This window comes from Gossypium arboreum, chromosome 2, assembly GCF_025698485.1.
Source record: "Gossypium arboreum isolate Shixiya-1 chromosome 2, ASM2569848v2, whole genome shotgun sequence".
NCBI classification, from domain to species: Eukaryota; Viridiplantae; Streptophyta; class Magnoliopsida; order Malvales; family Malvaceae; genus Gossypium; species Gossypium arboreum.
The window spans coordinates 112,834,531-112,958,114 of NC_069071.1; the positions used below are offsets into that span (position 1 = coordinate 112,834,531).

The window sequence follows — 123,584 nt, forward strand, 5'->3', positions numbered from 1 at the left end:
ACAATATTGTTACATTTTTTTGTAGACTCACGTATTGTAATTGCAAATGGTGGGACTCGAACCTAGGTACTTAAAGACTTAAGGTATTAAAAGATTTGAAATCATTAATGTCGAAGTTTAAAATTTTTTACCCCCAAAACATCAACTGAGAAACTTTTATTAGGACAAAGAGAGTATGATTTAGTAGTAGGTTTATCTTTGAGTTTGGCCTCACAAATGTAGGTTTACATTAAGCTGCATAAGAATTTGTTGGTGTTCTTATATGCTCCATTCTTGTTATATCTCATTGTTTCATCTTTTGTTGCAAGAATAGTTACAACAACTCTTACAATAATCTTGTAGTTAGACATATTTTCATTGGTATCGAGCTTATCAACTAACACACTTGATGTGATCTTTTTTTTTTTTTGCTCAGCCAATGTAAAATTTTATTAATATAAAGACATCAAAGAGGTTATAAAACACACCAGATACATCAAATTGCTAACAAAATGCCTTTGAACAATACAATGTGTTACTCCATAACCCAAAGGAACATCACTTACAATATACAATTATAAAATTCAAAAACCTTAAGGGAGGAAAACAAAATAAACAATATAGCAAATGGTCCATGTAATTTCAAATTTGAAAATCAAGCAAAATTCTTCAAATCTCATAAGTACGAAATTTGTAAAGCTGACAGGACCAATCAAGGAACACACAAAATCTACTCCCATAATGAATAAAGAAACAAGCACTAGTTAAAGTCTCACCTTTTGATTAAAACACTAGTGAACATTATCCCACCTTTCCCTTTAAAGAACACCACTAACAGTTTGATTCAACTTTGAATTAAGAAGCCCACATCGAAAAGGTTATCAAAGCAAGACATGAAAATGAAACATAAACAACACTATCCCTTTTCTTACAAATAAATCGAAACATACATCCCATTTTGCAACAACATCAATGTTAACTAAATACGACTAACCAATCACACATAAAGACAAACACATTTCAAAGGTAAAGACTTTAAATTCAAACACAATCCCCTAAGTTTGGTTAATATCTATGGAGTCTATGATGGAAGGAATTCAATATCTTGACATCCAAAATTTAATTTATGCCTATTGAAAGATACATACAAAGGCTTTCAGTAGAGCGATAGATGAGAGAGAATGACATACCATATTGACAAGTTCAGAGCCTCTTGTACTACTAATACAAATGATTTAAGATCTGCTATACCTCAAGAGACATGGATTACAGAGGAAGATACAATGGCCAACTACAACTCCAAGGCATTTAATGAATTTCAATGGAGTAAACTTGTTTAAGGCGAAATTACACCCCAAACTCAAAGGGTTGTCTAAAACTAAAGAGGTTTAAATAAAATAAATTAGTTGTATTTAAAATATCAACTAAACTTATGTTTCAATATTCAAAGCTCAAATCCAACTCGACCTGGCATGTTTTCAAGTTATCATTTACAAATTTGTATAAATTTAAACAAAATTAAACACCCATTTTAAATTAGACCAACTAAAAATTAGGCTAAGGCATGTGCACCTATCAATTAATAGTATAGTTATGATGAGCAAAGATATCGTTCCCATGAAGATTAAAAGTACTAGTAATTACCGTCTTTCTATCATTTAACGATAAATTGAATGATTGATTAAAAACTAAAAATAACTAAATTAATTATCTAACGAACACGTCAAAGAACAATTCAAGAAATTAAACGATTAACAACCAAGAAGCGAAACAATACCTAGGAAAGAATTCACCTAGAAGACTTCATCAGTTACTATGAATCTAAATTAAACAATTTCTTCACTTAGTATCTTGATCCGTAGAAATCCCTAAATTATGCTAAAATCTCTCTTCAAGAATAAAAGCGCAATTGATTCTAGGTTGATTAATTGAAATTTCTTTTTAATTAAAACTCTTATTATCGCATTAACTCGATCTATAAGTTCCGCTATTAGATTTGACTCTAATCCGGTAGATATATATCGTCCTATTTCTAGGATTGTATGCAATTCAACTCAATTACACTAGATCTACTCTTAAATAAGGTTTATTCATCCATGATTTAAGCACAACAAATAAGGATTAATAATCTAGAAATATCAAACCAATAATTAAGCACACATAATTGAGAACAATATCTAAGTATTTATTGCATAAAATAGAAATCAAATGACAAAATTCATCATAGGGTTCATCTTCCCTCGGTATTTACAAAATTAGTTAATGCTTGCAAATAAAAAAATCCAAAATACAATATAACCACAAGAAACAAATAAACTCATAATAATCTACAAAGAAATCAAAAGGGAATCTTAAATCTTAATGGAAATCTGCTTCAGAATCTGTCTTAATGGTGTTTTTCGAGTTATTTTCTGGAGTATTCTATGACGGTTCATTCATATCTTCTTATTTTTGTCATATATAGGTCTCAAAATGCCCAAAAAGCCCTAAAAATCGTGTTTTTCAGCTATTCGAAGTGCAATTTGTGAAACTGACACGATCTGCCACATGACCATGTGGCTTAGATGGCCATGTGTCAAGGTCGTATGGAATGGTCCAACCCGTGTGGCCCATGTACCTTGCTCTGACTTTTCGGTTTTCGCTCATTTTTTCTCCCAAATGCTCTCCTAAGTATAAAAACATGATTTTAAAGTATTAAGAGCATAAAATTCAGAAGTAACTTCAAATAATCATCTAAAAACGTATTAAGGCCAAGATTAAAATATGTTACTTTTAGTACTAATCAAAATCATATATAATCACTACAGCAAAATAGGTTTTTAGTGGCGTTTGGATTCAAAACGCATAAAAGTTTATACCATTAGTGGCACTAACCGAAAAACGCATAAAAGGTAAAGCAATAACGGCGTTTTTCTCATAAACGTCTCAAAAGGTAAAGCAATAGCGTTATTTTTCTCATAAACGCTGCAAAAGGTAAAGCAATAGTAGAGTTTTTTCATAAACGCCCTAAAGGTAAAGCAATAGTGGCATTTTTCCTATAAACTTAGCAAATATTTTTTTACATAGCGGCATTTTTCCTATAAACTTCGCAAATATTTTTTTACTTTTATTAAAACGACACCATTTTGATAGCCTTAGTTTTTTCCTAAATCAGTTTCCCAAAACCCCTAAATTTTTCCCTAAATTTATTTTCCCTAAATCCCTTAGGTTTTTTCCCCAAATCATTTTCCCCATCCCATCGCCTTGTAAGTTTTTATGTTTTTCATTTTGTTTTTTTGTTAATTTTTTTTCTCATCTTTCAAATCTTCGTTCAAATTTCTTTATTCTCTTCGCTCAAATTTTTCCCGTTCTCTTAGCTCAAATCTCTTTTGTCTGTTATTATTTTGGTGATTTCTTTTTACAGAATTTCAATCATGTCCTCGTTTAGCAGAGAACTTTTGTTCCTTATACTTCAAATTATTTGGTTAATGAGGAATTGAAAGACACTATTCATAATTATGCTCTTTTGTTTGCACTCTTTTTTTTCTTTTCTTTTCTTTCTTCTGCCTTTTTAGAATTTAAATCTTTTAGGGGCTTAGGGGTTTGTTATGTTATGTTATGTTCTATTTTGTTTTTTGTTTTTGCTTTTCTTTTCTAATTCTTATTTATAGGAGAGAAATAATTGTTGTCTTATTTCTGCTACTAGTAGATGTTCATTAGTTCTTGATTTTGGTTCCTCCCTAATGTTTTTTAGTTCAGATTTAGTTCATCTGTGTTATTTTTATGGTTCTATGCTTTGTTGACCTAGTTTAGTAGATTGTTGTTTCAAACTTTTTTTATGTATATAAATGTCTGAATATCCTATAAGGATTAAATTTGGATATCTTCACATTTGGCGGCCTTTGTTGATGCTTTTCTGCTCTGAACCAATCTATCTCTAGGATTGGGAAATGATGAACAATACTGGCCTTCTTAGGAAATTTGTTTAAGGTTAAATACTTTTTGAAGAAAATAGTATTTTATCAAATTTTGCTTAAAATTGTTAAATATATTGTTTGTCGAAAAACTTGCTTAATATATATCATATGTTTATTAATTTATAATAATTTGCTTCTAAAATAAAGATGGTTGGGTTTTAAAACACTTTGTTTTCAAAATATCCACCTACTCGAAAAAATTTCATAAATCCCCTTAATATTTTTTTATTAAGAAATTTTAAATAAAAAACAATTACCTATTTATTAAGATTTTGGGGAGGATATGCACTACTAGTTTCTTGAAATTCTTCGTAGTTTACTAGATTCATTCACATTATCAGGAGCTCAGGTACCTACCTTTGATTCTTGATTTCTCTGTGCAAGTTTTATGTTTTGGTAGATGGGAAATTTTATATAGACTTAAGCTCAACCTAAATACCAAAATAACTGAGGCATATTACCTAGATCCTTTTATTCTACTCTTCATAGTTTAAGATCATGACTTTTAGATCTAGCTTAACCTCTTTCTAGCCCTTGTCTTTACTGCACAAGAATGTGGTGTTGTTCTTATTGCCGTTTTTAGAGAAGCAAAAGCATTTTTCAAATTTGAATCCAGGCATGGTTGCAACTTGGATTTTCATGCATAGAGATATAGTTATTGAATAAGTTAAATATTGATAAATTTGCTTGTGTCTATTTTTTCTATCATGTCTAACGAGCACAATCAAAACTTTAGCTGATCTTCTTTGTTTTGTTGATCACTAAGTGATTATTATGATATAAGATGCTAGAAATCACGGCTAAAGAATGCTTGTCATGTGACTTTAATATCATATGATTTTCATACCTTGTATTTGTGTTATCTTCCCATTTGGTGTCCACAACATTTTGGAGTTTATTTATGCAGGTGTAAAATTTTGGATGTTCATTTGTGATTTATTATATATATGTCTGCTGATTGCTAGAAATGTTGGAAAAGTTGAAAGTAAAAATAGCGCAAAGCCTAAAATTCTCTCAAGCATATGCGAATTGCTATGTGCTGTAAAATTGGGCTTATGAACTGAAGATGTTAATTACCTTATCTTCATTGTTCTCAGGTGTAATTTTATCCTTAACAATGTTGTAGAAAAAGTTTTGTTATTGACTCGGAGAAGGAAAAAGTACTTAGTAGTTATTGCAATTCACTTTGCTCACACCATTCTCACTCATCATGTAAGCTAATTTACTTGTAATTTTACTATTTATACTCTTTTATTTTCATTTATTTTATTGTTTTGGCTATTATGGAGTTTTCTTTTATTCTTCTTGTAGCATCTCAAAAGTTTTGGGCGTGCTTTGCTCACCACAGCACTAGTTGTTGGAATCGACTTTACCATCCAATTTACAATTTCTAAGAGGTATGCATATTTAATTTGCTAAATTTAAATTGTACATAATATCATTAAATTATTATCCCTTGCTTCAAATAATAATTTTGTTACTTAAAGTTATGTTTCTCTCCGTTGCAACTTTTATTGTATATTTTATGAGCAAAAAAGTATGAGAGTGCCTTATGTTTGTATGTTAGTTAAACAGATTATAGATAGAACCTAGCAAATTTCATTTTGTGAAGTTTCTGATAGTGATTCATCGAAATATCTAGAGTTTGATTGCTACTTTTCAACTTAAGATGAAGAAGTATACATGTGAATGTTCTCTTTTCAAAACTTGGAAAAAAAAAATAAAGTAAACTGACTTTATTAACTCTTCCTTATGAAAACTTTAAAGGCATTTTCCATATATAGAGTGATTGGTTTTGACTTTATTTCGGTAATTAAATAGTGTTTTATATGCAAGTTGAAGGTGGACTTTCTATGTTCATCTTGCTCAAAAGTTGCCCGAGTCTGCCTGCAGTAGGATCAACTAATATTTAATTTTAAAGTTAAAATTTTCATACAAAATTTAATTTAAATAATATTTTTTATTTATCCTTAAAAGTATATAGTTTAAGTTCAAATTTCAAAATAAAACATAATATAATATTTATCATAGAAATAAATATTATTTAATTAAAATATTTTTATAGGAAAATAATATTTATCTTAATGTTAAAATTATTTTAATATTTTTCATAAATATTATCATAAAAATACATATTTTTAATTATCATAAAGATAAATATTGTTTATCTATATATTTAAAATTTATTTATCCTTTCATAAAATCCGTAACATAATTTTAATTTTAATATTTTTGTTTTAAATTCTAAATTTAAATTGATCGATTTTAATGTGTAGTATAAAGTTAAAAAGTTCATGGAAATTTAATTGAAATATTAACTCAAAATAGATGAAAAATTAACAAATATTAACTTTATTAACATATAATTATTAATTTGTTAATTTTTGTCTTTTTAAGTATAGTAAACATAAAGGTGATAAAAACACAAATTTAAAAATTAAAAGAGTATAATTAATTAAAATGTAAAGTTAAAATTTAAAGATGATAATTATAACTTACATAAACATTTAAAGAATAAAAAAACTTTGGATCATAACTTACATAACTTACATAATATATAAATATATATCATATCATAACTTACATAAATATATAAAATCACGTAAATTTGGGCAATCTTGTTGTTTTTCCTACTTTTAATTATACTTATAAATAAACAACTTACGAATTAGTTTACACCTATTAGATAATTGACACTTGATATGTATTATCTATTTTAGTACAATGACATGATTTAAATCAATTTCGAACACTTAAGTAACCGTAATGGATAAGAGTTGGATGAATTTGTCAAGAATAAGCAACAACTATCAAAATGGAGTACAAACTTTTCTAAATTTTGCATTTCAAAATGCAAGCCAAGAGAATATGATTATTTGCCCGTGTAAGAAGTATGGCAACATCAATTGGCATATTCGTGAAGTTGTCTACGAAAATCTAATTGTTGATGGCTTTATTCGGGGGTATAAAAATGAATTTTCCATGGAGAGTGTACACCTCGTAGAACCTCTTCAACGATTAATTCGGCTTATCATCATAATGCTTACCATTAGTCTGTTAGAGAAGATGACATAGAAGGTATGTTGCGGGATGCATTTAATATGCGCAGTCATGGTTTGCAATCGTTTCCACCTGAAATTATTGCATCCGATGATTGCGATATTGGTGAAAATGCTTTTACCGAAACAGGAAGAAGTGTACCTAATGAAGAGCCAAATAGAGAAGCGGCGAAGTTCTACAAGTTACTTAATGAAATGAATGAAGAACTTTATGAAGGATCGAAATTTTCAAAACTGTCATTCCGCATTCGCCTTTTTCACTTAAAATGTATGGGAGGGTGGATCGGAAACTCTTTTACATTGCTGTTAGAGTTTTTGAGAGATATGTTTTCATTTGCAAGAATCCCTCATTCAGGCAAATATATGAAAAAACTGATAGAAGATTTAGGCCTTGGGTATGACAAAATTCATAATTGCCCAAATGACTGCATGTTGTATTGGGGTAATCAAAAAACCCAACAGTCTTGTCATGTTTGCTGTAAATCTGGTTAAATGAATAGGAATACAAAAGATGTGAATGAGGATGAAGGTAAGGCACAGTAAAAAAAGAAGCCAATAAAGATTTTGCTATATTTTTCACTAATACCAAGGCTTCAAAGGCTTTTCATGTCATCAAAGACAGCCAAAAATATGAAGAACTCCAGCTACAACTTAAAGCAGAAGCAATAGCGAGGGAGGCAGAGGTAAGCAAAAAATATGACGAACTCCAGCTACAACTTTAGAATATAATGAAGATGTTTTAGCAGTCATAGTATCCGCCATCTTAAACGGTTGTTTTCTTATTGTGAGAATATTTTAACAATATATGATGCAGTTATTGAGAGCACCAAAAATATCTTATTTCCTACAAAATAATAAAAAGAACAGTAAATGGGAAGTAGGGTCGAATCCTCAGGGACAGAATTGCACGAATGCTTGTTTCTCAAAATCCTAGGCAGAATCATGTCCAAGAAAACTGCGTTCTTGAAAAAATAAAAATAAAAACAGAATTAAAAGTTTTGATTTGGAAAAATAAAAATAAAAAGCAATTGAAATTGCGAAAATTAAAAGGAAAATATAAAATAAACAAAGTTTGGGAAGAGACAAAGTTTCTTATGTGGTGAGATTCCAGCCTCCGATTTTCTCGATTCGTCTTGGGTCCAATCTTTGGCCTTTAAGTGATCCTTCTCAGGTGGAATAAGCCAATTATAGTGGAAAAGGATGCCTACTACCACCAGCTCTAGAATATTAGACTTAAAATTTGGTGGAACGACTCTAGCCAACAATCACTTTTGTGGAATGTCTTCGCTAGATCTTCACTTCCCAATATCGAATACCACGCCATTTTGTCTCTTGGGCTCGCCAACCTCTGACGCAGAAAGCCAACGAACCGACTATGCAACCTTCCCAAAACGTACAAAGCGGTTGTTCCTTGCACAAGTTGAAAAGATCACCTATTAAGAGATATGGACGAAAGCGTCAGCCCCTTAACGCGGAGAAGCGATGAATACCCTGTTGAGAAGGCTAAGCGTGGATTCTAAGCCTCATGAACCTTTTTAGGGAATTTCGACAACCTTTGGCTAGATTAGATTTAGTGGCTCATGGTTTTTGGGGAGAATCAAATAAAAATAATGGAAAGGGAATTTTTATTGAAAGAAAATATAGAAAGAACAAAAAGACTAAATTTATGAGAGAGAGAGTACTTACAGCAAAAAAAGATGGATCCAATTTGTGTCACTTCATCCCCTATTTATAATACTAAGAAATCTAGCTTTTTCCTAATTAAATTCTAAAAGATAAATACAAATAATTAAAGATAATTAAAGATAAATAAAAATGAATCCTAAATTTAACTATAAATAATTATCCTTAATAATTATCCTAATATAATAAAACATTTAATAGAGTCTTGTGCTATAAAATCTATTCTTTTGCACTTTTGCCCCTTATGTCTTCCATACTTGTATTTTTGGCACCACATTTTTCCTTACGTTGCAGGTTGGCCCATTATATCTTCAAATTTACACTTTTACCTTTAAATTTCCTTTTGCCTTCAATTTAATCCCTAAAAGATAAAATATCATAAAATAACCCAAATTAGTAGGATCATACTCAAAATAAACATGCAATTAGCACATAAAATATGTCGTTCTAGAGTATTATCAATATAGCTTTTGAGTATAATACATTCTTTATTTCATTTATTAATTTAGATCATATAGACATTTCTTTCATTGGATTTTAAGTATCATTTAGATTTGCAGTTTTTGATTGGATTTGATGTTAGAGGAAATTATGTTGACAATTTAGGTTCTATATGAATGAAAGTGGGTTGGTAAAATCGCTAAAGTTAATGGTGTTTTTCTAAACGCCGCTAAAGAACACGACTTTTAGCAGTGCTTTTACTAAAAACGCCGCTAAAGAAGATGATCTTTAGCGGCGTTTATAGGAAAAGCGCTGGTAAAGGTTATGTTCCTTAGCGGCGTTTGTGGGGAAATCGCTAAAGGTTATGTTCTTTAGCGTGAAAAGGGTGCTAAAGGTCATATTCTTTAGCAGTGTTTGTGGGAAAAGCGCTGCTAAAGGTCATGTTTTATAGAGCATAAAAACGCCACTAAAGGTTATGTTCTATAGCGGCGTTTTATCACATAAATGCCGGAAAATTTAGTGACGTTATCTATAGCGGCATTTTTTGCCGCGCTTATCAAAACGCTAGAAATTGTTTTAAGCGCCGCTATAAAGCTGAAAAAAAAGTCCTTTAAAAACCTATTTTGCTATAGTGAATCTTGACCAAATTTGATTCAACTGTATTTTGAAAAGATATGTTATGTCACATGAGTGCAACTAGACCATAGGCTTTTTGGGCAGCAATATCAAGATCTATTCAATTGATTTCTCATTTATAATGTAATAAATCTATCAAAATCTTTGTTCATCGTAGGAGACTTTGATTTTAAAATAGAAAAAGCTGATGTATAGTGTTGAGTGTATTGCATTTTCAAAAGGAAATGTAAGTTAGGAATTTTAGAGGTAATATTATTGAAAAAAATTATCATAAAATTTTAAATACCAAATTATAAAAAAAATGATATATATTAATTTAATTATCACAGTACTTAAAAAGACAAATGGAAAAATCCCATAAATGGAAATTTTCCACTAAAAAGGAAAAACCAAATCTCAAAGTTGCAAACAAATTAAAGCCACTAAGAAAACACTCAAAATACCGCATTTGTGGTCTACTTCATGCCTAGAACACTATCATATACTTGAACAGTGCCTGCTGATATGCTCATCTTACATATATTTTTTATTTTCATGGCTTAAATTCATAATATTGAGGAGAGTTTATTGCTTTAATATTACTTTTATTGTTGTTTTTATTTTTGATATTAAGGGAATTTCCATAGGTTCTCGGAGTCACCGGAGTCATCGGCCGGCGGTGGATGATCGAAACGAGGAGGACTAAGAAGCATCCCTTCAGCCATATTGACAAGAACATTAGGCATATCGAACATCATATCTTCATCGACAAAATCATTCCCGGTACTCGGTCTCTCCGCTGATACCGGATTGTTGCTCCCGACTAAAGCATCATTCGCAGCCCCTAAAGCGGTCGCCGCCGAGGTAGCAGCGGCTTGGATATCAGTCGGGGAAGTCGATGCAGGAACCGGTAAAGAAGCAGCCGAATTCGGAAAATTAAGCTCTGCATGTGGACCTTTTAAAGCAAGTGCGGCTACATCATAAGCAATGGCAGCCATTTCAGGTGTAGGAAATGTACCAAGCCAAATTCTAGTAGGTTTCCTTGGCTCTCTAATTTCAGACACCCATTTCCCATTAGCCCGACGTCTTACTCCTTTATAAACTGGGTGCCGCCCCGTCGCGGCCGAACCACCACCACTGCTAGAACCTTTGTTGTATTGCATGGTGATACACTTTGAATAACCTTTGTTGTAATATTGCATGGAAGGGATTTGAAGATGGCGATGAGAGAATCCATTTATGGTCGCTGCAGACACAAGTATTAAGATTACTGCAAAAGTGCAAACCAGTTGGTGATGAACTGCGGTCTGTTGATAGTTGAGGTGTAAACCAGAACATATGTTGGATATCTTAAAATTAACAGAACAGTGATCATTTTTCAAGACAATATATTGATTTGGAATTAATTAATTGTTTTTTTTTTCAGACAATAAGTGTTATATAGAATCTAAATGCTAATTCCTTTGGTTTCTTTAAAAATCCTTAGCTTTTCTCTCTATACCTTTTATAATGATAAGGAAATCAACTTCAGTCACTTGTCAACATCATTAGTAGCCGACGTCTAATTCATGAATAAATTTGGGGTTTTTATTAATGTTTTAATATATATACAAGGAAAAGCCTGTTTCATTTGACATAACTAGAAGCCATGTCGGTATGAAATTTTGTCACTCCAATTAATCATCATATATTGATGCATGTTATTTTTCATATTTATTCAATGTATGCAGCAATATGTACGGCTAAATAGGTAATATATGTCATATTCTTTTTAATTAGTTAAATAAGATGATTTTTAAGAATTTTAAAAAATAAGTCGATTTTAAAGAGAGTGTGTGAAAGTACGTTCAGCTAGGTGAATTTTCTGCTGACATATTGAGCAAACACGCCCAACTGGAAGTGTTTTCTGGAAATTCCAAAGAAAAAGCGTCTAGCTGGGCACGCTTTCCCTGACATATCAATAGAAAGCTCACTCAGTTGGACACTTTTTCACACACTCTCTTCAAAATTGACCTATTTCCCTAAATCTTGAAAAAAACGACTTATTTAGCTAATTAAAAGAAATCGACATATATTGCCTATTTAGCTAATAAGGGCATAGGAAGGGCAAATCAAGCTATTTGTTTAACTTAAAAAGCTTGGTGTGGATTAAATTTGATTAGTGTTAGATTTAGAGTCGGATTTATGTATTTGTATTTGTAAAAAAATCTTGATTTCTTTTGTTCTTTTAGTATTAGCTTAGTTAATATTGTTATTATTGCAATAAATAAAAGGTGAAGAAACCTTTTCATTTCTTTTCAATTTGGAAATTGAGTAAATTAGTCTCTCTAAAAAAAATTTGGAGCAATTTAATCATTGTCAATTTTGAAATTGAGCAGTTAAAGACAATTAATCACGACGTTAATAACTTCAATCAATTATACATATTTTGATTGATATGATAACAAGTTTAGCCTTCAATGTTTATATATTGTCATTTTCGCTTTAATTCTAAAAAACGACAACTTTAGCCTATACATGTACACATTTGCGTAATCTGTTGATAGATAAATTTGTTAAATTGAGAATTGATGAATGTAGAAACTTTGAGAGCTAAATTTATTATTATACTAATCAAAATAATGTACAAATAGTGGAAAACATTAACATCGTGATTAATTGTCCTTAGTTGCTCATTTTAGAAATTGTTAAGTATTAAATTGCTTTGATTTTTTTTGTAGAGGGACCAATATGCTCAATTTCAAAATTGAGAGAAATTAGAGAAGTCTTTTTACCTAAACAAAAGGGCGTAGGTTTGACTTCATTTAAATCAAGGGCGAAGGGAGGTGCAAGAAAGCACTTTGGCCCCTTAAAATGGAACACTTTGCTTCTAGCACTTGAAACTTTATAAAATTTTAAGTTAATATATAAATGGTAAAATTATAGTTTGACTCAAAAATGATAAAAGTTTAATTTAGTCATTCTAGAAATTAAATATATATATATATATATATATATATTAGTACAATGAAAATATTGTATTTTAGGTCTCATAAAATATATAACTCAATCTCAGGTCCCTTAGAAAAATTTATAGCTTCACCTCTAATTTAATTTTTATTTTTTCGATTTAAGGGTCTTAAAAGGATGATGGTAGAAGTAGATCTCGTATAAAAATATTCTTAATATCTTTATATTTCAAAATTATAAAAAAATTCTTTTAATTTTAAAATTTTCTAATATAATTATTTTTATTCATATACCTCTAATATGATATTTCGATTTAACATTTAAGAAGTAACTTATGGAACAACTAATTTTACTAACCAAAATTAAAATATTAAAGAATAATAGTAATAATAACAATAATAATAATAATAATCATCGATTGAGCCTTGACTCAGTTGACATTATTACTATTGCAACAACCAGTAGGACGAGAGTTTAAGAATGTTTAAACGTATTTTTCCTTTAGTTTAAGGTTAGAGGTTGTAACACCCCAAACCCGGCCTAGAAGTCTAGACTGAATCTGGGATGTTACATTGACCACCGAAGTGATCGTGAGAAAATTTTACAATCAAGTTGTTCAAAATTTTATTACCAAAAGCATTTATCCCGAAGCAAATCTAAAACGTTTAGCCATTTAAATTAAATCAGTAAGTTTAACAGTATAAAACGTACGAATGAAAACTTAAAACAAAAGTTGCACCAGTATTATGAAACTATACAGTTCAAACTCAACGAATAACAATTAAAACCTGATATAAAAACTTATAACTTAATTCTATCAAGACTGTCTGAGACCTCCGCGTACTGAGTCCAACATCCAAAATCATGAATTGTACTTGAAGGGGGAAACAGAAGAGGAGGTGAGCTACACGAGCTCAGTGTGAGATCAAACCAGTTAAACTACATAAGCGAAAACAGGGATCTAGAAGCAGTTCCGAAGAGGAACATACTTACGGAGCTATACAGAAACAGTTGGTACGTTCAAAATGGACGTACCGACAGACAGCATTATTTAGAGCATAATAAAAATTATACTCAACTACACAATCGCAGTACTATCCAGTCTCTAGTTTCAACTCAATCAGTCAGATACACATCAGTCTCACGTACCCTTCGAGCACGGTAGTAACAATTCTCAAACAGACACGGTAATTTTCAGTCAGTCAGTCGTAGTCAAAATCTATGAAATTCTCATGGGCACAAGTGACTTTCAGTTGAACAGTCAATCAGACATTTCGGTCGAACAGTCAATTTGATACATATGAATGCAATTGAGTTAAGAGAAACCCACCCATCCAGCCAACACACCTATCCGTTCCCCATCACTCCTCATAAGAGCTTTAAGCTCTTCCCACCATTCACTCCACTCAGGACCTCATAAGGCTCATTCAACCCTGCACTCTAACTGATGTCATCCTGGGTTTCCCGAAAACGATGTCCATCAGAACTATCCACGACCCTCTGGGTATTGGGACTAATAATATGCAGATAAACTGTCAGTCACGTATATTACGCAGCAAAGCTAGAGTATAAACTGTACTGTGCAATGCGGTAAACCGCAGTACAGACATGCAGTATGAACTGCCAGATTAGATAATAGTACGTAGCGTAGCTAATGTACATCTTGATAAAGGTCAATGCGGTAAACCGCTATACCGTTAGGTTGCAGTAAAACTGCCAGTTCAGTCAATGATACGCAGCGATGCTAACATATGTACTGTACGATGCAGTGCGGTAGTCCACAATACAGTAAAATTGTCTACGACCCTCAGGGTATTGGGACCACCCATGACCCTCTACGATTAGGGGCTAATAACCAACAGATCACCGCTAGTTTAGTTCACTCAATATTCCTTCTCTTCAAAATCCTACCCAAATTAGTTTATGCATATGTATGATACAGTCAGATGTACAAAATCAGAATACCAGTATCAGATAATTAATCAGAAACAGACAGTCACATCTGATCAGTCAAAATGTTTGAAAATGCTATAGGCTAAATTGAAGTGGCCAAATAAATAGGAGTGCAAAATAGGAGGATTTGCATGACAAACCTCCCATTTTACATGAAGTGGCTAGCCATCATGTTGTTGTAGACAATATGAGTACTTGATATCCATAATTTATGGTACAAATTGATACAAATTGATAATGGGTTAGGTAAATGTTCCATGATAATGGATTAGGTAAATATTCCATGATAATGGGTTAGGTAAATGTTTCATGATAATGGTTTAGGTAAATGTTTCATGATAAGAATTTCATGTCTTTTGTATTAAAGAATTAAATGGATGAAATATGAAGTTTTATTAAAAGAAAAGGGTGAAAAGAACAAAGTTTTGTCCATCTTTGTTCATCATAGCTGAAAGTTAGAGAAGAGAAAAGAGAGGAGAAAGCTCTTGAGTATTTGGTCATTAGGAGGAGGAAAATTGAAGGTAAGTTCTTGGTACCTTGCTTCTATTTTGAGGTTCATGAGTTCTTCTTGATTCTACCTTAACTCTTGAAGTATATTTTGATTTTTAGTTGTGTTGTGAGCATTTGGTCATGAATTAAAATGAAGGAAATGGTTGTTGTTTCATGTTCTTTTGATGAAAATGGAAGATATGTGAAGTTGAGCCAAACAAATGAGCATGCATGTGCCTTAGATGTTAAAGGAAAAATCAGCTAACATGTTGTGCTTTAAAATGATGAAATGGAGATTATACTTAAGTAAAATCACAGATATGTGATGATTGATTGGTGATATACATGTTTAAATAACATGCATGCAAGGTATGTGTGAAAGAGTGATTTGGTAATAAATCTGCTTGGGACAGCAGCAGTAACGTGACTTTGGAAAATCACCATAAATTGTGGGAGATGAATTAGAAGCTGAATAAATTATGTAATTAAAGCTTAATGAGTCTAGTTTCAAATGAAATAAACTAGAACATATTTTGAATTCTTTACAATGAGAAATTTGATTCGTAATGAAGAGTGGTCAGATTAGTAAAACAGTGAAACATGGGAAACTTTGAGAAAAATCTGGTATTGATTGGCTAAACCAAAAATTCTGAAAATTTTATGGATAGAAGATATATGAGTCTATTTTCAAGGAAAATTAACGGCACTTGATTTGGAGTTTCGTAGCTCCAGTTATAAATGATTTAGTGACTGTTGCTCAGAAAGACAGCTTGCAATGAAATTATGATTATGTAGTAAACATTGACAAAAATTTGTTAATGAGTTGCTTATTGATTTCTTATAAGCTTACTATGATCTGTAGGTGTGGTTGACTGAATATTGTAAGGGATTAATACGTAGTTCGTATTTGAATAGTTAGATTAACGTGTTAGTAATCCAATTGTAGGAGGTTCGTGTGTGGATCTCATCAGCATATCGTCGCAAACAGGTGTGTAACTAACACCCTCTTTCTTAGTCTGGATCGGCAAAAGTCGAAAAGCCGAAATGCCGAAAACCGGTATTTTGTAGATTTGCGAGTGTGCGAATGCTCGTAAGGTAAATCGATTAATGTTTTTGGTAAGCTGCAAAATTTGGACTGCAAAGTGCATGATTTCTGTGCCCTCGATATTTTTGGGCTTAATTGGTCAAAATTAGAATGATGGGCCAACGGGCCCAATTCGGTAAAAACCCTCGATGCGTGATTACATTAGTACATGAAAAGTAGGAATATGTATGAAAAACCCTAAAATAGATAAATTACTGAAATACCTTTAAAAGTGGAAAATTTACGTTTACCCTAGTAGATAAATTACCAAATACCCCTAGGGTTAAATTGACCTAAATGCATGTTTGATTGTTGTTATTTATCTGCATGCCATGTTGTTATTATCTGATGCATGGGACTGGGATATTGACGGAGGAAGTCTTGAAAGTGGCTTGTCCACGTCTTGGAGGCTTTGCCTCAATTCTTCGATAATCGAAAGAAATCTTTGCAAGCTGTGGAGTGTTAAATTTGGGTGGGTTGAGCTATCCCACATGGAGTGTATGGCTGGTACGGTGGAGTGTAGTGGTTGGTGGGTTGAGTAGTCTCCCAAATGGGCTTGCATATGTTATTGATGTTGCATGTATTTTGAAATGGGCCTATGGGCCATCTTGTTATCTGAATAAGGGCTAAGGCCCGGTTTATTATGTCTGAAAAGGGCTCGCCCAACCACCATTATTACTGAATGGGCTTAGGCCCAATGGGCTTGAGCTGACTTGGGCTTTGAATGGGTTTTCCTTACACACTGAGTTTCCCCAAACTCACCCATTTTATTTTCATCCACACAGGAAATCCCTAACCATAGTGGGCTTGGAGCTGTGAGGGAATTCGGAGTGGCCACCCGCTCGAAAGTTTGATTTTCTTCGGTGAACTGGACATCCTTTTATTTACATTTGAAGTTTTGGGCTTTTAAATGTAATAAGGCCGCTTAATTATTTTTGATGGTTTTAATATGTATTACTAAGATAGGTAATACTTATATTTAACTGTTGAAACTGGATAGCTTTTGGCGCGTTTTCAAAAACAACAGTTGATTTCAAAATAACACGACAACAAGCAAAGCTTCCGCAATGAAAGTATTTTTCCAAAATTAATCACTTTTCCTAAAATGACTTAATCAAATCGGTTTTCCTAGAAATATCCATGACATTAAGGTGTGGCAATGGCGGTATGCATGTCTAGGATTGGATCCGAAGGAGCTTGGTATTAAGCGATCCGATGGACTCACCACCTCTTTTAGGTTTCCTACCGGTGCATAGCTTCCATTCATTTTAACCCTTAATGAATTAATCTTTTGAACATCAAGTACGATTTTCTAGACTTAGAAAGGAAATTTTTTTACGTTTTTGATGTGGCATGCTTGGATCCACCATAACTTCGGGCGGGTTTGGGGTGTTACATATACATTAATAAAACAATAATATTAAACTAATAATAATACTACATATCATATATATATATAAGTATTAAGTAAGAATGATAAAATATAAAATAAATAAAGTAACATTAAAGCCATTTAACATAAACAGTAACAAATGGAATATAAAACCATTAGAATAAATAACATATAAAATAAATAAATAAAGAAGAGAAAAAGATATGAAAGAATTAAAATCAAATTGATCAGGATTAAATTGTAATAAAAATGGAATTAAAAGTGAAAACTATAACCAAATAAAAATGCGGGGTAAAAATGAAAGTGCATGCAAGATTTGAGGACCCAACGGTAATTAATCCCCACCCCACAAACGACACCGTTAGGCTATTCAAATGGTGCAGGGACCAAATTAAACAAAAACAAAAGGGTGGCCAAATTTAAAACATTAAAAAAAAGCAAAATAGGACCATATTGAAGCCAGCCTCAAAAGTGGAAGGACTGAGGGCACAAATAGACCCTCAGTCCAAAAACACGCGGATCCTAGGCATAGGCGGGTCGGGTTTCCAGGTTTGGTGTCAAACGATGCCATTTTGGGTGCTGAGAGTATGCCCTAAAATGACGTCATACTTGGGCTTTATTAAAGTAAAAAAAATAAAAAAAAACCTTCATTTTGTTTGAGTTTGAGAAAAAAAAGGAGAGAAAAGGCTATCCTCTTTGAGAAGACTGGTCCACCCGGGAGTCAGCGGACCACCGAGGTCACCGCCACCACCGTCATGCCGCCACCGCTCGAAAAAGGTATATTTTTCTCCATTTTTTATATTTTTTGTTTTTAATGTATATTTCTATGTGAATACTCGAAAAAATTAACAAATATAGGTATAAATAGCTTCGAATAGAGAAAGAAAATAAAAGAAAAATTGACCTTGAGGCATTTGGACTTTCTTTTTGCCTTGTCTGCCTGTTACTCACTATTGATTATTTTTGTATGCTTGAATCTTATGCTTTTTCTTTGTATTTGAAAAGAAAAATTCGAACCTACAATGGTTTTGGATTCGGCTTTAAATAGCCGTTTACATGCCTTGGTTCTTGCTTTTTGTCTATTCCTATTAATGTTTGCAGGTGCTGTGGCGGTGGAAGCAGAGGCGGTGGCCAGGCAAATGGTTTAGGGTTTTAAATTCTGAAACCCTAGTTTGATTGATGGGCTTGGGGTTTGGGCTTGTTAATTTTTGGGTTTGGGGTATTTTTAGGATTCGGTTAATGTAATGGGGTTAAGGGTTAGTTGGGTTTTGGGCTTTTAGTGGGTTGTTGGGTTTTGAGGCTAGGGTTTAGTTATATTTGGGCCCGCAAATTGGGCTTGTACAATATTGTTACATTTTTTTTGTAGACTCACGTATTGTAATTGCAAATGGTGGGACTCGAACCTAGGTACTTAAAGACTTAAGGTATTAAAAGATTTGAAATCATTAATGTCGAAGTTTAAAATTTTTTACCCCCAAAACATCAACTGAGAAACTTTTATTAGGACAAAGAGAGTATGATTTAGTAGTAGGTTTATCTTTGAGTTTGGCCTCACAAATGTAGGTTTACATTAAGCTGCATAAGAATTTGTTGGTGTTCTTATATGCTCCATTCTTGTTATATCTCATTGTTTCATCTTTTGTTGCAAGAATAGTTACAACAACTCTTACAATAATCTTGTAGTTAGACATATTTTTCATTGGTATCAGAGCTTATCAACTAACACACTTGATGTGATCTTTTTTTTTTTTTGCTCAGCCAATGTAAAATTTTATTAATATAAAGACATCAAAGAGGTTATAAAACACACCAGATACATCAAATTGCTAACAAAATGCCTTTGAACAATACAATGTGTTACTCCATAACCCAAAGGAACATCACTTACAATATACAATTATAAAATTCAAAAACCTTAAGGGAGGAAAACAAAATAAACAATATAGCAAATGGTCCATGTAATTTCAAATTTGAAAATCAAGCAAAATTCTTCAAATCTCATAAGTACGAAATTTGTAAAGCTGACAGGACCAATCAAGGAACACACAAAAATCTACTCCCATAACAGAATAAAGAAACAAGCACTAGTTAAAGTCTCACCTTTTGATTAAAACACTAGTGAACATTATCCCACCTTTCCCTTTAAAGAACACCACTAACAGTTTGATTCAACTTTGAATTAAGAAGCCCACATCGAAAAGGTTATCAAAGCAAGACATGAAAATGAAACATAAACAACACTATCCCTTTTCTTACAAATAAATCGAAACATACATCCCATTTTGCAACAACATCAATGTTAACTAAATACGACTAACCAATCACACATAAAGACAAACACATTTCAAAGGTAAAGACTTTAAATTCAAACACAATCCCCTAAGTTTGGTTAATATCTATGGAGTCTATGATGGAAGGAATTCAATATCTTGACATCCAAAATTTAATTTATGCCTATTGAAAGATACATACAAAGGCTTTCAGTAGAGCGATAGATGAGAGAGAATGACATACCATATTGACAAGTTCAGAGCCTCTTGTACTACTAATACAAATGATTTAAGATCTGCTATACCTCAAGAGACATGGATTACAGAGGAAGATACAATGGCCAACTACAACTCCAAGGCATTTAATGAATTTCAATGGAGTAAACTTGTTTAAGGCGAAATTACACGCCCAAACTCAAAGGGTTGTCTAAAACTAAAGAGGTTTAAATAAAAATAAATTAGTTGTATTTAAAATATCAACTAAACTTATGTTTCAATATTCAAAGCTCAAATCCAACTCGACCTGGCATGTTTTCAAGTTATCATTTACAAATTTGTATAAATTTAAACAAAATTAAACACCCATTTTAAATTAGACCAACTAAAAATTAGGCTAAGGCATGTGCACCTATCAATTAATAGTATAGTTATGATGAGCAAAGATATCGTTCCCATGAAGATTAAAAGTACTAGTAATTACCGTCTTTCTATCATTTAACTGATAAATTCGAATGATTGATTAAAAACTAAAAATAACTAAATTAATTATCTAACGAACACGTCAAAGAACAATTCAAGAAATTAAACGATTAACAACCAAGAAGCGAAACAATACCTAGGAAAGAATTCACCTAGAAGACTTCATCTGTTACTATGAATCTAAATTAAACAATTTCTTCACTTAGTATCTTGATCCGTAGAAATCCCTAAATTATGCTAAAATCTCTCTTCAAGAATAAAAGCGCAATTGATTCTAGGTTGATTAATTGAAATTTCTTTTTAATTAAAACTCTTATTATCGCATTAACTCGATCTATAAGTTCCGCTATTAGATTTGACTCTAATCCGGTAGATATATATCGTCCTATTTCTAGGATTGTATGCAATTCAACTCAATTACACTAGATCTACTCTTAAATAAGGTTTATTCATCCGCTGATTTAAGCACAACAAATAAGGATTAATAATCTAGAAATATCAAACCAATAATTAAGCACACATAATTGAGAACAATATCTAAGTATTTATTGCATAAAATAGAAATCAAATGACAAAATTCATCATAGGGTTCATCTTCCCTCGGTATTTACAAAATTAGTTAATGCTTGCAAATAAAAAAATCCAAAATACAATATAACCACAAGAAACAAATAAACTCATAATAATCTACAAAGAAATCAAAAGGGAATCTTAAATCTTAATGGAAATCTGCTTCAGAATCTGTCTTAATGGTGTTTTTCGAGTTATTTTCTGGAGTATTCTATGACGGTTCATTCATATCTTCTTATTTTTGTCATATATAGGTCTCAAAATGCCCAAAAAGCCCTAAAAATCGTGTTTTTCAGCTATTCGAAGTGCAATTTGTGAAACTGACACGATCTGCCACATGACCATGTGGCTTAGATGGCCATGTGTCAAGGTCGTATGGAATGGTCCAACCCGTGTGGCCCATGTACCTTGCTCTGACTTTTCGGTTTTCGCTCATTTTTTCTCCCAAATGCTCTCCTAAGTATAAAAACATGATTTTAAAGTATTAAGAGCATAAAATTCAGAAGTAACTTCAAATAATCATCTAAAAACGTATTAAGGCCAAGATTAAAATATGTTACTTTTAGTACTAATCAAAATCATATATAATCACTACAGCAAAATAGGTTTTTAGTGGCGTTTGGATTCAAAACGCCGCAAAGTTTATACCATTAGTGGCACTAACCGAAAAACGCCGCAAAAGGTAAAGCAATAACGGCGTTTTTCTCATAAACGTCTCAAAAGGTAAAGCAATAGCGTTATTTTTCTCATAAACGCTGCAAAAGGTAAAGCAATAGTAGAGTTTTTTCATAAACGCCCTAAAGGTAAAGCAATAGTGGCATTTTTCCTATAAACTTAGCAAATATTTTTTACATAGCGGCATTTTTCCTATAAACTTCGCAAATATTTTTTACTTTTATTAAAACGACACCATTTTGATAGCCTTAGTTTTTCCTAAATCGGTTTCCCAAAACCCTAAATTTTTCCCTAAATTTATTTTCCTAAATCCCTTAGGTTTTTCCCCAAATCATTTTCCCCATCCCATCGCCTTGTAAGTTTTTATGTTTTTCATTTTGTTTTTTGTTAATTTTTTTCTCATCTTTCAAATCTTCGTTCAAATTTCTTTATTCTCTTCGCTCAAATTTTTCCCGTTCTCTTAGCTCAAATCTCTTTTGTCTGTTATTATTTTGGTGATTTCTTTTTACAGAATTTCAATCATGTCCTCGTTTAGCAGAGAACTTTTGTTCCTTATACTTCAAATTATTTGGTTAATGAGGAATTGAAAGACACTATTCATAATTATGCTCTTTTGTTTGCACTCTTTTTTTTCTTTTCTTTTCTTTCTTCTGCCTTTTTAGAATTTAAATCTTTTAGGGGCTTAGGGGTTTGTTATGTTATGTTATGTTCTATTTTGTTTTTTGTTTTTGCTTTTCTTTTCTAATTCTTATTTATAGGAGAGAAATAATTGTTGTCTTATTTCGCTACTAGTAGATGTTCATTAGTTCTTGATTTTGGTTCCTCCTAATGTTTTTAGTTGATTTAGTTCATCTGTGTTATTTTTATGGTTCTATGCTTTGTTGACCTAGTTTAGTAGATTGTTGTTTCAAACTTTTTTTATGTATATAAATGTCTGAATATCCTATAAGGATTAAATTTGGATATCTTCACATTTGGCGGCCTTTGTTGATGCTTTTCTGCACTGAACCAATCTATCTCTAGGATTGGGAAATGATGAACAAGCGCTGGCCTTCTTAGGAAATTTGTTTAAGGTTAAATACTTTTTTGAAGAAAAATAGTATTTTTATCAAATTTTGCTTAAAAATTGTTAAATATATTGTTTGTCAGAAAAACTTGCTTAATATATATCATATGTTTATTAATTTATAATAATTTGCTTCTAAAATAAAGATGGTTGGGTTTTTAAAACACTGTTTTCAAAATATCCACCTACTCGAAAAAAATTTCATAAATCCCCCTTAATATTTTTTTATTAAGAAATTTTAAATAAAAAACAATTACCTATTTATTAAGATTTTGGGGAGGATATGCACTACTAGTTTCTTGAAATTCTTCGTAGTTTACTAGATTCATTCACATTATCGAGAGCTCGGTACCTACCTTTGATTCTTGATTTCTCTGTGCAAGTTTTATGTTTTGGTAGATGGGAAATTTTATATAGACTTAAGCTCAACCTAAATACCAAAATAAGCGAGGCATATTACCTAGATCCTTTTATTCTACTCTTCATAGTTTAAGATCATGACTTTTAGATCTAGCTTAACCTCTTTCTAGCCCTTGTCTTTCTTGCACAAGAATGTGGTGTTGTTCTTATTGCCGTTTTAGAGAAGCAAAAGCATTTTTCAAATTTGAATCCGGCATGGTTGCAACTTGGATTTTCATGCATAGAGATATAGTTATTGAATAAGTTAAATATTGATAAATTTGCTTGTGTCTATTTTTTCTATCATGTCTAACGAGCACAATCAAAACTTTAGCTGATCTTCTTTGTTTTGTTGATCACTAAGTGATTATTATGATATAAGATGCTAGAAATCACGGCTAAAGAATGCTTGTCATGTGACTTTAATATCATATGATTTTCATACCTTGTATTTGTGTTATCTTCCCATTTGGTGTCCACAACATTTTGGAGTTTATTTATGCAGGTGTAAAATTTTGGATGTTCATTTGTGATTTATTATATATATGTCTGCTGATTGCTAGAAATGTTGGAAAAGTTGAAAGTAAAAATAGCAAAAGCCTAAAATTCTCTCAAGCATATGCGAATTGCTATGTGCTGTAAAATTGGGCTTATGAACTGAAGATGTTAATTACCTTATCTTCATTGTTCTCAGGTGTAATTTTATCCTTAACAATGTTGTAGAAAAAGTTTTGTTATTGACTCGGAGAAGGAAAAAGTACTTAGTAGTTATTGCAATTCACTTTGCTCACACCATTCTCACTCATCATGTAAGCTAATTTACTTGTAATTTTACTATTTATACTCTTTTATTTTCATTTATTTTATTGTTTTGGCTATTATGGAGTTTTCTTTTATTCTTCTTGTAGCATCTCAAAAGTTTTGGGCGTGCTTTGCTCACCACAAGACACTAGTTGTTGGAATCGACTTTACCATCCAATTTACAATTTCTAAGAGGTATGCATATTTAATTTGCTAAATTTAAATTGTACATAATATCATTAAATTATTATCCCTTGCTTCAAATAATAATTTTGTTACTTAAAGTTATGTTTCTCTCGTTGCAACTTTTATTGTATATTTTATGAGCAAAAAGTATGAGAGTGCCTTATGTTTGTATGTTAGTTAAACAGATTATAGATAGAACCTAGCAAATTTCATTTTGTGAAGTTTCTGATAGTGATTCATCGAAATATCTAGAGTTTGATTGCTACTTTTCAACTTAAGATGAAGAAGTATACATGTGAATGTTCTCTTTTCAAAACTTGGAAAAAAAAAATAAAGTAAACTGACTTTATTAACTCTTCCTTATGAAAACTTTAAAGGCATTTTCCATATATAGAGTGATTGGTTTTGACTTTATTTCGGTAATTAAATAGTGTTTTATATGCAAGTTGAAGGTGGACTTTCTATGTTCATCTTGCTCAAAAGTTGCCCGAGTCACTGCAGTGAGGATCAACTAATATTTAATTTTAAAGTTAAAATTTTCATACAAAATTTAATTTAAATAATATTTTTTATTTATCCTTAAAAGTATATAGTTTAAGTTCAAATTTCAAAATAAAACATAATATAATATTTATCATAGAAATAAATATTATTTAATTAAAATATTTTTATAGGAAAATAATATTTATCTTAATGTTAAAATTATTTTAATATTTTTCATAAATATTATCATAAAATACATATTTTTAATTATCATAAAGATAAATATTGTTTATCTATATATTTAAAATTTATTTATCCTTTCATAAAATCCGTAACATAATTTTAATTTTAATATTTTTGTTTTAAATTCTAAATTTAAATTGATCGATTTTAATGTGTAGTATAAAGTTAAAAAGTTCATGGAAATTTAATTGAAATATTAACTCAAAATAGATGAAAAATTAACAAATATTAACTTTATTAACATATAATTATTAATTTGTTAATTTTGTCTTTTAAGTATAGTAAACATAAAGGTGATAAAAACACAAATTTAAAAATTAAAAGAGTATAATTAATTAAAATGTAAAGTTAAAATTTAAAGATGATAATTATAACTTACATAAACATTTAAAGAATAAAAAAACTTTGGATCATAACTTACATAACTTACATAATATATAAATATATATCATATCATAACTTACATAAATATATAAAAATCACAGAAATTTGGGCAATACTGTTGTTTTTCCCTACTTTTAATTATACTTATAAATAAACAACTTACCTGAATTAGTTTACACCTATTAGATAATTGACACTTGATATGTATTATCTATTTTAGTACAATGACATGATTTAAATCAATTTCGAACACTTAAGTAACCGTAATGGATAAGAGTTGGATGAATTTGTCAAGAATAAGCAACAACTATCAAAATGGAGTACAAACTTTTCTAAATTTTGCATTTCAAAATGCAAGCCAAGAGAATATGATTATTTGCCCGTGTAAGAAGTATGGCAACATCAATTGGCATATTCGTGAAGTTGTCTACGAAAATCTAATTGTTGATGGCTTTATTCGGGGTATAAAATGAATTTTCCATGGAGAGTGTACACCTCGTAGAACCTCTTCAACGATTAATTGACTTATCATCATAATGCTTACCATTAGTCTGTTAGAGAAGATGACATAGAAGGTATGTTGGGGATGCATTTAATATGCTTGATCATGGTTTGCAATCGTTTCCACCGAAATTATTGCATCCGATGATTGCGATATTGGTGAAAATGCTTTTACCGAAACAGGAAGAAGTGTACCTAATGAAGAGCCAAATAGAGAAGCGGCGAAGTTCTACAAGTTACTTAATGAAATGAATGAAGAACTTTATGAAGGATCGAAATTTTCAAAACTGTCATTCCGCATTCGCCTTTTTCACTTAAAATGTATGGGAGGGTGGATCGAAACTCTTTACATTCTTGTTAGAGTTTTTGAGAGATATGTTTTCATTTGCAAGAATCCCTCATTCAGGCAAATATATGAAAAAACTGATAGAAGATTTAGGCCTTGGGTATGACAAAATTCATAATTGCCCAAATGACTGCATGTTGTATTGGGGTAATCAAAAAACCCAACAGTCTTGTCATGTTTGCTGTAAATCTGGTTAAATGAATAGGAATACAAAAGATGTGAATGAGGATGAAGGTAAGGCACAAGAAAAAAGAAGCCAATAAAGATTTTGCTATATTTTTCACTAATACCAAGGCTTCAAAGGCTTTTCATGTCATCAAAGACAGCCAAAAATATGAAGAACTCCAGCTACAACTTAAAGCAGAAGCAATAGCGAGGGAGGCAGAGGTAAGCAAAAAATATGACGAACTCCAGCTACAACTTTAGAATATAATGAAGATGTTTTAGCAGTCATAGTATCCGCCATCTTAAACGGTTGTTTTCTTATTGTGAGAATATTTTAACAATATATGATGCAGTTATTGAGAGCACCAAAAATATCTTATTTCCTACAAAATAATAAAAAAGAACAGTAAATGGGAAGTAGGGTCGAATCCTCAGGGACAGAATTGCACGAATGCTTGTTTCTCAAAATCCTAGGCAGAATCATGTCCAAGAAAACCTGCGTTCTTGAAAAAATAAAAAATAAAAACAGAATTAAAAGTTTTGATTTGGAAAAATAAAAATAAAAACAGAATTGAAATTGCGAAAATTAAAAAGGAAAATATAAAAATAAACAAAGTTTGGGAAGAGACAAAGTTTCTTATGTGGTGAGATTCCAGCCTCCGATTTTCTCGATTCGTCTTGGGTCCAATCTTTGGCCTTTAAGTGATCCTTCTCAGGTGGAATAAGCCAATTATAGTGGAAAAGGATGCCTACTACCACCAGCTCTAGAATATTAGACTTAAAATTTGGTGGAACCTGACTCTAGCCAACAATCACTTTTGTGGGAATGTCTTCTGCTAGATCTTCACTTCCCAATATCGAATACCACGCCATTTTGTCTCTTGGGCTCGCCAACCTCTGACGCAGAAAGCCAACGAACCGACTATGCAACCTTCCCAAAACGTACAAAGCGGTTGTTCCTTGCACAAGTTGAAAAGATCACCTATTAAGAGATATGGACGAAAGCGTCAGCCCCTTAACGCGGAGAAGCGATGAATACCCTGTTGAGAAGGCTAAGCGTGGATTCTAAGCCTCATGAACCTTTTTAGGGAATTTCGACAACCTTTGGCTAGATTAGATTTAGTGGCTCATGGTTTTTGGGGAGAATCAAATAAAAATAATGGAAAGGGAATTTTTATTGAAAGAAAATATAGAAAGAACAAAAGACTAAATTTATGAGAGAGAGAGTACTTACAGCAAAAAAAGATGGATCCAATTTGTGTCACTTCATCCCTATTTATAATACTAAGAAATCTAGCTTTTTCCTAATTAAATTCTAAAAGATAAATACAAATAATTAAAGATAATTAAAGATAAATAAAATGAATCCTAAATTTAACTATAAATAATTATCCTTAATAATTATCCTAATATAATAAAACATTTAATAGAGTCTTGTGCTATAAAATCTATTCTTTTGCACTTTTGCCCCTTATGTCTTCCATACTTGTATTTTTGGCACCACATTTTTCCTTACGTTGCAGGTTGGCCCATTATATCTTCAAATTTACACTTTTTACCTTTAAATTTCCTTTTGCCTTCAATTTAATCCCTAAAAGATAAAATATCATAAAATAACCCAAATTAGTAGGATCATACTCAAAATAAACATGCAATTAGCACATAAAATATGTCGTTCTAGAGTATTATCAATATAGCTTTTGAGTATAATACATTCTTTATTTCATTTATTAATTTAGATCATATAGACATTTCTTTCATTGGATTTTAAGTATCATTTAGATTTGCAGTTTTTGATTGGATTTGATGTTAGAGGAAATTATGTTGACAATTTAGGTTCTATATGAATGAAAGTGGGTTGGTAAAAATCTGCTAAAGTTAATGGTGTTTTTCTAAAAACGCCGCTAAAGAACACGACTTTTAGCAGTGCTTTTACTAAAAACGCCGCTAAAGAAGATGATCTTTAGCGGCGTTTATAGGAAAAGCGCTGGTAAAGGTTATGTTCCTTAGCGGCGTTTAGGGGAAATCGCTAAAGGTTATGTTCTTTAGCGTGAAAAGGTGCTAAAGGTCATATTCTTTAGCAGTGTTTGTGGAAAAGCGCTGCTAAAGGTCATGTTTTATAGAGCATAAAACGCCACTAAAGGTTATGTTCTATAGCGCGTTTTATCACATAAATGCCGGAAAATTTAGTGACGTTATCTATAGCGGCATTTTTTGCCGCTTATCAAAACGCTAGAAATTGTTTTAAGCGCCGCTATAAAGCTGAAAAAAGTCCTTTAAAACCTATTTTGCTATAGTGAATCTTGACCAAATTTGATTCAACTGTATTTTGAAAAGATATGTTATGTCACATGAGTGCAACTAGACCATAGGCTTTTTGGGCAGCAATATCAAGATCTATTCAATTGATTTCTCATTTATAATGTAATAAATCTATCAAAATCTTTGTTCATCGTAGGAGACTTTGATTTTAAAATAGAAAAAGCTGATGTATAGTGTTGAGTGTATTGCATTTTCAAAAGGAAATGTAAGTTAGAATTTTAGAGGTAATATTATTGAAAAAATTATCATAAAATTTTAAATACCAAATTATAAAAAAATGATATATATTAATTTAATTATCACAGTACTTAAAAGACAAATGGAAAAATCCCATAAATGGAAATTTTCCACTAAAAGGAAAAACCAAATCTCAAAGTTGCAAACAAATTAAAGCCACTAAGAAAACACTCAAAATACCGCATTTGTGGTCTACTTCATGCCTAGAACACTATCATATACTTGAACAGTGCCTGCTGATATGCTCATCTTACATATATTTTTTATTTTCATGGCTTAAATTCATAATATTGAGGAGAGTTTATTGCTTTAATATTACTTTTATTGTTGTTTTTATTTTTGATATTAAGGAATTTCCATAGGTTCTCGGAGTCACCGGAGTCATCGGCCGGCGGTGGATGATCGAAACGAGGAGGACTAAGAAGCATCCTTCAGCCATATTGACAAGAACATTAGGCATATCGAACATCATATCTTCATCGACAAAATCATTCCCGGTACTCGGTCTCTCCGCTGATACCGGATTGTTGCTCCGACTAAAGCATCATTCGCAGCCCTAAAGCGGTCGCCGCCGAGGTAGCAGCGGCTTGGATATCAGTCGGGGAAGTCGATGCAGGAACCGGTAAAGAAGCAGCCGAATTCGGAAAATTAAGCTCTGCATGTGGACCTTTTAAAGCAAGTGCGGCTACATCATAAGCAATGGCAGCCATTTCAGGTGTAGGAAATGTACCAAGCCAAATTCTAGTAGGTTTCCTTGGCTCTCTAATTTCAGACACCCATTTCCCATTAGCCCGACGTCTTACTCCTTTATAAACTGGGTGCCGCCCCGTCGCGGCCGAACCACCACCACTGCTAGAACCTTTGTTGTATTGCATGGTGATACACTTTGAATAACCTTTGTTGTAATATTGCATGGAAGGGATTTGAAGATGGCGATGAGAGAATCCATTTATGGTCGCTGCAGACACAAGTATTAAGATTACTGCAAAAGTGCAAACCAGTTGGTGATGAACTGCGGTCTGTTGATAGTTGAGGTGTAAACCAGAACATATGTTGGATATCTTAAAATTAACAGAACAGTGATCATTTTTCAAGACAATATATTGATTTGGAATTAATTAATTGTTTTTTTTTTCAGACAATAAGTGTTATATAGAATCTAAATGCTAATTCCTTTGGTTTCTTTAAAAATCCTTAGCTTTTCTCTCTATACCTTTTATAATGATAAGGAAATCAACTTCAGTCACTTGTCAACATCATTAGTAGCCGACGTCTAATTCATGAATAAATTTGGGGTTTTATTAATGTTTTAATATATATACAAGGAAAAGCCTGTTTCATTTGACATAACTAGAAGCCATGTCGGTATGAAATTTTGTCACTCCAATTAATCATCATATATTGATGCATGTTATTTTTCATATTTATTCAATGTATGCAGCAATATGTACGGCTAAATAGGTAATATATGTCATATTCTTTTTAATTAGTTAAATAAGATGATTTTTAAGAATTTTAAAAAATAAGTCGATTTTAAAGAGAGTGTGTGAAAGTACGTTCAGCTAGGTGAATTTTCTGCTGACATATTGAGCAAACACGCCCAACTGGAAGTGTTTTCTGGAAATTCCAAAGAAAAAGCGTCTAGTCAGCACGCTTTCCGACATATCAATAGAAAGCTCACTCGGTTGGACACTTTTTCACACTCTCTTCAAAATTGACCTATTTCCTAAATCTTGAAAAAACGACTTATTTAGCTAATTAAAAGAAATCGACATATATTGCCTATTTAGCTAATAAGGGCATAGGAAGGGCAAATCAAGCTATTTGTTTAACTTAAAAGCTTGGTGTGGATTAAATTTGATTAGTGTTAGATTTAGAGTCGGATTTATGTATTTGTATTTGTAAAAAATCTTGATTTCTTTTGTTCTTTTAGTATTAGCTTAGTTAATATTGTTATTATTGCAATAAATAAAAGGTGAAGAAACCTTTTCATTTCTTTTCAATTTGGAAATTGAGTAAATTAGTCTCTCTAAAAAAAATTTGGAGCAATTTAATCATTGTCAATTTTGAAATTGAGCAGTTAAAGACAATTAATCACGACGTTAATAACTTCAATCAATTATACATATTTTGATTGATATGATAACAAGTTTAGCCTTCAATGTTTATATATTGTCATTTTCGCCTTAATTCTAAAAAAACGACAACTTTAGCCTATACATGTACACATTTGCAGAACTGTTGATAGATAAATTTGTTAAATTGAGAATTGACAGAATGTAGAAACTTTGAGAGCTAAATTTATTATTATACTAATCAAAATAATGTACAAATAGTGGAAAACATTAACATCGTGATTAATTGTCCTTAGTTGCTCATTTTAGAAATTGTTAAGTATTAAATTGCTTTGATTTTTTTTGTAGAGGGACCAATATGCTCAATTTCAAAATTGAGAGAAATTAGAGAAGTCTTTTTACCTAAACAAAAGGGCGTAGGTTTGACTTCATTTAAATCAAGGGCGAAGGGAGGTGCAAGAAAGCACTTTGGCCCCCTAAAATGGAACACTTTGCTTCTAGCACTTGAAACTTTATAAAATTTTAAGTTAATATATAAATGGTAAAATTATAGTTTGACTCCAAAAATGATAAAAGTTTAATTTAGTCATTCTAGAAATTAAATATATATATATATATATATATATATAGTACAATGAAAATATTGTATTTTAGGTCTCATAAAATATATAACTCAATCTCAGTCCCTTAGAAAAATTTATAGCTTCACCTCTAATTTAATTTTTATTTTTTCGATTTAAGGGTCTTAAAAGGATGATGGTAGAAGTAGATCTCGTATAAAAATATTCTTAATATCTTTATATTTCAAAATTATAAAAAAATTCTTTTAATTTTAAAATTTTCTAATATAATTATTTTATTCATATACCTCTAATATGATATTTCGATTTAACATTTAAGAAGTAACTTATGGAACAACTAATTTTTACTAACCAAAATTAAAATATTAAAGAATAATAGTAATAATAACAATAATAATAATAATAATCATCGATTGAGCCTTGACTCAGTTGACATTATTACTATTGCAACAACCAGTAGGACGAGAGTTTAAGAATGTTTAAACGTATTTTTCCTTTAGTTTAAGGTTAGAGGTTGTAACACCCCAAACCCGCCTAGAAGTCTAGACTGAATCTGGGATGTTACATTGACCACCGAAGTGATCGTGAGAAAATTTTACAATCAAGTTGTTCAAAATTTTATTACCAAAAGCATTTATCCCGAAGCAAATCTAAAACGTTTAGCCATTTAAATTAAATCAGTAAGTTTAACAGTATAAAACGTACGAATGAAAACTTAAAACAAAAGTTGCACCAGTATTATGAAACTATACAGTTCAAACTCAACGAATAACAATTAAAACCTGATATAAAAACTTATAACTTAATTCTATCAAGACTGTCTGAGACCTCCGCGTACTGAGTCCAGCATCCAAAATCATGAATTGTACTTGAAGGGGGAAACAGAAGAGGAGGTGAGCTACACGAGCTCAGTGTGAGATCAAACCAGTTAAACTACATAAGCGAAAACAGGGATCTAGAAGCAGTTCCGAAGAGGAACATACTTACGGAGCTATACAGAAACAGTTGGTACGTTCAAAATGGACGTACCGACAGACAGCATTATTTAGAGCATAATAAAAATTATACTCAACTACACAATCGCAGTACTATCCAGTCTCTAGTTTCAACTCAATCAGTCAGATACACATCTGTCTCACGTACCCTTTCAGGCACGGTAGTAACAATTCTCAAACAGACACGGTAATTTTCAGTCAGTCAGTCGTAGTCAAAATCTATGAAATTCTCATGGGCACAAGTGACTTTCAGTTGAACAGTCAATCAGACATTTCGGTCGAACAGTCAATTTGATACATATGAATGCAATTGAGTTAAGAGAAACCCACCCATCCAGCCAACACACCTATCCGTTCCCCATCACTCCTCATAAGAGCTTTAAGCTCTTCCCACCATTCACTCCACTCAGGACCTCATAAGGCTCATTCAACCCTGCACTCTAACTGATGTCATCCTGGGTTTCCCGAAAACGATGTCCATCAGAACTATCCACGACCCTCTGGGTATTGGGACTAATAATATGCAGATAAACTGTCAGTCACGTATATTACGCAGCAAAGCTAGAGTATAAACTGTACTGTGCAATGCGGTAAACCGCAGTACAGACATGCAGTATGAACTGCCAGATTAGATAATAGTACGTAGCGTAGCTAATGTACATGCGGTACAGTGCAATGCGGTAAACCGCTATACCGTTAGGTTGCAGTAAAACTGCCAGTTCTGTCAATGATACGCAGCGATGCTAACATATGTACTGTACGATGCAGTGCGGTAGTCCACAATACAGTAAAATTGTCTACGACCCTCAGGGTATTGGGACCACCCATGACCCTCTACGTATTAGGGGCTAATAACCAACAGATCAGCTGCTAGTTTAGTTCAGTCAATATTCCTTCTCTTCAAAATCCTACCCAAATTAGTTTATGCATATGTATGATACAGTCAGATGTACAAAATCAGAATACCAGTATCAGATAATTAATCAGAAACAGACAGTCACATCTGATCAGTCATTTACATAATCATACATGTGCACACTCATAGCTCGAATTCAGTATCAAGCTTATCACATAACCAATCACAAATGACACACATATCAAGCCCATATCAGAGCCATAATTACCCTCAATAAGGCTTAGTTGAGGGTTGGAGCACGTGGATTTGCGATTACACTTAAATTTTACCTAAAATCATTATTTGGCAAGATAAAGCCACACGTCCGTGTGCTCCGGCTGTGTGGGGGTCCAAACCCCCCTGTGAAGGGTAGCACAGGGCCATGTGACAGAAGCACATGCCCATGTGAAGCAAGGACACGACCATGTGAATAGGTCGTGTAACTCACTGTCCAAAATCACTAAAATAAGGTGCAGGTAAGACATGGTTGTATGAGGGTCTCACACGCTCGTGTGCCCACCAGACACGACCATGTGTTTCGAAACACACGCTCGTGTGGGATCCCTAAATCCCCAAATCAGTCACATGGCCGTGTGGCCAGGCCGTGTGGCCAGGCCGTGTGACTCCAAATCTCAAATCCCTAATTTCCAAACTCACACGCCCGTGTGCCCAAGGGACACGGCCGTGTGAAAATCGATAACTTTCCCCAAATCGGCCACACGACTGTATGGCCAAGCAGTATGGCATCCAATTTGGCCTGGAACCCTAATTCCTAAATCGACACCGCCATGTGCCTCAGCACACTCCCATGTGGCTGTCGAGGAGATTACGAAATCACACTAAAACAACCCAAAAACTGTAGTTTCAGGCACCAGAACCGTCCCTAACCTTTACCCTATCAACATACATCAGAATGTGACGATTTCCCATCACTTCCATCGACTAAAAACCCAAAACTAAAAGGGTTAGCATACGATCAAGCAAAGCCGAAAACGAAGATTCACAAAATAAAATAAACAGATAAGAACTGTAGACAAGGTTTGAATCCCACACCTGTTTTGCGATAGGAGATGATGACGGAGGAACGTAATTCTAATGGCTGCAGACGAAACGTTTCCCAAGCAATCACAACAATGCTAAAAGAAAAGCCAGAGAAAATCCCCCAAAAAGAAAAGAAAGAATAACGTCCAAAAAGAGACCAAAAATAAAAATAAAGATAATAAAAATAATTTACAATCAAATAAAATGAAATAAAAATAAGTAGCAGAATAAAAACTTAAAAAGAAAAAAATTCATCCAGAGAGCGCATACAAAACTTGAACTCGAAACCTCAAAGTACACTAACACTCACTCAACCATTGGACCAACAATCACTTTGACACTAAAATGCACAACTTAACTCATGTGTGCGACCTTCTCACTGTCACTACACTCAAAACCCAAAACTTCTAGGACAAAATTCGGGGCGTTACAGAGTTTATGGGCAAAAGTAAGCATTGTATCAACAATAATCTATAGATATATTTAAGCATGTAACTGAGTTGGTATCACAAGTCAACTAAATATTTATTCAGTTGAAAATTTACTAAAATGCATTTATATATACAAAGAAATATCATTCTAAAAGTGTTTTTTATATGTTTATATTTTTAAATCAATTGAAAATTGTCTATAATGAGATTTGAATTTAGAACAACATGCACAAAGGGGCTGACAATAGCTGAGTTCCCCTAAAAATGTAAAATTTAACTTTGGCCATTTATGTTGTAAAAGATTTTAATTTAGTAAAAATAAAATTACACTTTAACCTTTTTAAAATAATAAAATTTTAATTTAATTTTTAAAATTATAAAAATATAAGCTATTAGAACCGTGAAATTACATTTCTAACTTTTATAAGTATACAACATAATTTCTTCCTATAAAAAAATTCCCAACTTTATCTCCGAAGATACATATAAAAAACTTTATCTTTACGAGTACAATCGAAATATCATTTGATTTTTATATAAATTTTAATAAATATATATTACATGAACTTTTTAATCCACCATGAATATGTCAAATATCTTATAATAATAAAATCAAGAGAGTGATGAGTTAAAAAGTGCAATGTAATATATAAAATAGAAGTGGCTGCGCGGTCGGGGACTGCCGCAATTGAGCGAAAGTTGTCTTACACTCACTTAACGCGACTATAGGAGATAGGGCTTCACCAACACGTTTACAGTAACTTTACGTGCAGATAAAATGTTAAAATTTGTCATAAGTATTTATATTTTTATAAATTTAAAATTTAGTTTTTTTATTTTCAGAAATTTATCATAAGTACTGAAAATAAATATTATTATATATACATTTTGATTAAATTTTGTACTTATTTTATTAGAATAATAAAATTTTATCAAAATATTATAAAAATAATTAATTATATTATAAAATTATATATATAATTTTGTTTTCATGTTTTATACTGTTTGTAATTCATGATTGTTTGAAATAAACTAAATTGGTGGTCAAATTGGGAACCAATTAGGGTACCGTTTCAGAAAAAGGTATTAGATAAGTTGATTTGGAAAATGGTACGGGCTAGTTGAATTGAATTTTTAATATTTTATTTTTATAATATTTTAATTATTTATTTGATCAAATCAATATAGACCGGTTGAATCAAGCAAAAGTCAATTAAACCAAGGGCTTAAACTGGATTTTTTAAAATTTTAAATTTTAATAAAATTTTTAATAATTTATTTAATCAAAATAAATAAACCAGTCAAATTAATAACTTAATTAGTTCCTCTACCAATTTGGTTAAAAAAACCATGCCTTACTTATTCAGACGGTATGTTAATGAAAAAAGACAGGCCAATAATCTCAATTTTCAACATCCTATTAGGGCAAAGCTAGCCCAGTGTGGTTTTGAGGTTCAAAAGTTGAACAGTCTCTAGAGCCCATACTGAGAAGGTAATATAATCCCACAAATTATAAGCCTATGAGCCCTAGTCTATACCCTCTTGACTGTGCACATATGATAAGACTTTGTCAGTACCTATAGCAGACCCAGTTACAGTGTTGGAGAGTAGCCTATTTTTTAAGAATAATTGAAAGGATAATTTTTTTTGTCCCATAATAATAATTAATTCTCTCGTCAGTGTTTTTTTAAAGACAAATAGTTAAACATAAAATATGCTTCATTCTTAGATATATTACTTCTAACTTAATGATTATGGATGAAGTAAGCGATTACCATACAACATCTCATAATTAGTTGAAAGGATAATTGATATAACATTTGTGTTTTTATATTTTCATATTATAAACAAAACTTGGTCTTATCTTATCGAGCATTTTGTTCAATTTAGATAATCAAAAATTATTTGAAATTTAACTTGAAATCAATCAAGTATTGTTATCGAAGCTCGAACTCACCTCAAATTTAAATTTAATTATTCAAGTTTTGCTCGATTGTTTATATGATTTACATATTTGAATTCAAATTCAAACTCATTTTATAATATAATTTTTATAATTAAATAACAAAATTAGAGTTTTGCATTTTTTAAAAAAAATTAAGGTTTCAATTTTAGGTGTATTTATTAAAGATAATAACTTAATACTCAAAACTTGTTATAAAGAATAAAAATTAATTAGACTTGTGAGTTGCTTGAATTGAATATTCAAATTGGTTTACTTGATAGTTCAAATTACTCGAATTCAAACTCAAACTCTAATTAATAATGATAAATCTATTTTCGAACCAAACTTAAATTTGAAGTATTATTTGCACATTATGCATGAAATTATTGAATATGGATATAAGTTCTAATCATATATATTTTTGTTTCGACATAATATCTAAAATTATCTATAGCTCCTCCTCAACACATAAATAAGAGAATAATATGCTTTAGCACATTCGAACTCACGTCTTCTTGTATTGACAATAATATTTATACTAATGATTTAAAACTTATAGCCTGTGGAAGACACCTGTCAAAATTTGGTGAGATATTGATGGTTCAATTGAATATACTTTTGCCCAATGAAGAAGATACTCACAAATCACATATCTTTGAAACTTCTTTTTTTTTTTTTCCTTTTGGGCAACAACTCATATATAATTTATTAATTAAATTAATACCTAAATCAAAGCCTTTCAACTTTCTTAAGTTTCATGATTAAGGTTTTCAAGGGTGACAACTCACTCCCACAAATCGATAAGACAACTTTTAACTACAATCAACGATGAAAGCTTACCGCCCCTCCCCCTCTCTCTCCTTCTGTTTTCCAGCCAACAATCATCCTCTTCTTTGACTCCTTACCCATCAAAAAGAATTTTATATTAAATTATAAATTTTATATCTCGTTTAGTTACCGTAACATAGTAATTACTTACCTTATCTTTTAATTATGTAATTAATAATTCGATCACAACTCATGAAAATGAAATATATTTCATGGCTCGTTATTTACTTATTCCATTTACAATAAAAAATTAGTCACTATTTTCGATAGTAAATACTTTGACAAAAGTCAAAATCCTTACTTAGTATCCTAGCTACATCTTTAGTAGTGCATCCCACATAGACTATTTCTTAAAAAAAAATTTAAAAAAATTATCATTATATTAAAATTGGACCACTTCATCACATATTATTATTTTGTTTAGTTTTGAATGTCTCCTAAATTCTCTATTGTAATAATAATTATTGAGCAATCCCCAACCCCCCCTTGAGAGGTTCAAATTATCAAGTATTTGGTTGGTAGCCATCATTCCAAACCTGCCCCACATGGGATCTCTATGAATCGAAATTTCTCGTCATGAGGATGGTGACAACCATTCATCATATGCTGCAATATTCAATGGAGATGAAGGTGACATACATAGCTTCAATGGATAAGCTTAGCTTTCTCTTCCCCTACCATCTTAAAGTAGGCCCTTCTATAATGATAGTTTGCGCTAATTTTGCTCTAAACTATTGCACCTTTGCATGTCATGATGTTAGTATTAAATCCATTAATAAATCATATTTAAATTTTGGTTGCATCAATTTAAATAAGATACCAACAGAGTTTAAATGTTCATGTTGAAACAATATCTAATTTAAAATAGGTTCATAATTTTTTTTGGGTAAATTATACTAGTGGTCACTTGACAATTAGTAAATTTATTTTTAATTATTCAACTATTTAATTTTGTCTTTTTTGATCATTAGTGGGCTAATGTGGGCAGCTTTTATAATTGGCATAATGACAACTTCAACCCTCAACATTTATCAATTTTGTCAATTTAATCTTCATTCTAAAAAATTTAACTCTCACTCTTTACACATTGTATAAATTTTTTTTTTTTGCAGTTTTGCCTTTCTTATGACATTAAGAGTTTTGCATATTTTTAATCAAATTTAGTTGATAATTGTTTTTAGCTTTTTAGGTGAAAGGGTCGCAAATAAAAGCAAAATTGAAAAAAAGACTGAATTACACAATATATAAATGTTGAGGGTTAGATTTTTTAGAATCAATACTAAATTGACACAATGTATAAATATTGAAGGTTAAATTTGTTAGCATGCTAATTTTAAGAGTTGCCACCATTAACCAGCTGGTGATAAAAAAAGACAAAATTGAATAATTGAGTGACCATTTTATAACTTTTCATAGTTGGATGACAAAAAAGAAATTTACTAGTAGTTGAGTGGCCATTTTGTAATTTTTTATAAATGAGTGACAGAAAAAGAAATTTACTAATAATTGATTGACAACTAATGTAATTTACCCAATCTTTTACGCAAATGATTAATTGTTAAAATGACCCATTACTTGCATATTGAGTGTTTGCTTGATTGGTATGGACATTGTTGCCAATATAAGAGGACGTGGGTTCGAGCTCTTTGAAGCGCATTATCTTCTTATTTATGGGTTGGGGAGAGACTATGTCTAGTTCTAAACATTATTAAAAAACAAAAAGACAAATATTCTCAGAACTTATAATGAGATTAAATATGACAATATTTAAACTCTATTATAGAATTAAATTTTTTATTAATAGAGTATCAAATAATAATCTTAATATTATATCCACACATTTTTAAAATTAAAATTAGAATTATAAATTTGTAGGAATAACACTTAATGGACGTAGGTGGTATCAAGTCATTGAAAACAAACACAAAAGTTTGAACAAAACCCTACAATATATTATATCAAAAGTAAGTTATGGTTTTATCATACATCGAGAAATGTTGCCCATTTTTGTTAATGAGGCCCACGGTTTTACTTTTACAACACAAGATGTAACACCATGAATGCATGACAGGTCACTACGCAGCCCCACATACCACTAACTCTGATTTCATTTTAATAACCATCTGTTTAATTTTCAAGTTGCATTTTCAACGACAAAATATTTTGTATTTTTAAGACGATGCTATGGATTTAAACTTTAAATATAGATAGGGTAAGCATGAAACTTAAAAGAATTAATTTATATGGATTGTAAAATAGAAGTGTAAGATATCTTAATTTTATAAAATAAGGTACATTCTCTATAAAAATATATATTTGCTCAAATCAATCATTGGCGAAGATAAAAAGATAAGTAGTAACCTTAACCCTAAATACAGTAAGTTTGAAGCTCATGAATTTGATTATATGTATAATTTTTTTTTATAGAATAACCGGTTTAGAAGCAAATCTAAAGAAAAAAATCACAAAAAAGGAAAAGAAAAAGAAACGAATATTGTTAATGAAAAGGTGATTTAGCTAATGAAGCAACACAATGGGAAGTTGACTACGGTATTGACAGATTTGATGACCCACATTAATCAGGAAGCAAGTCATGAATATGTTGGCTGCCAAACGTTTTGAAGACATCTTCACAAGTCAAAGCTAGCTAGGGCCATGGATGCTGATGATGATGATTGCCTTTCAAGTACGTACTACGAATAGATATTGTAAATACCATACCAATTATTTCAAAATGTTTGAACCTATGCATGGAAAATATATTATAACGATAATGAAGGATGAATATCTTCTGATGTTTTTTAGTTAATGAAATGCCAAATGGAAGGACAGCAAAACTTCTAATTAATTAAATTTACGTCGGGTTGATCCGTTTATCTATCTATACTATTATAACATGATTGATTGAATTTTTAATTATTAATCAAGTAACATGGTTGTAAATTTACTATAAGTTACATATTTTTTTACTATCTTAACTTTACTTTTACAATTAGAGGTGGCAAACGAGTGAGTTGAGGTGGGCTTGGATCAAGTTATCTTTGATTCAGATTATCTCAAGGTCAGATTATTTTAGGTTTAGATCAACTTGGGCTTGGATTTTCTTGGACTTACGCCCTTTTGGATATAGATTTTTTAAGCTTGGATTTTCTCGAATTTGGATCGATTTGGATTGAGCAAGTTTAAATAGATTAAATTTTTTTATGTTTTATAAATTAAATTTTGAATGTAATAATTAATTTTACTTTTACATGAGATAACACAATACACGTTTGCTTCCTATAAAACAAAAAATTTGTATAGATATTTTATTTTAATAGAAATGTTGTATAAACATAACTAAAATGTGCTTATTATATGTAATGTTTATAATTATATAATATATGTAATGTTGTTATCTATTCAAACCCAGACTTTTACTTACATCAAAGTGTATGAGAAATGCATACATAGTCCATCATCCATTCAGGATTTAGGTATGCCACACTATGAATGTCATAAGTGAATAAATTCATAAACGGATTCAGGATCTATTCTTCTTCTGTTTAATCCAATGTATGACCGCCTGGCCAACCCTTGAGGTGTGAGCACCGCGATTAAGCGAGAATCAAGACTAAAATAATACTCAAATTAAAATAATTATATGTGGTGTCTTTAAGTGTGATAGGTCAGTTGCAATATAAATTGTACAACGGTGTATAGGAGTACTCCGAAGATCGATCCCAAAGGAGTTGGTGATTAAATGAATTCAAGCTACAAATGTGCAATTAAAAAGTCTAAACAAATACTCATTATATACTATAGTACGACAAGCCATTCAAGAGTGTGATTATACTAACTAACTAAAATTTGCAAAGGACTAAATTGTAAAGAAAACAAACTACACGACAATCAAATACGAGCAAATACGATAACAGGGAGCGGTTGGTTGATTTTCATGTGGTTGGTTGACTGTAGAATTATGGGTTTAAATTTCTATTACTCCTAAATCGGCTTCATTTTACCTCTTGTCCTCAACTTTACCAATTTCGACAAATTAGTTTGGTTTATCTCACAACCTCACCAATTAACTTGGGACTTATCAAATTGGCGCCCAACAAGATCTCCTATCAGCCTCACTTATCTTGATTTTCCCTTAAGGGCGTCAATACTAAGTTTTTAAGTCTATTCGATTTAATCTAGTTTTACAATTTCGTTTCTAAACCTAAAAATCAATTACCCAACATTTTCATCAACCAACCCTAAATATTTAGCCACTCATACGCATATTGAAGCCCATAATCAATAAGAAATCAAATGAAAATAACATTAACTTAAACCCTAAGCAAATCAATAAAACCCAAGCTTTCTTGCAAAAGCTTGGATACAACAACAATGGCAGTAAGAAAAGTAAACAACATTAAAGGAGTGATTTTTAACAAAGGAAATGCAATAAAGCAAAATGTCATTCGATTAATGGATTAGATTGTAACTACAAGAGAGTTTAAAGGACTAAATAAGCAAATAGATTCTAGTTACAATAGTAGCTAACTTAACTAACTACAAGAAACTAAGAAACATCAGAAAAATAAGGAAGAAATAAAACTCTAAATTATGGAGAAAAAAACTAAACCTTAAGAGATAAAGAGAATAATCCTAAAAACCTAAAAATGTGAAGTGTAGTGTTTGTTTCAGCCAATTTGTCCTATTTCAATAGAGTTCACGTACAAAAATATTAACCAAACTGTCTCTAAATGTAATTTTGATTAGGGGCCATGTTGGACAATGATTGCCCCTGTGATCATTTTTTGTCTCCCTTGACAGTGATATCGCGATACCCAATACCCAGAATAAGGTAACGTGATATCAGCTCCAGTCTTGAAGTGGGGGTCCTTGGGAGTCTTGGGTATCACGATACCCCTGTAGGTGACTCGAGCTTTCTTGTTTCAACACTGTCAGGGGTATCATGACTTTTATGCTTTAATATCGCGATACCCTCCTTCTCGATGATGTTCTCGCTCCATTTAGGCCACTGTGGGCTCCCTACATCATCCACCAACCTCGTTAGATGTCTTAAATGTCAATTGGTCACCTCAGGTCTCAAAATAGCATAAAACACACATTAATCACTTATTTGTGCAATGAACCAAAACTAAGTAAAAGCATGACAAATACATATATATTGCTCAGAAACAAGTTCTTTAATCACACTAAGGAGCTTAATTTGACATATCAAATTATGATAGATCACTGTACTGTAAGTCCAGTTAGTCACATCTATGTCTCTATCTTTTGGGAGTCATCCGCTCCGATGCCCAAGACAAAACATCTCCTTAATTGGACTTGATAGACAATATACTAGTCATTCAATCGATTTGCTCATTTTTTATTAGACTAAGGACATGTTTAGGTTTTTCTACTAATATAATGTGTCTTTTCGTGTTATGATCCGACTACATAATACATCTTAGTATTAGTTTAAATATTAGACGATTAACGAGCAACATTTGCTTCCTTTTTTTCTTTGCTTGCAAAAATCATATGAGGACAATTATACAATGTATATCAATGAATAATTTTATTAAAAAATCTATTCGAAAAAAATTACAAGTGTACATTGACAAAAATACTACACTTAAGGCACTAGATCCAACGACAATCACTTATGAATTGAAATATAATATCAAATTTGATACTGGAAGCCATAATGATGACACCATCCAAACTAAAGCTCTTGTTGTTAAGAAAGTTGAAAATGACCTATTTGGAGAGAAAGTTGAAGTTCCCACACCTGGTGCCCCAAATATGTTGTCTCATGCACAAGGTTTCAAACTTTGAAGAATCTTTATCTTAAGTTAGACTTTGTTAACTCCCTTATTATGAGCAATAACAAGAGAAAGTGTGGTGTGTTGCAATACATTCAATACTTATAAGCTAAATACCCTTGTAGAGGGTTCTTTTGATGAAGAGATAAAGCACTACAAACAGGTAAACGAGATGTATTGGAAGAAGGTGGAGAGAAAGACTAGAGCATATTCGGTAACACTAAGTGCAACGGCATATGGTGGTTGGTAAGGTGGAGAAAAAGAAATATGACCGACGATCAGGCTTAACAAATAAGTAAGTTGAGAGAATTTTAAAAAGAGTCCTTCAAGAGTTCAAAATGTTAAAAATGCCAAAAGTGCCCCTCTAAAAAAAAAGGTCTTTTTACCAGTTGTGAAAAGCTCATATTTATAATGTTTCAAGAATGTAAGTTACAAAGTTGGTAATTAATATGAATAATGTAATTAATTTTCAATTACGATTACATTAATGCTAAAGAAGGGATACTGAAAGGTTTTGTTGGTGCTGGTGAATAGTAAGAAGAATTCATTATGTTTCTAAAAGGAAGGAAAATCACTTAGCGTTATAGGAAAATGTTAAAAAGAGAACTCTTAACTACCTCTACGTTTGATCTACCAAGCTATACTTTTCGGAACATCCCAAAAGCGAAGATAACCTAAAACCCTTGTTGTATTCCAAGATTACTTCTAGTTCTTCTAATTTGGCGAATCAGTAACACTTGAAACATTTTTCGCAAAACATCTCTTCAAACACAAGACGATAATTGTTCTCGGATGAGAGTTGTTATTAAATAATGATATTTTGACTTGTTTCAAACGTGAGTTGTTCTCGACATAGTTGTTCTCAATGTAGAGGTTGTCCTGAATAAGAGTTCTTCTGTGGTAATGCTTTCTTTGGTAAAGCTTATTTTGAATAATGGTTCTTCTAGAAAAACATAATTGTTCTAAATACAAGTTGTTGTAAACATAACTATTCCCGAAACGTCATTATTCTAAACAAAAGTTGTTTCGAACTTTAGTTGATCTCAACATGAGTTGTTTTCAGATAACAACTACATTGGATAATAGTTTTTTTAACTAAAGCCTTGTTTTGGACATAACTATTTTGGACATAGTTATTCTTGAACAATAGTCGTTCTGAACCATAACTATTTTAAACAAGAGTTGTTGCTTTGAAAGTGATACGTTTAGTAGCACAATTTTACTAACCAAAATATAATATTCTTTATTTTAAGAAAGAGATAAAATGTTACTAACCAAAATTGAATATTACAACCTTTAAAGTCCATCTTTGAATTTTTGTAGACAATTTTCCCTTTGGGTTATTATGTTTAAAGGGAGTTATATTTAGTTGTAATTTGAACAATACTTTATTTTGTTTTAAGTTATTTTTGGACTTGGATTCTAGATTACACTTTGTCAAAAATTCCAAAATAGTGATTATCAAGATGTGTTATGCAACTATTGTGGTTGGGCTTGTGCCAACATTAAGAAGCACAACATTATGCTACAACATTAATTTTTTAGTTACCAGTTTTGACTTATTACTTGTTCTTATTTTTCCTTGTGATACACAACAAAAAATACATAATTAGATTAAGCAAGAGACTGTATTCTAGTTTGGTTACTATAAAGACAATCTTTTATTTTTGAATTAGATGTATAAATGTGAGGCTGCGATTTAAGTAAAACAAGGTTAGCTTAAAACATTTTTTTATATCAAGTTAATTCTAATACAAATTTAGGTTAAATTCAAATTACATTAACAATTGTTGCATGTACGTTACATTCATTATGGTCAAAATCATTATCACAACATAGCCAAACTTACTTGTGACTTTATTTGTGATAGATTGCTCTTTTATACAAAATTAAATTTTGTTAATTAAATAAATTTAAAATATTAATTTATATAAATTATTATTATTTTGATTGAGTAATAATACCTCATCAATAGATGAATAATTATTTAGTATTTTTTAATAATATTCGCAAGAAAAAAGATTATTAAAATGAAAAGGTAATGCACAGATCGGGTTCAGCGGCATGCTTTATTTATGAAAAAGATAAAACCCTAGCTCGACAAAAGAAAAAAAAAATTAGGCAGGTCATCATGTCGGTGGATATTCACCTAAAAATTGATGTATTATATATTTATATTGGATAGAAAAATGTGGAGAAAAAAAGAAAAATAGATAAGACCCAAAAAGAAAAATAGCTTTAACTGGTGTTAAATGTAAGTTTTCGTTTCTGGTCTGAGTTTAAATTATATTAGTCACATTTATTGTTCGAGTTTTATTATATTATTGTAATTTATCAAAAAATACAATACTTGTTTGAAGCAATAATTTTAAGAAAATTATCTTTTAAACAAAAATTTTATGTTAAATTATATAATTGGTCTCATTTTTTGTTTTGAGCAATTTAATTTTTCTTTTATATTCTTTTAACTTTCTTTTTTTTTTTTTTTCTCTTCTACTTTTTCCTTTATTTCAACTATTAAAATAGTCATTTTTGTTTACATTATATTACATTTTAGTCATTTATATTTGAAATGTTACGTTTTAGTTACTTACATTAACGTGTTATAACATTTTAGTCATTGAACTATTAATTGTCGTTAATAGTATAACGACAAACTGACGTGACACGTTAAATAATCATTTCAAACAAAAAAAAATTAAGTTAATTTTATACAATCAATCTCTATTTTTTAAACAATTTAATTTTTTCAATTTACGTTGTTTTAACTTTTTTTTTCTTTATTTTCCATCCCAAATACTTTAACCAGATTTTTTGCTAAGGTGAAAAAAGACCTACCTTGGTCTTAGATTGAATGCATTGCAAAGATTGATTTGATTTGCCTTTCATTTAACAATTTGTTGTCGGCTAGCTGTTGCATTAAAATTTATGCTTCCCTGTTAAATGATGCAATTATTTTAAATATTTATATTTCAATTATTGTGAATTTATATGATATTTAAGGAATATTTGATAAATAAAATATAATCTCAAATTTAGTTGTCAACATTTATATCTTTTTCAATTTGATTTGTATTTTTTAATTAAATTTGGTTATAAATTTTTTAAAAAGTCAAATCACTTTTTAATAAAATGTTGATTAAACATTAATTTTTTATTATGTTGGTATGACAACTCACATAATATATTATATATACTTCACGTTAATTTGACAATATATATATTACTAAGTCATAATAAAATTTTATTAAAACTAAAAAATAGAATTTATTTGAGTTCATGAAAAATAATTCAAATAAATTTTCACTAAATTTAAACGAAGTTTCCCCTCGATATGTGTTTGTGAAAATCGACACTCATAATTTATGTTTATAGAGAAAAACTGCAAGAGTTGTATTTGAATTGGGTTTAGGGTTAGCAACCTAATTACTTAGATTTTCTATCCATAAATAATTCTTTTTAATGTTAATTCATTCCATTAAATAATTTGCACATCGATGTTAAGATTAAGACATCTCGATGACCCTTAAATTAAAATTATCTTCAATTCATATTGTGTCAATACAAAGTAGATAAAACTCTTTTTTCAATATCAAGTCCCAAAAACACTTGAAGTTAACCTCATCAACCCAAAATTAAGTGTCAAAGGATTTTGGATCAATTCTTAGACAATATTAAGCAAGCAACTCTCCAAACTTATTTTCAAGATCAAGTCTTTATGACATTTGAACTGAACCTCATCGACACAAAATCAAGTCTCAAACACTTTTGGATCAAGTCTTGACGACCTCTGAAGCAACCTGCATCTACCCAAAATCAAATCTAAACAACTTATTTTATCAAAGTTTCATTGAAGAGAAAAATCAAAGAATTTTTATTGTATTTAAGAAACTTCTAAAAATTGTAACTCAATTTTATAAATAAAATTCTTTGATTTGTTTCAATTTTCCGAATCTTGTAATATTCTACACAATTTATGTGTATTGACATCATATAATTAAAATTAAAAGCATTTTGGATTATATATTCTCAAAAGAGTAAGTGATCAAACCTCTGTATTTAGGGTTTGAATTTTGATGTTTAAAAAGAAAAAAAAAATGTTTCCATCAAGAATGTGCAATTTAGAAAATAACAAGTGAAAATATGAGCCAATCATCAACATTGGAGAAATAAAGATATTAATTGAAAATGACCAAAAATTTAATGGGTTAGTAGTGAGTGAGAAGCCAGCGAAAGAGTTGCTTAAGAATGTATTAAAACGGCCAACAATTTCGGCCAATGTGCCTAACCCCCATAGGTCTGAAAAAGGAGCCAAATACTCACTGTATCACCACTCAGCTTAAAGCTTAGAGTAAATATAATTTATTTGATTAAAGTTGTCTAATTAAGGCTTTGATTTTTCATTAGTTTGGTCAAATTATGAGGTTACTCTTTGTATTATCATCAAATTTCAGATTCAATCATTGTATTTTAATTTAATTTATGAATTTTGAGAAAATGAAATTAGGGTTTGAAAATCCTAATGATTTGGAATCATTCCTAACCAATAACAGTAGGAATAAAAAAAATTTGTCAAATTAAATTGCATGATTAGCCGACAAGTTATTGATGTTACGTAAATGAATTGCATCGTGTAAGTCTAAAGTTGAAATCAAATAAGGGTGAACATAGATTGGTTTTTGAAAAAATTATTATTTTTTTTAAAAATAAACCGAAATTGAATCGAATCGAGATGAATTGATTTCCATCTATTCAGATCAATTCGTTTCATTATTTTTTTTTATTTTTTAAAATGATCTTTTTGATCTAATATGTTAAAGATAATTTCACTAATTTAAATAAAAATATGCCAATAGGAGCAATCGTTGGCAGGTTGATGATTAAGGTTCAAATGTTATTGATGTAACATTCTCCTTAAATTTGTAACTTAATTTGATTAATTACAATCTTAACACAAAGTTTTTAAAAATCAGACCAGAAGTTTAGTTCTTAATCCAATTGACTTAGTTTATTGAATGAATAAATTATTTTTAAAAGAAGATTTAATCATTAATTCAATCAGTTTGATTACTCAGATAGACTGATTCAACTACAGTGTACTAATTCAAATGCTAAACATTAAAATTGGGTAAAAGAAATAAAGGGATGGAATCCCAAGTTTAATAACAAAATAGGGAGTAAAATTATAATTTAGTCGATAATTTTGAAATAATTTAGATTCAAAATTAAACCCATAATTCGAAGGTAATGATAAGGAATACCACCTACTAAGCTACGACTAGTAATCGTAGGCAAAAACAAAAAATGAAGAAAGGGAGATGGGGCAGTCAAAAAGAGACTACCCTTAGATACTGTATATGCATCAGCAACGACTCACATCTCTCCTGCATAGTTTATTTCGTCGTCTTCCTTAGCTTTTAAACCCATGTGTCCCTCTGTCACTCTCTCTTTCCTTCTATTGCTGCTGTTGTTGCATGCTGCCATACGTGTGTTCCTCCCTCCACTTTCCTTTTACTTTGTCCATACCAGTGAAAAATACCCTTTCTTTTTTTCTCTCTCACGCACGCTCCCACAGTGTCACTACCATTGCATACGTACTTTTATACATATATGGGACCATTGTCCTTTGCTTCAATATTCTAGCTTTTTCGTGAAAGACACGATCCCCACTCTCCTTCTCTTTCTTGATTCCCTTTTATCTTCTCTTCACTACTCCTTTCATTCCGATATGGAAATGGAGAATCATCATCACCATCATCATCAGCATCATCAATATGGTATGCCTGATCTTAGGCAACTACTCAACGGAAGGCCAAGTCATTTCCAAACGGTTCAACAGGGTTCAGAGTTGTTTTCCTCCGGTGACCGGAACCTTCCACCGCTTCAGCATCACCACCAGTTTGATATGATGCAAATGGTGGGTAGACAAGTTGTTGGTCATGAATTGATGCCTCGTGGTGGACTTCATCACGAGTTCAGTTCTGCTGCTGCTGCTACTCCCGCGGCTGCTATGGCTGCAGCTGTCAATAGTGGTTCAACACCAAGTGCTAGTTGTGGGTTCGAAGGTGAAGCTATTGCCTTTGGAGGTGATGTAGGAGCTGGAAGATGGCCTAGGCAAGAAACTTTAACACTTCTTGAGATCAGATCTCGGCTTGATCCTAAGTTCAAAGAAGCTAATCAAAAAGGTCCTTTGTGGGATGAAGTTTCCAGGTATATATACCCTAATTCTCTCTTTCCAACGGGTTTCTTTGTTTTTTTTAAACAATCAACTAAAATGGGTTCTTCGTTTTCATTCTTACATGATTTCCAACAGAAAGATAAGTAGCTTAAATCTTAATTTATGTTAACTAAACCATGTCTTGTCGTATAAGAAAAGGACTATACTGTGAACAAGTTGAGTTCAGAACCAGTCAACCAGGTGATGTTTATGGGCTGATCATTATTCATTTCAGTAATCAATAAGCCTTCTACTGAGTTGTTTTCTTTCCTTTGAAAATATGTTGCCTCCATTATTGTGTAAAGATTTTTGTCTTTTTTTTTTTTCTTTCTTTTGGTATAAAAATTAGTAACCTTTTGTATGTTTTAAGTACACATGTACTAGTTTTATCCAATCTTCGCCTTGTATATTTGAATGGTCAATGACATGCTTTATTGGGTTAACTGCAAAATGTTCAGCAAAGGAAACACAGTATTATTTTATCATAGCATTGGCAAAAAATCATCACATGATCCTTTAATAGCCAATCTTTAGGGTTCCCATTTTACAATCCCCCATTTCTCTTGTTACTGTAGGATCATGTGTGAGGACCATGGATACCAAAGGAGTGGGAAAAAATGTAGGGAGAAATTTGAAAACTTGTACAAATATTACAAGAAAACTAAAGAAGGGAAAGCTGGAAGACAAGATGGTAAGCATTATAGATTCTTTAGACAACTTGAAGCTTTATATGGAGAGTCAAGTAATTCAGTTTCGGGCCATCAATTTACTGGGAACAGTTTTGGGTTCCATGGTACTCAAAATTGCAATATTGGTCACTCTCAAAAGCTTTGTGATAGCCTTAGTCTCTCAAATTCCTTTGAATTTGAGCCTTCTTCTTCAGATGACAATGATTTGAGCACTGAAATGGAGATCAATGGTGGTTCATCAGAGAAGAGGAAAAAGAAAAGGAGTAGTGGTAGTAGTAGTAAGTGTTGGAAGGCAAAGATTAAAGAGTTCATTGATTTGCAGATGAGGAAACTAATGGATAGACAAGAAACATGGCTTGAGAAGCTAACAAAGACCCTTGAAGAAAAGGAAAAAGAAAGGGTTTTAAGGGAAGAACAATGGAGGAAAGAAGAAGCTGCAAGGATTGAAAGAGAACAAAAGCTTTGGGCTAAAGAAAGAGCTCGCATTGAAGCTAGAGATTCTGCTTTAATGGAGGCTTTACAGAACTTGACTGGTAAACAATTAAAGGACATTGTTAAACCAGATGATTGGCAAGAAACTGAAGTTTCTAGGCTAATACAACTTAAAACCACCATGGAAGGTTGTTCTGAAGAGATCCTATGGGAAGAAGTAGCTGCTAAAATGGCTTGTTTAGGCTTTGAAAAGAGTGCTTTAATGTGCAAAACAAAATGGGAAAGCATTGGTGCTTATTTAATGAAAAACAAAGATAGTAACAAGAAAAGAAAGGAGAACTGTGACTATTATCACAACAACAATGAACCACTCTACAGTGACTCAGTGAGTCACTCTAATGCTACTGCTGGTGCTGCAGGCAATGGTGTAAACGACAGTTGCTTTCGTTTCTTAATGGCTGACGGTGAGAACTATTGGGAAAGCTATGGTTTGAAGCTCAACAAAGGAGAAAACCAATGAAAAAGAAGAACAAGATTTTCAATATTATTCTAAACCCACATGATGAGATGTTTATGCAATTGGGTACGTACTGACTCTATTTTTACAAATGTATAAGCAAGAAGCTCACTGATTATGAGAATTTTTATATTTATATATGTATAGGAAATTTGTGTTTTATGTTGTTGTTAGCGACTGCACATTTATTATTAATACCAATAATGGGGTTTAAATTATCTTGTTGGGGGACTGAAAATGGATTAAATGTTTTGCTCTAATCACTCATTTCTTCATTAAACACTTGTCTGATATGCATGCAAATTTGTTGATTTTTTTACTTCATCATTAGTTTTTAATGATATGAATGTAAATTTGTTGATATTTTCTTTCTTTATATGCTATATAACATGCGTGAGAGCATTTGCCCCCACGTCTGTTGAATTTTATGTACAAATTTCTGTATAGAAGTACGCTGATGGCCGGTAATAGTTCGGTTTTAAACTTTAAAACGCTGTAATTTATTTCTTAAAGTATCATTATTGCATCAATATTGCATCAAAACAAATCATTCTCTCAGTCTAATCATTACCTAGCAAATTACTGTTCCTTGAAAACAATGAATAGGAAGGTTGTCTGTTTGAAACTTCTTGCCTATTAACACCAAAAAAAAATAAATAATAAATAAATAAATAAATAAGAAGCAAAATAATCATATTATCTAAAAACTACAATATTCATACACTCATATCAAAATAGACCTTGTTTTGAAATACACACGTAGATAATATATATATAGCACTAAATGCTTAACTTGTTTTGTACATAATGGTGAAAGTTATGCTTATAATATAGCTTGAAATGAACAAACCCTGAAATTCCCACATGCCTTGACTAGTTTTGGTGAATCATAAAGGATTCTTTGTTAGAAAAATAACGCTGGTTTTTTTTTTTAAATGCAATTTATTTTTTCCATTTTTGGAGCTTATATGAGGTTGACAATGCTGCAAAATTTAATGGTGGCAACTGGATTGTTTTGATGGGTTAACAAAAAGAATGTCTTTTTCATAAGAATTGGCATGTTACATTAAGAATATTAATCTATGAAGATAAACTATGGACATATATGTATAAATATGGCCTGCCTATAAGTGTCTATGTTTTATAGCTACTGATCAGCAGATCAGGTTACTTTGATCATTTTCATGAAAAGAAAAGAAAAGTACTAGGAAAGCTCCAAAAATTTTATGGATTATTATCTTTTGGGTAAACTATATTAGTATTCACCTAATAATTAGTATTTTCTTTTACCACTCAAATATGAAAAGTTATAAAATAGTTACTCAACTATTTAATTTTATCTTTCTTGTCACCAGCAGTTGACTAATGTGACAAGTTTTAAAATGGCATAATAGCAACTTAAACTCTCAATATTTATATATTATGTTAATTTAGTCTTGATTCTAAAAAATAAACTATCAACATTTGCACATTGTGTAATTTTATCATCTTCTTTTTTTTTTACAGTTTTGCTTTTCTTTGTGGTCCTTTCATCTAAAAACTAAAAATTAAATTTATAAGCTAAATTGATTGAAAATATACAAAAAATGAAAACACCTAAAATATAAAATAATAATTTTATATTTTCTCATTTTTTAATTAACCCTTAATATAAAAAAGAATAGGAAACTGCTATAATTTTTTTTTGTATATTTTTAAATATTGAAAGTTAAAGAGGATATTACATCAATTTTAAAAGTTTGTACTTTTATCTTGGTGTATAATTAATACTATAAGAATAAAGAAAATATGGATTCTAAGTGTGCATAAATCCATATTATCTTTGAATGGTGGTTATGGTTATGGATAGTTTGGAAATTGTAAAAAGATTTCTCCATCAACTCCAAGAATGCATAATACCATAACAGGTCAATAGTTTGCATTCAATTTATAAATGTATATATGACTACGTGTTTGTGTTTGTGTGTGTGTGAAGCTATAATTGATGGTTCCTTCCATGGAAGCTTTTCTTAAATCTTTCAGTTTCATGTACGTATACACACCCATTTATGATCTCCCACACTTTATCTCAACTGTTGCTTTTTTCTTTTTTGTTTTTCCTTTTATAGATAGGGACTATCCGTACATAGGAAAGAGTAAAGAAGCTTCCCACATCAGAAATGGGGGACCAAAACAAAGGTTGAAGACAGACAATATTGCAGTCATTTTCACATCAATAAATTTCAGCTTTCTTTTTTCTTTCTTTTTTACCTATTTCGTGTATCTTGAAGCAAGCTATGGTTGTCCCAAGGTGTTAAAAAAGACAGTAGTTTTGCAGTGCATTTTAGCAGTCAAAAGGATATATTATAATATAGATATATATATACAATTAATAAGCAAATATGAGAAGATGATGCCATTTGATGTGACTGATTACTGGAAATTAACTGAAATTTTTGGGAAGATGACCTTTTTTCAGGTCACTTTGAACATAAATGGCAACAACCCTTTCCATTCCTTGAAATCTGTAACACACTAGCACTAGCAATAATTTCTAAATGATAAGCATTATCTATCATATAATATGCACCACTAGTCCACCCCTTTCTAGGGCTTACCAGTTTGAGTGTTTGACCTGTGAATATATAATTATTATTCAACCATGTATAAAGAAGGATGTATTGATCATCATTGATGTAAACACTGAAAAAGAACCTTTATACTGCAACTGGGATGATAACAGGTTAAGTCTTTAATGGCTTCTCAGTGAGTTCTCACACAACTCTATTGCCATGGAAGGATAAAAGCTGCACTTTTCTGTAGTTTGCTTCAATGTGAAGGAAATGGTTTGTGTTATATAATATATTTGGCTTTTTTATATAAAGGTTAAATTTTGCTATTAGTCCCTGTACTGTGTGAAAGTTGTAGATTTAGTCTCTATACTTTTATTTGATCAATTTTAGTCTTTTTACTTTTCGAATTGGTTAGTTTAGTCCCTATATTTTTCAAAATTTAAAATTTTAGTCCTAACCCAAATAGTATTGATTAAATTTGTTTGATTAAATTCAATTACTAATCTTATAGTCTAAAAGAATTTTTATTACAATAAAGAGAGTACGATAGTGGAATCCTTTGAACAATATTCCATAAAAGGCAGAAAACAAACCGTAAACATGGCAAAATATCCTCAGAATAAAAAATACTAAAACAAAACCAATCTATCCTAAATACTAGTCATGTATTATGTGTATAGTTTTAGATTTAATTCATTTTCTCTAATTGGATATTTTAAGTCTCCATACTTTTCGAATTTTGAAATTTCATTTTTGACGCAAATGATCGTCGTTAATCCATTAATTGGATTTTTAGTTAGTAATATATGGAAATAATAAGCTAACATAACATTACACATGTGATAATATATTTGGTGCATCAAATTTTAGAAATAGCATAACTTTACTTAATGAATTTAACAATTACTGTTTGGAGAGGATTGAAATTTGAAAATTACAAAGGCTAGAAATGACCAAATAAAAGTATAGGGATTAAATCTAAAACTTTTTCAAAGTATAAGGACTAAAGAAAAAATTAACCTTATATAAATAATATAGTGGTAAACAAAACAATCTCTGTTCTTTAGGGTTTATATTCAAAGTTAGTGACTATCATTCTTAATAATGTTTGTCTTACAGGTTTGTAGAAATACAATGTGTCTTATTATTGTACCTAACACTTGTCGGTAATGGAATTATGTAAGAACGTTGATAAAAATAAAATTTCATTGTTAAAAATTGAATGTTACCGTGGCGTATTAGTGTAATTGCAGACACCGTTTTATATATCTATTTTATTTTAATAAATTTTCTAGATTGAGAAAAAAAAAGAAGCGAAACTTCGAACTCCAACTCCGTTGACAACGAAATGATCTTCAAGAAGGGTCGACCCTTTAATCTATAATTGTTGATCTAAGCTATCCACGAAGAACCAACTTGAATCACTATGAACCAAATCTGCTGCATGGCACAGGCCATTTTCCAACTTTGCAAGTCCTTTAATCCAAGTCACCCCTTCACTCTTTGGTTTACAAACTTGTTGCCAGCTAACCATAGCACCCTTAACTTGTCATCATTGCCATTCCAAAAAAATCTCATGGATATTTGATTAATCCTTGCAATCACAGCCTTTAGCAAAACTAAGTGCCTAGCCTCATAGTTTTGTATATAAAAGAGCATTGCATGTACCAGTTGGACTCAACCTACATAAGAGAGCATTCTTGTAGACCACCTATTCACTCTCCCTTCGATCTTTTCAATCATAGGAACACAATCTCTAATAGATAACTTCCTTGTAACCAAGGGCACCCCTAAGTATTTGACAGGAAGCTTCCCCACAACAAAACCAGTAATCTCATGAATTTCTTGCAACTCAGATTTCGAGATACCTGTAAAAAAAAAAATCTCATTTTTACTAGGATTTAGCTTCGAACCAGAAAATCTATAGAATTGTTTAAGAACACATTGAACTCCAACTTTTCGTTCAACAAAAATGAGCAAATCATCCACGAAGCACAAATGAGTTGCTTGATCTTCTGAGTTGTGGAATGACACTATAAAATTTTGTTAGTTGTTGCCTCATTAAGCATACAAGACAGATATTCATAACAGTGACATATATATACCCCCCCTGCATCAAGAACCACTTTTAAAAACTCCCAACACACTGAATCAAAGGCTTTTTGAAGATCAAACTTCAATGTACACCTTGGGGACAAAGATGATTGACCATAACCTTTGACAAGCTCTTGGGTTAGCAAAATATTCTTTGATATGCCTCTCCCTTGAGTGAAGGTTGATTAGTATCGAGGAAGCAACTACATCAACCTATTAACCATAATCCTCATTTTACATTTCTAGATTACAGAACAACACGAAACTGGCATGTAATCCTTGATGCATAAAGGATTATTCTTCTTATGAACCAACACACCAATAGTAGAGTTAAAAGTTGAATGAATATACCCCGACTTAAAATAACTCTTCACTATATTACTATCATCCGCGCCCACAATTTCTCAAATAGCTTGCAGAAAATGAGCAGGACCATCGAATCCAGATTAGAGGTCTACATAGATTAGGTTAGATCGGGTTCAAACATGCAAGGTATTTAGACTAGTTTTTCAAGTCTGAGTCCAGCTTAAAAAATGTGCTTAAGTTTTTTTTTTTCTCAAATTCAACCCATTTTTAAAAAGATAAATGCGGACCCTATTCGACTCTCCCATATTTGAATTTTTAAATTATTTTTTATCTAAAATAAATTTAAAAATATAACTCACTAAATGCATTAAAACGTTTCTAACACGTTAAAAATACATTAAAAAGTATTTATATTAAAATTAATTATAAATATAATAAATGTTTTATTATATCAAAAATAATAAATATTTTATTGTATTAAGTATAATTTTAATATTTTATATTTTGATTGGGTTATTTAGTTGGGTAAATTTTTCTTTTTCTTTTTTAAGTTTTGGCTAATGAATTTAATTGTTATTAGGTTAGTAATTTAATAGAAACATATATAATTATTATTTAACATACATAATTAATATAATATTTTTTATAACATAATATATTTGGGCTGGGCTAGGCTGGGCTTAGGTCAAAAAAATCTCACACAATGCCTAGCCCATATAGAAAATAGACCTTAAAATTTACCCAAACCCATTTTTTGAGTCTTGTATTTTGTCCAAACATTCTCATTTTTTAAGAAAATTTTTGAACTTGAATAAATGACCTGACGTATAAACAAGTCTAATCTAGATGCTTTGTCACAATTTTTACATAGAAACCTTAATTTCTTCATTCTCGATAGACTTGATCAAATCATTCTTTCTCACCAAAAGTTGGAAAAAGTTATCTTATTAGATCAATAGTTGAAGCACTGATATTGTTATCCTTCTTCCCCAAGAACAAATTATAAAAGTTCACAATTTCTTCAACTATTTCCCCCTTGTTTTAAGCCCATCTCATTGTTCATTCAAGAGCTGTTATATATTTGTCTGGTTAAGCTTATACATAAAATTAACTCGATCTATGAAAATTTCTATAATATTTAACAAAGGAGTTTTAGGCATAGCATCATAATATTAACAAGACATTGAACCCAGCCCATTATGCAACACTTCATGTACCATGTTTTTTGTTTAATTATTAATTTCATCTTTTATTTTTATTTTTCAAAATTTGGTCATAAACCCAATTATTATTAAATAAAAGAACTTAAATAATTAATTTTATCGATTCGTTGTATATAAATTGCTGAATTATTAATTTTTGTTAATTTTTTTATATAAATTTGTTAAACTTTTGATTCTCATATAAACAATTTAAAGATTTAAGGGTATTCTCAAATTGCATTAATTTCTTAATTTTCATAAAATAAAAACTAAATTTTGATAAATTATAGTAGAAGTACTTCTTAATATTTTATAAGGTGTGAAAGTCATAATCCAACTTTTTTTTATAAGTTTGTTTTATAAGGTTATTAAAACTTTGGACGGACTTAAAACTGTGGCAACCAAAGCTGTATGTGCTTCATTTAGGAAGAAATTTAGTGAATTGCATTCTAAATTTAATATTTTTTATAAATTTTATTCAATTTTTTCATTTCTTATATTATTCTTAAACTCCCAAATCCCTAACTAATTATTAGATTACGGCACATTTGACTTAATAAAAAAGAAATTATGTAAAAGTTTACATAAAATAATAATTAAGCTTTAATTAAAATGAACAAATTACAATTTAGAGAATTTATTGTCTTCAAGTATTATTATTATTGAGTTTTTTAATTTATTCTAAGTTTAAATTTTAAATTGCTTTTTATATAAATTTTATATAAAATATATAAAAAGACAAAAATATCATGCAGTAACATTCATTAATTGTTTAAAATTTAGGTTTTTAATTTTTTGACTTAATTAATATTGAATTAACTCGTAGCATTAACTTAATCAATTGTTTAAAAAATATTGTTAAGAATATTTGTTAAAGGTAGAGCAAAATTTAGTGTAAATATAAATTTAACAAAATTAAGAGTCCACATTTAACGAGCACAAATGCTCCTATGCAGATTTGTTTAATTTCACCCCAAAATTCGATGGGAAACGACAGAAAACCCCCCACACCCAAAAAAACGAAATAAAAGCCTAATTATAAATGCCAAAGTTAGTCTTCAAAACATGACACATTAGACCAGAGGCCCAAATTCTCAGTATTTGTAGTCCTTAACGTGAAGGCTCTCAGCAGCACCTTCACCAAGCTTTGCATCACCTTTATAGGTACCAAGAGTTGCCTCGGAGTTAGCCTTGCACCTAACGAGGAAAGCCTCTTGGGCCTTCGCCACATTCTCCGCTTTCCCACCCCAGGCCTTGAGAGTGCTCTGTTGAAGAGCTCGTCCAAATGAGAATGACAGTGACCATGGTTTCTTGGTCTTGAGCTTGTTCATGGCATTGAGGTTAACGGTAGCCTCTTCTTCACTTTGTCCACCAGATAAGAACACTACTGCAGGGACTGCAGGTGGGACGGTTCGTTGTAAGGCACGAACCGTGTGTTCGGCGATAACCTCGGGTGCAACTTTTGGGGAATCGGAACCGGGCGTCACCATGTTGGGTTTCAACAATGTACCTTCGAGCATCACATGGTGGTCGTTTAGAGCTTTGTAGCAAGCTGCGAGGACACGCTCGGTTACCGCAGCACACTTGTTAATGTCGTGTGGTCCATCAACAAGGATTTCGGGTTCGACAATGGGGACTAAGCCACATTGTTGGCAGATGGCGGAATACATGGCTAAGCCATTGGCGTTTTCTTGGATTGCAAGCTCGGTTGGTTCAATAGTGCCGATCTTAAGTACAGCACGCCATTTGGCAAACCGAGCACCAGCTTCGTAGTACTTTTGGCAACGCTGGGCAAGGCCATCAAGACCCTGGGTGAAAGTCTCGTCATTGGTTCCATTAAGCACAACGGTGCCGGTGTCAACCTTGATGCCAGGGAGGACACCAGATTCTTTCAACACATCAACAAAAAGCTTGCCTGCAATCAAGAACCAATTCTTAGAAACCAACTATAATCCATTAAAAATCCATATTGTCATGACGGAACTCGTTCGGCTATGTTGCAAACATAAATCAAAATTGTTCTCTTTAAATTCAAGCACAAAACCTCACAAAAGAATGCCAAAACATCACAAAGTAAACGAATTGATATCCATTTTGACAATTTCGAATTATGTATTACGATTCAATAGATCAAGTTGCGATACATTCTTAATTTATTAAGGATAATAATACCAGAAGCAGTTTTTTGGTATAGTGTTTCCTCGAAGAATATAACACCACTGATGAACTGGAGAGCACCGGGAGCAGTGAAGAGGAGCTCACGAAGAGCTCGCCTGTTTTCTTCAACATTCTCTACATTAATGCTTGCAAGACGCTTGCCGATTGTGCCGGTGGATTCATCAGCCGCAAGGATTCCCTTCCCAGGTGTGCCGATGTAGGCAGCGTTTTTAGCTAGCTCATCTGCAACATTATATATAAAATTAGAATAACAAAAACAAAGATCCGAAAGAAACTATAAATTGAAACATAATGACCTATTACTCCACTTATTACCTAACTCCTGCATGTATCAATTGATTTAAATTCTAAATTCATTCCTAAATTAAGTTAATTAAACAGTAATTAAAGAAGGTTTAACCTTCAACTCAGATTGATCTAGTTTCAGTGATGTGATCATTGCATAGATTAACGAAACTAAATCAGATCTAAAAATCAGTGATGTGAATAGGCCATGAAGCTAAATTATAAAGTCATTACTAAATTAATCTAATTAAACTGTAATTAAAGAAGGTTTCTCGTCTGTAAAAACCTCCAACTCAGATTGACCTAGTTTCAATGATGTGATTATTGCATAGATTAACGAAACTAAATCAAATATAAAAATCAGTGATGTGATTAGTGCATAAAGCTAAATTATAAATTCATTGCTCAATTAATTTAATCAAACAGTTATTAGCAAACTTTGTCATCAAATTATCGATCTAACATCAAACAAACAAGATCAATCGAAAGAGATTGTTAAGATTATATAAGAACATATACATTTAACGACGAGAATTAAAGGAAAAAATATTACCGGCGTATTTGCTAATGAAGCAAGACATGATTGAAAGGAAAATGAAGAACAAAAGAAAGTTGAGAGTGTCTGTTTGGAAGGAAAAAAAAAAAGAAAGAGTGGAAGAGAAAAGGGAAGGGAAACGGTTTTTAAATGAGAAAAGTAGGCGGCAAAAATGGAGAGTTAATGGAAGAGAATAACTAACGCTGTTTATTGCCCTTGAATTTTTTATCTCTAGTATTGTAAAAGAGTTTAAAACAAATAAACAGAATTTAATTGAAAAGATTATTTTTTAAATTTAACTGAAATAGAAGTTATACTCAATAATAAACATAGAAAATGGATCGGATCAAACTCGAGCCTTAACTATTCAAGCTCAAGTCCAACACATATTTTAACAGGCCTAACTATTTTGCCCAAGCCCTTTTTCGGGCCTGATATTTTTGTCCAAACCTTCTCAAATTTAGAGCGGACCTTCAAGTTTGAGTGGATAGCTCGACTCATAAGCAAACCTACTATCTATTAAGCCCTTGATTAAGTTTGTGCACGAGTTAGACTGCGTTCGTCATTGATTTTGTGATGAGCTTTTAGGGGGAAAAGTGCTTTTACACAAAAAGCAATAAAGAACAGAGGTAAAAAATAGAAGCTTTTCAGCTTAAGAAAAGTCATTTTTCTCAGATGAAAAAGGAGAAATTTTGATGCTTTTTTCAGCTCAAAAGTGCTTTTGATGCTATATTACCTTTTTAGCCTTATTTGTTCTTTTACTTTTTCTTTTTTTCATTTTTTCTAACGTTAGAATCCATTTTCTCCCTTTTTTTCCTTTTGTTTGAAGTTTAATCCAAATATATATAATATTTTAATTTGTTAAGTTTATATTTTTATATTATGTTAATATTTAATATGAGTTATATATTCAAAGTACATTTTAAAATAAAATAATACAAATGTGTTAAAAGCATTAATTAAAAATTAAAAAATCATTTTTAAAATAATAAAATTGTGTCAATATCTAATTACAAATATTTAATTATTATATTTAAATATTTAAATATAGTTTATATATTCTAATTAAATTTAATAAATAATTAATATTAATTACTTAGAAATATTTAAAATTAATATTATATATTAAAATATTAACAATAAGTTATAATTATTTATTTTTATATTATTGCTAAAATATCATAATATTAACTAATTTGAACATTATTTAAATACATATTTGTTACTTTATAATATCATGTCTAAAATGGACATTTTATTTCTCAAAAGTACTTTTTGACAAAGCAATACCAAACACTGAAATTTTCAAAAGCACTTCTCAAAAGTACTTCTCAAAAGTACTTTTTCACAGCACTTTTCAAAAGTATTGCCAAACAGACCTTTAATCACTAATGACATAAAGATCATCATCATCATTTTACAAAGTAAATTATATTATTTTGAAGGTAATCGTTTCATATATTTTATATAAACAATTAGAATAATATGCATACATAATTTTATTTTTAGCCCAAATCGTGGATCTACCTTAATCTAGTGTACAATTAAGAGTGTCATCATTGTTAAGTTGTAAAAATCCTTTGGGGTGCAAGGACAAATCCAACAATTATTTTAGGAGGGGTCGAAATTGAATTATAAATTTTGAAGCTGCCAAGATATAGTTTTATCATTTACTATTTTATAATTTCATTATTTTTGAAAGGAGTAAAATAATTTTTTTCCATTTTTGGGTTTAAAGTACAAATTTACTATATATTAATTTTTAAATTTATTATTTATGAGGGGATTGAAATGTTAATTTTCCATTTTGGGGTGTCAAGGCCCCTGCTTACCCCTTTAAATTGACCTCTATTGACCTCTATTGACCTCTATTGGGGTGTATAATAAGTGTAGTTGGTGACAACTGAAACTTCTTATGTTTCGCAAGAATATAGTACGCCCACTATATAAGTGGAAAAAAATTTATGTAATGATTTATAAAATGCTCATATAAAAAACAAATGATGTTATGGTTGAAATAGTAAAATTGAATGTTTGATATTCATAATATTCTTAATTCAAATCTCATCGTGGTCTTGTAGCACCGCGTAAAGCTCTAATCAAAGGCAACTAAAATGACATTCTCTTTCTCCTAGACCCCTTTTTTTGTTTGTTTGAATTTCATGAAACAACTTGAAAAACCATGAATGCCTAAATTGAGATTTAGGCTTTCCTTGGCCCCAATCTCATTATATATTTTTTGAATAATTTCATTATAAGTTCTGATCATTTTTAGTTCTTTTTGACACAATATCTAGAGTTACCTATAGCTCCTCCCTAACCCATAAATAGGAGGATAATGCGTGTCGTAACCATTTTTTTTGGAAAACGGGTATCAACTTGGAGAAAAACGAAAAACGGGAGTCGCCACCAATCTTTTTAGGTGTGATTGGACCACCTTGTAAAAGTGGTTATTTTTAATAAATGGTTTAATTTATTTAAACAACGATTTTGGTCCACGTAAATCAAGAAAACAAGTTCGGGAGTCGGTTACGCACGAGGAAGGATTAGCACCCTCGAACGCCCAAAAATTGGTACCTAGTTGATTAATTAGTGTCTTAGTGTCGAAAAAAATGAAAGCTTGAAAGACATTGAAATACGATCCCTCTTCGTAAAAATGCTAATTTGAAAATGACCGAATAAATTAAAAAATGTTAAAGACTCCATAATAATAGTAGTAATTATAATGAAAGTAAAAATAATACTAGATATAACAATAGTAATATTAGTAATAAAAATAATAGCTATAAAAATATTAACCATGACAATAAAGAATAATAGTAATAATAATAATATAGATAATAATATATATAAAATAATAATAATAATAGTTAGAGATAAAAGATAATGGAAGTAGTAATAATAATGGTATTAAAACAAAATACATATAGATACAAGTATAATAACAATAATGGTAATAAAAAATAGTAATAATATTTAAAATATATGTATATAAAACAGTAGAAAAGGATAAGTATATATATAATAATAATAAATGACATTAGGATAAAATAAATATAAGTATAAATATGATAATAATAATAATGATAATGATAATAATAATAATATAGTAGTAATAATAAAAGTAAAATTAATAGTAAATTGATAATAATAATGTACGTTAATAACAATAATAATATATAAAGGATAGGAAATAATGAATGATAAAAAAATGACAATAATATGATAATAAAAATAATGGTGATGGTAATAATGATTATAGTAAGAATATACAATACAAAGTATTAGAAGTAAATACATAACACATACATATTAGAAATAAACATAATAAAAAAACACTATTAATAACTATATAAATATATATAAATGATATAGTTTGAAAAACATAAACATAAGATGATATGAAAATAAAAATAAAAATGATATAGTATTAAAGTATATGCATAACAATAAAAATACAATATTAAAATATATATACGAGTAATAAAAATGTATACAGTATTAAAAATATATACATAATAAAAATACAATATTTAAAATATTTACACAAGATATGCATAATAATATTAAAAATAATACATGATAATATTAAAAGTATGTACATAACATAAATATCATACATATAATATCTAAATATACATACATATATATATAGTATTTAAAAAGAAATATACATAATATAACATTGATATATAAATATGTGTGATATGGAACATAATACATATATATTTATAGAATACATAGGTGTCATAAAAAAATAAAAACAATAATAGTAAAACTATTAATAATACTATATAATATATATAATATACATATATATAAGTATGACAAAAATATAACAGTAATTAAAATATAATAGCATGAATAAAATTAAAATTAAAGTAAAATAATGAGAAAGAGTAGAAGAGGGACGAAAATCGAAGCAAAAACGAATTTTGGGGTGAATTTCAAAGAAAACAAAAAGAAAAACAACCAAATTGCAGCATGCGCATATCCTAGAAGTACTGAAAACACAATATTCCCCATCCTAAAAAGTAGCGTGTGGTCGAGGACCAAATTGAAAAAACGGGACATATTCCAGGGCCGAATTTAAAGTAGCAATAACTTGATTATAGAGACATGAAAAAGCGGAAAGGCTAAATGTGCAAATAGCCCTTCCGCTAAAAAAATGCGCGGATCCTCTTTTTAGGCGGGTAGGGTCGCAAGTTCCCTCTCCCTCACCCCCTAGCCAGAGTTAAAGTCCGGTGAACAAGGCGCCATATGCCCCGCCGGTCGCCGTCGCCGGCCACCGCACGCGGTGGCTAAATTCCTGAAGGTACGTTTTTTGCTTTTTTTATTTTTTTTTATGTCCTTATGATATATTGTATGTAGAGGTAAGCAAATTCGAAAATAAAATAAAAAGGAAAAAAATAATAAATAGAAAGAAAATAATAATAATGTAATATCACCTTTTGTTTTAGATTTTGATTCTTGATATTTCAACTTTTATTTTCCTGTTTCTTTGGTGTTGATTGGATCTCTGCTTTCTTTTGTGTTTAGATCTAAAAATTGTCAAATGCTATTTTTTTTTATTTGCTCCAAAAAAAAATTCTTCTCCCTCTACAATGGTTTTAGTATGGCCTTTTTATAGCCATTTACAAACTTTATTATATATATATACTTAATGTCTTTTCTTCTTTTTGTATGGCAAGCAAACGGTGGTGGAGGCAAGTGCTATTTGCACTATCAATGCAACTAAGGCAGTGGGATTAGGTGATTTAGGGTTTCTTTTTCTTTTTTTTTTTTGTTTTGGGTATTGAGTTAATTGGGCTAGGGTTAGGTATTAGGTTTGGGTTTAGTGGGTCATTTGGTTTAATCTGGGCCTGCAAATTGGGCTTGTACAATGCGTTTCAGCGCACTCGAACCCACATTCTCTTGCATTGGAAATAATGTCTATACCAATCGAACTGAGACTCAATCGACAAAAAATAATTTTATTTTGAATGGCTAGGAATTTGAAATACTAATTATTGAAAGGGAAAGTTGGGACATATAGATAAGACAAATAGAGAGACGTGTGAAGTCAAGCCCTTGCTCCTTAAAACCAACTTACGTCTTTCTCATCACTCCTTATCAAAAAAATTAAAAAGCAAAAATGAATGAGGGTAGATTAGGGACTGTTTGGATAGATATAAAGATTAGATTAAACTGTGGGAGTATTGCTAAGGATTTGAATTAATTTATGGTTTATTATTATTATTTAATTGATGTTACTTCATGTAATAACTCATTGATTTTTCCTTTTCTTTTTTAAAAAAAATTGTCAAATTAAGATGTTCAAATCTTTGAATCCATCGAATTTCGGTTTGACTTCAATTTGAGAGATTGATTTGCAATTAAAATATTCAGTTATAAAATGAATCGAGTTTTCAATTAAAATTTTGAAATCAACACCATTTATCACAAAAATTTACCAAAAATGTTTTTGAATTTTTAATTATTTCTTACAGGATTGAATTGCATTTTTAAAATTATATCTGTTTTTTTAAATGTATTTATTATATATTTTATTTAATCTTATTAAGATAAATATAATATATAAAAATTTGTAATATTTAGAGACAAGTCAAGTTAAAGTTTTAGGGTTGAGTTTAAATGTCAATGCAAGAGATATAAAAATCAAATTAAGATTTGAATTGTCTAAAAATCGATTCATTCTACTCTATTGTCATTCTTACTCGTACATCAAATTAAGATTCTAACTTGAATTAGTTAGGGAAAATGTATATAAATAAAAATGAATTAATAAAAACAAACCCTTTTCCCCCTTAAGTCAAAAGGCTAAAGGTTAGGAATTTTCAATTTTAGCTTCACTTACTTAAAAAGGGTAAAATTTTGTCCGCCTTGTTTTTTTCATCAACAAGAGTTAAACTTGAGACCGAGGAAAAAAGAGGTAGTTAAGGTCTTGGACTCCTAAAATGGAACAATTTTGTTTTAATCCCTTCAAAATTTATAAAATTATAAATTAATACATTATAAAATTATAGTTTAGTCTAAAAAATATAAAATTTTGATTTAATCCTTCCAAAAATTATAATAATATAAATTAATATAATAATAAAATTATATTTTAACTCTCATGAATATAAAACTTAATCTTAACCCATATAAAAGTTTCTAGCTTCGCCTCTTTTTGAGACATGGATATCCAAATCGATGGGATTCCATCTAAAAGATCTCGGTAAGGAACAATGGGTGAGGAAAAGGAAGCAGAGGAAAAGAAGAAAAAAAGAGGTATAGGAAAGTTCTTCAAAGGCCATTCAAACACACACACACATACATACATATATATATATCGATGACTAGAATTATTGCTCTTTGACCTAGAAATAAATAAGCTTATCCCTTCGATTGATTCAAACTTATCAAAAGTAGACATTATCTCATAAGTATAACGATAGAGTTTGATGCAGAAACAATCCATGAAAAAAGATTTCAGTTTCATTTACAAATTTCAATCTCTTAAGCATATAATTTCCCCTATAATCAGCAAATTAACCATCTATATCCTTCTTAAATCATACTTTAAAAAAAAAAAAAAAGAAATTAACGAGGATTCTTACAAGCACAGATCAACAAAGAAAACTCATGACCTCTACCTTTGTCACTATGTTCCAAACACCCACTTTTTTCTTCTAACCAAAGCCTGCTATCAAACCCACTCCTTGTCCTAAACATGAACACAGCTCTCCCATTTGTTTGCTTAAACACCCAATCATGCAAATCCCACATCATATCCACTAATAATCCATCCAAAAATATGATTTGATTCCCTCTAAAATTCCACTTCAATCTCTTCACTTGAAACACTTCCTTTTTATCAATACTTACACATAATTCCCCTCCATTACAACACTTTATTAAGATATCATGAGCCAACCCACTCTCACAAAACCTTGCCTTGGTGGAATAAACTGTGTTGGCTATAAAAGTTTCCGTCCTCGATATCAAGTTGAACGACGGGTCAGCCTTTTCGTGTTCTTCGTCTATGTTATCGCCGAGTATGAAACAGATGCGTGAGTCGACTAACACAATGAGTGAGTACTTACTGTTAGGTTCCGGTGATCCATTGATGAACTCGGCATTGGAAACATCCCAAATGACTTCAATCTCCGAATTACACGCTTTAAACCCTTTGTTACCTTTGTTGTTCTTCAAATGATAAGATTCGGAGATGCGGTTTAAGTTGTCACTAACTTTGATCGATAAGCCTTGGCTTATATTACACCATGTGAGGGTGATGAAAAGGTGTGTTTGGGGACTGGTTTTAGCTTTGTATATGCATGTTATAGTGTTTGGGGTTGAAGGAACATGGTTGGGTGATATATAAGCTTGATTAATTGAAGGCCATGAACAATAAGAATCTGATACTTTGATGGCTTTTTCAATGTAACAAGATGTTATGCTCCTCATTGTTTAAATGAAAACCCAGAAAGAAAATCGAAAAAGGAAAAATGAAAATTCAGGAAAAAAATTTCCTCATTTTTATTGGAAAAAAAAAAGGAAGATCGAAGGTCTTATTCTGTATGTAAATTCTCCCATGTGGAACTGTCTTTTCTAATTCATAGTTGCAGAAAAGACGAAAGGATGAACAGAAATCAACCGTAGCAATGAAAAGAGCCAAAAGGGAATCCCATTAAATACTGTTTTCTTAAGGTTTAAATATATTTAGGTCCCTTTACTCTTTGAAATTTTGAAATTTAATCCTTTTACTTTTATTTCAAGTCTCAGATTTGGAAATCAAACTCCAACTGATAATTAATAAGGTTAAATTATGTTGTTAGACCCTATATTTTGATAAAATTTGATATTTAGTCTATGTATTTAAAAGTTAAAAATCAAATCCTCCTACTTTTTTATTTAAAAATCTCAATCCTATTTGGCATGACATATAATTGACAAAAAGTAAAAATATTGTTAACATATTTTAATGAAAATTACATATGACGATAATTATTGAACTAGGATTTTTTAGGCTAAAAAAAGTAAGAGGGTTAAATCTCAAGTTAAAAAACTACAAGGACTAACAACATATTTTAACCATTCAATAACTAATGTCCAATTAATAACACATAATCAAGTTAATAGTATTATCAAATAGGATTCCTACAATTAAAAAGAGAGAGACTAATAGTGGGTTTGGATGGGCGGTAATATGCGATACAGTGCATTTAGTTTTTCCTTATCTCACACTATAGTACCGTTATAGTATTTAATTTTATCGTCACTGCTATTTTTACACTAACAACAAGTAAACGGGTCGTTCATCCAAATTCACCCTAAATTTCAAAAGTTTGAAAAGTAAAGTAACTAGATGCATATATTAGATGTTTTCGTAACCTTAAAGCAAAGACCATTGCCCAATTTGTTGTTTAGCTTCATGTGCTTTATTCATTAGATTAATTAAGAATCTAATTAAATTAACATCAAGTAACTCTCGACATGGTCCCATATTATAAGAAAATAATGTAAAGGGAAAATGTCAAAACAGATAACCTAATTACATAATACATGACATGAATATGACATTAACAGAAATTAAAATACCATATAATAGTGGGTGAATGGGATTATTACTGAAGTTTAAAGGTCAAGTTAGAGCCATAAAAACAAGAGGAATTTGATTTAATATACACTTGAACAGACACATGGGATTGTGGGCTGACTTTGAATGCTATTGGATAACATGGGCTTGGATTGATGGTGATGATGGTGATCATGATGATATGATGATGAGTTTTGGCCCCACTAATTAAAAATCTGTCTTCAGATTCACCTACTACACAGCTAAAGATGACAATGACTAAAAAGGATATACCCCCATAACCCTAGCCATCCTCTCCTAAACTTCATTTACAAATTGAATTTTCATTTTCTTTTATACAACTCACACTAGTAGAGAGAGTAAATTATTGCCTAGGTAACTTTACAACTCAAACCTACTATTTGGGTAAAGAGGTAAACACCCTTTGCCAATAGGTAAAATGTTAAAGTTTGTATTTTTGTTATACAATTTTTACTATTATCCATGGCTCCCAAACTCGTAAATTGGGATGGACATAATTAAGTTTTGTATTCTTTTTAGAGCTAAAATGTAATTTCATCATTGTATTAGCTTATATTTTTATAATTTTAAAAAATTAAATTAAAATTTTATTATTTTGGAGGTAAAGTCTAATTTGACTATTTACTCATTTGTAATTTTATAAAATATAAAAGACCAATGTGATAAATTTTTCAATTTTAGGGGGGTTGGCCTTGCCAATCTCACTTGGGGTCATCTTTGCTCGAACCCATATGGTGTCAGCTTTGCTCGAACCCATATCTTCCTTGTTGCCATAACAATGGTTGGGAGAAAACTCACATACTATACAATTAAAAATAATCTAAATTGATTTTTTTTAAAAATATATTTAAATTGAGTTTAGGGGTAAGCTTAATTCGAAAAATTTGATAAAAATTTTAAATTTTGAATTAAATAGTTTAAGTTATTTGAGTTAATCAAATTATTCGGATCCACTCGAATAAAAATTTAAGTTTTCCGGTTTAACTCGAATATGAATTACACAATTCGAGTTATTTGAAAATCTGAATAAGAAAAGGTAAAACTACGTCGTTTTGATAAATATTTACATTTTCTAAAGTTAAAAGTCAAAACCATTAAGTTAAAAAGCAAAACCACATCGTTTTGGTAAATATTTACTCATTAAGTTAAAAGGCAGAACCGTTATATTATTTATGTAGTTAAATAATCTTATGCCTCGTCTACTAGTTAAATAATTTGTCCATGTAAACGCAACATTGAGTATAAATAATAAGATTCGTTAACTCGACTCGACTCGAAATTTTTTTACTCGATTCAAGTCGACTCAATCGAATACTCATCCCTAATTTAGTTTTTAACTTTTGAGAAGGGTTAAAATGTAAAATTTTCATTTAACAAAAAAGCTAAAAAGATTAAATTAAATTATTAACATTTAAAAGGATTAAAATTAAAATTATATCTTTTAACAAAAAATAATTTTTTTAAAAATTCATATTCAAAATTCATAATTAACCCTCCAATAATAATTTCTCCATAGTTGAAATCTTTATTCTCAATATACCTTACCTTGATAAAGATTTCCCATTTCTGATGAAAGAAAATCTACATGACAAGACATAAGAATTTTTAACATCCTTAAATGGTAAAGCAAGTGTCATTTATTGTAATAATAACTACATGATAAAAGCTCACCTGTTTTTAAGTGAAGCTGAAATTAATTATCAAGTGTAAATTAGGAGATATTTAATGGGAAATTAACTAACCAAGGACATGGCAGATGGCCAATAGTTTGGACATCATTAAAGACAAACATGAAACAAAATCTGTTAAAAGAAAACACACTTAATTCAGTGACAGATAAGAAGGAAAGTTTAGATAAAAAAGATTCCCCAAAGGAATCATCTTGGAGACGACTACATTTATCCTGAAAAATACAGACAAATATAAGTTATTTTATTTAGGATTTAATCTTAGTATTTTTATTTTAAAATTTTAATTTTTATAATTTTCGGATTTTAAAATTTAGATTCATTTGTTAATAAAGTTGAGCTTTTTATTGTGTATAGAAACTAAATTCTTGATAATAAAATATAAAGATTAAATTTTAAATTTATGAAAAGTATAAGAACTCACAGAGGTGGATTTAGGAGGGCCTTGACCCTTTAAATTTTTTAAAAATTTTAAATTAGTAAAGAAAAACTGCACTTTGCCCCTTTAAAAATGATAAAAATTTGATTTAATCTTTTTAAAAATTATAAAAATATAGACAATTTAATTTTGACCCCCTAAAATTTTTTCCTAGTTTCGCCCCAAGGACTCAGATATTATACTAAAGTTTAATCATGTAGGTTGTGTTGATTTTGGGTTGAAAAAAATTTAGGCTAAATCTATTCTAGTTACAAATCTTCAAATAATTTTGAATTCGGATTGTTTTGGGTTTAAATTATTTGGGGTTCGTATCATTAGAATTTGTTATTTGTTTGTCGGGCAAGGTAATTTCAAGTTCCTCATTTAAGTTTAGCACTTAAATTTAGGTTATTTTGAGTTCATATCATTCTAAATTTAGATCATTTTCAAGTTTAAGTTATGTAAATTTTTTAATAATAAATCGAGTTTAAATTCTGATTAATCAAATTGAATTTTCGAATACATGTATATAATTACCACACATAACGGATTAAGTCGCTATCATAATTTTATTTTCTCATATTTGGGTTCAATTTCACAAGGTTACCCAACCTCCTAATTAAAACCAAATTTAGACAAAGAAATTTATGGCAAGCCATAAAGACAAAGAAAGCAACTTCCAACCTCTCTCTTTTTGTGTTCTAAAACAAGAGAGTTTGGTACCAACTTATCTAATTGTTAGACACTGTTACATCTCCATCCCAACCACTTTGAAACTATGTCTTGCAGGGTTGAATTTCATGTTCCAAATTTTGTACTTTTTTCTTTAAGATATTAGTGAAAGAAAAAATCATTTTTTAGAGTGAGTTTGGATAGGTAGTGCGTTTACCTGCGATTAGTGTAAAAACAATGGTAGCGGTGAGATTAGATACTGTAGCGATACTGTAGTATAAGACAAAAAGTAAACTAAACATACGGCACCGCACCCAATCATCTATCTAAAATTAAGCTTTGATTTCTTTTTATCTTTAACTACAATCACCAAACCTTCACCTTATTGCACTAAAATGGTTAATTAAATACCTAACCCTAACACCATCTTCAAATTCGTCAACTATCATATAAAATGTAAATTATATGAGTGCATTAGGCTCCATGGGCACGACTGCCTTAAAAAGGAAGTAATTACATTAATTTCTGGTTCTTGAATTTGGTAATTTAGTCCACTTTGACATATGTATTTTTTTTTTGGTACCTGACCTTGACAACTAGATTTATTTTGGTCCTTAAACTTGGATTCCTTCAAAATTTGATGATGACTAGTATTCTTTGAACATGACTGGATCAGTTAGTTGGACCAATTGGATTGAGAACCGATTGCATTACTAGTCCAAAAAAAAAGGTTGAACTGATTGAATCGGAAATTACTTGAAACAGGTAAAAATTGAAATCTAAGACAAAAATTAGCAGTTGAACCGGTTTAATATTTTTTTTATTTTTAATTATTTATTTAATTTTTGTTGGTTTAGCAATTGAATTGATCAAATTAATTGAATCGAGAACCAGTGGTCTAACTTATTCAATCATTGATCTGGTTATTAGAACACTGTATATGACACTCCAAAATTGTATCGCGTCATCACCTGAAAAATTATATAAAATTTTTAATTTTCAAAAGATGATGTGGCACAATCTCACAGACCACGACATCAAACTTTTAATGTTTTTGAAAGAAATCATCGAACTTCAAAAAATTTCAAGTTTAATGACCAAAATAAATCTAGTTGCTAAGTTCATGTACCAAAGTGAACCTAGTTGCCAAGTTTAAAGGCCAAAGATTATATTATCCCTACATAAAAATAGGGTAAATGGTTCACAAATACGCGATCAAATCCTAGATCTCATGCTAATAAACTTGAAACCCATACAAATTTACCTTTGAACCAATGACGTGAATGGTTTACTTATTCTTATAACTATCCTTAAAAGACTCAACTGTTAAATTTTATTTTTTCAAACTTGTGAATTTTTAAAAATGTTTAATATATCATTCGGTACTCGAGTTTGATATTTGTTTCTAATATAGTACATGTGTTATTTCTTTGTCCAATCTAATACTTGTATTTGACAAAAGTTATTATTTTGGTACATAAAGATAACAATGTTAATTTTTAGTATTTAATTTAGGGCTTGGGTTTAATTTGATGAAAACTTATAGCTAATATCATTAGGTTTGAATTTTTCATACTTTTGTTAATAATAAATATAGTGTCAATTATGAATTTATTTAATTTTGCATTTAATTTGTTAAATACAAACTGATTGATGTGATTTAAACTGTGTTTTAAGGTTTATTTGATAAAAGTTAATTGCTAATTTTATTAGCTAATTATGAATTTTCATCAAATTAATTTTAAAACCAAATTAAACACTAAAAAGTTAACACAATTACCTTTAGGTACCAAAATGCGTAACTTTTTTCAAATTCAAGTAACACATTAGAAAAAATGTCAAACTCAAATACCGAATTATGTATTAAAAATTTCAAAAGTTCATAAAAATTTGACTTGTAAATAAAAATTTGACTTGTAAAAAGAAGTTACAAGTAAATTTACAAAATAAAATATGTTCAAATAACTATAACTAAAAATTATTATAATATACGAACAAACTAAAACTGGAATATATATCTGACCAAGAATGGGTTGCAAATGAAGTGCAATAAATATGAAAAATTTGACCACAATAAGAGGAGTTGCAGAGGGGAAGTCGGCCGAAACCCTCTAGTAAGTCATCTGCCTTGAACACTTAGCTTCATTACTTTACTTTTCATATTGTTTGGTAGATGGCTTGACTTGTTCATGTAGGTCACAAGACACAATTGGTGTTCATAACCAACATATGCTGCCAACTCATCAAGAAGTTGCCCCAAGAGAAAAGCTTCTATTCAAGAAAAAACTAGCTGGACAACCAACCCCTGTTAAATAGATGTCTTCTACTGAAGAGTCGTCTGTTTCAGACCCATTAATGACCCCTTATCGATTAAGCTTTATCCAATACTAGTAAATCAAACTTGCAAGATGGAAGTTTATTTTGTTAACTGTTTTGAGCTTATTGTGTAAATTTGTCTATTATTGTTATTGATTTCTAAACTTAGGCAGATAGCTACATTCTTTTTTGTAAAATTTCCTACAATTCAGCTGAGTTCAATTGTATTGAATTGTAGGAAACTTTGGAAATAGTTTGGCATTCTAAGCATATGTAGTTACAAGGCATATAGGATGATCTTGTTTTTTTGTAAACAATTTGGCCTTACTTAATAAATGAATTACAATGTTTTGTAATGTTTTATGCTTTTGTTTCATTTGTACAAAATATCTTTGTTATTTTCAATCCATATTATAAAGAAAAATCAAAGATTCCATAAATTAAACTTTCCAACATCCATTACATAAAGCAAATTAATTACAAATAACATACTTTTAACTCACACCTTAAACCCCTTCTTGTATTTAACACTGCCTCCACCAATGTTTCTGAACAATACCAATGTCCATCAAACTATTGATCTAGAAGAAACCATAAGTTGGTTTTTTATTTCACCAACCACAACAAAATTACAAATAACAGCACCATCAACCATATTTTTCTCTCATTCCTTCTTGCGTCCTCCACTGTCCTGACTTTTTTCAAAACACCCAACACCACAATTCGTGAACGGGTCAATGGTGAATCAAACCAGGTGAAAAAATGACATGCATTTTGAAACCCAATCACATACTTCTTGCACCCAAAGAACCTCCTACCTGGGTTGTCATTGGACCAAGAAGTCCTTAAATTGGCTATGTTTCCACAGTAGCACATCGGATTCAAAGTGGGTATTTCCATTTCTTCTCTTCTTCTTCTCGCTAGGGTTCTTCTATTTAGTTAGTAATCCTTATAAACTGATAAAAGGATCCAATGCATCCGGTCATGTCCAATGTGGCACTCTAACGGGCCACGTTAGCTGTCCACTACATCTGTAACGGAAAATGGGCTCAGGTGACTGATTTGTCACTTTTCGTAAATGTTAGTGACTGATTTGTCACTTTTAAAAGTTTAGTGACTACAATGTTATTTTAATCAAAGTTTAGTGATTATTAGTGCACCTTTCCCTTAAATAAATGGATGTGAAGTCAAAAGGGTAAGATAGAAAAGCCCTTTTGTAGTCCAATAAGAAAGGGAATAGAAATTGGGCTTTTGCAGGACCTTTCATCTCATTGGTCTCTATTCATTTTATAAAATTCCAATCCATCTAAATTATTTTCAAGCAAAAAGTATTCATTTTATAAAATTCCAATCCATCTAAATTATTTTCAAGCAAAAAATGGGATAAATCTCAAAATTATATATGAACTTTGATTTAATGTGCAATTTGATACATAAATTTTGATTTGATACAATTATACATATGAACCTTTGATTTTTGTTCAAATGTATACATGAAACTTTAATTTTGATTCAAGAATACACGTTTAAAGAAATAAATATATCAATTTATTTTATCTTGGATAAATATAATTTATTTGTATATGTAAGAAGTAAACATAAAATAATAGTATATCAATAATTGTATTAATAATTTATAATAATTGGATCAAATCAAAATTTCATGTACAAAGTTGCATATTACATCAAAGTTCATGTATAATTTTGAGATTTATCCGTAAAAATTGATCCAAATAAAATTTTGAAATATGATCAAATTAGGTCTAACAATTTCATGTATTGCATACGTATATATATATATATATATATATATATAAATTTTAATATATCAATAAGTGTATTTTGATTTAATTCTATCATTTTTGAAGTGTGTAGATCCGATCAGTTATAACTTAAATCCTTATCCAAAATCAATTCCATGAACTCTTTTTCTCTATTTCAGTAAATAGATCTTAAAATTTTAGGTTAGAACTTCAAATCTCTAATCCCATCCCATAAACTTTTATCCAACCTTTCAATACTTAATTATGAATTTCATCCATTTATTTTATGAAAATTAAAAATGTTTGTCTTTTTATTTTATTTATCGAATTTAGCTTTTACACTTCTATAAAAAATAAAAAAAAGTAGTATAATTCAATAATGTTATTAACCGTTAAATAGTTGACCTGAAAATTAATAGTTTAATAGATTATATGTGAGAAATTAATAAAAATAAATCATTCAAATTTATGAGTATACCAATAATTGGACTAAATTTTCAATTTCCGTAAAATATAAGAATAAATTAAGACAATTAAAGTTTAGAAACTAGCTTTGCAATTTTCATAGGGATTCATAATCAGACCAACATTTAGTTCAACAAGGTATATGCAAGTTCGAAGTTTTTAGATTTATCAACAATTGGACTAAATTATCTTAAATTTAAAATAAAAGAAACAACTTTTTAATAAACATAAAGTAAAGGGATTAAATTGGAAATTGGACCAACATTGAGGGAAAAACTACATAATTTGTAAAGTACAAGGACGACATTCTGAACATTAAAATAATAAAGAAAAACAAACTTTTCAAATTTTCGAAAGTAAGGGGATTAAATTGGAAATTGGACCAACATTGGGGAATAAAAACTATATAATTTGGACTAAATTATCTTAAATTTAAAATAAAAGAAATAACTTTTTAATAAACATAAAGTAAAGGGATTAAATTGGAAATTGGAACAACAGTGAGGGAAAAACTACATAATTTGCAAAGTACAAGGACGACATTCTGAACATTAAAATAAATAAAGAAAAACAAACTTTTCAAATTTTCGAAAGTAAGGGGATTAAATTGGAAATTGGACCAACATTGGGGAATAAAAACTGTATAATTGTTGAGAGTGGGATTTGAACCCACGCCCTTTCGGACCAGAACCTTAATCTGGCGCCTTAGACCAACTCGGCCATCTCAACTCTACATTCAAACCAATGCAGATAATTTATAAAAACCCTATGATGAAAAATGATATTTCGACCATAAAATAAATTATTTCATTAAGTAAGTACAATTGAGTCCACTAGATGTCAAAACCCACCAACATTGGATTGCCATAATATCTACTAGATTTGATATTTATGGGCTGTTTCTTTTAGCCTTTTTGACCTACAAAACAAATGGTCAATGTTTCATATTGCAAACATTGAGATAATTGTGACAATGACTATAAACAGATTCCTTGTTGGATTTCTATTGTTGCCCAACATTTTTGTTGGGGGATGGGATGAGATATGTAGGCCATTAAATTCATCTCAATTCTCATCCACACACATACACAGATATATTACCATATTGGTACATAATGATCATGAACTACATCTGTTCATTGGGTTGTTCAGTGAACATTAGTCAAACTAAAACACACATACATATTCATATCTATTTTTGTATAAAGGGTGTTTGAATTTATCCCTGTTAGTTTATGTAGTCACCTCTAGATAATAGCATCTAGTAGATTTGGATCTCACATCATCGAGACTTAACATTTATAATCATTTCTTAAATAAAAATCCGATGCTTAATTCAGTTAATTCATGTAATCACTTTTAAGATTTTACATCTACCTATTATTTTTCAGTTGAATTCTTACCAAATAGTCTTTTCCGTATATCTAAGTTTGAATAATTTCAGCATATATGCATGCATGCATACATGCGTAGACATGTATTTAGGTATAAAGGGTTTGAATAAATATTTCAAGGTTTATGTGTATATACGTGTTCAATTTGTAAACAAATAACCAAGGATGGCAATTATAAATTATAAAAAGTCTTTTGCTTTATTGGAAAGGATGGTCTAAAATTATGATTCCACATTATCGTTATCATTTTTTAATAAGATAATGACAAATTAGATTTTTTTTCTTGATTTTCAGCCTTTTTCCTCCCCAAAAATTTAAATCCAGCTAAAAATGCTAAAAGTCAGGAGGAAAAATCTAATTTGTCATTCTCCTATTGAAAAGAGATAAAAATGACATGAAATCATAGTTTCATATACTTAATTCTCTTTGCTTTATATAAGAAAGTTAAGGTTATTGTCCTTTTGCCTAGGAATAGAAACAATGTTAATATATATATATATATATATATATATATTGCATAATCTTATAAAAGACATCAACAAGGAAAAGTCCTCAATCATACAAAGAAAGAAGGATGGTGGAGGCCATAGCATGGCACATCTACTCCATGTCAAAAGCATTTCTTTTCAAAAAATATGCAAAAAAAAAAGTTGTCTCCCATTAAAATAATTTCTTTAATAGTAAAACATAATTAACAGCTGCTCAATTATTATACTCCATATATAGTTAAAATTAATACAAGAGTCTTCATTTAAATTCCCGCTATCTTATTAAACAAAGAAATCACAAGGAATGGAGAAATAGGGTTTAAAAGAAAAGAGCTTATTTTGGAAAAGATGTTGTAAGGTATAGTGTTGTTTGAATAGGATTGAATTAGTCAGGGGATCGGTCTAGAAAGTGATTTTGAATTAGTTAGATTGAGAATTGGTATGAATTGATTAAAAAATTGATTGAACCAGGATTTTTTTAATTTTTAATAATTTTTTAATTGAACCGATTGAATTGATAAACCAATGACCTGATCAATTCGACCACAGATCTGATTTAAAAGCATTGGTAAAGTAATAAAAAAATTCCAGCAACCAGAAGCAGATAATGAGAGCAAATAAATAACTTAGCTTACTCGTAATTTTCCAAAAGTCAGAAATTAAAAATTTTAGTTTTTCGAGTTGACTTAAAAATCCAGATTAAAAAGAATTTTTAACATGAATAAATATTTATTTAGTATTGCTTATGACTATGACTCGAAAAACTAATTTGACTTGAAACATATTTTTGAGACGTAATACTATACAAACCTTAAAAATTGTACAATTCACATGAATGTGAACATTTCTCATGTTGGTATTTAACTACTGAAAAAAGTTGATTAGGTAAGGAACCCTAAAACATAATTGGTTAATTTTAAGTTATACATAGCTAATTCATTCTCTCTATCACTAAAATCCATTTAGGGGGCAACAATCAAAGGTAGAGACTTTGGTATAAAAAAATCTATTCCATGCATGCATGAAAGATAGGAAAAAGGGCCTAAATTTCAATCTATGGTCCCCCATTTTTCTTTTCCAATTCTATGTTGAAAAATGAAATATATAGAGGCAACTTGAAACTTATGCAATAGTCAAAGCTTTTTATCCCATATGTCTCCTTTTCATTCATCTATGTTTCACTCTCATCTTGGAAATTGATATCACTTAGTTGTTCAAATTTCATACTCTTTGAACATAGAAGTTGATTGCATCGTCAAGATAATTTTTGACAGCACTGAGAATCTGTAACTGTTTGTATAGATTTTGTTGGATTTTATGAATTGATAGATCTATGCTTGAGAATTTTTTTTAATTATTTAAAATGATAAATTGAAAATTCAACAATGAATTCATTCGTGATTCTTTCATCATCCTTATGTGATAAATTTTATTTTATTTAAAAAAGTTAAAATTCATAAATAAAATGTTTGGATTAAGTTTGTTCAACATTCTAAAAACGTCTTATTCGAGGGATCAACCTCACAAATATAAGATATGGCAAAATAATAAGTCATGTGATTAATATTTCAGGATCCATCCATCCTTCAAGATAACACAATCCACATTGTTGTATAGGGAGAAGTGTTGAGGGGAACAAGATCCTATATCGACTAGTCAATAATTGAATTGTAGCCGCATGTAACAAGGGTCACTTTTCCTTATAAGGTGCCTCTTTTTCAAAAAGACAAAATTGTGAGAATGATCTTCACCTCTAAAGTAGATAATACCTTATCATAAGTGCAATCCGATAATCCTTACACACATATATACATATATCCATATGAAGATACTGTTAAAAGTAAACTATATTACTAGTCACTCAACTATAAAAAGTTACAAGATAGTCACTCAGCTGTTCAATTTTTTTTCACCAATTGACTAACGTAAAAATAAAAACACCCAAAAATTAAAAAAATTAAATAGTTGAGTGATTATTTTGTAACTTTTCATAGTTAGATGATCAAAAAAAATTTACTAATAATTGAGTAACTATTAATCTAATTTACCCTACTATTAATAATAAAAATATTTTTTTAGATTTAATTAAAAAAATGAGAAGTGTTTTCTTTTTCCCTTCATTGAAAACTCTCCATTTCTGGCCAAAAACGTCCAATCCTCCATCTCTTCTTTTCTTTCCTTTTTCATTTTTCATGAAAAATGTTTTAAAGGTTTCAATTTTGTGAAAGAAGCAAACAAAAGTGAGGTAGCTTTTTCACACAGTTTAGACTGAGATTGACACAATGCCTTTAGCAGTTCAATTATTGAAATCAAATTTCAAACATTGGAAAAGTAAAATCTATTTAGATTAATGAAATTCAGTAAATTTAAAAAAGGACAAGTAGGACCAAACTCCATGATTTTCCTATGACAACCTTAGATTTTACAACACATGTATTCATACAAATGGCCCCATCATGGTGGAGAGTATATTTTCATTGCTTTTATTGAATTTTAAAAATTAATAATTATTAGTTGATTGAATCTTAGTTTAATTGATGTCGGTATTGTTACCAATACAAGAAAACGTGGGTTTGAGTACACTAAAGTGCATCATCCTCTTATTTAAAAGTTAAAATAGGTTGTAACAATTACAATAACATTTTATTTTTCTAAAGAGCTATAGTAGCCTTAGAGATTAGGAGAGAGTTGAAGATATTTTCTTTTGGGAGGTTGTAAGTAGAATATTATATCAATGAAGTGGTTTGTATTTATGATGATTATGTTTGTTTTTTGGTATTTTTATCTATTTGTTTTGGGGTCGACTTTTTTATAGAGAAAAATATTTGAAATATCATTTTTTGAGCAACCGATCGGAGATATTATTTTCAAAGTGTTTATGTTATATTTTAGCCTTGGATTTTTGTCTTCCTACTTTGAGGAGAGCACATTTGGGTTCATAAAGTTTTGGCTAGAATGCCTTGGTGGGATTCGAACCCATGCCCTTTAAGGGTTTTATTGGATAAGAACACTACCATTTGGCTAGACAAGCCATCATGGATGCAAATTAAAAGCTACATATGCCTTGATTGGCAGTTCAAACCCCTACGATGCAATATACAGAATTAATATTACACACAATATTAACACTTCTCCTATAAGCTTATAAGTCATATCTCCACCAATCAATGCATTACTTAAACTCTGTGCATTTCTTTAGGCTCTCCTCAGAGTACGAGAGACAAAACCCCTATGAGGACAATACTTACTGTTTGAGGGTTTAGTCAGTTATTCAAAGAATAACACTTTAAAGACTTTTTTGTAGAAAAAATAAAGATAAAAAGTGAGAGATTGAGAGATGATATATTTTATTTTTAATTTAATTTATATTGAATATTAATTTTAAATACTTTTTATTTAGCATGTGTTATAATTTGATTGGTTTAATTTTTAACAAGAATTAACAAATGATATCTAAAATGATAATAAAATAAAACTTTTAAGTATGCAATTTGAAAACAAAAAGCTTTAAAAATCTATATAAAAATTATAAAATTTAGGTAGATATTTTTTATATAAACTAAACTATTTTGGTAAATAAATTTTCAAACAAACACACCATTCATTCCCACTGATCTTTTCACTGAAATAGATCCCAATCACCCTAAATGGAAAAGGGTAAAAAATAAGAACCACTAAATTATTCATGGAATTCTCGTGAGTGGGGGGTGGTGACTTTTGTCTTGCCTTCAAATTCCAAATTCCAAAGCCCCCAAAATAGATCAAGACATGACAATACCTGACTTTGTCGTTGAATTTTTGGTTTGCTTTCCCTTTGTTTTTATTCCTTTCCCAAGCAATGACGTCAATTTTTCTTCCCTACTAACCATGCCTTTATTCCCTCTCGTTTCTTTAAAAAAATTACCCATAAATTTATAGAAGCTTTTACTCTAAGGATACGTTTAGATAAGTGTTATGCTTGTCGAAATCATTCCTCTTTCAAAATTTTAATTTAAAAAAAATAGGGGAATCGACTTTTTAAAAATGAAATATGGAGTCGTCATCGATTTTTTATTTTGGTGTGATCGGGTCACCAAAGGATTTGGTTATTTTAATAACATATTTTGGTTTACTAGAATAATGATTTTGGTCTACGAAAATATGAGAAAATGGGCTCGGGAGTCGGTTACGTATGAGGAAGGATTAGCACCCTCACTATGCCCAAAATTAGTACCAAATCAATTAAATACTGTCCTTAGGTCTAAGATAAAAATGTTTGGGAAATGTGGTTCTTTTCTAATAACGTTCGAGTGACCCGAGTTGATTATCAAAAATCTTCTTGTTTCGATGACCGAAAATTTATAATTTGAAAATCACAAAAGGATGCTCAACTATTTAGTCCAACGAAAAATCGAAACCCAGCACAGTAGGGTACGATTCCTCGAATTTCCAAACATTGACCATTGCCTTACCTTATAAAATACGTGTGAAATTCCAAGGAGATATTCGATTATTTTGGACAAATGAAAAAGCGCAACCCAGCACGATAGGGCACGATTCTCTAATCGCCAAACATTGAACATCGTCTTCGTTTTTAAGAATGTTTTCTAACAGCAAGTGAAAACCTAAAGGAATATTCGATTGTTTTGACTAAACGCGAAATCATAACCCAACACGATAGGGCATGATTCCCGAATCGTCAAACACCGAGTATTGCCTTCGTTTTAAAGGATTTTTAGAAGAGCCGAGTGAAATTTTGAAGGGATATTTGATTATTTTAAACAAATGCGAAATTGCAACCCAACACGTTAGGGCACGATTCCGCGAATTTCCAAACATCAAATCTCATCTTCATTTAAGGGATTTTAAAAGATATGAATGAAATTTCGAAGGGAAATTCGATTATTTTGAGCAAATGCGAAATTATAACCCAACACGTTAGGGCACGATTCCGCGAATCGCCGAACATCAAATTTCGTCTTTGTTTTGAGGAATTTTTGGATGAATACTTGAAAACATATTAATTCGATTTGAAATAAGATGACATTAATCGTAGAAATTGAATTTTATAAAACCACATTTCGAAAAACCAAATGGAAACGATGAGATGGGATAATAGGCGCTTATGATGGTACGATGCTTGATGAACAAAAATATTAATCGACTAGCAGAATAAGCAATTAAAATATAATTAATCTAGAAATTATAGCCTAATTTCAATCATGTATGAATAATAATTGACATATCAACAGGATGAATACCATGTGATGGTAACATATATGCTACAATATAGAACAACCAACAAAATACATGCAAAACAAAATAGAATTTAAAAGTCAAAGTGGTATAGGATTAATAAACTCATGCTATATGAATTGATAAGTTTGAATAAAAACTAGGATTATATATGACTATTGAAATAGATATTAGAAAATGAAAGTTGAATTAAATTGTATGTAAAATAATTTAAACATAAATTAGTTTAAAAGTTAATAGAATATATGATAATAAAATATATGATACATAACAAAACATAATGCCCCAAAATAGATTTATAAGGAATGTACATGTAATTTTATAAAAAGAATGAGATTAATGATAATGTACATATAATTTTAAGTTGGTCTAAGAACCATACATCCTTATATCAAAACATTTAAATAATAGGCTATATAAAACACAAAAAACAATGTAATATAAATAAACATTAAAAAGATAATAATTTCATAATTAAAAAGTTTCTAAAATTATTTCATATATACATAAAGAAAATATTTGGTAAGTCATAATGCAAAAGTGTTTTAAAATAGAAAAAATTGTTAAAATAAATAGCGTATTAATATTTGTGTATATATATATATAGAGAAAATATATGTATAAAATATACGAGTTTAAGAACGTATAGAAACCAAATATATATACTAGTATAATAAGTATGAAAATAACTTAAGTTTTATTATAATATATGTGTATATAGAAAATAAAATAAAGATATTAACATAATAAAAGAAACTGTGAAACAATCATATGAATAAGTAGTCAAGAATAACAGTCATAAACTAAAAGGGTTTAATTAAAATCAATCCAAAATCCAAGGGACAATTTGAAAACAAAATAATAACAACCCAGGGACCAATGATCGATGCACGATCAGCTAGGGACTAAGACTGGCAATATCCCAGATCCCAAATGTCGTGTTTAAGCGCGGATCTATTTGCAAACATGTGAAAACTACATGTCTAAATTAATAAAAAGGAATACAAAGGAGAGTCAGATGAAACACAGCGCAACAAGGAGGGATCGATGCTGCAAATATACCCTCACCGCCAAAACATGCAGGTCATCGGGGCAGCTAAACGGATCGGGTTGAGGCTCTTCCAGGCGACGTCGTTTTTGAGCCGTTGAAATCAGCTTGAAACGGCGTCGTATTTAACCCTTTAAAAGGCCTGGAAATTGAGTCATTCGGCCAAACCCTAGCCCTTTCCCTCGTTTGTTGATCAATCTGCCCCCAAATGTCCCTCTAAGCTCCGATCTACCACCATGAACGGAGACTAAATCGTTCGGGCCTTGGAGTCTCTTTTTCTGCCTTAAGACCCCCTCTACAGTTCGATTCCGGCGAAGAGAAAGGGATCTCGCGGCATGCTTTCACGATAAGGCGTTACCTTTTCTTTTTTTGATGTAAATGACAAGCAAATCAACTGAAATAGGTAAAAAAACAGAGGATTAAAAGAAGAAGGGAAAACCACCTTCTCTTTGTCTATTGCCTTTTTTCTTTGCTATTGCATATGTTTTCTGTATGTTTTCAAAAAGGGAACCCCTTTACAATCGGAATCAGTAGGCTTTATAGCCAAATGCTAATAAAAAATACAATGTTTTTTCTTTCTTTTTATTTGCTGTTGTGTCTGTTGTCGTTTTGTCCATTTCTTCGCAGGCACAAGTGCGTGGCGCCTGCACGGATAGTGTTGGCGTCTGAGGTCAGATCGATTTGGGCATCGGAGGCCGCGTTGGCGTGACGGAGGCGCTGGGGGCTCGGACTGCTCATGACGCAAGGCATGACTAGGGCTCATCTAATTTTAGTATTTTTGGGCCTATCGGGCCTTGAAGGTTTGGACTGTTTTGTAAATGGGCTAGGGTATTAATTTTAGTGGGCTGTTTGGGCTTGTAATAGGTTACTAATTAAATGGACTTTATTTTATTTATTTATTTATTTGTAGATATTTTATATGTATATATGTGATTGGGGTTTTAGCGGGCCCGAGCCAAAATTGGTCATTACAATGCTTACTTGCAATGGACGAAAAAAAATAATAGTGATGGTGAGATTAGATATTAAAGTATGAGATAAAAGGAAAATTGAAGATAAACTCACATTCAAAAGAGTCCTAAGAATTAGATTGGTTGAGTATTTATCTTTTTCAAGAATAGTCTCGCTTCGAATCATCGTTGTAACAAAAAAATAATAAATAGAAAATTCTTGATAAAAGTTTCATGAAGACCTCTATATTAGGAGTCAAATTGTATTTTGACTCTACTAAAAAAATAGATAAATTAGTTATTGGATATTAAATCAAAAGGTAAATTGGTTCTTTTTTGTTAAAATTTTCACTCATTTTTATCTTATATTGATGTATGATGACCAATTTTTAACAATAGTACCGAATGATTTTTTTACAAAAAAATCAATTTACTCTTACATGGGCCTTCATGATACATTTACCAAAAATCTCAAGTTTTTAAACTTTTTTTTTAACAATCTGATATAAGTTATGATCATATCTATTCTTTTTTATACAAAATTTAGAACTATTTATAGCCTTTCCTCAACCCATAAATAGGAAGATAAAGCACTTCAGCGCACTTGAATCTACTTCCTCCTAAATTGATAATGATATTTATATCGATCAAACTAAAATTTTACTTTTAAAAATTGGGTTGAGGAGAAGACTTGGACTTTATTCTATCTCATTTCCACAAATTGGTCCCCTAATAAAAATAATTAAGAAAAAATAAAGCAAACATTTAAAAACAATACTAATATAATTAAATATATATTTTTCTTGACTTTAAGAACCATATATAAATTAAAATAATATAACATTATCTATTTAGTACGTAAAATTCATAGTATATATAGTAGATAGTTTTGATGAAGCTAAGACTATATAGTTTTGACCTATTTGTTATTTGGTAGTCATAGGTTTTAGCACAGGGTAAATTATAAGTCTAATTTAAGTCTACACATAGTGATAGGATTATCATTTCTGTTTTTTTACACTGTGTTTGAGAATTATGCATTGTTCTTCTTTAATTTATAAATAGAAGGATAATGTATCTTAACACATTTAAATATATGTCATCTTTTAATAATAATAATGTACATATCAACTAAAGTTTAATAACTATTATTTTTATTAAAAAGAATTTACATATAAAAAATTAAGCCTATTGAAAGTGTGAAACGTGGTACAAATGAGAAACAGCTGTCGGCCAAATAATGGGGAGGCACAGTCGTATACTTCAAATTTTGACTTGTTGACACTTGTTTAAGTCTTATTATATTATTCCCTCTACTTTAATAATTGTTCATACACATTAAAATAAATAAAAAATTATATATAGGATATGATGGTAATATATATATTGTAGTTTTAAACAAAGAATACGAGTTTAAATTTTAAAGACGATATTATTAAAAAGAGTATCAGTAATTTTCAAAAGGATTAATCTTAATGAATCTTAAAATAGACATGAAAAATATTTTAATTGTAAATAAAAATAAAAATAAAATTAAATTTTATATCTTTTTATGTACATCGTTGTCCAATTCATTATATTAATATTTATATAATAAATTTTAAATTAAAAACCTATATATATATTATTTACGCATTTATTATAATTAAGATTTATAAATTTATTTCAACATTATATATTTACTTATTAATATATAAATCATAATAATAATAAAGTATGAATCGTAATAATTTATCATAAATTTAGGAAATAGAGACAAAATATTGAAGGAACTAAAGTTGTTAAAAGAACAAATTCTGTAATAATGATTATTTAGTAAAATGCGCTTCTAGTTATTTTTATACTCCTTTAATCAAATAATTGAATCTTAGATTTCGACCAAACAAAATAATATAACATACTGTTCATAACCTTACATTATTGTAATCTTATTACGAAAAGTAATCTTACATTCTTTGATTAAAATGCTTAGAAAGGCATTAAATTCTCGGTAAAAGCCCCTATACGAGAAGTTAGATTGCATTTTACTCATTCTACTAAAAATGGGTAAATTAGTCATTGTACTTTAGACTAAATAACAAATTGGTCCTTTTGCAAAAAAAGTCATCTATTTTTATTATTAAAAACTGGTCCCTATATATCAACATGATGTGTATATAGAACGACATATGTCACTATATGGTTATTCTGTCAATTTCATCAGTTTTTAACATTACAAATGAATGAAATTTTCAACAGAAATTTAGGGGCCTCCATGAAACAATCTATCTCCTAATTTAGGGGCCTCAATGATATTTTACCTTAAATATTCTTTTTTACTCATTTAGAAACAGGGGGAATCAAAAAGAGGAAATAAAAAGGAGGCCCACTATCTCTGTTGAGAGTTGTAACTGTCGTGTTAAGGTTCTGCTGCATGTGACTTCAACGCCTTTTTTCTTTCTCCCACCATTTACAGCTATTTATACACACTTTGCCTTTGCCTACTCTGCTTCACATTCATTACAACCTATTCTCTTCTTCTTCTTCTTCTTCTTCTTCTTCTTCTTCTTCTTTTTCTTCTTAAAACAATGAAGGCAAAATTTTCCGGGTTTATAACCTTTTTGTTCTTAGCTTTTCTTCTTCTTTGTTGTTCCTCAGTATCTGCTCGTTTGCTGCTGCAAATCCACAACCATGGTTAGTTTCAACCAAAACCCTTTACCACCCTTTGTTTCTTTTAATCTATTCTCTCTTTTATTTTGGGTGTTTTTTGGGGTCTAATTTATGTATTGAATTGTAAAAAAAAAAAAAAACAGGTGAAAAGGAGTTTAAAGCAAACGAGATGATGATGATTCTAGCTGATACAAAAGATGATTTCTCAGAGGTAAGAAAATTCTTTTAGATTAAATTTTAAGTGAATCAGATGATTAAAATTTGTCCATCATTTTATTTATCTGTGTGGTGTAGTTGATGGGAGCAGAAGAGTGTTATGAGAAAGATGAAGAATGTGTGAAAAGGAGGATGATGGCAGATGCTCATTTGGATTATATTTATACTCAAAATCATAAGCCTTAGAATTATTATTAATGATCCATAAATATACAATACAAAGGGCTAATATATATATATATATATAATATAGAAAAAGAATTGTGTAATTATGAAGTTGTATGTATGCATGTATGTATGTATCTAGCATTAATTTAGCAAAGTTTGAATGTATCTTTCTTTGTTTCTTAATTATAACTTTTTTAAAATAAATAATATAAAGCTTTTTAAGGCATCTATGAAACCAAGGATCCAAGGAGAGGCACACCAATTAGAAGCACCTATTGACCGAACAAGTGGATTATCGTAAGTTCACATAAGAATTTATTCAAAGATTCCTTCTATCATATTCTGATAAATTTGTAGTAAAAACATCTATTATAACTTTATTATTAACTCTCGATAATATAGTTGGATCACGTTGTATCATATCTTAATAAGATTTTTCATGACTCTACCTATTAACCCCGTGTAGTAAGAGATCTAGTGCATGAAACTTCTTATCTATGTAAGTCGTTTCCATTACCAGAAGATATAAGGACACCACTTTTGCACTGAGACTTCCAAAATCATTACTAACAACTTTCGAGAATCAATACATCGTATGAATTGTCCACTTTCTCCAACTTTACATCTTATATCTAGTGTTATGGGACTCGAACTTTAGCCTAGCAAACTACACAACCTTAGACGATTTCTAGGGATCAAATCCTACCTAAGTCAGCCTACTTTCAAAATCAAATCCTACCTAAGTCAGCCTACTTTCAAAGAATGAGAATTCTTACAGAAATTCTCTAAAGCACCAAATCAAAGCAGAAGCAAACTTGAAAGAAAAAAGAAGCCACAAAAAAATAGTGCACACTAATTGCTTGAGTAAATTCTCTCAAAAGAAACATATTAATTTGAAAGTTTACAACTGAGTGAATACAAACGAAGGGGAAAGTCTCTATTTATAGTTGAACTCTCCCAAGTTCAACGATATTGATTGAGTTACATCGATGATCAAGATTTGTGCTTATCTACAATATGACAGTCTTAAGGGATTTAAGTACTATATATATATTTATCCCTTAGGATTTATATTAATTACCTTGGTAATTTTAGTTTTACTAAAGTGTTTTATTGGGCCACTAAAGATTCAAGTAGATAGGTTTTTTCAAATGTTTCACGAGCCGGGCTAGTTCAGACAAGTCAAATGATCCCTATTTAATCAATTGACCTTCATGGGACATTCTGTACAAAATGATTACAAGCTTTGATTTTCGGCCCGTAACTCTAGCATATATAAAAAATTATTTATCCACCTTAACTACATATTTTAAATTCCGTGGATAAGTAGATTAATTAGTCATGTAATACATAAATGTTAAGATATGTTAATTTCTCTTTTAAAAAACAGTTAAAAAAATGAATCATGTGACAGATTTTTAATCAACTTCCTTTCAACGTCAAACATTTTACTATATATAATTTTTTTATTAAATTTATGTCACTAATCAATTAAACATCAATTTAGTTGAAAAATTATCGAAAACTATTCTGTTATAAAGTAACAATTATTACAATGAGAATGTTTCTGTCATTTTATTTATTTTTATATAAATTCTATAAAATTAATTTAAACTCATAATAAATCTAAAAAAATATTGAATCCAAAACAACATAATTTTAGAGCTTCAACTTTTTATCATTTTTAACATATTTATATTTTTCTAGTGGAACCTCAAGGCCAGAACCAGCTTTTGTGGCATATGAATTTGAGTTGGGTTATGCTTTTTTTTCTTCAGATTTCTTAATAAATGGGCTAAGGCCTATTTTAGAAACAATGTCTTAAACTTTATTTAATTTTTATTGGCTTATGACTACCACAAATAGAGTTGTCAAAGGAATGTGTGCTCGAAATATGGGAAGATTTACATAAATAGGCAAAACTCGAAAAATAAATTTCGATAAAAATAGAGGTTCATTTTTTGAATGGGTTAAGTTTTAAAGAAAAAAAATTAAATTCAAACTCGACCTAATTTAATTCAACTGCATATAAAAAAAACATATATTATAATATTATATATTATAAAGAGTGGTTCCAGATAAATTTTAAACAATTTAATTTCATCATAAAACCATATATAAACTAAAAAAAAGTCCTCCTTGTATAAATAGTTGTAGACTTATGAATAGAACTGTTCATAGGTCGGGTTATCTGTCCTAACTCGAAGGTTCGCCTGAAATTTGGAAGGTTTTAGGTAAAAATATTAGGCCTCAAAAATGAGATTGGACAAAAAAAAATAGACCCATTTAAAATATGGGTCGGGCTTTAGCTTAAACATTCAAGGCTTGAACTCAGCTTGATCCATTTTTAAGTTTATAATACTTTATATTATATTATTTTTATATGTTATATAATTTATAACACATTAAAAATAAAATTTTACTAAATATATAATACTATTCTAATGTAAACATTAAATAATGTTAATATGACTATATAAAAATTTTCAATAAATAAAGAAATATATAAAATTATTAAATATTAAATTAAAATAATATAGGTAGATGTAAAATGGGTTTAGGTTAGTCTTTGTAAATATGGACGGGTTTGAACAATGTGGTGCTCAATATCCTTAAAAAAAAGTATAAAGTAAGTAAATCATACTAGAACTCTTCAAAAATACGTTTGCTTGACCAGAAGCCTTCACCAATTAAGATTATGAAAATTGGTGCTCAATATCCTTAAAAAGATGCATAAAGTAGTCAAACTAATTAGGTCAAAAAATGCGGAAAAAATAAGTAATTGGTAGCTCGTTCAGTTAAAAAGTGAGTTGCAACTGGTAGTAGAGCATAACAGATTGAAAATTAAAATGTATTCGAACATGATTCACATTCAATGAAACTTAAATCTAGAATAATTTAGAAGAGAACTCACAAATGACATTTCATATAATGAACCTCAGTGTTTAAGTTCTCAATAACTCAACCTTTATCCACTAGCAGAAGCAAATCATGGTCATGCACACCATTAATAAATAATTTTTTTTTAATTTTTGATTTATGTATTTTTAAATTTCAATTACTTTTCTTATGTTTTTTCAGGTATCTAGTTTCGATTTTTTTAATTTTAATTATTTTTAAGTAATTTAACTAAACTTAAATTATTCCCAAGAAATATAAGTATGTTGTATATATTATATAAAGTATTTTCAAATAAAATATAGACTATTAAAGTTTTATATTATTTATAATGTTACATCATATATATATATATATATATATATATATATATATATATATATATAGAATGTAATTAAATAGAGGTTTGTAAATAGACCTAACTATTTATTAACTTGTTAAAAGAAATGTTTTGTCCTTTCAAAAGGTACATAAATACTTGGTATTCCAATAGCGAAGCTAGAAATTTTTTGAGAGCTGAAATTAAATCGTAAAAATATAATTTCACCGTTTTAATAGACTATATCTTTATAAATTTTAAAGGGTTAAATCAATTTTTATTATTTTTAGCAGCTAAAGTGTAATTTTACCATTACTAATTTAAAATTTTATAAATTATAAAATGCCTAAATGAAAAAAAATCATTTTAGAGGGACCAGAGCCCTGCCTGCCCCTTGACTCTGCTATTACGATACTCTATATATAGACATCAAAAATAAAAATTGAAATAAAAAATTGAGTTCTAAAAGAAAGACTCCATTAAATTTATATATATATATATATATATATTCTCTAAATTTCATTCTAATTAAAAACAACTCATAGTACAATGTTCGAATAAAGACATTATATCATAAAATAACTATTTTAAAAATAATTATTTAAAAGCATATTCCCTTTACAAAATATCAATTTCAAATTCAACCAATTTTTTTATACAACAAATCACCTTCGCTTGTAAGACCTAATTCAACCACCTTTGCATGTTATAATTGTTAATTATGATTAAATAGATACATGCCACGTACAAAAATAAGATATGAAGCTAACACATATATGGTTTATATATATACATATAAGGATCCTTTTGTCAAATAATAATAATATTAAGGATCTAAATGAGAAACAGCTGTCGGCCAAATAAATAATGGGGGTACAGTCATAGTTCACATCTTGGACTGGTTGACTCTTTGGTATTTCTTATGTACATTTTATATCTCAAATTGTATTTTAATCCCTTCAAGTTCATCAAATTATCTTGTTAAGTGTTTCATGTCATATTTTATAAACAAAATTAACTTTTAAATTTTATATTTTATTCAATTTAGTCTTTACTCTTTTATTTGAAACAAATTAATTGACATAATATTATGTTATGTATACTACGTTAACAAATAATTTAAAATTATGAAAATTAAAAATGTGTAAATAAAAATTATTAAGAGTTCCAAAATAATTATATAAAATGCATTAAGAAATTTAAAAATTGAAAAAAAACTTATATATTTTTAAATTTTCAATAAAAAATTATTTTTTTTGAAATGCAAAAAGAAAAAAATCATTTTTTAATATTGGAGAATTTTTTATTTTTAAAATTTATAATTATTTTATGATTTTTGAATTTTAAAATATTTACTAACATGACATATAAGATAAAGTAATAGCACGGTAGCAATAAAATACACATGAACTGTCATGGAGCTACAACTTCAATGTTTGATGCAATTTCTAATAAAAACGTTACAATCTTTGGAATCTATTCAATGTAGCTCAAAATAAAAGGTTCGAAGGTTAATTTATCTCAAATAAAAGAGTAGGGATTAAATTGAATAAAATTATAGAAAAAATGAGGGATAAACTTGTTATTATGATTTATACATATAACACCAAAATAAGTTTTTAACGACATAATTTTATCGGAAATATTATTTTGCTCCAAGGGCAAAGCTAGAAATTTTTTGGAGAGTCGAAATTAAGTTATATATTTTTATGAGAGCTAAAATATAATTTCATAATTTTAATAGCTTATATATATAATTTTAAAAAGCTAAATCAAAATTTTATCATTTTTGGATAAAGTGTAATTTTACCATTAACTAAATTAAAATTTTGTAAAAATTAAGGGCCAAAGATAAAATTTTACATTTTAATATAGTATAAATCAATGTTAAAATTTAGAATTATACATCCATGTATGTGTCGTGTGTCCACTAACACTTATTGGTTTTATTTAGATAAACTATAACTAAAGTTACTAAATTATTAGCTTGTTTACGTTTTGGTCACTCAACTTTAAAAACTTACAAAATGGTCATTTAACTATTCAAAAGTTTTTATTTGAGATTAAATAATTTGAAAATTTTTATTTAAATTATTGGACTGTTAATTTTTTTTTTTTAAGTTTGGGTAGCAAGCTTCATGCAACGATTCGATGCTTGATACAACAGATTAGTACCTATCGACAAATAGAATAACATAGCTTAGATCCAAATCGATTTGATAGTTAGTGTTGAAGATCAAAAAAGAAAGTTGTTTAAATTTTAGTTCATAGATTTGTAACGTTCAAATTGTTTCATGAAAATAAAATTAAACTATAGAAAAGCGGAAGAAGAACAGCCGAAGAAGAACTTTTAATTGGTGCAGACAATGTGAACAAAAAAGGTCATACAACAGCGATTTTAATAGCTTAGTGATTCAGATGAAAACTTTTAAATAGTTTTGTAACTTTTTAAAGTTAAGTAACTAAAACTTGAACTTATAAATAGTTTAATTAACTTAGGCGTAGTTTACCCATGTTTTTTCTTAAGCTGTGGGCATAGATATGCGGCTATATATAGAGACTTATAGCCTTTGAGCCTCTCTCATTCTTCACAGTATTCATACATATCTCTCTTAAGTTGTCTTTCAAACGATGAAGCAAAAGATTATAGGGTTTATAAGCCTTTTGTCGTTAGCTTTTCTTCTTCTTTGTTGCTTCTCAGCATCTGCTCGTTTGCTCATGCAGATCAACCATGGTTCGTTTCAATAAAAACCCTTTTGCACCCTTTGTTTCTTAATCTGTTTGAGCTTTAATTTCTCCTTCATGGTGTTTTTTTGGGGGGTCTAAATGACATTTCTAATTGTAAAGAAACAGGTGAAAAGGAGTTTAGAGCAAACGAGATGATCATTCAAGCAGATGCTAAAGATGATTTCTCAAATGTAAGGAATTATATATATGATATCCCTTTTTTCCCTAAGTTCTTATTCATACATATAGATATACACATACATATATATATGGCTATTTTCTTTGGGTTATTTGGTGGTGCAGTTGATTGGAGCAGAAAAGTGTTATGAGAAAGATGAAGAATGTTTGGAAAGGAGGATGATTGCAGATGCTGGTCTGGATTACATATACAGTCAAAGTAATAAGCCTTGAATCAGTGGTAGAGGTCTGATACTCCCTCTGGGTATAAAATAGTTTTAAAAATCGTGATCATCATCAACTCCATTAATAGGCCTACAGAATGTGAAGAATTAATTATTGGGCTCGCTCTAATAGATACATTGAAAAATAAAAAAAATAACCCTTAAAATTATAATAATAAAAATTATCCATAATTAATAAAATACAAAGGAATTATAATATATATAGTTTTATGTATTCTTGTTATGATGTGTTTGATAGAAAAGTTGTGCGTAGTTATGAAGTTGTAGATGTTGTAATTTGTATTATCTCTCTATCGATAAATCCTTACTATTATCGAGTAAATGATAGGAACAAAATGCATATATAAATTATTTAAAAGTTGATATAATATATATTAACTTTGTTATAATTATGTTAATTTGGTTGATGTAGAGATATGATTTACAAAAATTCACGAAAAAAGTATCAATATTGTGCATAATATTAATTATGTAACATTTGTGTACGGGGATTCGAATCACTAACCAAGACTTAAAAACAACATACTTGCAAGTTACCACTTGGCTAGCCCAAGTGTTTACCATGATGCCCTCCACAAATTTTCAATTGTTGGGGGTACTATCAACTCTTCGAGAAGCGATATTTCGAAAATTTTTTTTGAATGAGTCAAATCTTCTCACCAAAGTTCATTCTAACATAAAAAAAAAAAATTACATTACTTATTAATATAAGTTACGGTCATATAATTAACTTTGGGTAATTAAAGCATTATGTTGTATATATGAGAATTTAGGTTTGATCCCAAACAACCCCATTTCTCTCTCCCAATTTGGATTCGAATCGTCAAAGTATCAACATCGTATCAATCAAAATTTTCTATTAGTTTAATGCCAGCCTGGGTGTTAAATGATAGCTTGGATCTCACCTGGAGAATATTTAAAATAGGTGGGTCAAAATTTAAAAATATGTATATCTACTACATGGATAACTTGAATATGACTTATTAAAAAATAGACAGTGTCACTAAAATTTTAAAAGGTTATTTTTATATTCCTAAATATATTCTTAGATATATGGAAATATATATATATATATATAATATATTCCTAAAAGATAATTTCACGTAATGATATCTTAATAATGTTAGACCTAAGTTTAAAATTTGATCAATTTATTTTAAAATATTTTCCATTTCATATCCAAGTTAACATTTAATACCCAAGCTGACACGTAAGTTGATGAAAAGAGCTAAATTATATTTTGAGGACTCAATTAGAATGTTTTGAAGTTAGAGACTAATTTAGAATTTAAAACATAGTATAAGGGAGTCTGAGGAAATTACCGTAGAAAATACAAGGGTAAACTACACCCAAGGTCACTAATTTATTAATAAGCTTATGTTTTGGTTACTCAACTACACCTAGTGACTTAATTAAAAAATTTCGAATAATTTAATGATTATTTTGTAATTTTTTGAAGTTGAAGGACCAAAATGTAAACTTGCTAATAAGAAATAAATTCAGTCGAAGAATGGGCCTAAGTCCAACAATGAAAACCAATATAATTGTCCACTCTAAAAATCTAAAACCCTAATTTCAAAAACAAAACTGTATGAAAAAACCCTAGCGTCTCCAATAACCAGCAATTTGCGTCCGCCTTTGATCTTCTGTAAGTTGCGAGCTCTTCCCTCTTATTTATTTTGCAATTTTATTTCTAATCCAATATTTTTAATAATAAACTTTTCATCTTTATTTATTTTTTCAGGCAACCATGATGAAAATTAAGACCCCAAAGAAAGGAAGAGTCAAAAGGGAACTAGATAAACGAGCCCCAAAGCTCGTAAGGCACTACGAATTTCTTCAAAAAATTTTATTTTTAATGAAGATTTTAGTTGTGAAATAAAATGGGTTTAATTGAAATTGTGTTCGGCAGGTGGAAACAGGAAAGAAAACACTGATACTTCAAGGAACAAAGACGAGTGGCACATTGAATAGTGTTTTGAGTGAAATTTACCATTTAAAAAAAGGTGGAGCTGTGAGATTTACAAGGAAGAATGATAATATAAGGCCATTTGAAAGTGGGGGTGAAACTTCTTTAGAATTCTTTTCTCTCAAAACTGATTGCAGTATCTTTGTTGTAAGTAATTGAATCTAAACCCTAAGCTTCCTTCTTTTTTTCTCATTGATTTCAACTATTTTTGTTGTTTTAATTTGGGTTAAAATATGTCATAGGTCCTTGTACTTTTCAGATTCCAGAATTTATGTCTAACTTTTAACATTGTTACGATTATTTTGTCAAATTTAGGTTCATTACAAGGTATTGTTTTAGTTACATTGCTATTAATTGAGTATAAGGACTAAAATTCAAATTTGAGAAGAGTACAGGGACCTATGGCATATTTTAACCTTAATTTAGCATTATTATAAACTTATGTTATGTAGCATTTGGTTCTTAGTAAAGAAGGTATATGAATGATGAATATATTTTTACGACTGTCCTTGATTTTGTTGGTTTTACTGTTTTAGCATAGAGCTCGGTTTGATCAATGCTTAATCAGATGTAAAAACCTGTTTTGCTTAGCGGATTTTCTTGTAACTGCAAGGCAGTAGTTTTCTTGATCATCGTTTTGATTATGTGCTCTTGTGTTGACAGTATGGTTCACATTCGAAGAAGCGACCTAACAATCTAGTTCTAGGGCGAATGTATGATCACCATGTATACGATCTCGTAGAGGTTGGGGTTGAGAATTTTAAATCCATTGAATCATTCACTTATGACAAGAAGATAGCACCTCGGGTTGGATCTAAGCCTTTCATTGCTTTCATTGGAGAAGGATTCGAGAATGTAGATGAGCTGAAACATTTGAAGGAAGTTTTGCTTGATCTTTTACGAGGAGAGGTTCGTATTTTGCTTTTTAGCACTTTGGGTTTTCTATTTTAAAAAGATTTTGATGAAGATATCCATAATTAATTCAGGTTGTGGAGAATATAAACCTTGCTGGATTGGACCGTGCTTACATATGTACAGCAATTTCTTCGAATAAGGTATACCTTACGCATTGTGCCCTTCGGTTAAAAAAGTCTGGCACTGTAGTTCCGAGGATGGAACTCGTTGAAGTAGGCCCTTCCATGGATTTGGTGGTTCGACGTCACCGTCTACCAAATGAAGGCTTGAGGAAAGAAGCAATGAAAACTGCTAAAGATCAACCTAAGAAGAAGGTACGATGAATATGCACATCAACTCATAACACTTTGTAACGAACTTCGGATTTCGGTTAACAAACCAAAATTTTCACTTTATAGGTTAAAAATGTTAGCTCAGATGCAATACAAGGAACTATCGGCAAGATCTACATTCCTGACCAGAAGGTAAGGCGACTTTGATTTTTGTGTATTTTTTTGAACTCGAGTATTGCCTGTTATTTGAACGATACTTGTTCTTATAGGTCGGAGAAATGGCTTTACCAAACAAAGCTAAAGGTGTGAAGAGAGAGCGCCGAGAAGCTAAGAATAAACAGGCAAACGAACATGCCTCAAAAAAACAGAAGGAAGAATCTGAGTAAAGCCGTTTTGCATGCATGTGTGCTAAGGCGTTCAACTATATAATCTAGTAATTTTTGTTTTACGGTTTTTATGTTGGATTGTTGCTTTTATTTTAACCTTAAATTTTATTGAAAAAAGAAAGGCAAAAAAGAAATCTGTAACAAACTGTTGGATGTTTTTGCCATCCAATTTTGGAATAGAGGAGCAATGAAAAGTACTCAAGTTAAAAAACAATGTTGTCTGTACTGTCAACCAGCGGGGGGACGAGTTCGAGACGAGTTCGAGTAAAAGTATGAAACCGGTTGATCAGAAAATTAGTGATCTAATCAGTTTGATCATCGATTAAGAATATTGGTTAAGATCCCTTTTTGCACCAATTCAGGGCATGTTATAAAACACATTCAAAATTTGATTAGACTATTATCAACTATGTTGGAACAAATTCAAAGAGCAATATCCGTCAATTTATTTAAGTACACTAAATATTTGAATTTATTATTTTTAAAAAAAATTAAAATACAAATTAATCATTTTGACTCTTTATTTCTTTTTAGGGTAAATTATTTTTGTTTGTCTCAGATTATGTTGAAAACGTAACATTTCAAATATAAATGACTAAAATATAATCGAGGCAAACAAAAGTAACTATTTTTATAATTTACCCTTCTTTTTAATTACATATATACATTAGTAAGAGAATATGACCTTGGAAAAACTTTTTTAAAAATTTGAACTTATTGATATCCAACACAATCAAGTCCTAGTAAAATAGTCAAAAAAACTAACCAAGATGCAAGCTATATTCATGATTACAAGTTAAACTCAAGCAATTTGAATAGATTTTTCCAGCATTTTGTGACTAATACAGATATGGAAATATTCTCCACGGTACAAGCCTGCAATATTCTGCCCATATATCTTTGTACTTCTCTGCACATCGTGCTTCATCTCGTCTTTCTCTCCATACCAATAGAATAAACAGATAAATCGGGTAGAAGTACGGAATCGGGGAACTGTGAAAACAACAGGGGAAATGGTTTTACGAAATAAGCAGATAAGGGGTAGGACTATGTCGGTGTTATCAAGCATATAATTCAGAAAGTTACCTTAATCCGCAAGGTAAACTGAAAGATAAAGCCAGCAACAAATCCCCTAGGTAATTTGAGTGTCTTGCAATTCCCCTATAAAGAAATACTGCAATCAGATAAGAAGCAACAAGAGCATAGGAAAAATCACTCGAGAAAGCTTTTGCCAGATTGGTACATCACAATCTTACTGAAAAAATTATGGTTATATTTGTGAAGCTTATACCCTAAGTAACATATACTTATCTGAGGTGCCAAATATGTGTCCAAGAAAGAGTCGCAGCACGTATGTTATATAACACATTCAGGGATGATTTGAAACATGTATGGTTTTTGAAAACTTAATTCGATAAACTCCAACATTCCCTCTGACTATCTTTGATCAGTCTAAAGACTACGATTGTGTAAAAATCATTTTAGGCTTATTTGTCATAATAACTGCACCAGACAAATCAAAACTAACAGTTGCAATAACGTAAATGACCAGAGGGAATAATGGTGAGATGGAAATCTTACCAATAACCAGAAGCAAGCAGCTTTCCGCCGATAACCTTTGGAGGTTTACCCCATATAAGCGCTTTTGGGTTCTGTTTGAATATATGCTTTTGCTTATTGGCTCCTCTAAATACAAGATACCTGCAAATTCACACAGAGTGGTTAAGACACAGTAAAAAGTCACGCAAATCAGGAAAATATATCCTACATGCTGGCAGAAAGTTACCCGATCAGAAAAACAAAACAATTTGCTATTGCAGCGGCTGTTGTCAGCTCCACTTTGTTATTCAAAAGCCACCAACCCTATAGCAAAGGTGAAGATGAGATATTAAACAAAAGTCAAAATCGATATTGTTTCTTGATACAAAGTGCTAAGTGCATCTAAAGTTTCATTGAGAACATATTTCTCACTAAAAGTACTGATTTCTTTTGTACAAATCTTTCCAATATCTATTTGACGGTTGAATCCGTTATAAAGAGGAGCAACAGCTTTAAATAGGTGCAGCAATACGGGGATTCCATGATATAAAAAATGTAAGTTAGATGCCTTCCAAAAGTTATCGGAATACCATAAAGCATGGAAAACATTCATCAATGGATTCAAATCGCAAGCAGTCACATAATGATGCCATCACCCAGAGCATACGAACCATATGTCTAAAGACATAATGATGCCATCACTTAGAGCATCCCAACAAGGATTGGAAAATGATGGCAGTAATAGAGCCTGCTTTCCGGGATAGACTTTCAAGCAATGCAAACAATTGAACCATTCTATTATTTCACAAGATTATGGAACTCATAAAGAACGATGTGGTGCAACTAGGGCTGTAATCGAGCTGAGTCGAACTCGAACACTGACAAGCTCGAACTCAGGCTTGATTCAAAACTCACTGCTTGAAACTCAGCTCAAGCTCAATACAATATTACTATCTAAGGTCAAGCTCAGCTTGAAATAAAATCGAATTATTCGACCTCAGCTCAATTTTAGATGATTTAAATACTCAAACTCAAGTTGAAGTTCGAGCTCGTTCCATATACAATTTTTTTTGGCTAAAGCAGAAATTTGATATCAAAATATTAAAATATGTTTATAAAAAAAAAGCTCAATTAGGTTTACAAGCTGCTCAAGTCGAGTATTAAGATACTCAAATTCTGTTTGGTCAATAGATCAAGCAGCTCAAGTCGAGTATTAAGATACTCAAATTCTGTTTGGTAAATAGATCAAGCAGCTCAAGCTCAACTCAAGAATGACCAAATCAAATTTCAGGCCTTCTTGCGTTGAACTGAATAGTTTGCGAGTACAGCTGTCTCATTTACATCCCTCTGTGCAATTTGCAGATAAAGTTTTCTATCCAAGTAAAAGTTACATGCCTGGATGCTAAATGTGAAGGGAATCCACACTAGATCTCCAAACACCAACATGAAGCCTAACCTCTCGGCAATTATGTCCCAACTGTAAAACAAAAGCAAATACTAGTGAATCAAGTGGGTTTCTCATATAGAAATGACCAAATAAAAACATTACATAACTTGGGTCAAGGGACAGGAGACAAGAATGCTCAAGGAGAGAAATAACTATATAGAAAACCATATTTCAACCAAGGATTCATAATTCTCTTTCTAAATTGAACATCAAGCACAAGGCAAGCAAGCATTTAGAAACTAAAGCTTGATTTTGAGAACAATTTGTTCATATTCAACATGGTTTTACTTATGTGGCTCGACTTATCTCAGTTATTCAACGGTATTATTTAGAATACTGTGGATGAATTACATTAGACGACATGCTTTAGTTACATGAATACCTTGTCCAATGCAAGTCTTTCAAGTTGGTAAATATTAGAAACTAATGTTAATAACTACTTCCAGCAAAGCTCAACAACATAAAGAGCAATGTCATCATTAGATACTGGAGCTTGGTACCGAAAGATGACTATTAGGAATTAATCCTCATAACTTCTCCTAATCTAGCTAGACCTCGCAACTCCAGACACAATATGGTTATACATCACGAACATTGGATAAAAAAGAAAGAAGATAAAACACAAAATGACAAAGAAACAACATGAACATAGCATGGATAGACAAACATGGCAAAAGCTATGTAACACGAATTATTAACTTATCAAACTTTATAATATATAATACCTTGAACATGATTATTACATATGAAAAAACACAAACAAGATACAAATACACGACTGCAAGGTCTAAATCTGGCTGACTAATATGAAGAACAATGACCTTACTGAGAGACATAGTCAATTATTAGCTAGCCATCTCTGATATTTAATTGGGCTAATGAGTGGCATGATTAGAGTTAGAAGTTATTCTACGATAATTGTAGCATAAACGCAATGGAACTTACGTGGAGGTCATGTACTCCTCATGCACAAAATAGTCCAGGATGTAGAACTGGAACAAAGATGCATGAAACAAAAGCTACTTAGCTTTGGTATAAAACATGTAAGATAATTCTCAGCGACTTCATTAGAACAATCAGATTACCGCACAGAATAACTGGTAAAGGATCATTGATTGGCTTAAAGAGCCATCTTGAACACTTTTTGCAAGAACTGATAGATTGATAATTAGCCATCCCATCATTCCAGCTCTAACAAAGAAGAACCTACATAGATGATTCCATCATCAGTAAACGGAATATGTTCATCATAGCATAGACAGACAGATATCATAAGGAGACCAAACAACCAAGACTATATAAATCAAATAATCAGTAAAAGTGAATCACATACTTGAGATCAATACCCATAAACTGAGGATTAAGCTGTATCCCATACCACCTATAAGATCAGACAATGGCACAAATGTCAATAACCCCAATAGCTATTTTCTTGTTACTTTAGAAGGCAGCACAGAAAAAAAAGGTAGAAAAATCAACTTGAAATAGAGAAAAGAACAGAAAAACTGAAACTATCATTTTCAATGTCACACAATCATTAATTACTATATAAAGGGAGATAAAGATAACTGATGAGAATTGTTAAGGTATCAATTGTATCCATAGCAATTTAATGATGGTAATTAAGTAGAAAATGAAGGTGATAAATGTCAATTATCCTATCAAGTACCAAAATAAGATGGGTTTAAACAATCCCACGATTACAAGAAGCCTAACGTTTGATTTTTCGTAGGAGATAAAGAACACATATGAAGGAATTTCTGGGGGATGACAAATTTAGCATTCCTCTATATCCTAACTGTTCCTTTTAAAACAATATAGTTAAATAACACAAAATAGAAATATTCCTTTCATGCAGGTCATAGAAGCTGCTAAAAGGATGAGCATCAAAACATTAAAGTAACTTGCTAACAAGAGTACCAGTCATGTATCAGGTTCCCTGTGATGTGAGGCTTTAATGAAGAACCTTTACTGCGTGACCTGCAGCCAGCAGCATAGAGTACTACCATTGTCTGAAAAAGGGAGATGGCAAATGGAAAGACAAATTAGAGAAAAAGAAAATTAAATAAATAGCAATTCCACACCAAGGAAAGAAAAAGATATAAAAGGAAGACTAAAGTGTAAACAATAGCCTATAGTTACACCACGGAGGCTGCTATACATCCTGAGCAACAATTCTGCCAAAGTCATGAGTTGACCTATTCACATTGGCAGACAATTTGTGCATTTTTTATATTGTCACTCCATAGGGAGGATCTTAGCAAGCCAATAATTTTAAAAAGAAGTTCCAAGACTTAAAAACATTTGATACAGCATAAACCAAGTTATATTTGAATATAAATGCATGCTCCCAATGTTCTACCAATACGAATTAGACTCTAAGGAGTTTCAGTACTTCATGCAAATAAAGGATTACTGTATGCCTAAAACAACCTATCAGAAAATTGACAGCAACTTACAAGAAAACTGAATATGAAAGTTGTCGATAACAGCTCAAGTCCTCTGTCGGATATTACCTGCAAACATTTGCATAAAACAGCCACTGAAAAGTTTTGCATTGAAAGATACAAAATCTCAAATCCCTTGTTTCCGGGGTTTAAAAGCAATATGTCCAGGCTAGCAATTCAACAACATATAACCAGAAAACGAAACAATATGACCACATACATATAAGATAAATCCCTTGACATTCAGTTGCAAAGCATGCCCTCTGAATCACTCTAACTATTCAAAATGGTGAATCAAATACAGAAAGATATCGGGGAAATGAAGAAGAAAAAGCCAGTATCTTCAATATTTGAGCTGATGTGAATTAAATTCTGGCCTCAATTGGTAAATGAATTGCATTATACAGAAACCAAACCAAAATTCACAGAAAAGTAAAAAGTCAAAAAAGCTTACTCAAAGCACCTTTTTTGCCTACTGATATTAACAATTTACACAAATAGAAGCTTAACAAAATGCCATTCAATTCAACCAAAGACAAATACATGGAAAATCAGATTCCATTAATAGCAAACTAGTAAATACATACCGTTGGTGATACAAAATTCATCTTAGACCCAATCCCAAGGAGCCCAACTAACAAAAGAAGAGCTCGCAATCCTGTTCAAAATTTGGGGTGGAAAAAATTAATTAAACAAATCATATTGCATAAAGAATTAGCTGTTACAAAGATTATCAACATAAAAAGAGACCATTGCAGCGGTAATAGAGATGAGACCCGTCTTGTAATGTGACTCCAGGAACAAGTTTTCCAGGTAATATAGATCCAGCAATAGCTAAGTAAGCAAAGAATATCAACAATACAGCAACCTACAAGAAAAGAGTTTTTATATATATATATATAGTTTTCAAAAGAAAAGCTAAAATGTACTGAAACAATGAGGAATAGTTGATTACAGAGATCCAAGAGGGAATTAAAGCCTGTAGAAGAAAACCCAGATCCATTTCTCTGCTCATGATGAAGTTTGAATCTGGATTTGAAGAAATTTTGAGCTCTGCTTCCTCCGCTAACCACACTGGCGTAAACTGCCCTTCCACTACTAAAATTTCACTTTGCTGTAACTTTTTAGGTTTATTTCATATTTGGCGCCTAAACTATATCTCAATTTCGAATTTAAACTTAAAGTTTGGGATAGACTCTCTAATTGTCACTAAACTTTTCTCGTGTTTTTATTTTGATCACCAAACTATGAAAATTTTTAATTTGACCAATAATCTATCCAAAATCGTTATTTTAGTCACTGAGCCATTGTGTTTGAAATGACTTAGATGAGATCCTTTTATAAGCTACATAAACGGTCACTCAATTATGAGAGCATTTCTATCTTGATCATCCAATTGTAAATTTTTTCAATTTAATCACCAAAATTTTAAAATTAGATTTTTTAGTCACCATGTCATTAAGTTGATAGCCTAAGTTTGACTTGGCTTTTTTTATTGGTCTAATAATAAATTTAGCCCATTAATATTTATACATTCTATCAATTTAGCCTTACACCCAAGGTCACTAAACTATTAGTAAGTTTATGTTTTGATCACTCAAGTTCAAAAAGTTACAAAATGGTCATTGAATTATTTAAAAGTTTTCATTTAAGATGTTGAGCTATTCGAAAATTCTTATCTAAGTCACTGAGAGAAAAAGTTCAGCTTACAAGCTCCAAGTAATGATTCGATGATCAGTGAACATACCTTAAATTCAAATTGATCTGATAGTTAATGACTTATATTAAAATATTTAAATAGTTTAGTGACTATTTTATAATTTTTTAAAATTAAATGACCAAAACATAAATTTACTAATAGTTTAGTACCTAGTAAAAAATCGTAACAAAATTATAAGATAGGTGCACTTTTACCGAAAAAATGCTATGTAAGGCCAAACAATCACCCTAAAGAAAGGCCACACAGTAGAATCTTTTTACGGTGCTATACGCAACACCAGATCACAGCCAATGCCCCGATTCTCTCTATTTCTCTCCATTGCCTAAGTCTTTAATCCAACTTTATTTTGGGAAATTACTTCTCAAAAAAGAACTCGGAAAAACCCTAACTTTGCTTCTCTCACGCTCTCCATGGAGTTTTGGGGTAATCTTATTTTTCTCCTTTCGCTTTGGTTCTCTTTTTTTTTTTTCTTTTGAGTTACTAAATCGGCTGAAATTAATGATTGCTTGTGTTTCTTCATTCTATTATGTTGATCTCTGATTTGTTAATATCTTGTGTTCAGATATTGATTTCCATCAAGATTTTTCTTTTTCTTTTTCTTTTTTGCAGATCATTTTTTACTTTCTTTAGCGTTGAAAATCTTATTAATATATGAGTTAAGCGACATTTGTTCTGTTATTAAGATTTATGTAAAATTTCAGATTAACATCATAAAATGCATTACATTTCGTATTTAAGTTTATTTTTGCCTTTTGAACTGTTTTCTTGGGTTTCATTTCATGAATATTTAAAGAAAATCACTTTTTTTTTTCCACTCGTTGTTTAATAAAATAAAAAATAAAAATTACGTTCTATGTTTTGTCATTGTGCCTTTTTTTCCCCTTCCGTCGTCCCTGTGTATCGCTATCATCTAGAGTTTGTAAAACCCTAGAATGGTTGAAGGGGGAGCAAATGATTGAAATGGGGTTTTTTCTTGTTTTTAAGTTATTATTTCTTATGATTTGTATTAAGAATTTGTATCTGTCTTTATCCTTTGATTTGTTTGTTTATGACTTTGTTTCATGCTCATGCTAAGATATTGAAACTGTTTTGAGGTTGTAATTGATATGGTAGTACCGTTAGGGAACAGTTTAGAATATGTTCTCTTTGCTACTATTGTCGGTATCGTGTATTTGTATTTCATGATGTTATCTTTTTGAAGTGTTCCATTCTTAACAGTGACTGCATGTTGTTGTTTTTTTAATGTTACATATTGTAATTTTTTTTATGGTTTTTTTCCAATCATTGTATCCTTCCATTTTTGCCTCTGTAATGTAATGAATTATGAGCTTTCCATATTTGGCATATATATGTAGGTGTTGAAGTTAAAAGTGGACAGAACTTTGAGGTTGAACTGGAGGATGATGGCAGTAGGATCTTGCATCTTTCACAGGTAATTCTTAAGAAACTTTGATTTCCATATTTTTGTGTTGATATTATTTATATCTAGTTATAAAATTTCCCATTATATAACTCTCAGGTTGCCCTTGGTGAGGGGACTGGTGATAACAAGAAAGAAAAAGGAAAGGAAACCATTTGTCTCTATCTCAAATTCAAAAATCAGAAGTTTGTGGTTGGAACACTTTCCCAAGAGAAATGCCCCCAGATAGCATTGGATTTGGTATTGCATGACAAATTTGAGCTGTTCCATACGTGGAAGAATGGCAGCGTATATGTCACTGGCTATTATGTTGATACATCTCAAGGTAGTGGTAAGTTATTACACTAGTATTTTCTATTTGTTGATGTTTGTTAATATAGTATGAATCCATAAATTATGATTCATTTTTATTCACAGATACTGAGTCTGAAGGGGAGCTCCCTGAACCTACAATGAATCTTGTAAAGTCAGAGCCTGCAGCATCTGATCCTACTACGACAAAGCAGGTTAAGATTGTTGAACCTAAAAAAGATGATGATAGTAGTGATGAGGATGAAGAGGATAGTTCTGCTGAGGATGAAGAGTCCAGTGAGGAGCAGGTTAGATGTCTAGCTATTAGTAATTTAGTATCATATGCAGCTGATAGGCTCTTCCTGATTTTATGGGTTAATCATAAATCTGAATAGTTGAAAGAGGGGGGTAGTGAACGATTACCAGTAACTGCTACATCAGGATAAATACTTGTAAATGTATACCTACACTACCCGTGGAATGAACCTAGCAAATCTTTCAACGTGTCCCTTGTTTTTTTTTAGCTTTTTACCTTACTGCTATTTCTTTATTTTACCTGATGATTTTCTGAAATGAATCTTTTCTGTCTCTAGCTTGGTGTTGATAGGAGTGTTTGTTTGTATATTGCTGTTTTCATTGTTGCCTTGTAACCCAATCTATGAAATACCGTGTCTAATTAGTGTTGATTCTGTCTATCATTTTAGGAACCTCGCATGCTGGTTAATGGTGAGAATGATACTGACGATGCTGACAGTGATGAGGATGATAGTGATGAAGAAAGCTTAGATGAGGATCAAAAGACTCCTGAGAAGGTAAGGATATATACACTTTAGGTTTGTCATTCAGGACTTTGAGGGGCTTCAGCCTAGGTTTTAACTTAGTTTTTATAATCACTTGTGACCAATTTTCCTTAGGCTGGACCAAGCAAGAAGAGACCTGCTGAGTCATCTAAAAAGACCCCTGCTCCCGAAAAGAAGGCAAAGCTGGTCACTCCCCAAAAGACAGGCAGATTTTCCCTTCCATCTTTGCCCTTCTAGAGATTTTGATTGCTATTTTACTAATGAGTGATCATAATGCCCATTTCGTCAATTGTAAAATGTGTTCCTTATTTCCAATTTCTCTATTCTAATTCATTCTGGTGCAGATGGCAAGAAAGCGGGTGGACATACTGCAACCCCTCACCCTTCCAAAAAGGCTGGGAAAACATCAGCTGCTGCTGCACAGGTGAAGCAGACTCCAAAGTCCGGTGGTTCATTCCCTTGCAAGTCCTGCGGCAGGTCAGTTCCTCTTTTCTATCCAGCATTTAAACCAATTACTAGTAATTACATTTGGAATAATATTAACATGTGTCTTGAAAACTTTCCAGATCATTTGGCTCTGAAAATGCTTTACAATCTCATTCCAAAGCAAAGCATGGCACTCAAGCGTAAAAAGTGAACCGGTTTAGGGTCGTCGTTCAAATTTTGTTTGTTTCTAGAATGGACAAGTGGACATGACTAGTTGAATGTAGTTAATGTAGTAGTACATAATTGCCTTATGTTTGAAGATGGTCCTTTTGAATGAAATTACAAATTAACAGGTTTATAAGGTCTTGAATGAAATTGCCAGCTAGAACTAAATTCATTACAGTTCGGTATTGATTGTTTGGTTCTTTACTACTTTGAATCGAAAGTATAAATAGTTTATAAGAAATCGAACCGAGTTGATACGCAGCTGCCTGCAACCTCCGATCGGATTCAGAGTGTTATGCTGCGTTGATGTCTAGTTATTACAGCTTCATTGGTTGGCTTTTGCTTCATTCCCCGATTTGAGTGTCATAGCTAACGCAGTTGGGACGATATCACTGACTGTAGATGAACACTTCATGGGCCTCATTGAAGGCTTTATGAGAAGAAACGAAAATGAAAAAATAGAAGATATATTTATTCATTTCATTTGTGGACTCGGCTTGAAAGGAGGAAAACTATATTTTTATCCATAGAATATAAGAATGAAATTTTTGGAAAACGTTTTCAGTGGTTAATGATTTTTGGTTCGTTTAATTTAAATCAAATAAATTATTTAAAAGAATTATAATTTCTTTTTAAATTTGATTCAATCAATTTATATTAATTTGCATTTCTTTATAATCCATTATTGATATTAAGGCCGGTTTTCTGTTCAAATATGGTGAAATACTTTATCGATTACTTGTTTTTCTTTTATGTTCTTTTGTTTAGCTACTCCAAATTTCGCTAGTACTCAAATTTTCAAATATCGAAAATGACTAAGTTAGTATAGGTGGTTTAATTTTTAAGTTAAATTTAATTATTTTAAAATTTTATATAACAAATATATTATATCGTAATTATTTTGATTAATATATTTAAAGGTTATGATTTAAATTAGAATTGAAATTTCAAAATCTAAACAATATAAAATTAAAAACAATCAAATTGAATCATAGAGACAAAATCCATCATTCATGAATACTATAATAATACTAAGAAACAAAATAGAGCATAACATCTTATTTTCAAAAAAGAAAAACGTAGCATTACAATTTTATTGCTTCTATTTAAATTAAAAAATTAAAATTAAAATTCTAATTTCAACTTTTAATACTTCTTTTTACTCAATTAAAATATATGCAAGCCGCTAGATTTTGATCTGAAGTCGCTGATGAAGTACTAATTTAAGTATATAAATTAAATTTTAGCAAGGATCAAGCAGCAGCAGGTTTGCCCGAGTGGTTAAGGGGGAAGACTTAAGATCTTCTGCACTCAAGTGCGCGTGGGTTCAAACCCCACAGCCTGCAATTTTTTATTTTAACTTTTGAATAAAATTTGTTATTAATACTTTATTTTGTGAAAGTTGTGGATTTAATCCATATACTAAATGTGGCTAATTTGAAAAGTACATGATAAAATTTGATTAAATTAGAGTACATAGACTAATTCCATAGTTTTTACAAAGTACGAGGACTAATAATAGAATTTAACCTTAATTTTTTTTTAATAACGTGTTTAATGTATTTATATAGATTTTGACATATATGTTGATGTTGGATGAAGTTTTAGTATTGTTTTGCTTGCATGTGATACTGATGTAATTAATGTATTCTGTTTGGGTAAATTCCATCAATCGTTATTAAACTTCAATTAAAATTTTATTTTAGCTACTCAATTTACGAAAATTATGTAATAGTTATTAATATTATTGAGTTATTATATTTTATGATAATGTGGCATGTTAACTCAAATGGTTTAAGATATCATTGTGATATTTTAACAATGTTTCTTAATAATAAATTAAAGAATTTAAAAGTCTAAAATATCTTAAATTTAAAAAAAACTTAAAATTCATAATATTTTATCCAAAATTATAGAAAAATATTTTTTGATATTATAGCTAAATAAAAGTTCAAGAAAAATCATAAAATTCTAAAGAGAAGAATTATTTTTATTATTGTTTTTAATTTTTTTTCTCATATACATGACAACATAACGACTCTTTATTATAGGGTTAATGAACATTTTAGTCCTTGCATTTGACATCTTGTACTTAGTTGGTATTTAAACTTTTGTAAATATAATTGGTACCTAAACTTGAGCGAAATGGGTAATTTTTGTAGGTATTTGGTTGATGCTGTTAACTTTTGTACTGAGAGCCAATAAACTATCAACACATGTCTTAAAAAATTTATAAAAATAATATTTTTGATATAATTTGTAGAATTTTAAAAATAACAATATAAAAATATGTTTTTTATTTATTTATTTCATGTGCATGATGAATTTGGACAAGCAATGTCCAGATGTAGATGAAGTCGGATGTTTATTTGTCTAAATTCAATCTAGGTGTTTATTTTTGAATAATTTTATATTTTATTATAATTTCAAAATAATAATATAAAAAGACTTCGTTTTTTTCACAAGCATAATGAACATAGACAATTAGACAATTGTCTAAGTTCATTTTCAACATACATTTTTGTAATTTTATATTTTTATAATTATTAATAATATAAAAAGCTTCAAGATATTTTAGAATTTTTGCTTAAACTTTCAAGAGTGATAAATGTCAATTATCCTATAAAGAGAGATAAAGATAACTTATGAGATAAAGATAAATGTCACACAATCCCACAATCATTAATTACTAAATAAAGGGTGATCAAGATAACTAATGAGATAAAGATAAATGTCACACAATCCCACAATCATTAATTACTAAATAAAGGGAGATAAAGATAACTGATGAGAATTGATAAGGTATCAATTGTAGCCATAGTAATTTAATTATGGTAACTAAGTAGAAAATGAAGGTGATAAATGTCAATTATCCTATCAAGTACCAAAATGAAGGTGATAAATACATACCGTTGATGATACAAAATTCATCTTAGACCCAATCCCAAGGAGCCCAACTAACAAAAGGAGTGCTCGCAATCCTGTTCAAAATTTTGGGGAAAAAAATCAGTTAAACAAATCATATTGCATAAAGAATTAGCTGCTACAAAGATTATCAATATAGAAAGAGACAATTGCAGCGGTAATATTGAATAAAGTTTGTGGTTGGAACACTTTCCCAAGAGAAATGCCCCCAGATAGCATTAGATTTGGCATTGCATGACAAATTTGAGCTGTTCCATACATGGAAGAATAGCAGTGTATATGTTACTGGCTATTATGTTGATACATCTCAAGGTAGTGGTAAGTTATTACACTAGTATTTTCTATTTGTTGATGTTTGTTAATATAGTATAAATTTGTAAATTATGGTTCATTTTTTATTCACAGATACCGAGTTTGAAGAGGAGCTCCCTGAACCTACAATGAATCTTGTAAAGTCAAAGCCTGCAGCATCTTATCCTACTATGACAAAGCAGGTTAAGATTGTTGAACTTAAAAAAGACAATCATAGTAGTGATGAGGATGAATAGGATAGTTCTACTAAGGATGAAAAGTCCAGTGAGGAGCAGGTTTGATGTCTAGCTATTAGTAATTTAGTATCATATGCAGCTAATAGGCTCTAGGTAAGGATATATACACTCTAGGTTTGTCATTAAGGACTTTGAGGGGCTTCAGCCTAAGTTTTAACTTAGTTTTTATAATCACGGGTGACTGATTTTCCTTAGGTTAGACCAAGTAAGAAGAGACATGCTGAGTCATCTAAAAAGACCCCTTCTCTCGAAAAGAAGCCAAAGCTGGTCACTCCCCAAAAGACAAGTAGAAGGCCCATTTCGCCTGAGCCCTTAGAACTGTTTATAACAAATAAATAAACCAAATAAAAAGCCCAAAATATAGATTATAAACTAGAAATAAAAATTAAAGTTTACAGTCCATAAGTACAAACCCAAATATAAGTTGAGGACAAATTCTAAAACCCACTTCACAAATAAAACTTTGGCCCAAATTAAATTAAATAAACCTAACACGAAACCCGAATAGAAACCCAAAACCTACCGGCTTAATAACCTTAACCCAAATACTTGGACTCAGTAGTCCAATCTTAGCACGGATCCAGTGGCCTAATCCCAAAATTGGCCCAATGGCCCAAACAAGCCCAGACAACCCAAACAATTTCAGCTGCTGGAAACTCTAGCAAAGACCTTGCGTAGCTGCCCACGAACAGCTTCTCCATCGCCGTACACAGTGCCATGTCCGCAGCCCCATGCTTCCGTACGGCCTCCTTACTTGCGAAAAACAACAAAATAACAGCACCAATTAACAACAAAATAGCTGGAAAATGTAATAAAAAAAAGGCTTTTGGATTTTATTTTATTTTATTCATTATTCAGCTATAAAAAAAGGCCGATTGTACTATAAAAAGAAGGCATACATAGCAATTGAATACAGAAAGCAAATATACTCCAAGGTGGTTCATTCATCAATTTTTACCCTTATTTTTTCGCTTTTATTTCTTACTTTATTTTGAATCTATCATGCAAAAAGGGGGGGAAGGTTTTCTTACTTGTGGTTCGGTGTCGACCCAGTCGACGACTGCTCCTTCGGTCCAAGGGCAGACGGATCCTTGGGGATTCAGTTAAAGCCCCATCGGAGATGGAGACGCATTAGGCATCGATGAAGCCGCAAGCCGGAAGAGAATGGGAGGAAATGGGAGAGTGTTCTAAAGTTTTAGGTTTTTTTTTTAAAAAAAACAATGGTTAAAATGATTTTAAAATAAAATTTTAATTTAAATAGCAAAGGGAAAACGACGCCGTTTCGAAGGGCATTCTCAGAGGCCAAAACGACACTGTTTTGAGCCTCTGACCTGTGGCCTGACCCGATTGCCCTCAGGATCCGCGTGTTTCTGCGGTGAAGGGATATTTGCGCGATTAGTCTTTCCCTTTCGCGCTGATATTTAATTAGGCCCTATTATATATATTTTTTTAAAATTTTCCCTGGAATTTGTGCGCCATTTCAACTTAGTCCGCGCCTAAGCGCCGTGTTTTGGGACTTGGGAAATTTTCATTTTTAGTCCTCGTTTGTTTGTGCACATTTTATTTTAGTCCTTGACTCTCTTAATAATTTGATTTGTTTATAAATTATCCTCTTGATTTTGTTTTTGCTTCAATTTAATTTTTTTAGTTTATGTAATTATTTTACTCTTTTTAATTTATTTATTACTCATTTTTTAAAAGATTATTTTAATATATTATTTTGAGCTATTTCATTGATTTTTACATTAGCTTAGTTCATTATTTTATACTTTCATGTGTATATATATTTTTAAAATTTGTTTTATTTTATAATTTGTACATTTTAAAATTCTCTTTTATATAATTCTATGTTTTAAAGATTTATATAATTCTCTTTTATATTAAATTATTTATTTAAATTCCTTTCAAACTTGTTTATATATTTTTCTTTTAAATCTATTTATGTATATCATTTTTTCTTTTAAGGACCCAATTTTAAATTATATATTTTGTTTATTTCAAGCACTTTCTTATTATTTTTTATATATACATTATTTATACTAAGTTCTTCATTTTATGTATATTATTAATTGTTGATGAATAAATCTTGTTTCAAATTATTTTGTATGATTATTGATTTCATATTATATATATTGTTATTCATATATATTGTTTTGTATATTTTAATATGGTTGTATTTATATAATTCATTTATGTTAAAACTTTCTAATATGTACATTATTCGTTTTAAAATTTTATATGGGTATACATTATTATTTTTATGTACATAATTTATATTATATTTTTATTTATCAATTTTAGTTTTAAATTGTTTTGTATGGTACTAATTTTAAATTTCTTCTTATAATACTTATTTTGAAATTCATTTATATGTTAAACTTTATATTTTATGTATTAATTATTTTTATTTTATTTATTTTATGATTTATTTCAAATTTTTGCATGTATTATTTGTTTATATACACATAATTTACTTTTAAATTGTTTTTTTTTTACATTGTCGATTTCAAATTTATCTTCCTTTATATTATTTGTTTACTTCAAACAAGCCGAATAAATGTATTTCAAATTCGTTTTTATAATTGCTCCTATTTAAAAACTTCTCAAAACAAGATAATATTTCATGTTTGGTAATTCGAGAAATCGTGTTCTAACGTGCTGGGTTTCAATTTTCCATTTGACCGAATAACTAAATATCCTTTCAAAATTTCGTCCATGTTTTCTTAACTTAAAAAAACAAGGCAATATTTCGTGTTTGGAAAGTCGAGAAATCGTACCTTAACGTGCTGGGTTTCGATTTTTTGTTGACCAAATAACCAAATATCTTTTTAAAACTTCAATGCATGAATTTTGGAAATCATAAGATGATCTTCGTATCGAGGGTTTGAAATATTGTACTCTAACGTGTTGGATATGATATTTTATTCCTTCGGGACAAGAAAGTCTTAGCATCCAATTCAAGTATATTCAAACATTTTTAAATGGGATTGTATTTTAAAGTCTTTTCAGATTTTCGACGCTAGGACATTAATCAATCAATTAAGTACCAATTTTTGGCGTTGCGAGGGTACTAATCCTTCCTCATACGTAACCAACTCCCAAACCTATTTTCTTAACTTTCGTAGGCCAAAATTAATATTTTAATAAAATAAAATGTTTTATTAAGTGATCCGATCACACCTAAACAAAAAGGATTGGTGGCGACTCTATAACATATTTTAAAGTCAATCCCCGTTTTTCAAAACTCAAAAATGGTTTCGACAGTTAGGATTAAAAAATTAGCAGTTAGTTAGTTAGACAGTTAGTTAGTTGTTAAGCTGAGGTAGTTAACAGCTGTTAGTCAGTTAGTGTTAACTTCTCCTTCATGTATTAAATACACGTTTGCTTGCATTAATAAAGTAAGTAAGAAATATGGTTTTCACCCATACGTTAGTGTGATCTTGACATGGTATCAAGAGCCATAGGGTTCTCAGCATAGTTGAGTTTTTTTTTTCTCTTTATTCTCCTTTTTGCTTCGTTCATGGCTACTGAAACCTTACCTGCGAGTGATACACCACGACACTCGACCAACACCGAGGGAGCGCTCCTTTCACAATGTCAGATCACTACTCCTTTGTCGAACATCTAGTAATTCTCCAAACATGATACAGTCAAGCTTAGTGAACATAACTTCTTATTATGGAAACATCAAATCTTACTAATCCTTGAAGGATATGAGCTTGAAGGGTTTGTACTTGGCACAGTCTTTATTCCATCTCCTCTCACACCTGGACCTGATGGCCAGCTCGTTGATAATCCATCGTTTCTTCTTCATAAGAAGCAGGACAAGTTCCTAGCTTCTTGGTTGCTTTTTACAGTCACGATGAGATCTTGGTGCATCTCACGATGGCCAAGACCAGCTTTGATGTCTGAACAGTCATTGAACAAAGATTTGGCACCAAGTCTGACATCAAAATATCCAACATGTGTCATGCTTTATACTCTCTCAAGAAAGCAAATCTTACAGTCAAAGAATATTTGGCCAAAGTGAAGAGCTTGAGTGATAGTCTCATCGCTGCTGGCAGTCCAATTACTAAGCAAGAATTGGTCAGTATCATTTTAGTAGGGCTTTCGATGGAATACGAATCCATTCGCGTGCTTGCATCGGCTACTCCAACGTCTCTTAACCTACTAACTGAGATGTTACTTGATTGTGAAACAAGGCAAATAGCTCTTCTAACAGAAGTGCCATTGTAAGCAACCATGGTTTCTCATAAAAAATAGGATACTGTTGAAACTTCAAAGCACACTGGGACTTCAAATAACTATCAACAAGAGTACAAACATGGTCATCGAGGACATAGTCGTGGTTGGTCTTGTGGCAAGGGCTGTACAAATGGTCGAGACTGGTCTCGTTCTAGGCCACAATGCCAGCTATGTGGCAAATTTGGCCACTTGGTTTAGACCTGCTACCACAAATTTTAAGAAACATTCTCGGGGGTCAGTCCCAACCAGTTAGTATCAATTAACAATCATCAGTTCCAAGATCAGAGAAATTCTTCTGGGCCCACTTGCTCTCACAGATGCAGTCCATGTTATCAACCTCATGCATCATACTCCCATCAATCATCTCGACCTTCCTTCATTGCAGGTTCTGACCAAGCCTAGTATCCGGACTCTAGCGCGACAAATCATATCACTCCAAATATGACACCTTTTACAAATGTTGCTCTCTATACAGGTATGAGGCATGTGTCAATAGAGAATGGTGGTTCTGTCCCTATTGCTAATGTAGGTTCCACCAGTGTGCTGGCTGGTTCTAGGCTTTTGTGCCTTCAAAATGTTCTCCATGTCCCTACTGTATGCAAAAATTTGATGTCTGTTAGTCAGTTTGCCAGAGATAATGAAGTTTACTTTGAATTTCACTCATTCCTTCGTTTTGTAAAGGATATACAGACAAGGAAAACCCTCTTAGTGGGCCACATGCATAATGGTCTTTACAGATTCAACGTTTCTAGCTCACTTCTCCGCCCACCTATTGCATCCTCACAGTCCACCTCGACATTTTTGTGTACAGCTCAACTTTCTCCTCCTTCTGAGTTGTGGCACAAAAGACTTGGATAGCCCTGTTCAAATGCTCTTGGTGTTGTTTTGCGTAATTGTAACATTCCTTTCAATCGCATTAATGTATCATCTATTTATTCAGCTTGTCAGTTAAGTAAAGCACATAAGCTGCCTTTCAGCTCTCCCAAAACATTGTATTCATCACATTTTGAATTAGTGGAATCCGATGTTTGGGGCCCTTATCATGTCAAATCAAATGGTTTTCTCTACTATTTCTCATTTGCAGATATGTACAGTAGATACACCTGGGTCTACTTCCTAAAGTCCAAGTCAAAAGTGTTTCAATGTTTTCTCTTATTTAATCAAATGGTTCATGTTCAGTTTGGTTGCTCTATCAAGATACTTTAATCTGACTGAGGAGGAGAACATCGTTCAGTTTCTAAGGAGCTTGCTCATCTTGGCATCCAACATAGGGTCACTTGTCCTCGCACCTCAGAATAAAATGGGGTTACTGAAAGGAAGCATAGGCAGATTATTGACATGGAATTAACAGTTCTAGCTCAAGCAACTTCATCCTTGGAATTCTGGTCCTATCCATTTGCTCATGGTGTTCACTTGATTAATAGGCTACCAACAACTATTCTGTAGAAGCAAAGTCCTTATGAGGTACTTTATAAAGTCTGACCTTCCAACTCCTACCTAAAGGTTTTTGGCTATGCAGGTTACCCATGTTTGAGGCCATATCATCAACACAAGCTGAAATTTCGGTCAATCTGTGTGTATTTCTTGGAGTTGGATCCAATAAAAAAGGATATAAATGCCTTGATAGAAGTGGTCGAATGTTTGTCTCTAGGCATGTCACCTTTGATGAGACACATTTTTCTTTCCAAAATGGGTTCACTTCTTTCTCCTCATTGAAGTCAGTCCAGACAATCCATTATCAATCCCATCTTTCCATGGTGATAATAGGTACCTCTCTAGCCCTAACTGCCCCTCCTCCTGTAGACCAAGGTATATCTGCTCTTGAGGAAGGATCTAATCAGTCACTGTCAGGCATGGAGCTTATTGTTGAACAGCCTGATTCTAGAAACTCACCTATTCCCTCATCTGCAGTCAATTCGTCTACTTCTTCTGGATAGACTATGCCTCTTATAAATATTTATCTGATGCAGACTAGGTCTAAAAGTGGGATCTTCAAGCCCAAAATGTTCACATCTGTCTTGGTTGAACAAGTGCCTACTTCCATTACTGAAGCACTTCAAAGCCCTGATTGAATAGCAGTTGCCCATGCTTAATATAATGCCTTGCTTGCCAATTACACTTGAGACCTTGTGCCTTTACCTGCAGGGCGATGGGCAGTGGATTGTAAATGGATTTTTAAGGTCAAGCGAAATATTGATAGCTCGGTGGCTCGGTAAAAAGGTAGACTGTGGTCAAAGGCTATATCCAAGAGACAGATGTTGACTTTCAGGAAACCTTTAGCCCTGTTGTTAAACTAACGACTATTCGAGTGGTGCTGGCTCTTGCTGTCTCATTGGGATGGTCTCTTAGGCAGGTAGACATTAACAATGCCTTCCTGAATGGTGACTTACAGGAGGAAATCTACATGGTACAACCACTAGGTTTTGAGCAGCAATGAGACAAGGGTCAGCAGTTGGTGTGTAAATTGAGGAAAGCTCTATATGGCCTTAAGTAAGCACTTCGGGCTTGGTTCCACAAGCTAAAAGAGTTTCTGTTAGCTACTGACTTTGTTGGTTCCAAAGCTGACAACTCTCTCTTTGTTCATCGATCGAGCTCTCAGTTAATATATGTTCTAATATATGTTAATGACATTTTAGTTACTGAGAACAACTCTCAAGCCATAGATCGGTTTGTATAGAAGCTTGATGATCAATTTTCATTGAAAGACCTAGGCAGAGTAAGCTATTTTCTAGGTATTGAAGTTCAGTACATATCCACTGGAATCTTTCTTAGCCAAAGGAAATACATCATTGATCTCCTGCGAAGGGCATCTATGGACAGGTCCAATGACTCACCCACGCCTATGATAACAACATGTTAATTGTCAGCTCATGAAAGAAATATTATTGAAAATGCACACCTATATAGGAGCATAGTTAGGGTGCTGCAGTATATGGTGATTACCAGACTAGACATAGCCTTTACGGTCAACAAAGTTTGCCAATACATCCACCAACTATTGGACATGCATTTTAAACTTGTCAAGAGAATACTATACTATTTGCATGGGACCTTGGATCATGGGCTGAGTGTTACAAAAAGTTCAAAGTTCTTACTCGAGGGATTTTCAGACACCAGTTGGGAGTCCGACACTAATGATCGTAGATCCACATCCGGCTATTGTGTATTTCTTAGAGGAAATTTGATCTTTTAGAACTCCAGAAAATAGTAGGTATTCTCTCGGTCGACTGCCGAGGCTAAATACAAAAGTCTCGCCCATGTTACTACTAAAATGATAGAGATCCAGTCTTTGTTAACTGAACTATGTATTCCTCTTCGAGGCAAAGCATTTGTGTAGTGTGACAGCTCAGCTGCTATGGCAGTAGCAGGAAACCGGGTCATGCATTCGAAGTTTAAACATGTTGAGTTGGATCTGTTCTTTGTGAGGGAGAAAGTTGCACGAGGCCTATTTCATGTAGAACATGTAACGAGCCAATAGTAGGTTACAAATATATTGACTAAACCATTAGCAGCAGGTCCGTTCAACAGATTTAGAAGTCAACTTTGAGTTTCAATCAGTGGAGCTGCAGTTTTAGAGAGGAAGACAACAAGCTCAAGGGATGTTAGGATTAAGGAATTAGCAGTTAGTTAGTTAGACAGTTAGTTTGTTGTTAAGCTGAGGTAGTTAACTGCTGTTAGTCAGTTAGTGTTAACTTCTCCTTCATGTATTAAATACACGTTTGCTTGCATTAATGAAGTAGGTAAGAAATATGGTTTTCACCCATATTTTAGTGTGATCTTGACAGATCATAATGCCCATTTTGTCAATTGTAAAATGTGTTCCTTACTTCTAATTTCTCCATTCTAGTTCATTCTTGTGCAGATGGCAAGAAAACAGGTGGACATACTGCAACCCTTTCTGCTCCCAAAAAGAAGGAAAACCTAGTTACTCCCCAAAAGGCAGGCAGAATTTCCCTCTCATCTTTTCCTTTTTAGAGATTTTGATTGCTATTTTACTAATGAGGGATCATAATGCCCATTTCGTCAATTGTAAAATGTATTCTTTACTTCAAATTTCACCGTTCTAATTCATTCTGGTGCAGATGGTAAGAAAGCGTATGGACAAACTGCAACCCCTCCTACTCCCAAAAAGAAGGCAAAGCTGGTCACTCCCCAAAAGATAGGCAGATTTTCCCTCTCATCTTTACTCTTTTAGAGATTTTGATTGCTATTTTACTAATAAATTATTATAATGTAAATTTTATCAATTGTAAAATGTGTTCATTACTTCAAATTTCTCTGTTCTAGTTCATTCTGGTGCAAATGGCAAGAAAGCGGGTTGACATACTGCAACCCCTCCTACTCCCAAAAAGAAGGCAAAGTTGCTCACTCCCCAAAAGACAGACAGATTTTCTCTCCCATCATTGCCCTTCTAGAGATTTTGATTGCTATTTTACTAATGATGGATCATAATGCCCATTTCGTCAATTGTAAAATTTGTTTCTTACTTCCAATTTCTCTGTTCTAGTTTATTCTGGTGCAGAAAGCAAGAAAGCGTATGGATATACAACAACCCCTCTTGCTCTAAAAAAGAAGGCAAAACTGGTCACTCCCCAAAAGATAGGTAGATTTTCCCTTCCATCTTTGCCCTTCTAGAGATTTTAATTGCTATTTTAATAATAAGAGATCATAATGCCCATTTCGTCAATTGTAAAATGTGTTCCTTATTTCCAATTTCTCCGTTCTAGCTCATTCTGGTACAGATGGCAAGTAAGAGGGTGGACAAACTGCAACCCCTCCTACTCCCCAAAAGAAGGCAAAGCTGGTCACTTCCCAAAAGACAGGCAGATTTTCCCTCCCATCTTTGCCCTACTAGAGATTTGATTGCTATTTTACTAATGAGAGATCATAATACCCATTTCATCAATTGTAAAATGTGTTCCTTACTTCCAATTTCTTCGATCTAGTTCATTTTGGTGCAAATAGCAAGAAATAGGGTGGACATATTGCAACCCCTCCTGCTCCCAAAAAGAAGGCAAAGCTGTTCACTCTACAAAAAATAGGTAGACTTTCCGTCCCATCTTTCCCTTCTAGAGATTTTGATTGCTATTTTACAAATGAGGAATAATAATCCCGTTTCGTTAATTGTAAAATATGTTCTTTACTTTCAATTTCTCTGTTCTAGTTCATTCTAGTGCAGATGGAAAAAAGCGAGTGGACATACTGTAACCCCTCCTGCTCCCAAAAAGAAGACAAAGCTGGTCACTCCCCAAAAGACAAGTAGATTTTCCCTCTCATCTTTGCCCCTCTAGAGATTTTGATTATTATTTTACTAATGAGGGATCATAATACTTATTTCGTCAATTGTAAAATGTATTCCTTACTTCAAATATCACCGTTCTAGTTCATTCTAGTGCAGATGGTAAGAAAGCGTATAGACATACTGCAACCTCTCCTACTCCTAAAAAGAAGGAAAAGCTAGTCACTTCCCAAAAGATAGGCAGATTTTCCCTCCCATCTTTGCCCTTTTAGAGATTTTGATTGTTATTTTACTAATAAAAGATCATAATGCCCATTTCATCAATTGTAAAATGTGTTCCTTACTTCTAATTTCTCTGTTCTAGTTCATTCTGGTGCAGATGGCAAGAAAGCGGGTGAACATACTGTAACCTCTCTTGCTCTAAAAAAGAAAGCAAAGCTAGTCACTCCCTAAAAGACAGAAAGATTTTCCGTCCCATCTTTGCCCTTCTAAAGATTTTGATTACTATTTTACTAATAAAGGATCATAATGCCCATTTCGTCAATTGTAAAATATGTTTCTTACTTCCAATTTCTCCATTCTAGTTTATTCTTCTATAAATGACAAAAAAGCGGGTAGACTTACTACAACCCCTCTTGCTCCCAAAAAGAAGGGAAAGCTAGTTACTCTCCAAAAGTCAAGCAGATTTTCCCTCCCATCTTTGCCCTTTTAGAGATTTTGATTGCTATTTTACTAATAAGGGATCATAATGCCCATTTCGTTAATTGTAAAATGTGTTTCTTACTTCCATTTTCTCCGTTCTAGTTCATTTTGGTGCAGATGGCAAGAAAGTGGGTGGACATACTGCAACCCCTCCTGCTCCAAAAAAAAAGGCAAAGTTGTTCACTCCCCAAAAGATAGACAGGTTTTCCCTTCCATCTTTGCCCTTCTAGAGATTTTGATTACTATTTTACTAATGAGTGATCATAATGCCCATTTCGTTAATTGTAAAATGTGTTCCTTACTTCCAATTTCACTGTTCTAATCCATTTTGGTGCAGATGGCAAGAAAGCGAGTGGACATACTGTAACCCCTCTTGCTCCCAAAAAGAAGGCAAAGTTGGTCACTCCTAAAAAATCAAGCAGATTTTCCCTCCCATCTTTGCTATTCTAGAGATTTTGATTACTATTTTTACTAAAAATGGATCATAATGCCCATTTCATCTATTGTAAAATATGTTCCTTATTTCTAGTTTCTCCGTTCTAGTTTATTCTGGTGCATATGGCAAGAAAGCGGGTGGACATACTACAACCCCTCCTGCACCCATAAAGAAGGCAAAACTGGTCAGTCCCCAAAAGACAAGCAAACTTTATCTACCATATTTGCCCTTCTAGAGATTTTGATTACTATTTTACTAATAAGATATCATAATGCCTATTTCGTTAATTGTAAAATGTGTTCTTTATATCCAATTTCTCCATTCTAGTTTATTCTGATGCAGATAACAAGAAAGCGAGTGGACATACTGCAACCCTTCCTACTCCTAAAAAGAAGGCAAAGCTGGTCAATCCCCAAAAGACAAGCAGATTTTCCCTCCCATCTTTAACCCTTTTAAAGTTTTTTATTGCTATTTTACTAATGTCGGATCATAATGCCCATTTCGTCAATTGTAAAATGTGTTCCTTACTTCCAATTTCTCCGTTCTAGTTTATTTAGGAACAGATAGCAAGAAATTAGGTGGACATATTGCAACCCCTCCTGCTCCCAAAAAGAAGGCAAAGTTGGTCACTCCTCAAAAGA

At 30.9% G+C, this 123,584-nt stretch overlaps 9 protein-coding genes, 1 long non-coding RNA gene, 2 other non-coding genes and 1 pseudogene across 16 annotated transcripts; 7 read left to right on the forward strand and 6 right to left on the reverse strand.

Annotated features, from left to right (window-relative positions):
* Positions 1-10,044: 10,044 nt before the first annotated feature.
* LOC128284120 (ethylene-responsive transcription factor ERF024-like) lies at positions 10,045-10,952 on the reverse strand. The gene has a single exon (XM_053021715.1). It carries the CDS (start codon positions 10,933-10,935, stop codon positions 10,363-10,365), a length of 573 nt encoding a protein of 190 aa, XP_052877675.1. The 5' UTR covers positions 10,936-10,952; the 3' UTR covers positions 10,045-10,362.
* Positions 10,953-15,032: 4,080 nt separating this feature from the next.
* On the forward strand, positions 15,033-17,050 carry LOC128284122 (uncharacterized). The gene is made up of 3 exons (XR_008274440.1): positions 15,033-15,156; positions 16,071-16,112; positions 16,994-17,050. It is a non-coding gene; the product is annotated as an uncharacterized LOC128284122 (long non-coding RNA).
* Positions 17,051-29,217: 12,167 nt separating this feature from the next.
* Positions 29,218-29,879, reverse strand: LOC108466298 (ethylene-responsive transcription factor ERF024-like; annotated as a pseudogene).
* Positions 29,880-49,007: 19,128 nt separating this feature from the next.
* LOC108466546 (trihelix transcription factor PTL-like) lies at positions 49,008-51,616 on the forward strand. The gene is made up of 2 exons (XM_017766913.2): positions 49,008-49,753; positions 50,336-51,616. The coding sequence occupies exons 1-2, from the start codon at positions 49,272-49,274 to the stop codon at positions 51,399-51,401; spliced, it is 1,548 nt and encodes a 515-aa protein (XP_017622402.1). The 5' UTR covers positions 49,008-49,271; the 3' UTR covers positions 51,402-51,616.
* Positions 51,617-58,430: 6,814 nt separating this feature from the next.
* On the reverse strand, positions 58,431-60,663 carry LOC108466722 (fructose-bisphosphate aldolase 6, cytosolic). Its single transcript, XM_017767094.2, has 3 exons — positions 60,569-60,663; positions 59,725-59,952; positions 58,431-59,467 (listed from the first exon to the last, which is right to left on the reverse strand). Exons 1-3 carry the CDS (start codon positions 60,594-60,596, stop codon positions 58,647-58,649), a joined length of 1,077 nt encoding a protein of 358 aa, XP_017622583.1. The 5' UTR covers positions 60,597-60,663; the 3' UTR covers positions 58,431-58,646.
* Positions 60,664-66,992: 6,329 nt separating this feature from the next.
* On the reverse strand, positions 66,993-68,218 carry LOC108465042 (uncharacterized). The gene has a single exon (XM_017765347.2). The coding sequence runs from the start codon at positions 68,000-68,002 to the stop codon at positions 67,136-67,138; it is 867 nt and encodes a 288-aa protein (XP_017620836.1). The 5' UTR covers positions 68,003-68,218; the 3' UTR covers positions 66,993-67,135.
* An 8,907-nt stretch (positions 68,219-77,125) lies between these two features.
* TRNAL-AAG (transfer RNA leucine (anticodon AAG)) lies at positions 77,126-77,206 on the reverse strand. Its single transcript has one exon. It is a non-coding gene; the product is annotated as a tRNA-Leu (tRNA).
* Positions 77,207-88,009: 10,803 nt separating this feature from the next.
* LOC108466665 (putative phytosulfokines 6) lies at positions 88,010-89,022 on the forward strand. Of its 2 annotated transcripts, none has more exons than XM_053025186.1 (3): positions 88,010-88,265; positions 88,385-88,452; positions 88,849-89,022. In XM_053025186.1, exons 1-3 carry the CDS (start codon positions 88,160-88,162, stop codon positions 88,924-88,926), a joined length of 252 nt encoding a protein of 83 aa, XP_052881146.1. In that variant the 5' UTR covers positions 88,010-88,159; the 3' UTR covers positions 88,927-89,022. The 2 variants fall into 2 exon arrangements, with proteins under 2 accessions (XP_052881146.1, XP_017622533.1); XM_017767044.2 differs by lacking the exon at positions 88,849-89,022 and adding an exon at positions 88,536-88,790 and having other exon boundaries at positions 88,045-88,265.
* A 5,405-nt stretch (positions 89,023-94,427) lies between these two features.
* On the forward strand, positions 94,428-95,313 carry LOC108466842 (putative phytosulfokines 6). Of its 2 annotated transcripts, none has more exons than XM_017767204.2 (3): positions 94,428-94,576; positions 94,690-94,760; positions 94,873-95,313. In XM_017767204.2, the coding sequence occupies exons 1-3, from the start codon at positions 94,474-94,476 to the stop codon at positions 94,978-94,980; spliced, it is 282 nt and encodes a 93-aa protein (XP_017622693.1). In that variant the 5' UTR covers positions 94,428-94,473; the 3' UTR covers positions 94,981-95,313. The 2 variants fall into 2 exon arrangements, with proteins under 2 accessions (XP_017622693.1, XP_017622694.1); XM_017767205.2 differs by having other exon boundaries at positions 94,696-94,760.
* Positions 95,314-96,500: 1,187 nt separating this feature from the next.
* On the forward strand, positions 96,501-98,747 carry LOC108464058 (ribosome production factor 2 homolog). Its single transcript, XM_017764144.2, has 7 exons — positions 96,501-96,639; positions 96,736-96,810; positions 96,904-97,107; positions 97,624-97,869; positions 97,947-98,189; positions 98,274-98,339; positions 98,417-98,747. The coding sequence occupies exons 2-7, from the start codon at positions 96,742-96,744 to the stop codon at positions 98,531-98,533; spliced, it is 945 nt and encodes a 314-aa protein (XP_017619633.1). The 5' UTR covers positions 96,501-96,639; positions 96,736-96,741; the 3' UTR covers positions 98,534-98,747.
* A 472-nt stretch (positions 98,748-99,219) lies between these two features.
* Positions 99,220-105,254, reverse strand: LOC108463838 (delta(14)-sterol reductase). The gene is made up of 13 exons (XM_017763786.2): positions 104,922-105,254; positions 104,717-104,834; positions 104,554-104,624; positions 103,979-104,035; positions 103,440-103,531; positions 102,853-102,900; positions 102,605-102,725; positions 102,465-102,511; positions 101,468-101,549; positions 100,320-100,396; positions 100,115-100,234; positions 99,620-99,694; positions 99,220-99,526 (listed from the first exon to the last, which is right to left on the reverse strand). Exons 1-13 carry the CDS (start codon positions 104,979-104,981, stop codon positions 99,373-99,375), a joined length of 1,122 nt encoding a protein of 373 aa, XP_017619275.1. The 5' UTR covers positions 104,982-105,254; the 3' UTR covers positions 99,220-99,372.
* A 640-nt stretch (positions 105,255-105,894) lies between these two features.
* Positions 105,895-108,984, forward strand: LOC108461837 (histone deacetylase HDT1-like). Of its 3 annotated transcripts, none has more exons than XM_017761798.2 (8): positions 105,895-106,109; positions 107,042-107,118; positions 107,206-107,437; positions 107,524-107,705; positions 108,102-108,209; positions 108,312-108,402; positions 108,542-108,674; positions 108,764-108,984. In XM_017761798.2, exons 1-8 carry the CDS (start codon positions 106,097-106,099, stop codon positions 108,825-108,827), a joined length of 900 nt encoding a protein of 299 aa, XP_017617287.1. In that variant the 5' UTR covers positions 105,895-106,096; the 3' UTR covers positions 108,828-108,984. The 3 variants fall into 3 exon arrangements, with proteins under 3 accessions (XP_017617287.1, XP_017617297.1, XP_017617303.1); XM_017761808.2 differs by having other exon boundaries at positions 107,206-107,434; XM_017761814.2 differs by having other exon boundaries at positions 107,206-107,431.
* Positions 108,985-110,111: 1,127 nt separating this feature from the next.
* Positions 110,112-110,194, forward strand: TRNAL-UAA (transfer RNA leucine (anticodon UAA)). The gene has a single exon. It is a non-coding gene; the product is annotated as a tRNA-Leu (tRNA).
* The last annotated feature ends 13,390 nt before the right edge of the window (positions 110,195-123,584 follow it).

What these genes read in the sequence shown, in the direction of transcription:
- LOC108464058 (XM_017764144.2), top strand. Translation starts at nt 96,742, where the DNA reads ATGATGAAAATTAAGACCCCAAAGAAAGGAAGAGTCAAAAGGGAACTA. An exon ending in ATAAACGAGCCCCAAAGCTC is followed by an intron (nt 96,811 to 96,903) that starts GTAAGGCACTAC and finishes TGTGTTCGGCAG; the next exon opens with GTGGAAACAGGAAAGAAAAC. An exon ending in AAGATCAACCTAAGAAGAAG is followed by an intron (nt 98,190 to 98,273) that starts GTACGATGAATA and finishes TTCACTTTATAG; the next exon opens with GTTAAAAATGTTAGCTCAGA.
- LOC108466546 (XM_017766913.2), top strand. Translation starts at nt 49,272, where the DNA reads ATGGAAATGGAGAATCATCATCACCATCATCATCAGCATCATCAATAT. An exon ending in TTGTGGGATGAAGTTTCCAG is followed by an intron (nt 49,754 to 50,335) that starts GTATATATACCC and finishes TTGTTACTGTAG; the next exon opens with GATCATGTGTGAGGACCATG.
- LOC108466842 (XM_017767204.2), top strand. Translation starts at nt 94,474, where the DNA reads ATGAAGCAAAAGATTATAGGGTTTATAAGCCTTTTGTCGTTAGCTTTT. An exon ending in GCTCATGCAGATCAACCATG is followed by an intron (nt 94,577 to 94,689) that starts GTTCGTTTCAAT and finishes CTAATTGTAAAG; the next exon opens with AAACAGGTGAAAAGGAGTTT. An exon ending in CTAAAGATGATTTCTCAAAT is followed by an intron (nt 94,761 to 94,872) that starts GTAAGGAATTAT and finishes TTGGTGGTGCAG; the next exon opens with TTGATTGGAGCAGAAAAGTG.
- LOC108463838 (XM_017763786.2), bottom strand. Translation starts at nt 104,981, where the DNA reads ATGAGCAGAGAAATGGATCTGGGTTTTCTTCTACAGGCTTTAATTCCC. An exon ending in GAGGAGTACATGACCTCCAC is followed by an intron (nt 101,550 to 102,464) that starts GTAAGTTCCATT and finishes TTTGTTTTACAG; the next exon opens with TTGGGACATAATTGCCGAGA. An exon ending in AGTTTACCTTGCGGATTAAG is followed by an intron (nt 99,527 to 99,619) that starts GTAACTTTCTGA and finishes TTGTTTTCACAG; the next exon opens with TTCCCCGATTCCGTACTTCT.
- LOC128284120 (XM_053021715.1), bottom strand. Translation starts at nt 10,935, where the DNA reads ATGCAATATTACAACAAAGGTTATTCAAAGTGTATCACCATGCAATAC.
- LOC108466665 (XM_017767044.2), top strand. Translation starts at nt 88,160, where the DNA reads ATGAAGGCAAAATTTTCCGGGTTTATAACCTTTTTGTTCTTAGCTTTT. An exon ending in GCTGCAAATCCACAACCATG is followed by an intron (nt 88,266 to 88,384) that starts GTTAGTTTCAAC and finishes AAAAAAAAACAG; the next exon opens with GTGAAAAGGAGTTTAAAGCA. An exon ending in CAAAAGATGATTTCTCAGAG is followed by an intron (nt 88,453 to 88,535) that starts GTAAGAAAATTC and finishes TGTGTGGTGTAG; the next exon opens with TTGATGGGAGCAGAAGAGTG.
- LOC108461837 (XM_017761798.2), top strand. An exon ending in TGATACATCTCAAGGTAGTG is followed by an intron (nt 107,438 to 107,523) that starts GTAAGTTATTAC and finishes TTTTATTCACAG; the next exon opens with ATACTGAGTCTGAAGGGGAG. An exon ending in AAGAGTCCAGTGAGGAGCAG is followed by an intron (nt 107,706 to 108,101) that starts GTTAGATGTCTA and finishes CTATCATTTTAG; the next exon opens with GAACCTCGCATGCTGGTTAA.
- LOC108466722 (XM_017767094.2), bottom strand. Translation starts at nt 60,596, where the DNA reads ATGTCTTGCTTCATTAGCAAATACGCCG. An exon ending in CTTCATTAGCAAATACGCCG is followed by an intron (nt 59,953 to 60,568) that starts GTAATATTTTTT and finishes ATAATGTTGCAG; the next exon opens with ATGAGCTAGCTAAAAACGCT. An exon ending in ATACCAAAAAACTGCTTCTG is followed by an intron (nt 59,468 to 59,724) that starts GTATTATTATCC and finishes TCTTGATTGCAG; the next exon opens with GCAAGCTTTTTGTTGATGTG.
- LOC108465042 (XM_017765347.2), bottom strand. Translation starts at nt 68,002, where the DNA reads ATGAGGAGCATAACATCTTGTTACATTGAAAAAGCCATCAAAGTATCA.